The sequence below is a fragment of the Eupeodes corollae genome, chromosome 1, assembly GCF_945859685.1.
Source record: "Eupeodes corollae chromosome 1, idEupCoro1.1, whole genome shotgun sequence".
Lineage (NCBI taxonomy): Eukaryota > Metazoa > Arthropoda > Insecta > Diptera > Syrphidae > Eupeodes > Eupeodes corollae.
Genome location: NC_079147.1, coordinates 51,060,175 through 51,171,443, shown reverse-complemented (window position 1 = coordinate 51,171,443; position 111,269 = coordinate 51,060,175). Strand labels below are relative to the sequence as shown.

Below are 111,269 nucleotides of genomic sequence, written 5' to 3'. Positions count from 1 at the left end.
ATTTTACAAATAAATTCATAAAATAAATGCTGGCATCCCCCAGGGCTCCGTTTTGTCTCTGATTCTCTTTCTTATATTCATAAACGATTTTTTTCTACCACTTCTAATCCATTAAACGGTGCTCGAGAGATGCAAAAGTTTCAGTTAGACAACAGTAACCTACCATTTTTAGAGCTCTCTTTTGAATTCTGTCCAACAACCTCAAGTGGGTTATAGGAGCACCTGCCCAAATATGGGAGTTCTACTCCAGTTTTGGACGAATATAGGCGTCGAAGACAAAACGGAGCCCTGGGGCACACCATCGTTTATTTTGTGAATATCAGATTTGAACCTGTCCAATACTACTTGAAATGAACGGTCCGAAAGGTAATTTTAAACCCAACGAAGAAGGGATTTATCAATACCAATTTTACGCATTTTCGGGGGGATACTATCCGCGATTTGTGAATGCTAAGATTTTTAAGTACTCTAGTAACAAAACTAGTGCAAAAGAAAATTCTTCCTATAGAATCGTTTACGCTTTCAAGTACAGGCGGAGTCATGTAACTCACTGGCATCATTGAATTAACAGCAAACTGTGCTGCAAGCAAATTGGCTTTATCAATTGAGCTTAAGAAGGGAGTGTCATTGGAAACTAACGTAGAAACTGACGATGACGTAGTATTGCGCACATGACAAATGACCCGGAATTTGTATTACCATTGGGACATTGTACAATTTGTTGCCGTAATTACTAATCAATTTAATGCGTCATATATGTCCGTTACAGGCCTTTTTATCTTGTTTAAACTTATTCCGGTTTTCCTCAGTTGGGTTGGCTTTTGTAATTCCGGAAACTTACATTTTTGGTACTAATAACCTCTTTACAGCTCGAATCAAGCCATGAGTTTTCTTTGAGGCCGTCCAGTTGGCTTTCTCATATTGTCAAACGGTTCTCGTAGGGGTTTTAACTTTAACTTACGTTTTTTGTCATGAGAAATTTGCAGATATGACACAATGGTCTTATGTGTCTAAAGGCGATAATACACTGACAGTATATTTATTAGAATCAGAGAAAAGAAAAAAGTCTATAGGGTTGTCGGATTGACCTGCAACGTCAGAAATTCAAGTTGGCTCAACTAATTGAGTCAACTGGTTTAACTCAGCAAAAATCTCGACATACCTTCCTTCGGATGTTGTCGACCAGAAAAGTGCAGGCACGAATTATTACATTGTGTACATTGGAATCGCCCGTTACAACGATCTCATTAAAATTTGTATTAATCAATTGGCGATAGAACTATAATCGAAACATTTAGGGGAATCGGGCACATTTGACACTTAATTTTCAAAAGTCTGTTTTTCCGAAGATTATATATGATTTCCAATACTATTTTATTTATAAGATGCATTGACTATTCTAGATAAGACACACAGATACATTTTACTGTTATTACAACTGCATCTTTTTTTTTATAAATTTGTTTAAAAAAATCATTTTGTCAAAAGTGCCCTGGGCGGGGAACATTTCACAATTGCAGTTTTATCTCATGATCGTATGCATAAAAAGGATTAGCGGGTCTATTCCGCCTAGTGTAGAAAGAGGTCATAATTTCGTTTAAAAATCCGTAAAGCCAATCGTCTCCTGCTTGTTTTTTAATTTTCCAAGTTGGTGGGCAACCTTGGTCAGGGCTACTTTCATTACCCGAATCTGACCAATCTTTAAAATATTAATAATTTAGGAATAATGCTATCATAATATTATTTCACAATACCAAAAACTTTTTTTTGTTCACAAATCTCTTAAAAAACTGTGGTCAAAAATTATATCAAAAATCCCGAAATAACAAAAACACGTGTTACTGGAAGACGAGTTGAAGCAAAACTGCCGAAGTTCATAACTTTTCTTTATATTAACTGAGGGTTCGTTCACCATCCCAATTTTTCTTCTTAAAGGATGTGTTCACACCGAAGACCACAAAATCAAATGTGCCCCATTCGCTTGAATGTTTCATGCCTTTCGTTGTGTCTGTCGAATTAGGCAGTTGCATTTCACCCCTTAAATGATTTAGCCGTAATGCTCGCACTTGCAGGAATGATCATCAGTTTACTGCTGGGACACAATGGTTTCGGAGCCGGAGCCAGAGTCGTAACTGAAATAGCTGTCAAAGTATTCAATGAACGCAAATGCAAATGTACAAACACAACGCGACGCAACTGGAATCGGAGCCGCAGCTGGAGTCGGAAGAGTTGACCAACTTTTAACTTTGACGTACGACACATGTGACGTTTCCATTTTTGAAGTGAATAACTTGGTGATTATATATTTTTTTAATAGTTTTTCAATAAAAAAGTGGGAAAATATTTAAATAAGAAATAAAAGTGAACAAAAAAATATTTTCGGAGAGGTTTGATTTGTTTTTAAATTGCAAATATACCGTACGTACTTTTTGTGAAACGTACGACAACTTGTGCAGATTTTCCGTATCCAGTTACGACTCCGGCTCCGATTTTACATTGTGTTCCAGCAGTTACCCTTGAGCTCAAATTTGGGCGTATTGTCAAGTATAGAGATTCTTTCTTAACTCGCACATCGAGAATGTGGAATGCTTAAGCTCTGTTTTTTTCCTCCCATTTTCATGTTCAGAACTTTAAGACCAATTTGCACTGGAATCTCCCCTTAAATCCTTCCCTATTTTTCTAATGCTCGCACTGTGTTTAAATATACAAATATAAAGGGTACTAATAACCCCTTGAGTGCCTGTTAATTATAAACCAAAAAAAATGGGTTTTTTGACTCACTTTTCAGTCAAATTTGCAATAAAGTTCCCTAAATAATTATCAAATACTAGAAACATGTCTTAGTTCCAAGGTTTTAAGTATTTTTTGTTCGATATGAAATGTTTTTTTACTCTTTTACTTCTAAATAAAACTCATTTTAAATTGTTTAAAAAAGTTATATAATTTCCAAGAAGAATTTTCCAACTTATTTCAACAAAAGTAATCATGACGAACAGCCTGTGGTACATGTTAACAAAATTATATTATTATTAATTAAGGTAAAAAACCATAGGGGATACAACATTTTATACCTCAGAAGCTGTCAACCTGTTTCTTGGATTGTAAATAACTAAATTGGATACAAGATTCACTTCAATACTTCGTGTGCAACTTGGAAATAAATTATCCCAATGAATTCCAACAGCGTTTGGAAATCTGTAAAAATTCTCAAATTAGATAAGTATTAGAAGTTCTTTAATGTACATATATGTATAAAATAATGAGCCCTATTACGAGTTTTAGCTTGAAAATATTTCAGCCAACAAATCACCAGGGCAAAATTTCGAATAAAATAAGAAAAACGAAACTCAACAGTGTCAAAAAAAGCAATCTTTCCAGTCTTGAATAAAGTAAAATTTAGTTTAAAGTGACAGCTCATAAAGAGAAGTTTATGGTTAATCGATCATCTTTCTTGAATGACCTTTTTATAAGGTGAACCTTTTCATTTTGGAAAGCGAAATCAGCAACCTTCTCAAAACATTAATAGACTCCAAATAATATGTTAGATTATACTATATGTACCTTATTTTATTAAAGTCTGGTAATGTTTGTAGCTCAGGCCACTCGCTTTGCCGGGGAGTTCCGAGAGTTCGTATCACAAGAGCCAATTGTTCAATATCAGTTGTGCCCTAAAATATCTTTCAATTAAGTCAAATCTTTGCGTTAGGTGCCAGTTATAGCTATCATTGTTTTTCATCATTGAAAACAAACATTGCAATTTTCTTGACAGGTCGTTTATAGCTATCATTAAAAAATTCTGTCATTCAACAAAATTTCTTGATTGACAGAAAAACACCGACAAACTTTTACTGACAGAAATCGGTCATTGGAATTGTGTGAAATTGGAACACAAATCAGTGGAACGATTCGTTTCACATAAAATTATCAGCTGTTTAGGAAAATGATTTTCCGTCGATTCAAAAATATTCCCGGATCGATTTCAATGATAGCTATAACTGGCGCCTTAAGAATTACACTTGTCTTAAAGATAACAAACCGCAAAAAGTGGAACACCTCTTAGCATTTCAGCAATAACACATCCAGCTGCCCACATATCAACAGCTGGTCCATACTCCTGACCACCCCAGAGGATTTCTGGAGCCCTATACCATCTAGTGGAGACTTGTGGAGAGTAAAGCTTGTTTTCTTCATCGGGAAAGTATAATCGGGCCAAGCCAAAGTCCGCAATTTTTAATATTTCGTTTTCACTTATCAAAAGATTTGCAGGTTTTATATCCTGAAAAAGTTGCACAAAATAAAATGAAAACTGTAGTTTCTCTTACAAATCAACTGAACTTACTCTATGCATAATGCCCATTCCATGCAAATACTCTATTCCCTTCAACATCATTAGAGAAAATTTCCTAACCTGCTGGCGGCTCAAAGGGTTCAAATCATTCTTTAATTTACTATACAGAGTTTCCGGCATAAAATCCAACACCAATGACAAACCAATTAAGTCAGGAAAGATATCGTTCAAGGATAAAATCTTAAAAAAAAAAACAAATACTAGCAATTAAAAGTTTATACGTTTTTAATTGTTATAAAGCACTAACATAATCATTTTTACACATTTGCAATACTTTTATTTCTCTCAAAGTGTTCAAGGATATATTTCCAAATTTATTTTTGAGTGCAACCTTTTTGATTGCAACAATTTTATTTGCATGCAAATCAATAGCTTTGAAAACATAGCCGTGAACACCTTCGCCAATTTTTTCCTGAATCTTATAACGACTTGGTGTATATTCTTCCATTAAATTAATATAAACAAGAAAGGATAATAGTTTTTAATTGAACTTTTATTTTGATATACTAAGGACTTTTAATAGGTTTTATTAGATGAAATTGTTGTGGCAACCACTGTTTTGGTCAATCGTTGCTATAGGGACATAGTTAAATACGTACATACTTCAGTGAGAAATTAAGCATTTTGTGAGCACCCTCTAGAAGGGGTTGATAAAATGGAATGTTTTAATTTTTTGGGACTGTAAATGTATGAATGAAAATATAATTAAACAAGCGGCCCGTCCCGGCTTCCCACGGGTAGACATTAAAAGGTACAAATATTTAAGTTATAAGCATGCTAATTAAAACGACCATGAATCACTAAATTAGAACAAAATTTTATGTTTATCTTAAAGACTCCTTGTACAATTCGTTGGATGTATTTATAGGTTGCAACAAAACGTAGGTATTGATTTTCAGGAAATCCTACTCGAGAAAGTGGTCGTGGGAAAAGCACTCCTTCCTTAAGTCGATACCAAACCAACTATGGAAAAAGTTTGTCGCTAGGATTTATTTATTGTAAGGGCGAAGGATATTTTAAAAGGAAACTCTAACCTTTTAAAAGATATTTGCAAATCAGTTGGTTTCGTCGGGATCCGCGGAACATGTACAACCTGACCGGCGGCGGGACCCGTAATGATAGTTGCTACAATCACATTATCTCTTAATTCTTTGAGCAATAGTCTATTACCATACCTCAAATGTCAGGGCTTATATATTTTAAAGCATAACAGGCGTACCTATTCTTAATTTTAGTTCATGAGATGGCAAGCCAGCAGGATTGAGGGAATTTAAAAATGTCTGTGGGTACTGGGTAGTGCACTGTATCTTCGATTTTGCGTACGGTGTCAACAGATTTGAAGCATTTAAAATCACCTGATACTTTTCCAATAATAATTTTGTTTATCCCGTTTACTGAGTATTTTCTGGGTGACAATATCGTTCTCGAACAGATCCAATGGAAATTTCTTACTGTAAGATTGTTGATGTAGTGTCTATAAGGCCCCGGGGCCTCCACAAACGGGAGGCCACCATAATAGAGACTTCGGGCAATTTTTTTTTTCAAATTCCAATTAGTAAACACTAGTTAACATCTTTTCCTTTGTTTTTTTTTTTGCTGGGACTCTTGTCTCATCTCTTCTACAGAAGATGAGTGGTCTCGAAAGCGCTTTGTTTGCAACATTTTGGAACATGTTGGAGCGATTTAACGCTACATACAAGATTTTGCAAGACCCAAAAATAATTCTTGAATCAGTAATGCGTGCACTAGAATCATTGAAATCATTCGTGGAATCCAAGGTATGCTAATGATTTTGATAAATACGAGGAAGCAGCCAAAAAAATATCCCATACTGATGAATATGTACCATCACGCACCCGCACAAAAACGAGAAATGTGAGGTTGAATCCGCTCGATTACGGGAAACCACAAGACGCAAATCTGTCACCCAAGGAAAATACAAAGTATACGCCTTCATCCCAGTGATTGACCACCTATCCCTTTCTCTTACTGAAAGATTTCATGCCTATTAAGCTGTACGTTCGAGATTTGGATTCCTGAATCACATCGAGGAGATGGATGCTAAAAATTTTGCACGCTGCAACAGAGGTAATGGTAAACGTGTATCCGGATGATTAAGAGCCTAGTCTTGGTGATGAATTGGTTCAATTTGTGTCTTTGATTGACTCATACAAAAAGGAAAAGGACTATGGAACAGATCAATCGGCGGAACTATTTTACTACCAAATTCTCGAAAATCAAAATTTCAGAGCTACGGAGCCTTGAAATTAAATTGAAAATGTATTCGGTTTTGATGGTAACCGTCTATCGAAGCTTTCTACCCTGAGCATTGAAAGCGATTTACCCCTAGAACTGGATTTCAACGAAATCATCAACGATTTTCAGGCGAAAAAAACTCAAAAGGTTCCGTTCGTTGACCCTAAAATTTTGGATTATTCTTTTTTTCCGTTAATATTAGTTAATAGGTGATTGTTCAATACTAAAGGAATCTACTTGGTTTCACAATAAATAAACTCGAGTGAAAAAAACAAATGGTTTACTTTATTTTGAAAATTATTACGGGCAAGGAGGCCTCCGCTTCTTTATTCCCCCTATGCTTCTGGACATCTAAATCCGGCCCTGATATCTATTTATTTATTTATTTATTTATTTCATCAATGGACTATAGTCTGCTGATTACATTTAATATAATAAATAAGCGTACAAGATAATAATAGATATTAAAACACAGCTTTGATACAAACAATTAATTGATTAACTAACGGTATGATTATACAGATTTACATATGATAAGTTAAAAAGTCTAATACTTGTCGTTTAAATTGATCCCTACTCACTACAATGTCGACTTCATTGCAGACGGAATTAAACAATGTCAAGGATCGCGAGATAGGCTCATTTAAGCCATAGTTGGTTCTATGATTAGACACATAAAAAAGGACACGTCTGTTCCGAAGTAATCTTTCCGGGACATACAACTTTATTAGAGACAATAATTCAATTGAATCGATACGATTACATAAAATATCTTTAATAAATATTATGCTTTGAGTATTTCTTCTAACTTCAAGCGTTTTCAAATCGATAAGTGCACATCTTGAAATATAGTTCGGCATATCATCGGTCCAATATAGATTTCGAAGTGCGAATCTGGTAAATCTTTTCTGAATTCGTTCTATTCTTTGTACACTATTCGCATAAAATGGACTCCAAATTATAGAACAATATTCAAGATAGGGGAGAACTAATGAATTAAATAAGGTTTTAAGTGTATATACGTCTCTAAATTCTTTCGAGTTTCGTCTTATAAAACCAAGCATTGAATTACCTTTGGATACAACAAAATCTATGTGCGCTCTGAAATCCAATTTTGAATCTACAAACACACCAAGATCTTTCACCAATTCGACCCTTGAAAGTGGTTCATGATTGAAGTTATATGAATAATTTATAGCATCAATTGACCTAGTTGCACTAAAAATCTTGCATTTTAAAGAATTTAACTCTAGGTGATTGTATTCGCACCAGTTTAAGAAAAGATCAATTTCCATCTGAAAACTTAAACAATCAGTTAAAGAGCGAATGGGATAAAACATTTTTACATCGTCAGCATACATTAAGCATTTAGATTTATGAAAGGTTAAGGGTAAGTCATTAATAAAAATGAGGAAGAGCAATGGACCAAGGTGACTTCCCTGAGGAAGACCTGAGTCAACACTACTTGGGATTGTGAGCTGTTTGCAATTGGAGTTGTAAATTTTCCGTCTCCCAATTTAAGTATATTTTCTAAGAAAACATCACAGCGATTATTGCATAAATGTGCTCTCATATTCGTGCGCAAATTGAGAGTTTTAATTGATAGCTACAAAGGTGATGATTTGAGGAACGCTTTAATAACGGCGGCACGTGTACCTTTTGTTACAACTGGTAGAGTTTGGCGAAAGTCTCCAGCGAAAACAAAAGTTACGCCACCCACCATATTGCATGAGTTTCTTATATCTTTTAATGTGCGGTCCACTGCTTCTACATGAGCTCTATGGCTCATTGTGAACTCGTCCCAAATAATCAGCTGCTTGTCCTGCAAGAACTTTCCCGTAGACCATTTTTACGGATTGCACATACAGACTGTTGATCTAAAGAAACAGCCAACGGTAATTTAAACGTAGAGTAAACCGTTTTTCCATCATTTAATAGGGTTGCAGCAATTCCTGACGATGCCACTGACAGTGATTTTCTTCCGGATAATCATACTTTTGACAATACTAAATTGGCAAGAAATGTTTTACCACTGTTATTTTTCACACTTTAAATTGTAAAATCGTAATACGCTATTTTTTGATCTGCCACTAACTTACATTTGAATTGACAAATTCTGACAACTCGTATTCTATAATATTGTCGAACATTTTTTTGTCCTATCATTAATGCTCTTCGCAGCGTATGCGATGAAACAAAGTTTATGGCTAATTTTTTTACACCTTCGGTTGGTTTTAATAGGAATTCCTAAAGATTTCTATAGTAATCTAGTGCTAAATATAGCCTATGTTACTCAGTGATATTGTTTATTATTAGAATCGGTCCAGTACTTTTTGAGTTTATTCGTTCCACACAAAAACACAAAAATACAAATCTTTCCTCTTTATAATATTAGTGTAGATAATAATAGGACTCCGAAGGCCAAATGTACAAAAACGGAAGGTAGCCACTAAAATACCCACAAAAAAGACCAGCGATGTCAAATCGCATGATCTTGGTGGCTAGCTGATATTGCCACGATGAGAATTCACGCCGCCAGGAAATGTCTTTTGCAATGAACCCATAGTCGCTTGAGTTGCAGGTCAACCTGCCAACACTCTAGTCTTGTTTCTTACTCCAGATCCTAATAAATATACGGTCAGTGCATTATTGCCTCTAGAGTTCTAGAAACATCAGAATATTTTGTCATATCTGCTAATTTCTCATGCCAAAAAACGCCAGTTAAAGTTAAAGCCCCTACGAGAACCGTTTGGCAATATGAGAAAGCAAACTGGGACGGTCTCAAGGAATTCTTCAGGAACTTTAATTGATCACTATGCTATGGAATGAGTGAATTTAATTCCGAATAGGATACAATCTATCAAACCCAAAGAAAACTCATGGTTTGATTTCAGCTGTAAAATGGTTATTAGGAGCAAAAATGTAAGTTTCCGGATTTACAAAGCCAACCGAACTGAAGAAAACTGGAATAAGTTCAAACTTGCTAGACATTTACGACAAAAAATACTACAAGTTCCTAAAGGTAGTAAAAATGTCTGGTCATTTGTAAAAAATGTGCGTAACACTACGTCTTCGTCGGTTCCGACGCTCGTTTCCAATGACACCCCCTAAGCTCGATTGATAAAGCCAATTTGCTTACAGCACCGTTTGCTGTTAATTCGACAATGAGTGACATGACTCCTCCTGTACTTGAAAGCGTGAACGTCTCTTTGGGATAAATCTTCTCTCGCACTCGTACAGTTGCTAAAGTACTAAAAGATTTTAACATTCACAAATCCACTGGCCCGGATAGTATTCCCCGTACTGTTCTGAAGAGGTGTTCCTCAACGCTGGCAAAACCACTGCATAAGGTTTTCCATCTGTCCTATTCTACAGGTCTCTTTCTGAGTGGATGGAAAACTGCACTTGTCCAGCCTGTCCCTAAAAAAGGCGAATCCTCCTCACTATCTAACTATCGTCCAATTGCACTTTCATCCCTTCTTTCTAAGATCATGAAAACGCTGATCAATTTTCATTTTAAGAAATATCTTGAAGAACGGAAGCTTTTTAATGACCGACAGTATGGCTTTCGTTGCAATAGGTCCACTGGTGATCTCATGGTTTATCTCACCGAACAGTGGGAAAAATCTTTACATCGTTTTGGAGTAAGTAAGATTATTGAACTTGATATTTCAAAATCATTTGATAGAATTTGGCATCAAGCACTCTTATCGAAAATGGGTGCATTTGGTATTGATGAATCCCTTCTTCGTTGGGTTAGAAATTACATTTCGGACCGTTCAATTCAAGTAGTATTGGACGGGTACAAATCTGATATTCACAAAATTCACACGATGGTGTGCCCCAGGGCTCCGTTTTGTCTTCGACTCTTCCTTATTTTTATAAATGATCTTTTGTCTGAAACTTGTAATCCATTTAATTGTTTCGCGTATAACAGTACCCTTAGCTTTTCATATTCGTTTTTAGATTATCATCCTTGTTGATGTGAACTACCAACGGCGGCGGCGTATGATAAGCTCATTAAATTCAGATCTTGATAGCATTTTCAATAGGGAAGCAAAAACTGTGTAGAATTTAATGCTTCGAAAACTCAGTGCTGTCTACTGTCGCAAAAGCGTAACCCTTCTCCAATGCCACATTCCATGAGTGGTAAAATTCCCATATTTTGGCTCCTATAACCCACTTGAGGCTCTTGGACAGAATTCCAAAGAGAGCTCTAAAAATGATAGGTGACCGTTGTCTAATTGAAATTTTTTCATCTCTAGACCACCGTCTAAAGGTTTCATGTCTCTCATTATTTTTTTGTTGCATTCGTTCCCTTAAAACAATTCGACAGTAATACTCATTCTTTTAGGAATGCCCTTCAGTTTAGCCTTGAGCACAATTTTGGTCGTACTGTAAAGTACAGAGATTCTTTTTTTAGTCGCACTACACGAATGTGGAATGCTTTACCAGACTCAATATTTCCCTCTCATTACAATGTACAGGCATTCAAAACCAATGCGCATCGGTATCTTTTTTCAAATCCTATCCTCCCTTCGTAATTACTCGCACTATGTACAATCATTATAAGGGTATTGAGTGCGCGTACAATATAAAAAAAAATAGCACGCAAAAATAGTCCGGTATCATACGACCATAACACTCCGAATGGACGGTGACAGTCTTTCCATCATTGTTTTCGGATATGTAAGGTTCAATCACACCTCCTCCGGTTAGAAAAATGTTGTTCAAGCACTTTCAGTTGCTGGACTTTATATGGGTGCAGGTGTAGATCTGAATGCAAAATATGCCAAAATATGAGGTATCGACACAGCAGCGATATTTTCAGTTATACTAAAAAAACGATGATGCACAGGCCAATATCTGTAATCAATCCAGTCTCTTAAGTTTCTTCACAATTTTGCGAATTGCTTGCGTAGTTGGACGATTACGTAAAGTATAATCTTCTCTTAAAGCAGGTTTTAAACAATTGTGCGTTGTCAACTGAACAAACAAATTTGTTGAACATCTTAGTTTAACAGATGTCTAATTCCAGCCCTATACTTACATAGCATAGAAAAAAAATTGAACATGCTCTTAACTTCCTGTAAAATTTTAATAAAAACTGATGAGATACAAAATAAATTATTTCCTGAATTAAATATATTTATACTAGCAGACCCGACCACGCGTTGCTGTGGCTGAGTAATTAAGGAAGGACTTAATAATTAACATAACATCTTTAATTTTATTTTATTTATAAATACTATGATTAACATAAATTAAATAAAATCACATTTAAAGTTTACTGAAGTACCAATCGTTGAATAATATTTTTTTTCAGCCTGTCTTTTCTCTACACAAATAAACTCGATGGTCTCCCTACACGTGAACAGGCCACGTATAATTGCCCATGAGAGAAACATGGATTCTCTAAGTCTAAGCCGCAAATAGGCATTGTATGTCCTTGTGATTTGTTAATAGTTATCGCGAAAGCTAAACGGATAGGAAATTGCAGTCTTTTGATAGGTATTGGAGAATCTGACGGTATCATTGGAATGCGTGGTAATAGAACGTTTTCTCCTTTAAACTTTCCTGCAAAATAGTTGCTTTGAGAACATTTCCGGTGATTTTTTTGATTACCAAACGTGTACTGTTGCATAGTTTAGGGGGGTTCAAATTGCGCAGAAGAATTATCGGTGATCCAATTTTTAACCGAAGATTGTGTGGTGGCATTCCTGATATGTCTAAAGAATTCAAAAATTCAATTGGAAAATTAACTGCCTCGTCTTCGTCGACAGTAGCGTCGATTGACTTAAACGACATTATTTCGCCTGGTAATAATTGTCCTATCTGGTAGTTAATTAGATCTACATCAACATTTTTTGCTGCCAAAATAGCACAATTACTGAGCCAATTGTGATTTAGATAGTTATTTATTATATCTGGGAAGACACTCTCGATCAGATCATTTTAAGTTTCAACAACAGTACAGAAATTGTCTGGCAATCTTATGCATTGGGTATCTTGAATAAATTAAACTTCACCGTTTCCAATATCTAATGGTTGCTGAGAAAATACTCGTTCTGTCGGATCATTTTGGAGTTGTACTCGCATGTTTTTTGTTAACCTTAGTGTTTCGACATTTCTCCATAAAAATGATTGTTTTAAACATGCATTGATTTCATCAGCAAAAGTAGAGCGAGGAATCACTGGCAATGTTTGCCGAAAATCAGCAGATAATAGTAGAATAGCTCAACCAAAAAGTCTGTCATTACTGTTTAAATACTGCAAAGTTCTATTTAATGCTTCGAGTGAATGTTTATGAGCCATGCCTGAGCCTTTGTAACACTGTAGCCATTCCACTCCTTTTCCTAATGTTACACATAGAATTTGGATTTTTATGGACTTCTAGTAGTAACTTAAAAGCAGAATGTGCTGTTCGACCACCATCTAACAAAGTAGCAGCTATGCCTGATGATGCATTTGCTAATGCAAGAAAGAGATTGGTCCAGGAACATTAACTAACAACAGAAGCATTGACGTTGTTTTGGATGTACTATATAAAGTCGCCCCAGTGTCTTAGCTTTAAATATACCTGCTGTAGAATGATGTGGTTCTCCTTTTTTACGTACCTCCCATTTTTTAGTTGACATGTTCCATGTAAAATAACATGGAATATCGGTATACAATAATATTCTTGCGAATTGGCCAAAGGCACCAGTTTTTTGACAAAGTGAGAAAAATCCAGTTAACGTCGTTTTTGGTGATTCAAAAAAAAAACATTCTCTTCAGTGAAATATACACGTTGACCATTTTCAAGATGCACTGCAAGATGTTGGATAGATGGTTCTCTGTGGTGTATGGGAAAACTAAGTACACGCCAGATAGCTTCGTTGCTGCTCATGTATCTACCCATTTTGTATCGTGCTATTTCATCATTTTCATTTATGTTTTGTACTCCAAGCATGGCTAAATCACTGCCCTTATTTACGTACTTGCAAATGTATTAATGCATTTAATTGAACTACAAAGCTCAACATTAATATGAGCCTTGTATGTTTTTGAGAGCAGTGGTGAGTACGGTACCACCCATTGATTGTCAATTTCTAATAGGTTAGAATTTGACGTTCTTATTTTAAATGTGTGACCACCGTTATCGGCGTTTCTACGGCTAACCATCGACATCAGTAATCACGTATGATAGTGAATTTCTTAGGAATTTTTTTTACATTTCCCATTTTCCATGCATGGCGATGTCATATTAAAAGCACCACACGGCCCGTGAATCATGTGACTTGTAACAATGTCAAATAATTCTTGCTCAATTGATGAATCTGGAATTTCGGCTGAAATAATTTGATCAATTTCTTCTGGACAAATTTTAACATCAAGCCAAATTAAAATGTGAGCATGAGGTAAGCCTCGCTTTTGCCACTCAATTGAATACAACCAACAACCTGGTAATAATAAAGTTTGTATTTCCTCCCAATTTGGATTGCACGTAAATGTTATAAACAAATCTGTACGTCCGTAATGACGAACATAAGTCATCGCGTCCTGAATGTATTCTTGCATGTTTCGTGGACTACCGATGTAGCTTGAAGGTAATAAGAAATTGTATTTCAAAGTCAAAATATATTTCAGAAAACATAATGATCATATAGAATTAGAAAAGTAGATTTTATATAAAGTATTTTTCATTTGCAACACATATGTAAACAATTTAAACCATTACTCGGAATATAAACTATCCTATATCTTAAGTTAGACCAAATTACACATAAAATGCCAACTTTCATCGAAATCGGTTGACTTGGTGAAGAGTTCACTGGGAACATACATAATGACACTGGATTTTTATATATTAAGATTTATTTGAAAAGTAGTGGATATGTCTGTTACCCAAAATTTAGCAAGAAATCATCATTGTGAGTCAATTAATTATGTATATGCATAGTTTATATTAAACCCAATTCAAAGTTGCTATAAAATTATAGCAACAATGTGACCTTGTTAAAAAGACTAAAATGAGTAAACCTCTTGATGGATATCAAGTTCCCCTCATTAAAAGCAAAAAAAGTAATTACCAAATTAAAAAGAGGCTGGGATGCGACCCACACTGATAACTTCCCATCCCGTCTGTCGATTGGTCTTGCTTAAAAGTTTGTCTATATGTACTTGTATCAATTTTTACCAAATTTGTGTACTATTTTATGTAGGTTTAATTTTTTATGAAAAACGGACTGTTGGATTTTTATATAAAAATTACTGAATATCGAAAATAATATTTTCTGTGAAATAAAATAACTTTGAAGCCAATATTTCAAATTTTTGAAAAGATATTTGAGTCGAAAATCAATTTTTACCAACATTTATTCATTTTTTTTTTTAGATTTTTATTTTTTTGTAAATAAAGTGTCAATTTGATTTTTTTCAAAATTTGTCGTAATGTTGAAAACAATATTTCTTATAAGAAAAAATTGGTTAGAAGGTATTATCTCAAAGTTTTAAAAAGATATTTGAGTCGAAAATCATTTTTTACCAACTTTGAGTAATTTTTTTTTTAAATTTTTATTTTTTATAAAAAAAAATGTCAATTCGATTTTTCTCAAAATTTTATCAGATGTCAAAAACATTATTTTTTGTTGCACAAAATTGTTTTGGGGATGAAATCATATTTTAGTCTTAAAATTTTGGAGGTGACAAATTTTTTTTTCAGTTTTTTTGATTTATAAAAAAACTGTTAAATGGATTTTTTTCAAAAAATATACTTGTTTGATATCACGTTAGAATTTATTATACAAAATTTAATTCAAGTCACTAGCGTTTTTGGTTCGTAAGATATTTAGGGTTAACTAAAATTTTTACCATTTTTTCAAACTGCTATGGTAAAAAAACACCCACGAAATTTTCTTGAGAGCCCTTTCTGCATCTTTCTGCCTTATTATCTGTATAACAAAATTTATTTGAAGTCGATATCTCTTCTGGTTCTTGAGCTATGGAGGACGAGAAAAACGTCGCGAAACGGACGTACGGACGTACAAACGTACGTACACACGCACGCACAGACATCTTTCTAAAAATCTTTTATTTCGACTCTAGGGACCTTGAAACGTCGAGAAATGTCAAAATTTTCAATTAGACAAATCGGACCCATTACAATAACTTCCTATATTAAGTTAATAATTTGCAAGCGTTGTTCGTTTGTAAGACGATTATAGACCAAACTGAAGATGTTTGACAGTGACACAAAACACGAAACGTACGTCAGCTGTTTAAACCAGTGTTGCCAAAAAGATAATAGCCAAAAAAATCACCCTTTATTAACAGCTCATTAATTATTACATTTCTTGTGCAAGACAATTATTTTGAAAGGTATTTGGATGATACCGGATAACTAAACGAAAATGATATTAACCATATCCTTTTTTAAATAATTTGTTTATATTAACTTTTTCACCTTTTAAATTTAAATGCTTTCTGACTCATGTTTTATTTATCAAATAACTTAAGTTTAACAGTTTGATGATCCCAAATCGAAAAGAGAACCAATTCTATTAAATCCAAGAAAAAAAAACCTAGTTGATTTAGTTTATATTTAATTTTTTTGTATGCTCACTGAACCATAAAATAATTTTAAAAAAATACAATTGTTCTCAGATAAGTTTCCTCAAACAATTAAATAAAAATTAACTAATTTCATATGTTAATTTATTAGGAAACTAGTGAATACGAATGTTACCCAAAATATTGCAGGAAATCATCGCTAAAAGCCAAAATAATTATATGCATAGTTAATATAAAACTCAATTTAAAGTTGCTATAAAATTATAGCAACAATGTGACCTTGTCTTAAAAGACTAAAATGAGTAAGCCTCTTGATGGATATCAAGTTCCCCTCATTAAAAGCAAAAAAAGTAATTATCAAATTAATAAAAGTTAAATATAATTTTTGTTGGCAGTGTATTATTCTTATAGTTTATTTTATTATAGCTTAATCACATATTTGAAGTCTAGAGTCACCATATTCTTGGATTATGTTATCTATCCAGTTTATGTAGTTTGCCGTCTTTGTATAAACAGCAGGGGGAAATCCAAAACATGCTTGTCCGTTGGAAATAATACCAATTGCATATTGTTCATAGTCCGATCTAACAATCAATGGACCTCCTGAATCACCCTAAAAAATATTAACAAAACAAAAATATTACTTTTAAGAATTTAATAATTGTTTGAACTAAAAATATTGTCATCGTTTATCAAAGGTTCCCAAATTAATTTTTCCTTTTCTAGCAGTTTTTCTATTAATCAATTTTGAGCCCGATATCGTAAGATTTCTATTGGGATTTTCTACGGGTAAAATAAATCAATTTATTATTGATCTAGATCTGTCACAACATTTTTTTCATTTTTTGTGTAAAATAAATTGATTTAATTGTTTTTAAGATCAAATCTGCAGATCCCCTCTTTGCACCAATACTAATACATTTTTTAAATATGTTTAGCTAGAAATTTTACAGTTTTACCGCACTCATTAAAACGTACATGAAGTTGCACTTATACAATGACAAAAAAAAAACAATTCCAATCGTGTTCCATGCACCACGCAAAAATTTAGTTTTTAAAGGAATTTCAATCTTTGACGTTTGACGTATATTTGCGACGTCAAATGTAAATATCTCCAAACGTCAAAATGGACATAGTAAGCTTTAATTATGAATGACAGCAAAATATAAATATACCCACCTGGCAAATATCCTGACGTCCTGCAGGATCTCCTGCGCACACATGTTCATCAGAGAGACCGTAGGGAAACTTTCGCTTCTTATCGTGGTATGACTTACAGAACATCTGTGAAACGATGATTAAATTCACCTTTTGCAGCACCGGTGTAGTTGAGCCAGCTGAAATGAATCACATACAAATAAATATTTAAATCTGTTTACTCATAATTAGCTATTATTACCAAATTTTGTAGCCCCATAACCTATAGCTGTGACTTTTGATGTTGTCAGAGTTGATTTGTTCCACAAGCAAATTGGTGATTTACTGGAAGGAATTAAGTTTTATTGTTTAACTTTATATTTAAAAATGTGATTAAACTTTGTTTAATTGTCCCAGTTAATTTATGCAAGAGTCACCTTGAAGTTCTGGCAAGTTGCACCAGTGCTACGTCATCATAAGCCTCTGCATCATTGTATCCCGGATGGATGAAGTATTCTCTTACTGTGTGGTCCTCATTGTAGGTGCTGTTAAGCTTGTTACCGCCAATTTTTACCAAGTCTGGAAGTTTTCTATATTCATGAAAACACAAAAATTATGGTAAATCAAGTTCTGCTTTTAATCACTACGAATGTTTAGAACGAACCCTTCAAAGAATACACAATGGGCTGCGGTGAGTACAAAATTCGGATCGATCAGCATTCCTCCGCACAGAAATTCAATTTCACCGGTTTCATTGTTATGCCAACCAAAAGCTGTCTTTATTATTGTTGTTGAATTAATCATCGTTTCGTTTTTTATTAACAAATTTTAATTAAATTCTTACAAAATGGGCTCGACCTACCATAAATGGGAATTCGTCGAATCGGCTAGAAACACCAAAAGTTGCAGACTCTGCGTGTTCATTGAAATCGCGGGCCGAAAACAAATGAATGCCTAGACAATAGTCACTGAAACTAACAGTAAGTAGTACAAAATTAACCAGAGCTAATCTCAATTCCATCTTCGAACAACCTTCAAGCTACAACTAAGAACTTTGTGCAACTAATTGCAGATTGTTATTATTGGAAGACTTAAATCGAGTTTTGTGGGAAACGTGATTCTTGTCCGATGAGTTTTTTTTTGATTTTTTTTTTGTTGTCTTCTTTTATTTTGGTGAGCAACTTTATTATTAATATAAGTAACAATAATTATTGAATTTTTGAATTTATTACACAAACTGAATTATTAAAACCGAATAACGATGCTTTCATAAACATAATTAAGAGAACCTCGCACTCAATTGAACTAATGGAAGATTTTTGAATAGAAGCAGCTTTTAATGTGAAAAGAAAGTGAAAGCTTTTTAATTTCATTGATTTTGGTAAAATTACAAATAAATTTAATAATAGAATTATGAATATTTCTTTTTATGTACGCGAACTTAAGCAGATATGAATACCTTTTTAATGATTTAACACAATACGAGCAATAAGGAAAGTGGGATAGGATTAGAAAGGAGATACCGATGAATATTGATTTTGAATGTCTGCACATTCTTATAAGTTTGAAATATCAAGCCTGGTAAGGCACACAATGTTAGGTCCACGTGGAATGTTAGGTCCCTTAACAGACCACGTGCGGCCGAAGAATTAGCGGAGGCCCTAGAACGATATAAAGCAGATATCACCGCCATCCAGGAAATACGATGGGATGGGCCGGGCAAAAAGAGGATGAAAAACTGCGATATTTACTATGGTGACTGCTACCACGAAAACCAACAGTGCTTATTTGGATGCGGCTTCGTCATTGGAGCCAGACTAAGGCAAGAAGTCTTGAGCTATAGGTGCATCAATGAGCGCCTCATGACCATAAGCATCAAGGCTAAATTCGGCAACATTAGCCTGAAATGCGCGCACGCCCCCACAGAAGAGAAAGACGACAACACCAAAGATATGTATCAAAAACCAGTGGCAACATTGCCAAGATGCAATCAGAGAAGCCGCCTCTGATGTGCAGGGTTTCAAACAGCCACCAACAAGGAACCCCTGGTTTGATGAGGAATGTCGGCAGGCAAATGCAGCCAAACAACAGGCACGCAAAGCGGCGCTGCATAAAAGGACGAGAGCTGCTCGTAAGCTCTATGAGCAGAAGAGGCGAGGAACACCGACTTCTCAGAAGGAAAAAGAGAGGGCATGAGAAGCGTGTGGTCGAAGGAGATCCTCTAAACTGCACCAACTATAGAGGAATAAGTCTACTTAACATCGCCTATAAAATCTTCTCTGCCGTAATATGTGAACGTCTAAAGCCCATTGTCAACAACCTGATAGGTCCTTATCAGTGTGGTTTTAGACCAGGAAAGTCCACAGTTGATCAAATACTCACATTACGGCAGATCCTGGAAAAAACTCAAGAACACCAAATCGACACCCACCATCTTTTAATCGATTTCAAGGCCGCATATGGCAGCATCTACAGGGACGAGCTGTATAGAGCCATGTCTAGTTTTGGCATCCCTGCCAAACTCGTCCGTTTGTGCAGGATGACCATGGAGAATTCACGCTGCTCCATAAAGGTTGGAAACAACTTAACAGAACCTTTCGATGTCAAAAAAGGTTTTAGACAAGGTGATGCGCTGTCATGTGATTTTTTTAACATCGTGCTTTAAAGAATAGTGCAGAGCTCACACCTCAACACTAGAGGCACTATCTTTTAAAAGTCTATCCAATTACTGGCATATGCTGATGACATTTATGTAATTGGAAGAACTCAGTGTAATGTCAATGGGGCTTTTGTGAGTATTGAGGCAGAGGCGGCAAAAATGGGTTTAACGGTTAATGAGGGCAAAACAAAGTACATGCTGTCGTAACTTTGAGGTAGTCAAGGACTTCGTCTACCTAGGCTCCGCTGTAAACGCAGAAAACAACACCAGCGCTGAGATCAAACGCAAAATAACTCTTGCTAACCGCTGTTTCTTTGGACTAAGAAAGCAATTAAGTGTTAAAGTCCTCTCTCGAGGGACCAAAGTGTTGCTATATAAGACCCTTATCATCCCCGTCCTACTATACGGTGCAGAAGCATGGACCATGACAAAAGCGGATGAAAGCACCTTGGGTCGCTTCGAGAGAAAAGTTTTTCGTGTGATCTACGGTCCCGTATGCATCGAAGGGGAGTGGAAGAGAAGATGGAACGACGAACTGTATGGGCTGAACAGCGACGTAGACTTAGCAAGAAGAGTAAAAGTCCAACGACTAAGATGGCTGGGTCACGTAGAGCGCATGGAAACCAATGCTCCGGCCCGGAAAGTCTTCGAATCCGCACCCACAGGACTGCGCAGTAGAGGAAGACCTCGGATCAGGTGGCGTGCACAATTGGAATGTGACCTTACCCAACTTGGAGCGCGAAACTGGAGACATCTAGCTAGGGACCGAGCTAGATGGAGAAGTTTGTTGGGTGAGGCCGTAGTTCACAGAGGACTGTATCGCCACCTTAAGTAAGTAAGTAAGAATAGTAGTATGTCCAGTATTGTTACTGTTCCATTGAGAGGTGGCTCTAAGCCTCACATGAGTTGGCTGCCACCATTTTGGAGAAGATATCAAGAGGTGTTAGGTTTAAAAGGACTTCCAGTGCTGCGGTTGGTGTTGAGCTAAGTGCTCCTGTGATGCACATACCTGCTGACCGCTGGACTTTGATGAGCTTTTTTAGATTTACCATCTTGTCCAGTGCGGTCCACCATACGATTACCGAAGTGTATAGCCAGTGGGTTATTTTTGGGGAGAAGCCCCATTTTGATCCTATGGCGTTTTTACAAGTAAAAAGCGCTACAGTAGCCTTTTTTACTCTTTCATCAATATATGCCTTCCAATTTAGTTTTTTGTCTAAAATGAGGCCTAAATATTTAGCTTGGTCGGAAAAGTTTAATGGTATACCTCTAATCTTGGGTGGGCTAATCTGAGGAATTTTATATCTTCTCGAAAAGAGTATTAATTCTGTTTTATGTGGATTGACGTCCAATCCACATTTCTTAGCCCATTTTGTTAGCCTGCTTAAGGCATTTTGTAGGAGTTCCGAAAGAACTTGGGGGTGCTCCCAGATACGGATATTGCAACGTCGTCAGCATAGGCAATCACCTTGAAACCCTCTGCTTCCAATGATGTAAGTAGGTCGTTTACTACCATATTCCATAAACAAGGCGAAAGGACTCCACCTTGGGGAGTGCCTTGATTCACCAATCGGGTGGTAGTAAAACTTCTCATGTTAGAAATTATTGTCCTGCTTTTGAGCATGAGACTTATCCATTGCTGTTGTGATTGCCTGGTTAATGACGTTGTTGAAAGCTCCTTCAACATCTAGGAATGCTGCTAAGTTATATTCTTTGTATTCGAGGGAATGTTCAATAATACGTACCAGCGAGTGAAGTGCTGATTCTACTGATTTTCCCTTAGAGTAAGCATGTTGAGCTGTGGAAATGAGACATGGCTTTAAGTTATGTCTGATGTAAATTTTAATCAATCTTTCCAAGGTTTTAAGAAGGAAGGATGATAGGCTGATTGGTCGTAGATCTTTAGGGTTAACGTGTGAGGGTTTCCCTGCTTTAGGAATGAAGACTACTTTTGCCATTCTCCAGGCTTTGGGAATATATCTCAACCTTACACAGCTTGTCAGAATGATTTCCAATGGTGGAATGATCATGTCTGGGCATTTTTGTAGTTCGGCCGGAATGATTCCGTCTGGTCCTGGAGATTTATATGGATCAAAGCTGTCTATGGCCCATTGCAGTTTTTCCCGCGTTATTAGATCAACTAAATCGCTTGTATACGCTAGAGACTCTGATGTTAAGTGATTGATTATGTTAGAGCTACCTGGAAAGTGGGTGTCTAATAACAGATTAAGAGATTCTTCATCCATGATAGTCCACGAGCCTGCTTCGTCTTTAAAGCACTGGGTATTGTTGGACTTTTTGAGAGAATTTTCCTGAGTCTTGAGGCTTCTGAAGTATTTTCTATTTTACCACAAAAGTTTCTCCAAGAAGACCTCTTACTCTTTCTCATTTCTTTTTTATATTGCTTTAGAGCTTGTTTGTATAAGTCCCAGTCAGAAGGAGATCTAGTGTACGTAGATCTGTTGAAGATTTTGCGACAGCTCTTTCTAAATGGTTCTAGTTCTTTACACCACCAATGAGGTTTCTTTTTACCCTTTAAAATGGTTACAGGGCATGAAGATCTCATTGATTCATTTAAGGCTTCGGTGAGATGATTTACAGAAAGGTCTAGTTCATCTTTACTGGAGGAGCTTTTAAGAAGGTTGTGATTAAGGGCATGTCGCATGCAAAAAAATTGATTGGTGCTTTACGCTTAGCTTTGTAGCGTTCACATTTTTTTAAATATTTAAACGAAATAAACGGGTTTAGATTGAAAATATATTGGGCTAAATATGTATAAAGGAATAAAAAATTTAAAAAAATTGTTTGTTCCTTAACAGCACTAGAATCACTAAAAAATCATTAAATTCAGGTAGTTACTTGCGAAAATCAATGGGGCAGTGTGTAAAATATAATTTTTTATTTTTTTTATATTTTTTTCCAAAAAACAATAAATTTTTATAAATAGTATCGATTTTCTTTTTTTTTTAATTTATTTATTTATTCCAAGAAAAATTGTAGAAAACTATGAAAAATAGGGCAAATTTGCATTGTGGCATAGGTGCAATATTTGATAAAACTTCCAAAGTATAACAGCTAGCTAAGTCAATTTAACTTTTTTTCAAATTCTAAATATATGTTCAGATATTTGCTTTTAAATTTTTTTTTTAAAAAATAGTTATAGTAACTTTTTTAGACAAAAAATCCAAAATGCATTCTTTTTTTTCCAATATTTTTTGCGAATTCATGGGGCGAGCTGATTTTTATTTTTTTAGTTTTAATTTTTTTTTTTTAAAAAGAACCATATATATTACTCTTACTATCGATTTTGAAAAAAAAAAATATTTGTCGCAACATAATTAAAAATGCATTTCAATATAACAACATTTGTGGTGCAATTGTAAGGGATTGGGAGTTTATATAATTGCAAAATATTTTTTTTATTTTTTTTTGGCATTTTGTTTATTCTATTTAAAAAAGTAAAAAGTTCTTGCGTCTACTGTTTATTTAATTTAATTTTTATAAAAGAGGTCTATTTTGCATTTTTTAACAACAAATTTCTTTGTAAACGCACACAATGAAGTTTCCAGTTCCCAAGAATGCCACTGCATCTCAGCGCTCAAGAAGAGAATTCTTTGCAAAAGAATTTCGCCCGCCCATCCTCTCTCAGATTTTTTTTTGTTGTTGGTCTCATGGCTCATTTAGTTTTTGTATTCTTTGTTTTGCTTGCGGTATACAATAACAGAAAATACAACAAAAAAAAAAGACTTCTTAGAAATATTTTTTTATTTCTAGTATGTGGTATGATGTTAGGTCATGGACTCGTGATTTGGGTGTTACGTAGTCAATCGTATACGCAGAATTTGATTTTTGGTTCAACTTTCGGCAAGTTTTGTGGTTGCACATTGTAGTGTAGGTATAAAAAAGGGTAAAGAGGTATTGTAGGTATCGTGAATTCGCTGTCATATATTTAGTTTTCTTGATTTTTGTTGCGTACTATCACTCCTGGGTATTGCATTTTTTTAACTTCCCATACGAAGTTATTATAATGGGTCCGATTTGTCAAATTGAAAATTTTGACATTTTTCGACATTTCAAGGTCCCTAGAGTCGAAATAAAAGATTTTTAGAAAGATGTCTGTGCGTGCGTGTGTACGTACGTTCATACGTCCGTACGTCCGTACGTTCGCTACGTTTTTTTCGTCGTCCATAGCTCAAGAACCAGAAGAGATATCGACTTCAAATAAATTTTGCTATACAGATAATAAGGCAGAAAGATGCAGAAAGGGCTCTCAAGAAAATTGCGTGGGTGGTTTTTGTACCATAGCAGTTTGAAAAAAAGGTGAAAATTTTGGTTAACCCTATATATCTTACGAACCAAAAACGCTAGAGACTTGAATTAAATTTTATATAATATATTGTAACGTGATATCAACCAAGTATATTTTTATAAAAAAAGCCAATTAACGTTTTTTTATAAATCAAAAAAACTGAAAACAAATTTGTCACCTCCAAAATTTTACGACTAAAATATGATTTCATCTCCAAAACAATTTTGTGCAATGAAAAATAATGTTTTTGAAATTTGATAAAATTTTGAGAAAAATCGAATTGACAGTTTTTTTTATACAAAATAAAAATCTAAAAAAACTTTACTCAAAATTGGTAAACATTGAATATCGATTCAAATATCTTTTCAAAAAGTTGAAATTTAGGCTTCAAACTAATTTTATCTTATAAGAAATATTATTTTGAACATTCAGTCAAATTTTGAACAAAATCAAATTGACAGTTTTTGTACAAAAAATTAAAAACCTAAAAAAAAATTTAACATAAGTTGGTAAAAATTGATTTTCACCTCAAATATCTTTTCAAAAATTTGAAATATTGGATTCAAACTTATTTTATCTTATATGAAATATTGTTTTCAACATTTGATAGAAATTTGAAGAAAATCTCATTGACAGTTTTTATTACAAAAAATAAAACTCAAATTTATTTCACAGAAAATATTGTTTTCGATATTTAGTGATTTTTATATAAAAATCCATCAGTCCGTTTTTTCATAAAAATAAAATCTACAAAAAATAAAACGCAAATTTGCTAAAAATTGATAGACAAACTTTTAAGCAAGACAAATCGACAGACGTGATGGGAAGTTATCAGTGTGCACAATCCTGTCAAACTATTTCAAAAAAGATGCTGGGATGTGACCCACACTTATAACTTCCCATCCCGTCTGTCAATTTGTCTTGCTTAAAAGTTTGTCTATATGTACTCGTATCAATTTTGATCAAATTTGCGTACTATTTTTTGTAGATTTTATTTTTTATGAAAAAACGGACTGTTGGATTTTTATATAAAAATGAAATGAAAAGAGTTTTGAATCGATATTCAATTTTTACCAACTTTGTGTAAAGTTTTTTAGATTTTTATTTTGTATAAAAAAACTGTCAATTCAATTTTCTCAACATTGTTGATAACAATATTTCTTATAAGATAAAAAAAGTTTGATGCCTAAATTTCAACTTTTTGAAAAGATATTTGAATCGATATTCAATTTTTACGAATTTTTGTTAATTTTTTTCGGTTTTTAATTTTTTGTAACAAACTGTCAATTCGATTTTTCTCAAAATTTTATTAAATGTTGACAACAATATTTTTTGAAAGATAAAAGTAAATTAAAGCCAATATATCAAAGTTTTGAAAAGATATTTGAGTCGAAAGTCAATTTTTACCAACTTTTATTAATTTTTGTTTAGGTTTTTATTTTTTATAAAAAAACTGTCAATTCGATTTTTCTCAAAATTTTATCAGATTTGAAAAACATTATTTTTCGTTGCACAAAATTGTTTTGGAGATGAAATCATATTTTAGTCGTAAAATTTGGTAGGTGACACATTTTTTTTCAGTTTTTTGATTTATAAAAAAACCCTTAAATGGATTTTTTTCAAAAAATATACCTGTTTGGTATCACGTTACAATATATTATATAAAATTTATTTCAAGTCTCTAGCGTTTTTGGTTCGTAAGATATTTAGGGTTATCCAAAATTTTCACCTTTTTTTTTAAACTGCTATGGGAAAAAAAAACACCTACGCAATTTTCTTGAGAGCCCTTTCTGCAGCTTTCTACCTTATTATCTGTATAACAAAATTTATTTGAAGTCGATATCTCTGCTGGTTCTTGAGCTATGGACGACGAAAAAAACATCGCGAAAGTTCAGACGTACAAACGTACGTACACACGCACGCACAACCATGTTTCTAAAAACCTTTTATTTTGACTCTAGGGACCTTGAAACCTCGAGAAATGTCAAAATTTTCAATTTTACAAATCGGACCCAATACAATAATTTCCAATGGGAAGTAAAAAAATATTAAAATAAAATAGGTATTTTCAATAATTAGAAAATGTCGACCAAAAAAAGAAATTCAAGAAAAAAACATCTCCTTCGATAGCAAAATACCCACTTGCTTTATAAAATTCGAACCATATGCAAAAGACAACAACAAATCTACCTAACTACACATACCAAAAAAAAACCGGTTTATCATGCAATGTTGTTCTATTTCTTATTTCTTTGATTGGCTGCTTGTGCGGAAATATATCCCTCGCTCTGAGAGACAAAAAAGATCAAGAGGCAAATATAGAGTAATTGGAAATTCAAATTTTGAATTTGATAATGAAGAGAGTAATGATCTTCCACTAATACATTCAAGTACATTTACATGAGTTCTGAGTTCGCTTCCGCGGGAGACATACCCTTAAGCAGTTGTGCTAGTACCTCCATATAACGCTCCCAGTTTGTATTCCGGTGATTTCGAAATCCCGTAGATGTATTTGCTACATCTTTGAGCTCAAACTGAATGTATTTGTGGTCAGAGAAGGAATTCTCTTTTAAGACATGCCAGTTTGAAATCATATTGTGGATCGAGTCAGAGGTAAGTGTAATATCAAGTACCTCTTTCCTATTCTTGGTTACAAAAGTGGGTTCATTACCAATATTACTTATGAGTAGGTTAGTGCTTAGTAAATAATCAAATAAGTACTCACCTCTCTCATTTATATCAGAGCTACCCCATACCGTGTGATGGGCGTTAGCGTCTGAACCAATTAGGAGACCAACTTTTTTCGGTTGCGCGTCCGCAATTGCCTTCCTCAAGGTGTCTCCTGGAATTGGGCTATCGTGGCCAAGGTAAGAGGATATGAGCCAGTAGGTGGCTTTATCCGTTGTTAAGACAGCGGTGGTGGTGTCCTTGTCGCTGTAGTTGGGGAGTAAAAAACTGTTTAAGTCATCAAATATGCGTACAATATTTTATAGCCAGGAGTCCTGAGACCTCTGATGATGGAGTTTGAGACCCACGGCTCCTGTATTAAGACAATGTCTTCCTTGTTCTAATTTAATATAAAAGCTTTGAATCTTTCGAGAACTGAAGTGCAAAGAAATTCTGCAAAGTGTAATTTTTAAGAAGTTATGTACTTAAATGCACATATTTCCTTAAATTCTAGAACCAAGCATTTTTCTCTCTACAATTTTTAAGTTTTGTTTATTTAAAAAGCTACGTTTCAACACAGTTTAGTCAGACAAAAGATCATTTATAAAAACGAGGAAGAGCGTCGGACACAAAACGGAGCCCACCAGATTTTATATTGTGAATATCAGATTTGAACCCGTCCAATACTACTAGAATTGAACGGTCCGAAAGGTAATTTCTAACCCAACGAAGAAGGGATTTATCAATACTAAATGCACGCATTTTCGATAAGAGAGTTTGATGCCAAACCAATAAAATAAAACTTTTAACGATGACACAATTTTGTTTTATAATAATGCATATTTTTCGCTTCACGTACCTTCTAATAGACTGTAAAAATTAATTTAAAAACTGTAGGAATTGTTTCATTCAATAGGTGACACACTCAAGTGGAACATGACCTTATCCAACTTGGAGTGTCCAACTATATAGACATCATGAAGGTCAGTCGTTCTTTGACTTTCAAAGAAAAAACAAGTGTTTATAAAGGGATAGTAGATAATTTTAAATTAAAATTGCATTTGCAGGGTTTTCCATTTAAGAAGGCAGTCAGCCACAGTTTTCAATAACTGATCGGTAGCCTAGTGGAGGTGGCGGGCGTCCGATGACTGAGACCGCAGGATCCGGTCAGTTAATTTCAGAGACCCTAGTATGTTCCCTAAAATCAACAAGATATTCAGAAAAAAGAACGATAATGACCTTCCGTATCTGAAACTCCAAAGAACTGAAGAGAACCAGAGACGTACTCAGGACAGCGCAAATAGATCCAGAAGAAGCCATCTTTGACTTTTATATAATTGAAGATCTGAAGAAAAAAATTAAGGCGATGGGAGCTGCTTCCCAGCAAGTGTACAAGGTGAACGGTAGCATTTGCCCCAACCACGAACTGAAAACAGAGCCCTACTTAATCACTTTTACCTTCGAAATGATATGACACAATGGCGATCTGAGAACCGCGGTTTCATGCGCTTCAATGACGATTCCTGGGCAAATGCCATAATTGCCGAGCAAATGGGACCAAGTCCCTTGGTAGTGACTAAGGTTGAGCTTCAGCTTATCTTCAATTCAATAAAAAACAAAAAATCAGCAGGTGTCGATGGTATATCCAACGTTGTACTAAGACATTTACCGATGGAAGCAATTGACATATACACCACACTCTTCAACAATGCACTGAATAATGCATACTATCCAGTGCATTGGAAGACCGCTGTGGTTCATCCTCTCCCGAAAAAGGGAAAGGACAACCCCAACCCGTCAAATCTTCGGTCGATAAGTCTTCTTCCGAGCATCAGCAAAGTTTTCGAAAAAATCATTAATAGGGCTCTGACTAAGTGGGCTGCGGACAACAAAATAATTCCGGATAAACAGTTCGGGTTCAAGGCGGGTCATGACACAATTCATGCTGCGTCTAAACTCGTTTCTGATATCCAATGGAATAAATCAAAACAACAATGCACAGGTGCTGTCCTGGTTGATTTGGAAAAGGCCTTTGACACCGTATGGTTAGAGGGTCTTTACCTAAAACTGAGCAGGCTTGGCATAAGCAAGCCATTGTTGTATATACTTTATGATATGCTTAACGGTAGAAAGTTTGTTGTCAAAAGTGGCAATGTAACTTCTACCACAACATTCTCAATTAAAAATGGTCTTCAACAGGGAGCGGTGAATTCGCCGATTCTCTTCAACATTTACATCAACGATTTGATAGGTAGTCTTACAAAGGCAATTGCGTACGCCGACGATCTAATTGCGTACAGAACGGCCCGAAAGGTTGAGGTTATTAGAATTCTCTTGCAGCGTGATTTCGACAAGATTCAGCGATATTGCGGCGGCTGGAAACTGAAAATAAATGTCCAGAAGTCAGAGACAATTCTGTTCCGCACTCCGTTGGCTAGGGCCACGAGGGATACGTGTAAGAATTGGCGCAAGATGGTCATCGTTGATCTTCACGGGCAGCCATTGGCGAGCAAAAGTGTAGTGAAGTACCTCGGTATCTGGTTAGATCACTATTTATACCAGGGCCAGAGGAGCCTTCGCTCTGACGAAACGACTGTTTTTTAGCAGTCGGCTTGACCCCAGAGTGAAGGTAATTTGCTACATGGCCCTCATACGGCCAATGATCGTCAACAAAGTCAATGACCTCGCACCACCTCAGCTATGAACAGATCGCTAGAAATTGCTTGGCCACTTATACTCATAAGAAGAAAGAAGCACGATAGAAGAAACTTCTGAAGGCTCCAGGTTACGGAAAAACTAAACCAAGCTGCTTAAATATGTAGACGGCTCCTGGACAAATTCATGTAATGAATCGCTTAACTTACTATTGGACACTCACTTTCCTGGTACTTTTCTTACCGAAACTTGCCACAAATATATACGTTCATTTAAATCTGCAGGACCAGATGGAATAATGCCAGCCGAGCTACAAAAGACTTCTGAAATAATTTTGACATTTCTCGACGTTTCAAGGTCCCTTAAGTCGAAATAAAAGATTTTTAGAAAGATGTTTGTGCGTGCGTGTGTACGTACGTTCGTGACGTTTTTTCGTCGTCCATAGCTCAAAAACCAAAAGTGATATCGAAACGGGACCAAGTCCCTTGTTAGTGACGAAGGTCATCTTCAATTCATTAAAAAACAAAAAGTCAGCAGGCGTCGATGGTATATCCAACGTTGTACTAAGACGTTTACCGATGGAAGCAGTTGACATTTACACCACGCTCTTCAATAATGCACTGAATAATGGAAAGGACAACTCCAACACGTCAAATCTTCGATAAGTCTTCTTCCGAGCATCAGCAAAGTTTTCGAAAAGATTATCAATAGGGCTCTGACTAAGTTGGCTGCGGACAAAAAAATAATTCCGGATAAACAGTTTGGATTCAAGGCGGGTCATGACACAATTCATGCTGCGTCTATACTCGTTTCTGATATCCAATGGAATAAATCAAAACAACAATGCACAGGTGCTGTTCTGATTCAGTACGATATTACAAGGACTGGAAACTGAAAATAAATGTCCACAAGTCGGAGACCATTTTGTTCCGGACTCCGTTGGCTAGGGCCACGAGGGATACGTGCAAGAATTGGCGCAGGATGGTCATCGTTGATCTTCAAGGGCAGCGATTAGCTAGCAAAAGTGTAGTGAAGAACCTCGGTATCTGGTTAGATCAGTATTTGTATTTCGACAGATATATAAATGCTGCTCTGACCAGGGCCAGAGAAGCCTTCGCTCTGACGAAACTGTTGTTTTACAGCAGTCGGCTTGACCCTAAAGTGAAGGTAATTTGCTACTTCATACGGCCGATGATCGTTTATGGTTGTCCTGTGTGGTTCAACGTTGCCCCTTTCCAGATGGAGAAGTTTCGGGTGTTCGAGCGGCAAGGTTTACGACGCTGTACTGGCTTATATCGAACAGCCGAATCTTCTTACGTACCTTACTTTTCCAACGAGGTCCTATACAACGGGGCTCGAGTCAACAGAATTGACAATTTCGTGATAAAACTCGTTCGAGGTCACATTGCAAGAGCTATGTCTTTGACCAACAATTTAATTTTCGGGGAGTTCTATCCGAACGACGAGTATTTTGAAAGTGCACGTTTGAGCGGCTTCAAATGCGGTCTGATACAGGATAGATTGGCAGTTCCGTTAATCTACCACGTCAGACGAAGAACCGTGGATAGGCGACTCCTGTACAATCGGGACGTCATGGCACAAGGCGGAGCAGAGCTCCTTCGGTTCAGTAGGGCTGTGTCCGAACGGGACCGAACTGATAGGGTGAAGCAGGAGAACCAGTTTTGGTGGCTTCAATCGGCACTTGATAGTGAGTAGTCAGGATGTGGTTTGAAGGCTTGGCCGGCTTACATACTTGTTTAGTTTTAAGTAGAATAGGCATGGTGGCTAGTTTTATGAATTTTTGTCTAGCTTTAAGATAGTTAAAAAAAAATAATGAATACAAATTAATTAAAAAGAAACATCTATGAAGGTGTATTACATTTTATTTTATTTTTTATTTTTGTAGCACAGCGTTTTTAAGAAAAAGCCGAAAAAACTCATTAAATGATATTAGGGGATACAATTCAAAAATTTAAAGACATTGGCACTGGAATTTTGCCCAAATTTTTGTTAGGAGTCCTTTCTGCATTATTATCTGTGCAACAAAATTTATTTGAAGTTGATATCTTCACTAGTTCCTGATGAGTACGGGCGTACGAACTAAAGGTCGAAAATCAAAAACTACCTCCGTAACCGCCTGCTAACGAATGTTATTGCTTTTTCTATTATAAATATTAAGTTGTTAATTGTTAAATAATTTTTTATTTTGGTGTAATTTGTTGTAAGAGTAAATAATCTTATGGGCCACGATTAAAAGGAGTAGTTTTTTTTTAATAGCATTCATCCAAATGATAGTCAATGTTAAAACAACAAATATTGAAGAACAGCAGGGATCTCCTATCATTGCTACCCCAACATAAATAGTTATTTTCTGTACTTCAATATTCAGTTTGTTATTCAAAATAAAATCATGCGCTTTCTGTCTCACTTGTTGAGTGTTTACCATCTTACCTGTTGATATTTAACAACAACAGCCATAAAGTCTATACAAAACGGCCTTGCCACTTAAGAGAGGTCATGTCTGATAAGAAGCCGGCGGAAGCAAACAGCATGCTGTAAAAAATTAGCATGCTTTATTTTTCAAACATATTCAATTACAGCGCATGTCCAAAGCTAAAGTATTTCATTCATAAATTGTTGGTCGATTTCCTTTCAAAATTGTAATCCATCGAAAAGGATACACAAAATTCCTTCGTCCTTTTATCAGTTCACTTTGAGGTTTATCAGATACAACATCTCTTTTTTATTCAGCACAATTTTCAGTCTTGAGAAATAAAATTTCATAAGAAAAAAGTTCAAAAATGTTATTTTAAAATCAAAAAACCACTATCCAGGAGTTTGGAATAATAAAAAACATCAATACTTAAAATGGATATTTCACACAGGACAGCACAAAAACTAAAGTAAGTTTTCTGTTCTGGAAAAATCGATAGTTCCAGAAAATTAGTTTTAGTTTAGTTTTTCTTGTGATTATTTAGTATAATCTAAGAAAAAATACAAAAAACTTTTGAAAAATGCTTTCGAAATGTTAAATTCATGTTTTCATTTAGGTTATTTGTAATAATCCTAATTTTTGAAATTGGTATCTCCCACCATTTCTTAATACGCCTTGTTTTTTTTATGCAATCGATCTTTCTAAATAAAAGAATAGTCCCAAGTTATTCTTATATTAAAAAATAAGTTTTGTTAAATTTAACTAAAAATATTTACATAACTTTAATTTATATTGTAATAATTTAAACAAATTTTGCTCAGAAGGCAAAAGAAGGAAAAATCGATTACTTTGGTGCTTTTAGCATAAGTATGCTTATGCGTACATATTCACTGGTGGAATGTGTACACATCTCTATGCTGCCAGAGTTCTTTTGTAGCCCGAACCCCGGAGGTATTAATGGCGGAATTCGAAAAGTCTGAAGTAGTTTAATGCATTTGAATTGTCTTCAAGGAGGGCGGTGTGTGTCTGGTAGGTACTGGCTTGACAAGGTGAACATTTCAATGAGGATTATGTTACTTCTCTATTATACCACTCCTTGAATGAGAACGCTTTGCATTAATTGATATCCTTTTCCAACGAGCTGCTTTGGCAAAGTAATAATGTATGTTTTGTGTATTTAATATATAAGAGTAATTGAGGAAGTAAGTCTTTCAATAAAATTATAAATTTCAAATAAATATTATTGCGTATTAGATGAAAATTACTTTTCTGATATTTCCAATTTGTATACTTTTAATTATAAAGGTACCTTTAGGACAGTTAATATGACGAAATTAACTTAAGTGAATTTATCCATAATCTTAGTGCTGAATTTTAGTAATTTCGTTCTTATTCGGCCTTATGGACTGTGCTTAATTCATACTTTCTTAAGGTGGGGCTCCACTCCTATATGAACAAGAGTCTGACCCAAAAAACTTTCCTATCGAGCTCGATCCCTAGCTATTTGGGTCCATTTTGCGCACTTTCCGCTTGTGTGCGAAACCGGATTCACGGCCTTCTTCTATTTTTCTATCCTGTCGGTGTGAATTCAAAAACTTTCTGGGCCAGAGCATTGGTTTTCATGCGTTCTATGCCTCTCTAACTCAATACTCTCAAAAGCCCCATTGACATCACGCTGAGTTGTTCCGATTGTGTCAATGTTATCAGCACATGCGAGTAGTTGGACAGACTTTGGAAAGATAGGGGGCAGGTTCAGACAACATAGAGGACTTCATTAACAGTCAACTTTATTCTTTAAACGTACATTTTGATCAAGGCAACTAGTTAGTTTTTCAAGTGACATACATTTTAAGCTTGGAACTTTACTTAACTAACCTATACCTTCAGTTCATCGTACATAAATTATCTAGTAATCCAAGTGCTTTAAATATAATATCAAAGTCCATTGGATCCCTCCGCTACCTGACAGAGCTGAGCGCAATACATCGCTTATCACCAACAAAAACAATATTGTCGACAGAATACAGCTCTGTCTGATTCCGCTTCGGATTTCAAAACTATCTGACAATCTACCATCGTGCAGAACGTGACACTTGGATCCTTCATATGCTGCTTTAATAATAGCAATTAGTTTTTCTGGGATGCCTCTCCTCCGTAAAGCTTACCAGATATACTCCCTGTTAACACTATCAAAGGCCTTCTCGAAGTCGATGAACAGCAGGTGTAGTGGTGATCGATATTAATTTAACGCACTGTTCAGTAATGATCAGCAGGGTGTTAATATGATCAATACAGGAGGGTGCAGCTCGGATGCCTGCTTGTTCGGCATCAAGTGTGGCTTCAAGGTGTTCTCTGATGCGTTCCAGTATGGCTTTTGCTACTATTTTGGCAAAGGCAGGAAGAACGAAAATTCCTCTCCAGTTTTCGCACTTTGTAAGATCACCTTTTTTTGGGAGCTTGACGATAATTCCCTTCTTCCACTCATGGGGGAAGCTTGCGGTAGTTCAGGTTTCTTTTATGAGCGAATGAAGCAGTTCGCTTGATGACGTTGACGCTGCTTGTAAAATCTCTGCAGGTATTTCATCAAGCCCTACCGCTTTGTTGTTCTAAAGTGCTTTAATTGCGGCAACGATCTCATCTTTACTGCGAGGTGCGGTGCGGATTCGGGGATTAATTTGAAGGTATCGGCTGTCCGTTTTTGCAAACACTCGGTTTAAAACCGAGGAAAAGTGTTATTTCCTCCTTCTGACTTGCTCATCCAATAAACTTATCACGGTACTATCTACTTCTTTCAACAGGTGTTGCTTTGAGCTGTGTGCACCTTTCAGCTCTTTATTTATTTTGAAAACGGTCCTGCTGTCGCACCTATTTGCAGAATCTTCTGCTTCTTGCACCAAAGCGTTAATGAAGTTACGCTTTCGGCGGCGCAAACTGTGGTGAACCTCTCTCTTTTTCATGCGATCCTAGGAGTCCAACTCGTTTTGTATCTTCCCCTTGTGCAGCAGTTATTCGAGCTCTAAACTATTTTAGTTCGTTCATCTTTGTCCAAGATTCTTCTGAAAGTGAAATGAAAACATTTTTCACAGCATTCCAATGGTGTTCGATATCGTCATGTACTGTGCTGCTGATTGTTCTCACTTCGTGTGATAGGAGGTTGTCGGGTCGTGAGGTCCTTCAATCTGGCGATGTTAAATTTGGGGGCTTGTGTTATTCCGTTGGATCTTCGAATTGTAGATGTTGCAATCTTAGGGTAGCTATCATTAAATAGTGGTCACTGACAAGTCCCACATCGGCGCCTCTTCTGTTTCGTACATCCAAGAGACTGCTACTAAAGCGTCGACTAATCGTGAAGTGGTCAATTTGGTTGGAAGACGCTTGACTGTCCGTCGACACCCAGCTAATTTTATGATAGAAGTCAATGAACCTCTCACCATTACCTTGAGTTTTTTGAATCTTTCCAATCTTTGCCAAGAGACGAAATGGCTGCCCACAAATTGTTTCGTATTAAACAAAAATTAGCTAAAAAGCTAAAACAAAACCGATCGGTTCCCCAATGGTTCCGTCTACGTACAGGAAACACAATCCGGTACAACGCTAAGAGGCGTCACTGGAGGCGTACAAAGTTGAAGTTGTAAGCTGTGGAACTTATTTTTCTGGCAATGTGTTTTATCTTAAATCCAATAACCACGAGGAGCCGAGATCTGCAGGACACTTCTTCAAATTTTGTAATTACAATTTGGTGTGCAAGCTATTATAAGTTTATCTAAAATGAGAATATTTGATCGACTGTGGCCTAAAGCCCCACTGATAGGGAACTATCCGGTTATTGACAATGAGTTTTAGTCATCCACATATTACGGCACTTACGATTTTGTAAACGATGCCAAGGAAACTGATTCCTTTATAGTTGGTGCAGATTAGAGGGCCTCCTTTTTTCAGAATCGGCCAAACAACACGGAGGTTCCATTCATCGGACATGATTTCTTCCGACCATATCTTACAGATAAGTTAGTGCATGCTATAAACTAAACTATCTCTAGCTGCTTGGAAAAGCTCAGCTTTTAAGTCTTTTTTCTAAGTTAGGAAGACGTGGTTGTTAGCTTTTGTCTTCTATATTGAATGAATCATCCTGCCTGACAGCGGAATTTCGGTTATAAAGTCTACAGAAGTTGTCCTTCTATATCCTCAACATTTACTGCAAATCTACTATGATGTTTCCACTTTCTTCTTTGTAACCTTTGGTTTGAGCTTTATGGACTTGTGAATTTCGCTTCATCTGCTTATAAAACTTTCGAAATTCATTTCTGCTTTAAAATCTCTCAACATCTTCGATCGCACGCTTTTCATTCTCTCTCAATTTCCTTTTGAGAAATTGGTGTTCACCTTATTAGTTCTGCTCATAGAGCTCGTTTTGAAATGTTGCCCCTTGTACATTTTGTTGGCAGCAGTAAACTTCTGAAGAGGTTACTTGTGACTCGGTCGAAGAAGAATTTGGCGATCTCTTGCGATTGTAGGCATTTGAAGTGGAGCCTCTGTTTTGTTTTAGGTCTGCAAACCCGAAGTGGTAACTTAACTACAAGTAGATAGTGATCCAAGTGGATGTGAGCTCCTCGGAAAGCTCAAACATACATGATGCTGGAAGCGAATCTACAGTCATATCATCAATAAATTTAAAAATTGATCCATAACAAAAAGTGAGTTTTTTGTGTTATTCCATATTTCCACTCATTTAATGTGAAATATGCTCAATTTTTAATAGCAAATTTACTTCAATAGTTTAAGTCCATCTCTTAGTGGAAGAAGTCTATGGAATAAATAACGAACTTTCGAATCATGGTTTCAATTTTCGATCAACAGATAGTACGGAAGTGGTTGAAAATATATTATCTGTAAAATCAAACACTGTCGGCTTAGATGAAATAGACCCAAGATTTCTTAAGCTCATATTACCTTTTGTCCAACCATACGTCATCATATTTTCAATACCGTATTTCCTACAGGTTAATACCCACTGCAATTAAAATTAGAAAAAAATATAATACTTATTCCCAAAACCACCAAAAAAACTGACAATAGAGTCTATATTATATTTTCTATCTTAAGTGTTGGAAAGAACAGTACAAAAGCAGATTACTCTATACCTTGATACCCTCAAGCTAAAAAATCCGTGGCATGATGGTTGGTACATTGGACTCTCACCTGTGCTGATTAAAGTTTTAGTTACGGGTATTGACTCTTCCGAGGAATTGATAAATTCTCCAAGAGTAATTCTTGTCATGAAAAAGTGCTTTCTCAAATCAGCCGTTCGGATTCAGCATATAAACTGTAGGTCCCCTCCATCCCTGCAATTAACCGCACACAGGAATGGTTGATAGTTGTAAGTCACTGGGCTGGTTCTCTACCGACTGTTGTGTAATTTTTTTGTTTTAAGCTTTCTTATCCTATTAGATCTCTACAAGGCATTTTATATGATTAACTACTACGTTTTATGTGAAAAATTTCTCCGTACTTTTAATTTTTCAAATACTGCTGTTAATCTTTTTCATCCAACTGAACAACATTCTCTGTGTTCTTCTTTTAACTCCACGTGGTGTACTGCAGGGTTCAATACTCGGTCCTTTATTATTCTATCTATATTGTTATGATTTGCCGTCTGTGGCCAATGATCTCAAAAACATTTCGAATTAGTCTCAAGAAAAAAAAACTTGTGTTAATCCCCAAAAAATCAATTTCCGTCATTATATCGAGATGATAGATGTATTCTTTTTTTCCCTTATATAGGCAATACTGTTTCGTATGTCGATTTGTTAAAAATATTGTTGTGTTTTTAGCCGCACCTTAACTTGGAATAACCATATCAGTTATGTATGTTGCGGGTAAAGCTTATGGCATTATTTGCATCTTGCAGGTTGTTCTTCAATCCCTTTAAAAATTTGACTTTTGTTTAAGTCAATTTGTGTCACGAATGGCCTAAGTCTAACATTACTATAGTATACTATAAGCTTGAATAAATACAAATAAAAAAGTACGTATACGCCTGAGTATACCACTTTTATTTTCTTACTAGTTACTTTATATCAAGTGACCATGGTCATTATTCAAATGATTGCAAATTCTTAAGAAATGATTGTTATCAGTAGTAAATTCTCTCTAAACCGTCTACTATTGCAACACAATTATAATTGCTGGTTAACATATATGTACATAAAGTGGTTATAATGACTGCAAGAACTCCTTGGGATACAAATATCTACTTCTAAGTCTAAACAAAAACATAAATGTTTTCCACAAATAGCTTGACTTGATATCCAAAACGTTAATTTAACCTCCCCTGTGCAAAATTTAACTTTACGCGAGTTCAGCTTAACTAAAAATTAATGTTCGACTTAAAGGTGTTCGAATTGAAATATTTTACTACTAGTTTTTTTAAGAGGCACTAAAAAGCAATGTATTTGTTTTAATGAAACAAACAACACTAGAGAAAAAAAATGTACGAATACATGTCAGAGCATGTTATTGACACCGTGATAATATATGGCGGTAAGGTATTCAAGCCAGTCGCGACTCGCAAGTGTACAGACGTACTCTGCAAACGAGAAAAAAATAATCGATAGAGTCAAATTTCCTTGTCTCCGTCCCTTTTTAAACCTTCAACTCTCATTTAAAAAACTTAACTGGATAGTCGAAAAACAAATGATTGACGTTTTTCCAAATGTTTATATAGCCATTAGAATATTCGTAACATAACCTATAGCTAATTGTGACACAGAAAGATCTTTCTTAGTCCTTAAAAGAATACAAAATATGTACCGATCTTCGATGTTGGATGAAAGATTATCATCTTTAACTCGTTTAGCAATCGAATCCGCAATATTAAGATCGATTAAGTTTAATGATTTGATTCAAGATTTTGTAAAAAAAAATTAATAATTTTTTATTTATAATGTATTATAAATACTCATTCAATCTAATAAATCATAATTACTAAATAATTTGTTACTTTTAATTTTTAGAGTTTTGAATAATCAAAAATAAATGGTCTGACGGTCTTAGGGTTTTGAGTTCATGGTTTTTGGATTAATTACAAACTCGGTTATGTGGGTTTAACGCTTTTGGGTTTACGATTTTTTATTTTCGATTGCAAAATGAACACATTTAATTTTTCAAAAACGTTAAAAAGAGCCCCTGATGAATGATTAGCCCCGGGTATCAAAAGATCTTAATCTTATCGGGGGTTGGAGCATTTGTGGGATAGCTTCTTGGATTTTCGATGCGTCAATTCCTCGGCGCATCGTCTCTGAGAGCATGGACTCCTAGCGCCCCGCGTTATTGGGTGGGCTCGCTTGGGGTTTAGGACGCTCTGGGTTATTGGGTTGGCTCGCTTAGGGTGTAGGACGCTCGTTTTATGAGGATTTGGCTTGCTTGGGTTTTGTATATTTTTAAGGGGCTTCAAATTTGAAATAGACCCGGGTTCCCATTTTCTTTAATCCGGGCCTGAGGAGCGTTTTGTAGACAATAACATTTTTGTTAGCTTTTGAATTATGAACTTAAAATAGAGGTTTGTAAAGTATAGTTTTGAAATTCATGACACTTGAAAAGCTAACTAGTTGCCTTGGTCAAAATGTACTTTCATAGGGCACGTCCAGAGAACATAAGAGACTTCATTTGCACACAACTGCATTCCTTGAACGTACATTTTGACCAAGTCAACTAATTAGTTTTTCAAGTGTCATAAACTTCAGAACATTACTTCCCTTACTTCTACCTTCAATTTACCGTACAAAAACTACCAAAAACATTATTGTCTACAAAACAGTCCTCAGGCAAACTAAAAGTCTATCCCAATTTGCATTTCGTATTGTAAAAAAATATTCCTTATTTCTTTTCCAATTTGACGAGAAACCCTTTTACATAAAATTTTAAATGAAATTGTGCGAAAAATAAATGAATCGTACAGGAACAGAATAGAAGGCTAGGAACTTGCCTTACTTTGAAGTCCCTTATGTCGCCTAAACCTGCCCTTATTATGAAGTTGACAGCAAATGAAGTCCCTTATGTTGTCCGAACCTGCCCAATGGGCACAATGATTAGCCAGCTGTCAAAAAACTGACTTCCAATTAAGTCAACTTTATTGGAAAGTTAGTCAAGAAGTAGAAAAGGCAAGTCTTCTAATGCCAAAATGACAGCTCATGATGTTTTTTCATTCAATTAAAAGCTGAACTTTATTACAGAGTGATTTATTAGTTTATTATTTCTATTTGTGTATTCTATTTGTTGTTTAATACAAAGGGGTTCCTTGTCAAATTGAAATAGGAATTATTAATATTTCAAGTATTATACTATCAAGTACAGAGATTTGTTCTTTAGCCGTTCTACACGAAAAGCCTTACAACACTCGCTCTTTCCCAGTCATTGCAATATTCAGGTATTCAAAACCAATGTGCACCTACACCTCTTTTCAAATCCTCTCTTCCTTCGTAATGCTCACAATATGTCTCTGGATAATAAGGGTAGTAATATCCCCTTGATTTTACTCTTATTATAAAAAAAAATCGTGAATTATAAACAGATACCCTTTTTTAAATCACAACTTAATCCTTGTCAGAATCATATCATTCTTTTTAACATCTGAGTTCTAAGTTGTATTCCATTATTTTCTTTTCAAGGATCACTTATATAAATATAACATGGGCATTATTAGTGCTGTTATCTGTGCATCATTCACTAGCAACTCGAGCGAGTTCAGCTAAGAGGTCAGACGTATATATTGCAGGATTTTTTCCATATGGTGATGGCGTTGAAAATTCTGATACAGGGCGTGGGGTAATGCCAAGCGTCAAGTTGGCTCTTTCCCATGTCAACGAACATCCAAGGATTCTCACAAAATACCGCCTACACATGTGGTGGAATGACACAGAGGTTTGTATAATTCTTCCAAGTCGTTTGAGGATCAACTTTTCTACTGTTCCATATGTATCCTTAGTGCAATGCTGCTGTTGGTGTGAAGTCTTTCTTTGATATGATGCACTCTGGCCCAAATAAACTTATGCTCTTCGGAGCTGCATGCACCCATGTCACAGATCCAATAGCTAAAGCTAGCAAGCATTGGCATCTTACACAGCTTTCCTATGCAGACACTCATCCAATGTTCACCAAGGATGCATTTCCAAATTTCTTTAGAGTCGTTCCATCAGAGAACGCATTCAATGCACCTCGCTTGGCTCTACTCAAGGAATTCAATTGGACACGAGTTGGAACGATCTATCAAAATGAGCCAAGGTACTCCTTACCACACAATCACATGGTCGCCGATCTCGATACAATGGGATGTGACGTCGTCGAAACTCAGAGCTTTGTTAATGATGTCAACGAATCGTTGCGGAAACTTCGTGAAAAGGATGTTCGAATCATTTTGGGCAACTTTAACGAACAATTTGCTAGGAAGGTTTTCTGTGAAGCTTATAAGTAAGTTTAAGAAAGAATAAAAAACAAACTGATAAATTAATTTTGATTACTTGCATCTCAGGCTTGAAATGTATGGTCGATCTTATCAATGGCTTATTATGGCCACCTATTCTGTTGACTGGTGGAACACTACTGCGGACTCTGAATGCACTGTCGAAGAGATCACAAAAGCTATGGAGGGCATAATCCTGGTCGATTTATTACCTCTTTCGACAAGTGGAGACATAACTATTGCTGGAATTGTAATTCATATCTGATTTTTTTTCTTTTTGGAAAAATTTATAAATCTGAAAAATTTTAGACCGCCGATGAATACCTTTCGGAATATGATAGCTTGAGAGGCAATGAATACTCCAGATTCCATGGATATACCTATGATGGAATATGGGCAGCGGCATTAGCAATTCAATATGTTGCTCAGAAGCGTGACGACTTTTTGTCGCAATTTGATTATCGTGTTAAGGATTGGGAAAGTGTTTTCTTGGAGGCTTTAAGAAATACCAGCTTCGAAGGAGTTACTGTGAGTTATAAATATAGTTCAATTAATCATATTTTGAATTGTATACAAATGTTCTCGTGTCTTATTTGTAGGGACCAGTACGATTTTATAATAATGAACGTAAGGCCAATATACTTATCAAGCAATTTCAATTTGGTGAAGAGCAGAAAATCGGAGAGTATCATTCGCAACTGAATCATTTGGATTTGACACTTGGAAAATCAGTTCGTTGGGTAAGTTACAAAAATATTTAAATTTTCATGATGCATCCCTCTTAAGCTTTTGACAGCTAACAGCTTATCATTGTAAGTAATGGGCAGTTTCAGCCAACATAAGGGACTTGAAAGTTAGGCAAGTTTCTAGAATCTGATTGGTAAGCTGCCAAAAAATTACCTTCCAATAAAGGCAACGTTAAGTTAAAGGTAGTCAAGGAAAATCTACCTAACTATTAAGTCTAGTCTACTTTTATCAAAGTGACAGTTGCTCATGTCGATTTAACTGAAAGCTGAACTTTATTATTCTATGATTTATTTATTTTCTGCACAACTTCATTTAATGCTTTCTGTAAAGGGTTTTTTGTTAATTTGGAAAAGAAGTAACTAATATTTCTTTACAATACAAAATACAAGTCGTGATGGGCTTGTAGCTTGCTTGAGGGTTGTTTTGTAGACAATAATTTTGTTGGTACTTTTTGTACTATGAACTTAAAGTAGAAGTTTGCGAAGTAAAGTTCTGAATTTGAAATTCATGACACTTGCAAAACTAACTATTTTCCTTGGGTAAAATTTACGGTCAAAGAATGAAGTTGACTGCAAATGAAGTCCCTTTTGTTGCCTGAACCTGCCCAATTTCTAAAATACTGTCACTAATATGGTTACTTTTTTTCCTTAGAACGGAAAAACTCCACCGAAAGATAGAACTTTGATCTACATTGAACATAGTCAAGTCAATATTAAAATCTATGTGGTTTCGGCTAGTGCTTCCTCCGTTGGTATCCTCATTGCTTTCGTTTTTCTTGCCTTCAATGTTAAATATCGCAATCAAAGGTAATTGGTTTTGTATATAATATTATTCTTGTTACAACAGTCTTCTTATTTTCAAAATAGATACATCAAAATGTCCAGCCCACATCTAAACAACCTAATTATTATCGGATGTATGCTTACGTATCTAAGTGTTGTTTTTCTGGGCCTTGACACAACTCTGAGTAGCATTGGAGCCTTCCCATACATTTGTACTGCCCGAGCATGGCTTTTAATGGCTGGTTTTAGCTTAGCTTTTGGAGCCATGTTTTCGAAAACCTGGCGTGTTCATTCGATATTCACCGATTTGAAGCTTAACAAAAAAGTCATCAAGGACTATCAACTTTTTATGGTTGTGGGAATATTGATTTTCCTTGATGTGGCCATAATAACAACTTGGCAAGTGGCAGATCCATTTTACCGGGACACAAAGCAATTAGAGCCTAGGGTAAGAAAAATTAATTAGGGTTTTTATAAAATTTTTGATCTTACATGTTCGAATACTAAAAATGTTCTTCGTATACACATTTTTTCAGCACCATGAAATCTTAGAAGACGTCCTTGTGATTCCTGAGAACGAATATTGCCAATCCGAGCATATTACCATTTTTGTGGGAATCATCTACGCTTACAAGGGTCTCTTGCTGGTAAGACCTTCATGTTATAACAGACATAATATCATGAAAAAAATGAATGCTTTCATTCTAGGTCTTTGGTGCGTTTTTGGCTTGGGAAACTCGTCACGTATCAATACCAGCCCTCAATGACTCCAAACACATTGGCTTCTCCGTCTACAACGTCTTCATAACATGCATTGCCGGTGCTGCCATCTCCCTTGTCCTCTCCGATCGAAAGGATTTAGTATTTATTTTACTATCGTTTTTTATAATTTTTTGTACGACAGCAACATTGTGTTTGGTGTTCGTACCGAAAGTAAGACTGGTAGTAAGGAGGTTTTGTAGTTTTAGCTTTTCAGTGTTTTGCATAAATTTCAATGTGGTCTTTCTGTCCGATTTTATCACACATTTCAAGTGTAATCTGTCTTCTCTTCTAACTTCATTAAAACTTAATAATTTTCCCATCTATCCAAAGCTTTGTTTGGTCTTTAAAAGGACAATATATTTTTGAACTAACTATTGTCTTTTCGATGTATTTTTTTTTTCTTTTCACAAGCTTGTCGAACTCAAACGAAATCCTCAAGGTGTTGTTGATAAACGAGTCAGGGCTACCTTAAGACCCATGTCCAAGAACCGTCGTGATTCATCAGTTTGTGAATTAGAACAGAGGTTGAAAGATGTCAAGAACACAAACTGTCGCTTTAGGAAGGCTTTGATGGAAAAAGAGGCAGAGCTTCAGGCATTGATTCGAAAGTTAGGCCCAGAAGCAAGAAAATGGATTGATGGTGTTACTTGCTCGGGTGATACAGAGCCAATTTTGGCAGATTCTGGAAGGCTGTCAGCGCCACCTGTTAGAAGGGAAATGCCTAGTACAACTGGTGAGTATTAATTTTGCATTACCTAAATTTATTTGAAAAGGACAAATTACCAATTTCTTTGCTTAAAGAAATCACCGAGCTGACATCTGTTGATAGTGTAACATCGACACACGTTGAGATGGACAACACTCTAGTTTCTGTACCTTCGTCAACACCTGCACCTCCTTTATTACCGTAAGTTTTCAATCAAATTCCTTTGGCCTCTCAACACATTTCCATTAACAAATTGTGTACAACTAATTTCCAAACAGAAAAAAGAAGAATGCTACTCCTCTACAAGAAACAGCTCCAATCCAGCAACCACTGCAGGCAAATCTCATTATTCAACCGAAACCTAAGCCCGAAGAAACGATTATCTACCAAAGGACACCAGTTATTGAGAAAAGAAATTCAGTTTCGGCTCAAACAGACGCCAATATTGGAGCTATAACAACTGCAAAGCTACAGGAATGCAACAATATAAAACGCGATGAGTCTGGTCTCCGGGAAAGAAGACAATCAACGAACCTTTCAAAATCAGATTCTACAAAAGATATTCGGGTATATAAAGATTTTTTAATTAAATTTAAAAACAAATTATTTTAATGTATTATAATTTTGTCCAGGAAAATGGAAGTCAAACTCCAACATCAAAGCCCAAACACAATCAAAATCATCGAAACTCTTCAGCAAACGCTCTTTCTACATCAAGCACAGATTTGAATAATGCTTGTCCACATGGAGGCCCTCATGCAAAGACCAACAACGTCTCTAAAAGTAAACAACTAAAAAACGCTTAAGATTGTGAATTGTGAATAAATTGTTATCTTTCTGTATTACAGCTCCAATTGAAAACAGGCGTGTGAGCATGGGAGCCGGACTTAAGTCTGGCTTTGTAGTCTCACAAAGTGACCTTTGGGATACTCACACTCTTTCGCATGCAAAGCAACATTCCAGGCAATCCCCACGAAACTATCCGAATCCACAGCGTTGCACTGAACACAGTCACATCGTTCCCTATGATCAAACAACATCACCAATTCAGCGTTCAGTATCCGAAAAGAATCGTAACAAACATCGACACAAGCCTCAAAAGGGGACAGTATGTCAAAGCGAAACGGACAGTGAGCGTGAAAAGGAGCCCACCCCACCAGCCACTCAATGCGTGCAACAACGAAAGCTAGTAAAAACCATCCAGCATGCTGCCCATCATCACTCATCACCCAATGTTGCACCAGATAAACGCAAGCACCGCATCAAAACCGAGTCTTCGATGTACAATGCCAGCTCGGAGTCGGAATTATTGGATGGCGAGACAGCAATATTGCCGATATTTAGAAAGCTTTTAACAGAAAAGCAGCCACACTACCGAGGCCGCAGTGTTGTCGGACAAAGTTGTCCAAATATATCCATTAAATGTGATATAGTTGAGTATTTGTAAAGCGGTTTGGCTGGTTGAGAGCTTAGATATATTATATTGGGCTTTTAAGAAACGAATTATGTTTTTAATTTAAAAAAAAAATAACTAAGAAAATATTGAAAAGTGCAATAAATAGATCGATTTCATTAGATGAATTAAAATACGTACATTGTTGTTTTTCTTTCCAAATGTTTTATTTTTGGTCGTCCAAGGGAAGTATAGTTGAAAAAAATTTAAAGCTCGAAAAGTACTACAGCTAAACTAATACTACCCAATTCCTAATGTGGAATAGGAAAACATGTGATTTAATATTAAATCAAAAATCACCTGCCAAAAAATGTTTTGAAAAACTTAAAACTCTAACTTTGAGGTAAGACTAGTTTTGGAGAAAATCGATAATATGGATTTTCCGGCCAATTCCTCTACAAAGTTCTAAAATTAATTATAAACTCGATTTAATAACTCTGGGTTTATCTTTAAAATTTGGTTTTAAAAATATTTAAAACTCGAGCATTTCTAAACTTCATAATTTCCTTAGAACTCGGTGTAAATTTATTATTAAGTTTAAAGAACTCAGATCTCGGTTTCATGAAACAAAGATCTAACTAACAATGCACTTCTTTCATAGCACCCTAAAGGATTTAATTTTTCTGTTAACCAAGGTACCCTAGAAGTTGTTTTTGTATTTTCAATAATAAATAAATAAATTTTCAAAGTATTCGCAGTGTGTAGACGTATGGCATTATGAATTTATATAATATCTGGGATTAGAGTGTCCGTTACACACGGACTTTAAGGTTACAGAAATTAAAGCCCAATGAACCATGGACCTTATGACTTGCTTGGAACGTCGCGTCCGTTGTTTGAAAAAAAAAATGAATGAGAGTAACACGGATTAGAAACTTATATGTTGTGTTTTATCACAAATTTTAGCTAAATGAGCATTATAGCTGATGTTCAAATGGTAGACATGTGCATTCAAGAGGACACAAGCATCCACAGGTTTTTTTCAAAACTCACCTCTGTCTATCAAATCCTAATACGATGGGATGGGCCGGGCAAAAAGAGGACGAAAAACTGAAATACTTACTATGGTGACTGAACTACGAAAACCAACAGCGCTTATTTAGGTGGGGTTTTGTCATTGGAGCCAGACATAGGCAAGAAGTCTTGAGCTATAGGTGCATCAACGAGCGCCTTATGACCATCCGCATCAAGGCTAAATTCGGCAACATTAGCCTGATAGCCCCCACAGAAGAGAAGGATGTCAACACCAAAGATATGTTCTTCGAGCTCTTAGACAAAACATATGAGCAGTGTTCTGGCTACGATATTACAATTGTCCTAGGCGATCTAATGCCAAGCTAGAAATGGAAGATATCGGGAAAAACAGCCTGCACGACAACACTTCGGACAACGGATTCAGGCTTATAGATTTTGCTGCGGGGAAAAAACGTTATGGTAGCCAGTAAGCGTTTTCCACACCTCATAACATACACAAAGGAACTTGGAGTGCTCCAGATCAACCAGATTGACCATATTGCGATCGACGCCAGACACGTTTCCAGCATCATGGATGTCCGATCTTTCCGAGGAGCTAACATCGACTCGGACCACTACCTCGTTGTAGCCAAGGTAGCCCTTCGGATTTCCAGACCCATGGCAAAACAGGGAGGTGCTGGGAGAAGGTGCAACGAACGGCTACAATCGCCAGAGATGGCCAAATCCATTTCCGACCGAGTTACAAGAAACCTCTCTCGAAGTTCTCGTGCCGCCAACACAATGTATCGAGAACCAGTGGCAACATTACAAGATGCAATCAGTGAAGCCGCCTCTGACTTGCTGGGTTTCAAGTAATCACTAACAAGGAACCCCTGGTTTGATGAGGAATGTCGGGAGGCAAATGTAGCCAAACAACAGGCACGCAAAGCGGCGCTGCATAAAAGGACGAGAGCTGCTCATGAGCTCTATTAGCAGAAGAGGCGAGAGGAACACCGACTTCTCAGAAGAAAAAAGAGAGGGCATGAGAATCGTGCGGTCGAAGATGTAGAGAGGTTTAAAAGCAGGAATTAAGTTCGAAAGTTTTATGAACAGGTGAAACGAAATTCACAGGTACTTAAACCTAGAGCCGAAGACTGCGAAGACGAAAGTGGAAACATCATAGTGGAACCGCAGTCAATGCTGAGGACATGGAACGGCGACGACAAACCAAAACCCGGTGTCAAGCAGGATGATCCATCCAACATAGACGACGAATGCAAACAATCCCATCCTCCCGGCTTAGACGAAGTAAAGATTGACATATCTAATCTGAAGTCTAATTAAGCCACTGTAGCGGATGGCTTGAATGCCGAGCTCTTTAAAGCAGCTGAAGATGAGTTTGTTAGGAGCATGCACCAACTGATCAGTAAGATATGGTCGGAAGCATGCCCGATGAATGGAACCTCACTATTGTTTGCCCGATCATGAAAATAGGAGACCCTTTAAACTGCACCAACTATAGACTAATCAGTCTACTAAACATCGACTATAAAATCTTCTCTGCAGTAATATGTGAACGTCTAAAGCCCATCGCCAACAACAGGATAGGTCCTTATCAGTGTGGTTTTAGACCAGGAAATTTCATGGAAAAAACCCAAGAACACCAAATCGACACCCACCATCTTTTCATCGATTTCAAGGCCGCATATGACAGCATCTACAGGGACGAGCTATATAGAGCCATGTCTAGTTTTGGCATCCCTGCAAAACTCGTGCGTTTGTGCAGGGTGACCATGGAGAATTCACGCTGCTCCAGAAAGGTTGGAAACAATTTAACAGAACATTTCTATGTCAAAAAAGGTTTTAGACAAGGTGATGCGATTTTTTTAACATCGTGCTTGAAAGAATCTTGCACAGTTCACACGTCAACACTAGAGGCACTATCTTTCAAAAGTCTGTCCAATTACTAGCATATGCTGATGACATTGACATAATCGGAAGAACTCAGCGTGATGTCAATGGAGCTTTTGTGAGTATTGAGGCAGAGGCGGCAAAAATGGGTTAAACGGTTATTGAGGGCAAAACAAAGTACATGCTGTCGTGAAGAAAGGACATACAACACCGACATTTGGTCAAAACGTCACCATCGATAGACGTTACTTTGAAGTAGTCAAGGACTTCGTCTACCTAGGCTCCGCAGAAAACAACACAAGCGGTGAGATCAAACGCAGAATAACTCTTGCTAACCACTGTTTCTTTGGGCTAAGAAAGCAATTGAGTGATAAAGTCCTCTCTCGAGGGACCAAAGTGTCGCTATATAAGACCCTCATCATCCTCGTCCTGCTATACGGTCCAGAAGCATGGACTATGACAAAAGCGGATGAAAGCACCTTGGATCGGTTCGAGAGAAAAGTTCTTCGTGTGATCTACGGTCCCGTATGCATCGAAGGGGAGTGGAGGAGAAGATGGAACGACGAGCTGTACGGGCTGTACAGCGACGTAGACTTAGCCAGAGGGGTAAAAATCCAACGACTAAGATGGCTGGGTCACTGTCACTAACCTTAAGTAAGTAAGTATTTCTTTAATATTAGTGCTCAAATGCAAAAAGTACTTTGCATATGCCCAAACTCGCACCCACCCCAAATCATATAGTGATTCCAACCCTGGGAGTTGCACATTCCTAGCTGTTAGTACGGCGCACCGTGTTATCAATTAAAAATAAATTGTTTTAGGCACAAAAAATAAGATACAACAAAAGTAGGTTTAAGTCCGAAAAAAAAAATATTTTTGTCTATGATTTAAACTGGCTTTTTTGTGCGGTTTTCAGTCAGGCGGCATCATCGGCCCTTATTTGTTTCAAAATAAGGAAGAAGGTATCGTTGCGGAGAGTGGCGAGGGCATGCTATCAGATCAAGCTAACTTTTTGTTTCCAAAATTAATCAACTTAAAATTAATAATATTTGGTTCCAACAAGACGTCACTACTTGTCATATGCACCTCTTTATAATAAACTCATTGCAAAATCAATGATGACAACTTTATTTTTTTAAGTTTTTTTGTTATAATTAGCGAACACTTAAAGGGTTTTATATACCGTAAATATACCAAAGACACAGTGTGAGCATTAGGAAAAGAGGTAAGGGTTGGATATAAGGTGTAAGTTTACATTGATTTTGAATTCCTGAACATGGCTATGATGAGCTTGGCAAAGTGTTCCACATTCGCGTAGTACGGCTAAAAAATGAATTTATATACTTCATAGTAAGGCCGAAGAAGGGATCAAGGGTAAACTGATATGGGCATTCCTAGAAGCGCGGGTATTACGGTTAAATTGTTTGAGGGGAGAAATGCAACTCGCTATTTCACTAGAGCATAGTCCGTTAAAATAACGGGAAAAAAGGGTGAAACAAGCAACCTTGCGTAATCAAGTTGATAAAGATGATTTCATCATCAATCAATCATTTTAAAAGCTCTTCTTTGAACACTGTCCAAGAAGCTTCAATAAGTTAATTTAGCACCAGCCCAGAGATGAGAGTTATATTCAAGTTTCGGACATATATAGCTTTTGTGGAATGTAGCCAGATCAGACTGTAGTATTTAGCTATTCGGCCAAATAATGAAACACGCTTAGACTTTTATATATATCGGTATGGTTTATTTAATCTATAATTTTATCACACAGCCAGGCAGTTCTTTCCTCTAAGACAGTCTTGCTTCGACTCCTCGTTCTCTCATCATGACTCGTGTGTGCTATGTGTATATACATCTAGCGTAGTACAGTACAATATCAATATATGCTATTAGAGAATGCACTAACAGACATCTAATACAACACAGACGAAGAGACAAATTTCTTGCAACGTCTCAAAAAACCTAGACATCTTGCCTCCACAAAAGGTGGTTGCTGATGCACATTCCGAGGATGGCGTTGATGCAAGTTGCCTCTTATAGAGAGGGTTTATCTCACTTTAACGATACAAGACAGCATTGGGTTTTTGAATCATCAAATTCCCCACTTTGACTCTCGATTACATTTTATGGGGCTAAGTCATTGGTTTGTGACAAAAAAGCAGCCACTCTTTAAGCATAGGAAGTCAATGTATTCAAGCCAATATTGACGCCATACGAATTGAATTTTTTTTTAAATTAAATGATAATAATAAAACATTAATTCCAACAATATATTTCGGTCTTGTAGTAATATTTGAAGTTCATAAGTTCTTTCATTTCCTGTCTTCATATTTTATTTTCAACCCAAACTCATAACTAAGGTACGATCTGTGTTGATTTTCAAAGAAGAATCTGTTTCCATGAATCTTATGCATAGCGAAATAAAATGAAACAAGTGATTTTGCACGAAACATATTTCTTTATCACAGTTAAATTTACATAAAACAAATTATGTTGTTTAAATTATTCACTGTTTTGTTTGTTTGTTTGTTATTTTTTTACCACAATAAACACTTAATATTATATACTTTTTTTTAATTATTACATAATTATTATTTTGTGTGTTAAAGTTTTCTGCATTTAAGGAAACCAACTGACACTTAAATTTTAAAATACTGAATGTATTATTATTTTGCATTTTCTTGAATAAAAGAATTATTACTTTATTTATTATTTGATTTGCGCTTAACAAATCAATATTAGCACAGCACGCGCGTTCCTAAGTAAAATGTGTATAAACTATTTTTTGTTTTTAATCAAATACAAGAACGTAATATTAATTTGAGCTTATTTCAACATTTTTGTTGTTGTTTTTTTTTTTTGCAGTAAATATATAAAGTTGAAGTACATAAAACATTTCTATTCATTACAAACACTAACATTTAATATATATATATATCATTATAGTTTTCTTCTACTATTTGCTTAAAATTTATTTATATTATGTGTAAACACAAACACAATTTCTGTATATTTTTTTAAGTACTAAATGCCTTCTAGTTCAGTAAATGGCTTGACCTGAATTTTAAGTTATTTCTTTTTTCTTTTTTTTAAATAATTATTTCTCCGTTTCCGACTCAATATAAAATTTTAAGTTTTATTTATATTTTGCTATGCATCACTTATACATTCTTGGAGTCCAAAAAAATAATGCATAACCTTGCTAAAAGTAAAAGAATGCCTTAAGACCTTTTGGACATAACAAAAATCAGCATAATATATGTTCTTTTCTTTTTTCGCTGAGTGGACTTTCTATTTGTAAAAGCTCTTAAGATCTACTGTAACAATTTGCAAAGTAATCCATTTTTCCTTAGACGTTCTCTGCATATAATAACATAATTAGTTTAAACAAGTTTTTTTTCCCTCCATGTAATATTAAGTATTAAGTCATTAACAATATTATTTGTTTTATTTTTTAACAAATTAAGGAAAGAAATAGTTGAGTGCTTAAATCTTACCCCGATCGGGTTTTCGTTAAACTCTATAATTGGGATCTTCGGATAAAACCATTGTTATTGCACTTCCTGTTGACGGACTTTGATAGTCTTTGCAATTATTGCTTACAGTCGATGCTGTGCGAATAAATGCGCGATCCAAATCGATTGGGGGACGAGAGCATTCCGACATTGGTTTTATTAGTGAATTTGATGTGAGTGAATCTAATTCGTGTGTCTCGGAATTAAGTAGATCTCCAACTGCTGAACTTGATGGAGTAAGAAGTTGTTCGCTGGCAATAGCTTGGCTTGGTTTTCTATGACAAACAAAATTGAAAAAGTATTGAGATCAAAATAATTGTTGTTGTGAAAATGAATAAACTTTGCAAGCAAACTTTCACTGTTTTAAAATTAAACAACACTCATAATAAGACTTACCGTTCATAATAACCGCCACCAGTTTTCTTTGGCCTTTTCTTGAACTTAGGAAACTTTAACTGCATAAATCCATACTGCGGTCCGATAAGCTTTAAAACGCTTATTAAGAAAAACGTAGCATAAAACCAGCTCACTGTCACACAAACAACTAAAAACACTCCAATTTGTATGTACGGCAATAATTCCGATCCCAAAAGAAATGCTCCTGCCAAAGCTGTTGTTAACGCGGCCATTGCAGTTGGCCCACAAATTCGTGTTAAAGCGTAACGAGTCGCAGCATCACGTTCATTTGTTGGCGACATGCGATAATGAATGCCATAGTGTATACTAAAATCCACAGCCAATCCAATTGCCGTACTCACTGAAACACTCTCCAATATATTCAATTTCCAACCGAGAAGAATAAGAATTGCAACGGTTGTGAATATTGTAAAAGTCACCGTAATAACCGCATAAAAACTTATCAGCACATTTAACGTAACAAACAACAATACCACCAATGATGCAATCATAGACATTAGAATTGCATTGATGGTTCCTTTCGAGAGGGTATCTTGCAAGTCGTAAAAACTCAGTTCGCTTACAAACCATCCGCCTTGCATTTGAGGCGGTGCAGTCTTTAGTTCCGTCTCAAACCATGCCTCCACTGAATGCACAAATTCTTTAATTGTCGGATACGCCATTGTGTAGGAAACATTACTCTCGAACTCAATGACAATTGCTTTTACAATTGGTGGAATCTGTGTTGAGTTTTCATCTTCGTAATTTTCCGGTGCCGCCATAAATTTCGGTCCAGCTACACCAGGAATGAAAATCTTCGGTCGGGAATATAGAGAATGTGTTATGTGGGGCAGACAGTATTCAAATACATCTGGTTCATAGGGAAATTTTGAAGTGTCACAACAAGGTGTTCGATCTGTAAGATCTATGCTATCAATGCATCTGAAAATAAAGGAATTTATTAAATAACAAACTGGAAACATATTGATTTGATTGATACAAACATTCGACTCATATATGAGATAAAACTCTCGATAAAACAATTTGGCAATAGCATGCCCAATGTGAGCTTATAGAATGGCTGTTGTTTGATGTTTTTACAAAAGTTAAATAGCCATAATTGCGATGCTTTCGATGATATATTAAAATTATTGTCAAAGTGTAAATTCCCATGTGAGCTTGGATTTGCATAATCACCGTCGTCTATAGGCAGAATACCCCATACGAATCTCATTGGAAGCTTATCGAGTGACTATTGTAAACAAAAAAGAACAGGAGAAGTATGTTGTATTTGTTAAGGTGTTTACAAAAGTTCTTTCACTTACTGGTATCATTCTCTCAAATGAAAATTCATTTTTAAACTTTGAATCATACAGCTCGAACGGATGTGAATTAACAAAAAGTTGGAAATCAGATGTTTCTGGTAATTGAATTCCAGGATAATATAAAACAACAATTCCGCTTCCAATTCCGATAGTACCTATTTTTAACAAAAAATAATTAATATTTACATTTAGTGGAATTTTTTTTAAAGGTTAACCAGGGGTCTTGTGAATAAAAAAAGAGTAAGTTTTTTTTAGAAGAAGGTAAAGCTACAACCTAAAGCTATTCAAATCCAGCTTGAGCTTTGTTTTATGTAAATAAAAAATAGATTAAGCTAAATAGTCTTAGATATCTAAAAATGGTTTAAGCTTTTTTCGCTTTTTCAGCAAACCGAAAAGCAAATTAACGGAATTTTGTAAGCTGCTGCTGTTACCTTAAATTATTATTATCTATTCTTACAGCGTAAATAAATGTACATTATAATAAAAAATTAAAGTTCTAGCCTACAGGGCTTACGGCTTGGAGATAACTATAAAAACAACATCATCATCATCATTGCTAACCGGGACCCAATCTTGGTCTCATATAACAAATTTTTCCAACTATACCGATCACGAGCCGATGACATCCAGTTGCGAGCACCAAGTTTTCGGGCGTCCTGGTCTACGCCATTTCTCTAACGTAAGCATGTTCTGCCACGTGGTCACCTTCCATAAAATGTACTACAAAGGACTTTCCGAACTTTTTCCTTTTTGCTCATATGAACTAGGTGTCCAGCCCACTGGAGTCTACCGATCTTAATTTTTATCTTTATGGCTATGCTATTGTAAGCGACCTTAAAGACTATAAACAGATGATAAGTTAAAATAATAAATTCTAGAGCATGTCTAAGGGTAAGAACATCTCTGAAAGTTGTTGATTTGTCTTGGATGAACCTTCATCCGGGTAGCCCACACATTTTTTTATATATCACATAAAATTGTTAGCATTTTTAAAATTTTGTATACACTTGGGCATGTCGCATGCAAAAAAATTGATTGGTGCTTTGCGCTTAGCTTTGTAGCGTTCACATTTTTTTAAATATTTAAACGAAATAAACGGGTTTTGATTGAAAATATATTGGGCTAAATATGTATAAAGGAATAAAAAATTAAAAAAATTGTTTGCTCCTTAACAGCACTAGAATCACTAAAAATTCATTAAATTCAGGTAGTTACTTGCCAAAATCAATGGGGCAGTGTGTAAAATACGATTTTTTATTTTTTTTATATTTTTTTCAAAAAAACAATAAATTTTTATAAATAGCATCGATTTTCTTTTTTTTTATTTTTTTATTTATTCCAAGAAAAATTGTAGAAAACTATGAAAAATAGGGCAAATTTGCATTGTGGCATAGGTGCAAAAGTCGATAAAACTCCCAAAGTATAACAGCCAGCTAAGTCAATTCAACTTTTTTTCAAATTCTAAATATATGTTCAGATATTTGCTTTTAAATTTTTTTTTAAATAGTTATAGTAACTTTTTTAGACAAAAAATCCAAAATGCATTCTTTTTTTTCCAATATTTTTTGCGAATTCATGGGGCAAACTGATTTTTTTTTTTTAGTTTTAAATTTTTTTTTTTTAAAAAGGACCATATATATTACTCATACTATCGATTTTGAAAAAAAAAATATTTGTCGCAACATAATTAAAAATGCATTTCAATATAACAACATTTGTGGTGCAATTGTGAGGGATTGGGAGCTTATATAATTGCAAAATATTTTTTTTATTTTTTTTTTTGCATTTTGTTTATTCTATTTAAAAAAGTAAAAAGTTCTTGCGTCTACTGTTTATTTAATTTAATTTTTATAAAAGAGGTCTATTTTGCATTTTTTAACAACAAATTTCTTTGTAAACGCACACAATGAAGTTTCCAGTTCCCAAGAATGCCACTGCATCTCAGCGCTCAGGAAGAGAATTCTTTGCAAAAGAATTTCGCCCGCCCATCCTCTCTTAGATTTTTTTTGTTGTTGTTGGCCTCATGGCTCATTTAGTTTTTGTATTCTTTGTTTTGCTTGCGGTATACAACAACAGAAAATATAAAAAAAAGACTTTTCTTAGAAATATTCTAGTATTCGGTATGATGTAAGGTCATGGACTCGTGATTTGGGTGTTACGTAGTCAATCGTATAAGCAGAATTTGATTTTTGATTCAACTTTCGGCAAGTTTTGTGGTTGCACATTGTAGTATAGGTATAAAAAAGGGTAAAGAGGTATTGTAGGTATCGTAAATTCGCTGTCATATATTTTGTTTTCTTGATTTTTTTTTGCGTACTATCACTCCTGGGTATTGCATTTTTTTTGATTTTGTTTATGGTCAGCTGCTTTCCTTAGACAAAGGAAAAGGGAGAAGTTAAATAAAATAATTATTTTTTTTCAACGCGTATGTAATACACCTACCTACTTGATGGAATTTCGCTGTCACTTTGCATGGTTTGATCGTTATTTGATTGAATATTGTGTAATACATCTGTATGTACGTTAAAATAACCACTTGCCACGAAAAAAATTCTCAAAAAAGAGGCTGGAATGCGACTCACACTGATGACGTCCCATCCCGTCTGTCGATTTGTCTTGCTTAAAAGTTTGTCTATATGTACTCGTATCAATTTTTACCAAATTTGCGTAGTATTTTTTGTAGATTTTATTTTTTATGTAAAAACGGACTGTTGGATTTTTATATAAAAATTACTGAAAATCAATTTTTACCAACTTTTGTTAATTTTTTTTTAGGTTTTTAATTTTTTGTACAAAAACGGCCAATTCGATTTTTTTCAAAATTTTACTGAATGTTGAAAATAATATTTCTTATGAGATAAAATAAGTTTGAAGCCTAAATTTCAACTTTTTGAAAAGATATTTGAATCGATATTCAATTTTTACCAACTTTGAGTAATGTTTTTTTAGATTTGTATATTTTTATAAAAAAAACTGTCAATTCGATTTTTCTCAAAATTTTATCAGATGTCAAAAACATTATTCTCCGTTGCATAAAATTGTTTAGGAGATGAAATCATATTTTAGTCGTACAATTTTGGATGTGACAATTTTTTTTCAGTTTTTTCGATTTATAAAAAAACCAATAAATAGATTTTTTTCAAAAAAAAATACTATCAACCAATTGTAACGGTTACAATACATATATTATATAAAATTTAATTCAAGTCTCTAGAGTTTTTGGTTCGTAAGATATTTAGGGTTAACCAAAATGTTCACCTTTTTTTTAAACTGCTATGGTAAAAAAACCACCCACGCAATTTTCTTGAGAGCCCTTTCTGCATCTTTCTGGCTTATTATCTGTATAACAAAATTTATTTGAAGTCGATATCTCTTCTGGTTCTTGAGCTATGGACAACGAAAAAAACGTCGCGAACGTTACGGACGTACGGGCGTACAATCGTACGTACACACGCACGCACAGACATCTTTCTAAAAATCTTTGATTATATAGTTAGAAAATGTCGACCAAAAAAAGAAATTCAAGAAAAAAACATCTCCTTCGATAACAAAATACCCACTTGCTTTAAAAAATTCGAACCATATGCAAAAGACAACAACAAATCTACCTAACTAGCCATACAAAAAAAACCGGTTTATTATGCAACGTTGTTCTATTTCTATATCTATTTCTTATTTCTTTGATTGGCTGCTTGTGCATAGAGGATTTTATTTCCTTTTATAATTCCTGTACCCATTTAACACATTAAGGTAAACACTATTAGTAGTAGGGAGAAAAAAATAAATAAATTAGGTGGCACAACAGTCCGTTAGGAACAACGGCTTAGTGACTTAGAACTCTCAACCATTCCAGTTCGCGAGTAATGTTGTCAGAGATGGAGGGGATCTACTGTTTATATGCCGAATCTGAACGGCTACTTTGAGAAAGCACTTTTCATGACAAGAATTACTCTGAAAAGTGAAAAAACCCATGAAGAGATAGGTGGCACAGACAGGGATTCAACCCAGGACCTCTTGCATGACAGTCCAACGCACTTTATTTAAAATTTTTTTTTTTTAATTCAATCTTATAACTATCTTAAACCTAGACAAGAATTCATAAAAGTAGCCTTATTATCCATAACTTACAACTAACTTACTGGTCCCATACGGCACTCTAAGTTAAACAATAATACTTAATTCTAATGCTTTTGGCCCTAAGATCTATTTAATTTCAATTCAATTTTATTTTGTATCCGACTTGTGGAAATTTATTTTCAGTTTCCAGTCCTCGCAATATCGCTGAATCTTATCGAAATCACGCTGCAAAAGAATTCTAATAACCTCAACCTTTCGGGCCGTTCTGTACGCAATTAGATCGTCAGCGTACGCAATTGCCTTTGTAAGACTACCTATCAGATCGCTGATGTAAATGCTGAAGAGAATCGGCGAATTCCCTGTTCCCTGTTGAAGACCATTTTTAATTGAGAATGTTGTGGTAGAAGTTACATTGCCACTTTTGACAACAAACTTTCTACCGTTAAGCATAACATAAAGTACATGCAATAATGGCTTGCTTATGCCAAGTCTGCTCAGTTTTAGGTAAAGACCCTCTAACCATAGGGTGTCAAAGGCCTTTTCCAAATCAACCAGAACAGCACCTGTGCATTGTTGTTTTGATTTATTCCATTGGATATCAGAAACGAGTTTAGACGCAGCATGAATTGTGTCATGACCCGCCTTGAACCCGAACTGTTTATCCCGAATTATTTTGTTGTCCGCAGCCCACTTAGTCAGAGCCCTGTTAATGATTTTTTCGAAAACTTTGCCGATGCTCGGAAGAAGACTTATCGACCGAAGATTCGACGGGTTGGAGTTGTGCTTTCCCTTTTTCGGGAGAGGATGAACCACAGCGGTCTTCCAATGCACTGGATAATATGCATTATGGAAGAGTGTGGTCCAACGCACTAACCATCACGCAACGGGTACTACGGGTGGGGAGAAAGCTTACATTTTATTCTGTAGCTGTGTTCTTAGCAGCTTTGTCTGCCGAGTCATCCCCTTTGAAACTTGAGTGCCGTAGTATCCAAGTAATTGTGACCATTTTCTTAGTTCTGGAAATATTGTCCTGTATTTTGGTTATTGAAAGTAATCAGTTTTTAATATTCCTTTATGCTTTTAAAGTCAATGGGCCATCAGAGAAAATCACTAATTTTTTTAGAAATGGATATTTCGGTAGATTTTAGGATTGCGAGTGGTGTTGTATAAAATAAAGAGAAGTAGTCTCACTGAGATTAGGACGTCCCCTTCTTCAGACCAGTTCCATTTTCAGATTTGGACCTACCATAGTAAAGGATTTAGAATAATTTTGTTCTGTGGTCTTCTATAATTTCTAGACATAGTTGTACACAAGTTTTTATACGTTTCTTTGTCAAATGCTGACATATCGGTGTTTATGTTGTTGCATGGTGTCCCCCTTGGAAGAACAATCCCAAGTGTCAGTATATTGATCGTTTGAGAGATACCAATTTCACGATCAAAATTAAGAGGGACATTTTCTTTTTATTCTTTTCAGAGCATAGTTTAACTTACTGTAAAGTGATGTTCGATAGACAGCTTTCGTCAGGTTATTTGGGATCGTTGCAAATTTTCTCAAACTAAGTTCGATGATTTTTTTTAAAAAGATTTTTGAGTAAATATTTGATCATTTAATTTTCCTTGTGACATCGACTATATTATTTTTAGAGGATAGAAATCTTATTATATTAAGCTTATTCTTAAGTAGTGAGCAATGGTCCTTAAATCTGAAATGTTTGTCAAAAGTTATGCCTATAAAGTCTAAGGTATTTACATTTGATATTCGGTAATTAAGAATAAGTATATGAAATATATTACATTATAGTATTGTACAATTATGTAAATTTTTGTTTTTTTGTTTTTTTTTTGTTTTTGAGACAATCGACCCTGAGTGCGTACCCCATACTTAGGTTAATTAGAGTTTTTTTTCTAATATGTCCTTAGTTAGTTATTAAGAGCGTTGAACTTTTGGGTATACAATTTGACAAATTGTATATGCATATGAGTAGAACTTGTTTCCATTTAATGGCTTCCTCAAGGCATCAAGCTATTGAAGAAACAAATTTTTTGAAGTATCTTACTTTAGTAAATATTTTTTACCATTCCTCTTGAAGGCCGGTTCTTAAGAACTTTTAAGCAACTCGACGCTTAGTTCATCCATTATATGCTCGATTGCATTAAGGTTAGGTGTTTTAAGCACCTTAAGACAGTTATACAATAACCATGACCTTTCTGTACAAGATGTGTGTTTTGGGTATTTGTTTAGCTAGAAGATGAAATTATCTTTGATTTTGATTTATTGAATTCGTTAAACAAACTAACGTTAGAACTTAAGACTAATATTACATTTATTCTTAGATTTATAGATTTACAATGCTTTAAACAATTTGCAAAAAAAGCTAAACTGAAGCATTGAAAAAATTTACTTTTAAAATCATTGTTTACGTTATATACCAAAAAGTAATACTTGTTGAAAACTGAAATAAATTGGTTAAAGGGACTGTTTTTACCATAGTTAGATCTGCTTGATGTAGGACGTAAAGGAACTTGTCTTCTAATACTTGAACGGCTATAAATAAAGTTTAATTTTATAATAAAGCATAGCTGAATACTCTCTGCGTTAAGAAAGCGGTGGAAGATTTATCATTGTATGGTGGAAGTTCGAGACTATTGGACCATGGGAAGAAATCATTGTATATTACCAAGTCATTATCAGCTTTTGTTTTATTATATTTAATCCAGGCCTTGTTTCTTTTATTTTTTTAAAGTTTTTAAGGCTTTTTTTTTGTTTTAAAATATTGATGTAAGCCATTTGATACCTTTTATCCTCCACAAAATCTTAGTTCTGATCACCAGAACTTGCAACGCATCCTCATACCTTAACCAACCAACTAACCAACCGCCATGCTTTACAGTAGCCCGAGTATGCTTATAAGCAAATTAGTGTTTTCATACATTCTTTATCTGAATTAATTTTGCTTCCATCCGTGAACAAAACCTAAATTATAATATTGTTAAATTATAAAAAATTGTAGTTGCTAACAGATACGCGCATTAAATTGGTTTTCTAGACAGGGGTGAAAGAACCTTGATATTTTTGTATTGATTCATTTAATTTTCCAGCTAAAGCTATTTTTCTTTCACATATAATTAAAGCTAAAGCTGGAAAAATAGGGTAAGGATAGATAAATGGCATTGACTAAAAATTGTTATTGCTAGTTAACTTAAGCTTCATAATGTTCTCTTTTGCTTAAAGTACAAGTTTAAGCTTTAGCTTTTTTTAATTCACAAGACCCAAAAAATAAGAAATAACTTACTAAATAAAATAACCCATACAATGGGAAATTTAAGTACAGCATTGACAGTTAGGTCTTCTAACTTTTTGCAGAAACAATTAATTGACTTGTTAAATTTTTGAAAAATTCTATGTGATATGCACTTTCCACAATCACATGATATTCGTTCCATAATAGAAACAGTAGCTGGTAACCAAGTTACCATTAAAAAGAAATTCGACATGACAGCTGTTCCAGCAAAAATACTTTTTTTTTTAAAAGAAAAGAAATAAATGGTACAACAAAGATTAATCATGAAAAACAAGAAGAACAATAAAAACAAAGAATTTAACTTACCCAAAACATTTAATCGAAGTTATTGAACAAAGATAGGATGCATAAAAAGCAGCAGCCGTTGTCAATGAAGTAACAAACATGGACAAAGCCGAATGACTCAATGTTGTAGCCATCAAATACTGTAAGGTTTCCGAATATTCTGTATCCATCACAGATATAGAATGCGAATTTGTGCTCGAAGACTTTGTTATTCTCTCCGCCAATATACATTGCCATAATTTTAAGAATATAAATGCATCGTCGGCACCTATTCCTACGAAATTTCACATAAAAACTCATCTATCATACATTTTTTTCTAAATTAGTCCAGTAAAATGGAAACTTCCCCACGAAATGAGGAATAGTAAGCTAGCGACCTTTGGTGGTTCATAATTTACGACTTAAACTCGGGATTTTTGAAATTTTATGCACAATGTTTAGAACACCAACTTATTATCACTCATCGTGAGATTGTCTCCTTTATTTACTTAATCAACTGGACTAATGTGGATTACTCACCAATAATCACAACCACAGCGAGTAAATTCATAAATGGAAAGAACGTCATTTCGAATATTAATGTATAAATAAAGTAGGCTAATCCTAAGGAAAATATCACCGCTATGCACGTCATGCCGGTAACAAACAAAGATGACGTATACAACCACATGCAGATCATTACAGATAAACCGCCCAATCCAACTAACCATCCATCGGCGAGTAAAGATTCATCGAAGAGTGTGTTTTTGAGGCCCAAATCCATTGCGGTAACTTGCACAAGTTCATTTTTTAACTCTCTGAAAACAAAAAAACAAACAATTTGTATTACGTTCATAAAAGTCAATAATTTTGCTTAGTTTTGTAAAAAAATCAATAATTTTTGTTTAGTTTTGTACAAATTTTTTTTAGATAACAAAATGAATACAAATTCATTCAGAAATACCACCTATCAATGTCACTTCAGGTCTCCGACTGCTGATAAATTTCCATCTAAAGCACATTGGGTCTTGCAAACTGATCCGAATCTTATATCTGGACAATTTGCTAATAACATTGCTTTGAATAAAGAATCAATTCAATGTAAAATTAAAGATGACACTAAACCAGAAAATTATGAAGATTTTCTAAAGAAACTAGAACAAATCAAGCCTGATGTTTTTAAGATGCATTTCACTCAACCCAATATAAATATAGGATTGCTGGAAAAAGTATTTGAAGACCACAAAAGAACAACTTATCAACATTTTTACTCCCCGAATGAGTATTACCCCAGAAAGCAAAAACCACAGAAGGAACATTCTAGCCTAGGTATTCTTCAAAACAGTTCAAAAAAACTCACCAGTTATGATGCATACTTTAATAATATTGAAGAGTTCAAAAAAATGTTTCAATTTGATAGAAAAAGTGAAAATGAAAAGCAGAAACAGGATGCACTTTTAAAACGTCGTACAAATTTGGCAATTAAAAATATGACAACTTATTATTTAAACTTATGTGAACCGGCCATACTATCGAGACGCTCTTTGTTGAGGGATGGTAAAGCAAAAGAGTCTCCTTTGGATAGATACACAGATAGGCGTGTGTAGATGAGTATTTGTTTAATATTTTAAATTCGATTTCGTTCGAATAAATAATTGAATAATCATTAAAGGAAAGAAACAACTTAATTTTTTTTTTAAATTGCACATGAGAAATAAAATATTTTATTAAAACTAGTTAGTTATGTTATTTTCGACAGGTTCGTTATTATTTTAAGGTCATTGATATATTTTCTTAAATAGAAGGCAGTTTAAAACAATATTTTTCAACAATGGCTATAGCAAAGGCAAGTCTCAAACATTTAAATTAAGTGAATGACTGAAAAGAAGAAAAGACCACGGGACTTTAGCGGTACCTTATAGAATATATAATTTTTATGAAAATGCTGCAAATATTAAAGCTTTCAAAGCAAACAAAAGCTGCAATGATGCTTTACTTTAAATCGATTTCTATATCACAAGAGCTTTATTGGCTCGTAATCACGTCACCATATTGTCCCTAGACTTCGAAAAGGCTCTTGATAGAATCGGTTAGCCTCGGATACGGATTCACTGTTGACACCCCACGCAAACGAAATAAGGACAACGAACTTCGGATCTGTACGTGGCATGTTAGTTCCCTTAACAGACCACGTGCAGCCGAACAATTAGCGGAAGCCCTAAACTGCTGCAAGGCAGATATTACCGCCACCCAAGAAGTGCGATGGGATGGACCGGGGAAACGCAAACTAAAAGACTGCGATTTATGCTACGGCGAATGCTACCGAGAACAAAGACAGCGTCTATTTGGGTGTGGATTTGTTGTTGCAACTCAGGCAAAAAATGTTGAGTTTCAATAGTGGGAGCGAGGTCATCAGGACAATCCGCATCAAGACTAAATTCGCTAATATAAGCCTAATATGCGCGCATGCCCCAACAGAGGAGAAAGATGAAGACACCAAAGACATATTCTTCGAGCTCTTGGACAAGAGATATGAGCAGTGCCCTGGCTATGACATTAAAATTGTCTTAGGAGATTTTAATGCCAAGCAAGGAAAAGAAGACATCTTTGGTGGCATAATCGGGAGATACAGCCTGCACGAAACCACCTCGGACAACGGATTCAGGCTGATCGATTTCGCGATCGACGCACGACACGACACTTCTCCAGTATACAGGATATCCGAACATTCCGAGGGGCCAACATTGACTCGGACCACTACCTCGTTGTAGCCAAGGTACGACTACGGATATCCCGATCCAAGCCAAAACAAGGAAGTACTGTGAGAAGATTCGACGTTAGACGGTTACAATCGCAAGAGACTGCCATGTCTTTTTCCGATAATCAGCGAAACAAGAGGCATACAAAACGGCGCTGCTCGCGAGCTCTACGAGCAGAAGGGAAGAGAGGAACACCGGCTTCTTAGATGGAAAAAAAGAGAGCATGAGAAGCGCGCGATCAAAGAGATAGAGGGATGTCACAAAGGGAATGAGGTTCTAAAATTTTACCAAAAGGTAAAAAAAAAACCTCCCAAGGGTACCAGCCATGAACCGAAGCCTGTAAAGACGATCAGGGAACATCGTAGTAGAACCGCAGTCTATGTTGAGAATATGGAAAGACCACTTCTCCAAATTATATAATGGCAATGACAAACCGAATTCCGCTGTAAGGGAGATAGAACCACTCAACCTAGGCGACGCAGATCAACAATTCTGCCTACCGGACTTAGGCGAAGTGGAGATAACTGTATCTAAACTTAAGTCAAACAAAGCTGCCGAACTATTTAAAGCGGCAGGCGATGACTTGGTAGGAAGCATGTACCAATTCATCTGCAAAATATGGTCGGAAGAAAGCATGCCCGATGAGTGGAATCTAAACATAGTTTGCCCGATACACAAAAAAGGAGACCCTCTTAATTGCTCCAACTACAGAGGCATCAGTTTCCTTAACATTGCATATAAGATCCTCTCTGCCTTATTATGTGAACGTCTGAAGCCTTATCAGTATGGCGTCAGACCAGGAAAGTCCACTATCGGCGAAATATTCACACTACGGCAGATCTTGGATAAAACACAGGAGCTTTAAATCGATACCCACCATCTTTTTATCGATTTTAAAACCGCGTATGACAGCATCTATAGGGAAGAGCTCTACCGAGCAATGTCTAGTTTTGGCATCCCTGTCAAACTTATCCGTTTGTGCAGAATGAAGATGGAGAAGGCACGCTGCTTTATCAAGGTCGGAAAAGATCTCACCGATGCATTTGATGTCAAATAAGCTTTTAGACAAGGCGATGCACTGTCATGCGACTTCTTCAACATCGTTCTGGAAAGAATTGTGCAAAACTCAACCGTCAACACTAGAGGCACAATCTTCCAAAGGTCCATCCAACTACTCGGATACGCAGATGATATTGACATAATTGAAAGATCAAAGCGTGATGCCAGTGGAGCGTTTTTGAGCATTGCGACGGAAGCGAAGAGGTCAATGAGGACAAGACCAAGTAAAGGACATTAACAACGACGTCTTGGACAAAATGTTACCTTGGACAGCTATAACTTCGAGGTAGTTAAGGACTTTGTCTACCTAGGCACCACTTTTAATACAGACAACGACACCAGCGCTGAAATTAAACGAAGAATAACTAGAAGGCAATTGATAAGTAAAGTCCTTTTTCGAGCATCTCAAATCACCATCTATAAGACACTTATCATCCCAGTTCTCATTTATGGTGCTAAAGCCTGGACCCTGTCAAAGAAAGATGAGAGCGTCTTAGGATGCTTCGAGACAAAAATTCTTCGGGTGATTTTTGGTCCCGTACACATAGATGCAGAATGGAGGAGAAGATATAACGACGAACTGCACGGGCTGTACAGCGACTGTGACCTAGTTAATAGAATTAAAGTCCAATGGCTTTTATGGCTAGGTCATGTAAAGTGAATGGACATCAACGCTCCAGCCTGGAAGGTCTTCGAATCCATTCCCGAGTAGAGAAAGACCGCGACTTAGGTGACACTTAGATGGGCGAAGACCTCAACCAACTTGGCATGCGAAACTGGAGACAGCTAGCTAGGGACCGAGCTGGCTGGAGACGCATTTTTCATTTCAACTTATTTTAATGTTTTCACTACCAACTTAATATCAAAGAATTGCTGAGAGCACATAATGTCCTCTGTCCATGAAATGATGGGCATTATGAAACGATGTTTGTGAACAAAATGTGTGAACTTTAGTTTATTGCTTTACAAAAAGACTTGGTTACTCAATGTGAAAACTTGTTCATATGGCTGAAAGCCTGTTTCAAAATGATATGTTGGGCTTAGCAAGAATGGTAAAAATGAAAAAGTCGTTCTTTATGCCGTGTTATTGCGATATTAAGGAAAACTATTGTCCACGCTATAAGAGTGAAAGGATCCTTGGATTAAATGGTAGGGGTGATTACAGAACATTTTGATTATTGGAAGCATGTCGACAAAATGTTTTTCGTTTTTTTTAATGCAATTTTTGGAAACACTCGTCAAGAAAAATTACAGAGAACCAAATAAGCAACAGACTGTGAAGAAATTCTTATTGGAAAAGTAATATTATGATTTTTTTTGGAATTTATGTATTTTTTTTTTTGTACTTACGTATTTTCCCAATGATGAAACAACGACAGAATTTTTGTTGTTTGTGCAACAGGAACGAAGATCATAGAATACTTAAGAAATAAATTTGAGTCCTGCAAAACAAAACAAAATATCAAAAATTATAATGTATACATTTCTAAATAATTTAAACTTACATTAATTTTAATAAAATTTAAATCAGTCAAATAATGTAAAATATTAAATACAGCGTTATGACGTGTGCACTCTATCGGTGCAGGACATCTTGATTCACTGCAGTCATAACCTATTTTCATGTTTAGATAATAATCATAACAACCCACAAGAAGACTTTGAACAGCTGCTACATCGTCGGGCTTGAAAAATAAATGAAATCATTAAAAACAAAATAAACAAAAGAGTAAAACTTAATTCTTACAGTTAAATCAAAACAGGACGTCTTATTGGAAAGCATTGCAACATAATTTGGTATTGACCATGGACGGCAGCAATTGTCAGTAAGCATCTCCTTTTGGCAATAGTCTCCATAATTCTCAATTGCTATTATCTGATGTTCTAATTGGCACATAGCCAACAAGGCATTAACATCAAAAAGTGAATCAGTTGAATTAGGACCGATACGTTCCACAACAAAATGTGAGAATTCCTTAGCTACAAAAATTGAGAGAAAGAGAGAAATGTTTTTAAGAGATGAAACCAAATGATGGAAAAACGTAAAATTTGTTTATATTTACTTGGCGATTCACAGAAAAAACCATCGATGTTAATGTGAACTTCATTGAACATTGGTGGCGGTGTTGACTGGGACAGAATACGCCAAGTACTCTTTTTCGACTGCACTCTTTCTTGCTCTTCTTTCTCGTCAACAAACGAAATATTTCGTCCATAAATGTTTCGATGGTGATTTTCTTCATCTAAAGAAAAAGAAAAAAACAGTCTGCTGATAAATCCTTGTTTAAATTTTAAATATATTCGGTTAAAATAACTCTCTTGTTGGCAAAGCTTGTTTTGAAACTAAGGACACTTTGAAGAGAAAGACAAAAACCTACAGAAAAGGTCTCAATGATGGCGCTATCACAATCTGATATCACCATATTCATTGATAGCCAAGCAGTATTAAAATCGAGTTCAAGATCTTACGGCTCTTAGCTCAAAACATAAAATTAGACTCTGTAACAGGTCACAGCGGTGTACCCAACCCATCCTGCAATTTAAGTCGCATCATTGGTAACAAGGGACTCCAAAAATGCCTTGAACCTATGTCACGACCAGGAAATTATGGCCCGAAACCGACAAAACAAAATCCAACTGAATTATGCATCTAGACCACTACTTGCAAGCATAATAACAGGTCACAACCTACTGGGTTACCATAACAAGAAAATACGACTTACTACCGATGAAATGTACAAAGGATGCAGTGATGAGGAAGAACAAGAAAACACAGTCCACTTCTTATGCCACTGTCCAGCACTAGGCAACACTAGAAACAAATTCTTAAAGAATTTGAAGAAATTAAATTCAGCACCCTATTAGACTTCATCAGAGCCTCTGATGAGACAAACCATAATATCATAGCTTTAATCACTACTTCAGGGTATCACAATGGATCTACATTGACTTAAGTGTGGCGATAACGTCACCAATCGGCGGCCCAACCTAAACTAAGGGTATGAATGTTAAAACAATAACTTGATTGTGCTACAGTGTTTTACCCATGAATCAAAACACTCGGTGGCGATTCAGCTTGTACAAAATCCAGAGATTTCATATCGAACTTTTAATGACAAGTATTAGTCTGGGAGTAATATACATGTGGAGAAATAACCTTAAATTCAATAACCTTAATTCAATAAACTTCGCTTCTGTTTAAGTGGTATATTTTGGGCGAAGAAATGTAAACACGGAAAAAGCCAAAGACCTCGTGATAAATCGAGAACTGTGGGTTAGTATTGGATGATTTGAATTGAAGGGAATCAGGAAAAATCGTGGAAAAAAGGAAAGGAAGAAATAGAACATTGAGGTAACTGAAGGATAAATAACGAAACCTTAACGTATTCAGTATTGGGATTTAACTCCAAAGATGATAGGTGGATCTAGTTCAGCCTACTCGTAAATTTTCAGAGATAATTGATTTTACTTTTAAACGGCCGCTAGCACAGTTATTCGACTTTAGGCTTCCTCAATGGATCAATAATAATATTAGCCACTCCATTATTCTGAACTCATTCAGATTTTCACCTAGTAACGTCGGCTTAATACACAATTTGGCAAAATTGTCCATCCCTTCCAGGTCTACCTGGGCGAATAAGTAATTTTTAACAGATGAAACAATTATTTTGAATACAAATGGATCAAAAACCAATGACGGGGTTGGTGGAGGCGTGTACTACGACGGACTAGATCTGTCTCTTATTTCGTCTTACCATCTTTTATCTATCTTATTTTTCTTTGTCTCTTCCATTTTCTTATCTTTTTTTCAACTACTTAAAATGTATTGTCTGTAGATATTTAGGCAAAAGGAGTTGTTTTGATACGCGTAATAATATGAGTATGTTAAAACTGCTCATTACAGAGTTGGGTGAGTTGATGGTGGGTTCCACTGGTAGCTGCAGTGACGGTATACTTCGAACAATGGTAAATATTTTTAGCCATCGCGTTGAAGGGTTTAAAGTAAGTCATATTAATGACTGAAGATCGACGAGTTTCGATATTTGTTTGAAAATTCTGGACTTGACGCGGTTTGTGTTTCGAAAACATGGTTCTCGAAAGATATAAGTGACGCTTCATATTCTCTCAAGGGTTATAATCTTTATCGCTCAGATAGGATTGACCGAGGGGATGGAGTGGCGATTTATGTTAAAGAGGGTCTAATTGGTAAAACAAAAGTTTTCTCGCCATCGGATACTCCATGCGAATATCTTTTTATAGAGATAATATGGGAAGTCAATAACCTTCTACAAGGCACTATTTATAGGCCGAATGGAAATGTTGATTTAGAATCTATATACAATCTTATGGACTAAATAACAATAAGTTCCATAAATATAATTATATGCGGGGACTTTAATAGCAACTTATTAGTCGATGATAGCTTAAGTGAAAATATGAAATCTTTTGATATGCATTCTGTTAATTTGTCTGTATCAACACATTTTACTAAGGCTTCAAGTACTTTATTCGACCTCTTTTTTATAACTGAGAAAGATCCGGTTGTTTTTTTATAATCACCTTTCCGCTCCAGTTTCTTTTTCCAAGCACGACCTGATTTTTCTGACTTATGACTTCTGTACTAAAACTACTTCTGACAATAGTATCATAAAATATAGGGACTATACAAACGTTAACTTGACAACACTTCAACAACATATTCGTTCAATTTGTTGGGATAGTATTTATCTTCTGCCATCGACAGATCACCAAGTTGAATTTCTAATGAAAACTTAAGAATGCTGTTTAACTGCCACGTGCCTTTGAAAACAAAAAAGTATAAATGTGAATGGAAGCCCTGGCTTAGTGAAAGAATTAAAGTGGACCAATGAGATCGAACTTATAGAAGCTGGATAGTTTTTCGGGTGGAAGAACTTCAGACAGCTTATAAGACTCTAAGTAATAAAGTTGTCTTAGAAATTAGAGAACAATTTTTCTCTAAATGTTAATGGTGATGGTCGAAAACTCTGGGAAAATCTTCGAAAGCTTGGAATTGGTAAATAACGACAAAACACTAAATAATATTGATAAGAACGAACTTAATCGTAAATTCAACTCAACTATTCACTGATTCAACATTACCTTTGATAGACCCTGCATTTAGCTTTTCAGGAGTGAGCAATCTAGATGTTGTGGAAAGTTTTCTGTCAATAATATCCACTGTTGAAGGAATTGATGAAGTAAATCTTGTATTTTCGAAATCGATTTTGCCAATGCTTTTACCCTATATGCAGTTCTTACAACAGGAACCAATTTCCATTCTTCCATTTTTGTCTAAAGTTTGTGAACGCACAAGTTTGTAACCCGCACCATTATTTGGTACCAATTCAGTCAGGCTTTCGCGCTCAACACAGCTGCACATCAGCACTTCTTAAAGTCATTGAAGACATAAGGACCGAATTGGATAAGGATAGCGTAACGTATTTAGTTCTTCTAGACTTCTCCAAAGCTTTTGACATGGTGAACCACACCGCGCTGATGAATAAGCTGCGTTGGGAGTTTAACGTATCTTCAGATGCAATCAAATTACTTTTTTCTTATCTTAGCAACGGAAAACAAGCCGTTTATTTGAATAATAGTCTGTCTGAGTACCTACCTTTACTTAAAGGTGTTCCCCAAGGTTCTATTTTATTACCCCTGCTATTCTCGCTGTATATAAATAAAATCACTTCTCTTATTTCCAGCGCTTCAAAGCACTTTTATGCAAAGGACATACAAATCTATACAAGTTGTTTACTAGGCCTTTTTGAAAACTGTGCTTTTGATATCAATCAGGATTTCGAGCGGATCTCAAATTGGGCAGCTGATAACGGTTCGGCTCTTAACCCAAAAAAAAAGCAAATGCCTTGTGATATCCAAAAAAGAACTTGATTTATAAAATTTTCCTTCAATCATGCTAAATGGTAATATATTATAATTTGTAAGCACTTCTAGGAACCTTGGTGTGGTTTTCAATACGACTCTTGTTAAGATATATATAGTTCACTATTTGTATATATATACTTTTTTATAAAAACACTTGTTATATTAATGTTTATAGTTTTAATATCGAACAATATTGAAGTTTGATTTTATTCGATCATATTTTCTTGAATAATAAATATCTTGTTTAATTTATATTGAATTTAATTACTTCTTATTTATAAATTGGTCTTCCTGGAATAGCCGTTCTAACAACTCTTTCATGGAATGACCATATAAACTCATTAGTAAGAAAAGCATATGGCACTTTAAGAACATTATGGACTGCTCAAGGCTTTATGCCGATTAAAACACGAAATACTTGCTAAGTCTTTGGTTTTAACAATCTTAACCTACAGATGTGAAATTTATCACAACTACGATTTCTATAGCAAAAACAAATTAAAAGTAGCCTTTAATAGTTTCATACGATATATTTATGGATTAAAAAGATATGACCATGTTTCCCATCTTTTTAAAAATGTCTTTCGATAACTTAATCAAATTCTGAACATTGATACTACTTTTCAAAATTATAACTACGCGAAAGCCAACATATCTTTATGAACAACTTCTGTTTTCAGTATCAAACATATCAACTTATTTAATTCATCCTCGTTTTACGTGCCTTACATATGAGAGATAATTTTTCATCAATGCATGCCGCCTTTGGAGAACTTAGTGACATACAAAAATTTTAAAAAAGTTTACATGATTACATTTCTAATCAAAGCGACTAACTTATCTTTTACAGACATCTCACTTCTAATTCTCTACTAATTTTCTTCTTTTTTCTTTCTCTTTTTTAAATTATTACCAATAGTAAAGATACAATAGAGTTTTTTGCCTAAAGTTTTTTTTTCTTTTGTTCATACTTTTCTTTTTTTGGCTTTATATTATTTATTCATAAGCTTTCACTACCCTATGAGATTTATCTTAATGTGTTAGTAACAATTACTAATAAACTAAACTAAACTAAACTAAACCATTTGCGCATCAAAGGGCCTCTTTGCCTCTTGGCTTAGAGAAAATGTGATATTGACCACCGATATGCGCTTCTTCACAGATAATCAAGCTGCCATAATAACATTGAACTCTGTCTCAATAAACTCACTAACAACCCGAAACTACCGATCATCTCTTGTGGGGATGATGGAGCAGTTCATAATTAATTTTTATTTGGGTGCCGATACACAAAGATATTCTAGGACATTGCAAAGCTGACGAACTTGCAAAAATAGAGCAACTTTACCTTTGCTGGCAAACAAATTCAAAAACAGTGTAACTCTAGCTAACTGTAAACTTATGCTAAGGCATGATACCATAGAGAAGGCAAACCAAAGATGTTCTAATGCAACGACTTGTCGGACAACTAAATTAATTTGGGCAATGCTTGATGTTAAACGCTCTTAGCAACTTATTTCTGTTTGTAGATTGCACATTAGCTCCGTTATAGTTCTTAAATGACAATGCTTAATGCAAAGTGAAGCTCCAGCAAACAATTTTTGCAGAAGCTGCATGAATTAAGAAGAGATGAGACAGTGTCTTTCAAGTCCTGCCCTATCACAAAGATGAAGAATGCACCTGCAATGATCCTAGTGATCTAAGAAATTCCGACATCTATTTTCTCAAAAACTTCATCTGGTTCATCGAGCAAGGTAGCTCTTAAGGTCCATGTCGTATCACAACGGACCAACTATTGGTCTAAGTAAACACCGGGTACTTCAAAAAGCTTGGAATAGGCCAAGAACTATGGGTTAGTATTAAAGGGACACATAAAATGTCTTAGAATGTTAGGTTAATGAAGGAGGGAAGAAAAAATAGAGATAAGTGTGGAATAAGAAAGAAAACCTTATTGGAACAGCGCGGCTAAACTCGTCGGTTGGTACCTATATAGTGAAAAGATTCCTTTCACCAACTTACTCTTATTTCAATTATTTAAAAAAAAAGTAAACTTTACAAATAATTATTCTTCGTTTTCACACCTGTAATCGAGTCATTTGTTATTGCATAGTCACGAAAAACTCCAGTGTCACCATTCCACTCGGTGGGGTCTGCATCCGTTTCGGAGTTGGAGAACTTTCGCAATTTCTTTATTTTCCTCGATAAATCAGCGTTCGTTTTCTTTTTATTCTTCTTCTTCTTCTTGCGCTGGCGCTTCTTATGATGGCCCATCAGCTGTTCCACATCCTGATTATAGTCTTGCTGAAATGATAGCAAGTCATTTGGGTTAGCCACCAACTTCCCAGATGGTCCAGTTTCCTGCCACAAATTGCGCCAGGCAGTCAAACGCTGACCAATTTCAGTACCACGAGCTTCAAATCCCTAAACAAAAAAAAACATCAAAATCACACACAATTAAGTCGATTCTAAGACCCGAGTGTCCATTGAGACATACCAAAGTAGGATCACTAAAATCTGGAAACGTTTTAGTTATTAGCGAAACTATTATGCACGCCGTACAAAGCACCCCAACAGACAGGACCATTAAATAAGGCCGTCGAACCAAAAACGAGTAGTACCACTTCATGTTGGCTTTTTGGCCGAGTAAACATTGGTTGTTTCTTTATCTCTGGTTATTTATTAAAATCACACATTTTTCCTTTGAGAAGAAGAATAAATTCCTTTGCATTTGGTTTTGCAAAGCAAATAAGTTGTTGCTCTTTTTTTATTCTAATCGACGACGTTGCCGTCGGTGCTTCGCCATTTTACTTGAGCTTAAGGAACAGGAAAGGAACAATGCAAACATAACTTTTTTCTTTAGGAATAAGGAATTTCTATAACCAAATGGCAAATGGTGTGTGTATTCAACAAGTTAAGGAATTTTTGTATGAACTTAATTTTAGTTATTTTATGTTATGAGTTGTATTGTTAGAGTTTGTTTTACATTTTTAATTAATAAAACAGATTTGTTTTCTGTTTTTTAAATGTGCGGATAGGAACTGAAAATCTTTTTCTTCACTTGGAAAATTTATAACAAATTTCTAATAAACAATTTTGACAAATATGAATGTCAAGTGGAGTAGTTCACGGTAGAAGCAGAGAGATGGTTTAAGAGCAACTGTGATTGATAGTATGATGGAATAAGGGTAGGTACACACTGGTGTATCTATCTGTCCGCGTTCGTGTGCATTTATGTCTGGATCCGACATTAGCAGGTCTGCTGATATTTAATATGAATGGAATTTTATAAATCTATATTTTAAGTGAGTTAGCTTTTTCCTAAAACTAAAAATATGTTAGTTTTTGCCTAGAACTCTGAATTGTGTTTATTTTTGCGAGATCTGTAAGTTTTCTTCTTCAAATTGAAATCTTTTAGTCTCCGTAGCAGCCGTATCAGAATAAGTATGAAAAAAGGAAAACCTATTGCATTTACATATCATTATCAAATCCGTTGTTAAGTAATATAAATTTATGGTGTTGTGATTGTATAGTGAAATAAATAACAACAAATGGAATCAGGGTGGTATTTTGATATTTTTTTCAAAAATCTGTATTTATTTTTAAACTTTCGTCCTTCCTGGAGTCGGAATAACTTAATTCGAAACATTTAAAAAGGAGGAAAACTGGAAAAGAATTTTAAATTTTCAGTCATGAGAAAATTAAATGAAATTAAATGTTTGTATATAAAAACTTAACTACGCTTCGGGAGAATATACGTAACCCCACCTAGCGGCAACGGTGACATTAGCTCAAACGTAAAAAATAAAAGATCCATGAAAAAACTATAGATTTTATTCAAAAAGATGACATTGATTTTGGAGCATTAGCATAAGACCTTATCTTTGATGTGGCCTTAAAGAAAAAAGGCTAAAAATGTTAAATCACAAGCACACTAATTAAAGAATCTAATGAGTAGGCAGTCAACAGTCAATGTCAGTTTTGACATTTATATCGTATTAAAATTGTCAAACACTCGCATTCGAATCCATACGCAACTCATATGTGGGATTATCTAATGGGCATGAAGATCTTGGTTGCCGATTGTGGTCGCATCTTTGAGAAATGACAAAATCAGTAAACTTTTCTTGTTTCAAAATTGGAATGAAAGCTATTATTGGAAACCTCTATATAAAGTCTTTTAAATTTTAATTTTCTAACAGTCTTATTTAAAAACACTGTATAGAGCCTACATAAGTTATGTAATCTCTATAATGCCTCTAAATGCAAAAATGCTATTTATAAAACTTATGCAAGGTTGCATAGTCTCATATTAAGCTAAACGCGTTCTGAGGTTGAATAGCGTCTACATAAAGAAATTATTGTTATTATTATTTCGTCAATGTCATTTAGTAGTAACCGTGGCCTGATGGTTAGTGCGTTGGATTTTCGTGATTAAACTCGTTTGAGGTCACATTGCAAGAGCTATGCTTCGACCAACAATTTAATTTTCGGGCGTTCTATCCGAACGACGAGTATTTTGAAAGTGCACGCTTGAGCGGCTTCATTCCACCAGTGGCATTCCACTTTTTAGACAAATGTGGTCTGATGCAGGATAGATTGGCAGTTTCGTTAATCTACCACGTCAGACGAAGAACCGTGGATAGGCGACTCCCGTACAATCGGGACGTCATGGCACAAGGCGGAGCAGAGCTCTTTCGGTTCAGTAGGGCTGTGTCCGAACGGGACAGAACTGATAGGGTAAAGCAGGAGAACCAGTTTTGGTGGCTTCAATCGGCACTTGATAGTGGGTAGTCGGGATGGGTTAATTGTAAGTAGTTTTTAAGTAAAAATAAAAAGAATATTGATATTAGTTTTTTAAATTTTCTAATGAATACAAAAATAAATAAAATTGAATTGACGTTAAAATAGATCTTAGAGCCGAAAGGCATTAGTAGTTAGTGTTATGGTTTAACTTAGAGTGTCCGTATGGGACCATAAGTAAGTTGTAAGTTGTGGATAATTAGGCTAGTTTTATGAATTTTTGTCTAGCTTTAAGATAGGTTTAAGAATGAACTAATAAAAATGAATTTAAAAAAAAAGTGCGTTGGACTGTCATGCCAGAGGTCATGGGTTCGATCCCTGCCTATGCCATCTAAAGTTTTTTTTTTTGTCAATGGTACTGCATCTTGCGAGAAATTGACAAATTCTATAAGAGTAATTCTTGTCATGAAAAGTGCTTTCTCAAATTTGCCGTTTGGATTCAGCTTAAAGCTGTAATTCCCTCCATCCCTGACAACAGTACTCGCACACAGGAATGGTTGAGAGTTGTAAGTCACTAGGCCCTAGTTTTCAACGGATTGTTGCGCCACCCAATTTATTTTTTAAATGTAATTTTGACTATTATTGAAATTAAAAACAAAACAATCATGCCTTTCCAGTTTACCTCTTTTATTAATGATTTTAATAATCTAAATCGCGTTTTACCAACCCCAAGAAAGCGGAAAGTTTATAAAATATGTTTCAACCCTAATTTCAAAAACAATATAGATTTTCGAAAGAGAGTATCATACAAATAATTGAAATTATCCGGACCTCAGCAGTGTCAATAGAAGAGACCACATCCTCGTAGATATCCAAGTAATGGCTGCAATAAGATATTGGGGACGGAGAGAGGTAAGTTTGTAAGTCGAAATCCGTACCTTTTATGATTTGTTTGTAAATTCAAGACGATGGAACAGACATCCACGCATTTAGCCAATCTTCCCTTTCCCAAATTTGTAAGCGAGTGGCAAGAGCATTAGCTACCAAAAGACCTTTGTTCACTAAAATGCAAGCTTCTTTTTCGAACCAGCTAAGAACTTTGAACAAGTTCTTTCATATACTGGAGTTTCCAAAGAAGATTGGGCTATTCACTGTACCCCCAAAGGAATCCCAAAAGTAGGTGGCCCATCTATATAAACAGAAAAGAGTACTATTCGCTGAATACCCAAGTAGTACGCGACGCATCCCTAAAAATTAATGACTTTGTTTGCCGCTGGAGAGGCAGCACTCATGGCTCATGATTTTTTAGGGAAAGCAGAAGTAAACAAAGATTTGATGATTGGAAGTTCCTCTACTTCACCCCCTCAGACGGATGTTGAACGGTGGAAAGATGCTTTGGCGTCTGGAAGCAAAGATTCCACATTTTGTTATCAGGTATGAGGTGCTAATTTTTTGGTACTTTTTTGACATAAGCATTGTATAACTAACATTTATAGCAGAATTTTGTATAAATGGAAATTTTCGCAACGTTACATAGAGCCTACTTAAATCCTTTTGCACTTCATAACTATTTATCTGTTTAGCGAAATCTATTAAATAAGACTGTAAATGTATCTGGTTTACCATTTAAATTATTCTTGTCTTATAATTACGACTTTTTCTTTTTTTTATAAATTGAATTCAAATTAACAACATGTTTTGACGTTTTATATTTTTATCCCACTTCTATAGTTTTCTGCCTTCCTCTTCTTCCTCTGTTCAATATACAATGATGAGACGTCAAATTAAGTCAACTAAAAAATGTCCATTATTATGTGCAAATCGTAATTATGCCGAGGATTTACATTTAAATCAAGAAACATTCTCTACACGAACGCGGCCAAAAGCTTCAACCCGAAACGGTTTCTTATAACGTCAACCAAAAACGACCGCGAAATTTTGTTCTTTTATTTAAATTAATATAATAAATAACTTTAAAATAAAAGATCTGTGTTGTAATTGAAAATGCCTATTCTTATAAAAACGTAAGTACAATTTAAAATTATAATTTTATTCATTCTCTCATGTTGAAAGCAATACATTTGTTCAAATGTTTCGTATACAATTTATGTTTGACACTCCTACCTACAAAAGTCGCATTCGTGATTCGTTCACTCATCTGTGTAGAGGGAAGTCGGTGTTGAATTTTGGTTTTGTGAAAAAGTTTAAAAATATAGCAATTTAAATAAATAAAAATACAATAAACACATATTTAAATAATGGGTCCACCAAAGAAGTCCAAAAAGGATAAAAGTGGTGACAAGTTTGGTAAGTTTTTGAAAAAATGCAAGTGATTACATTTGGGATGCAACTTGTTAGCAAAGTTTATGTCGACATTAGCATAACTGATCAAGTGGGATCTTGGATGGAGTACAACTACCCATCATTTTACTCACTCAACTTGCTGATATTTTAGGTAAAAAACGCCGTCAAGAAGATGAGGCCTACACCCAATTAGTGGAAGACAATGAAATGGGCGAGGTGGGTAATGAGTCTGACGGAATACCAGGGGCAGCATCGAAAAACGCTGAGAAAAACGATGAAGATATCTTGGAGGATGAATACGGAGCAAAGGACTATCGCTCCCAAATGGAACTCAAACAGGATCACCACAATCGGCCCCTTTGGGTTGCTCCTAATGGACACATTTTCCTCGAATCATTTTCCCCTGTGTATAAGCACGCTCATGACTTTCTGATTGCCATATCGGAGCCGGTCTGCCGTCCCGAACATATTCATGAGTACAAGTTGACCGCTTATAGTTTGTACGCTGCAGTTTCTGTGGGGCTGCAAACCCACGACATCATCGAATACTTGCGACGATTGAGCAAGACCAGCATCCCAGAAGGCATTGTCGAGTTCATTCGCCTCTGTACTCTTTCCTATGGAAAAGTAAAACTTGTCCTGAAGCACAACAAGTAAGTTTTTGCAACCGACGACTCCCTCATCTGATGTTTTGAAAACCCTTCCTTTTTGTTTAAGATATTTCATTGAAAGTCCTCATCCAGAGATTCTGCAGAAGCTCCTTAAAGACCCAGTCATACAAACTTGCCGCTTGAAACGCAAAGAGGAGGAAGGTGACGGCTTTATACAAGGTCAAACCGACACAAAGGCCATCACTGCATTCGGCTCGAAGCCAGTTGCTGGGACTAGTGCAGCCGCTGCTGGGACAACTGTTGTAGATGGCGAGGCGGCTGCACCTGGTGCCACAGTTGTGCCCGATGACATTACCAATTTCTATGAAAAAATTGACAATGAAGAGGACGAAGACGAAATCAATCTGAAAACAGTTTCGTTTGAAGTGAACCAGGAGAAAATCGAAGTCATCCAGAAACGTTGCATTGAAATCGAACATCCGCTTTTGGCAGAGTACGATTTCCGCAATGACACTCACAATCCGGACATAAATATTGACCTTAAACCAGCGGCAGTGTTGCGCCCATATCAGGAAAAGAGCTTACGTAAAATGTTCGGAAATGGTCGTGCCCGGTCGGGGGTTATTGTTCTTCCCTGCGGAGCTGGTATGTAAATTGTTCAAGTTCTTGAAGAACCGTTAAACTTACTAAATGATTCCATTTTCTAGGTAAATCTCTAGTTGGCGTGACTGCTTGCTGCACTGTCCGAAAGAGGGCTCTAGTTCTTTGCAATAGTGGTGTTTCCGTCGAACAGTGGAAGCAGCAGTTTAAGATGTGGTCCACTGCCGATGACAGTATGATTTGCCGCTTCACATCCGAGGCAAAAGACAAGCCAATGGGCTGTGGTATCCTAGTGACAACATACTCCATGATCACCCACACCCAAAAGCGATCCTGGGAAGCGGACCAAACAATGCGCTGGCTGCAGGAGCAGGAATGGGGAATCATGGTATTGGATGAGGTGCACACAATTCCCGCGAAGATGTTTCGACGTGTGTTGACTTTGGTTCAGAGTCATTGCAAGTTGGGTCTAACAGCCACGCTCCTGCGTGAGGATGACAAAATTGCCGACTTGAACTTCCTTATCGGACCCAAACTGTACGAAGCCAATTGGTTGGAATTACAGAAGAGAGGATACATTGCTCGGGTGCAGTGTGCAGAGGTTTGGTGTCCCATGTCCCCCGAATTCTATCGCGAATACCTCACAACGAAGACTTCCAAGAAAATGCTCTTGTACGTAATGAATCCCTCGAAATTCCGTAGTTGTCAATTTTTAATCAAATACCACGAGAAGCGTGGCGACAAGACCATCGTTTTCAGTGACAATGTCTTTGCTCTGAAGCACTATGCCATCAAAATGAATAAGCCATTTATTTATGGGCCCACCTCGCAGAACGAACGAATTCAGATTTTGCAGAATTTCAAGTTCAATCCGAAAGTTAATACGATTTTTGTATCGAAAGTTGCCGATACGAGTTTTGATTTGCCCGAAGCTAATGTATTGATACAAATCTCCTCGCATGGTGGTTCACGTCGTCAAGAGGCTCAGCGTTTGGGTCGTATTTTGCGAGCCAAGAAAGGTGCCATCGCCGAAGAGTACAATGCTTTCTTCTACACCCTCGTGTCGCAGGATACAATGGAAATGAGCTACTCGCGTAAGCGTCAACGTTTCTTGGTCAATCAGGGATACAGTTATAAGGTGATTACTCATTTAAGTGGTATGGATACTGAACCCGATTTGATGTACAACACACGAGAGGAGCAAACCCAGCTGCTGCAGCAGGTGCTATCTGCCTCTGATTTGGATTGTGAAGACGAGAAAGTACCCGGAGAGCCGGGATATCGTCCGTCAGGCTTTAAGAGGGCCGGTGGATTGGGTTCTATGTCGGGTGGTGACGATGCTGTTTACTATGAATATAAACGAAAGAATGCTGGAAATATTCATCCATTATTTAAGAAATTCCGTGGATAAGTTCTCATTGTTTTTTTCTTTGTTTAATAAAACACATTTATGAAAATAAATTGACTTTGATTGGGAACCTGTTATTTTTTAAGGTTTGGGAGAGGAGCTTGAGTATTACAATGTAATTTAGAGAAATGGCCGACAAGGTTTTGTTCCTAACAAGATTAGGTTAAAGTGGCCGTCAGTGATAGAGTAAGACACACTTAGGCCAGTTTAAAGGCCCATTGTGATACCACTTGGGTTTTCTTCTATGCTCAAAGAAAACAGTTTGAGTCCTTGGTCTACGTAATTCCGAAGTAGCAGTAAGGCTTATATGGTTTCAAAATTGTTGGCTTTCTCTCCCCTACCCCTTTTCGTAAAAAATAAAGTCCCTAGCTCATCCAATCTTTTAACGCATTCCCATATCTGTTTGGGGCTGATGCCATAGGAGCTTTAAGTTTTCAATGCGTCTTGCTATTTGACATGACGGTCTCAATAATTTCTTCAGGATTTTTAACTGGTCGCTATGCTTCCTCGGTAGTGACGTAGACTCCAGTACAGATATGATTTCTAGTGTGATTCATCTGGGAATGGAAACCTTTATCCCGAATAGGGTTAAAAGTATTAAACCCAAAGTTAAATCATGTTTCGATTCGAGCTGCAAAGAGGTTAATAAGTAGAAAGAGGTAAACTTCCGGTGTTTTAAAGCCAACCCAACTGAGGAAAACCGGAAAAAGTTTAAGCAAGCCAGGAAAGCCTGCAACCCCTACAATTCGAAGGAGAAAATCTCTACATGACCAAAAATTACGGCGAAAAATACTGCAATGTCCCAAAGGCAGTAAGAATTTTTGGTCGTTCATGAAAAACATGAGGAATTCTTCCTCGGTTTCTACGCTTGTTGTCAATGACACTTCTTAAGTAAGCTCCGTTGACAAAGCCAACTTAATTGAAAGGCAGTTCGCCGAAAATTCCACCTTACCAAATAGTGTCATGACTCTTCCAGTTCTTGAACGCCTAAATGATTCTATGGGAACAATCTTTTTTCGTACTCAAACTGTGCTGAGAGTTCTTAAAGATCTCAACATTCATAAATCCGCTGGCCTAGATGGTATTTCCGCTATTATTCTGAAGAGTTGTTCTTCCACGCTAGCATAACCACTGCGTAAGCTTTTCCATCTATCCTATTCTTCTGGGCTCGTTCCGAGTAGATGGAAAACTCCATTTGTTCAGCCAATCCCAGAAAAAGGCGAAACTTCTTCTCCCACAAATTACCGACCGATAGCACTAACGTCCCTTCTTTCTAAGGTCATGGAAACGCTGATTAATTATCAGCTTAAGAAATATCTTGAGGAACGGAAGCTTCTTATTGATCGGCAATACGGATTTCGTAGCAATAGGTCCACTGGTGATCTCATGGTTCATCTCACCGAACAGTGGAACAGATCTTTACGTCGTTTTGGAGAAAGTACGAAAATGCGTGCTTTCGGTATTGATGAATCCCTCCATCATTGGATTAGTAATTACCTTTCGAATCGTTCAATACAAGTTGTTTTGGACGGATTCACGTCTGAAACTCATTAAATAAATGCTGGTGTGCCTCAGGGCTCCGTTTTGTCTCCGACCCTCTTCCTCATTTTTATAAATGATCTCCTATCTGCTACTTCTAATCCAATACATTGTTTCGCTGACGATAGCATTCTTAGCTTTTCATATTCGTTTCCAGACTCACAACCCTCCTCTTCGGATGTGGAACTGCAACGGGAAAATATGATTAGCTCTTTAAATTCCGACCTACACAGCATTGTACAATGGGGAATGAAAAATCGTGTGGAATTTAATGCTTCGAAAACGCAATGCTGTCTTGCATGGTTAAAGCGAGATAAACCACTTCCATGAGTGGCACTTGCATAAACAAAACGGAATATCTTGACATCCTCGGAATGTGCATCAGCAACCATCTTTTATGGAGCTATCACATACGCGATGTTGCCAAAAATGCCGCAAGATGTCTAGGTTTTTTGAGACGTTGCAAGAAATTTGTCTCTCCGTCTGATCTGGCTACAATCTACAAAACCTATATACGTCCGAAACTTGAATATAGCTCTCATCTATGGGCTGGTGCTCCAGTAACTTATTTAAGCCTCTTGGATAGTATTCAAAAAAGAGCTTTTAAAATGATTGGTGACATTAACATCATCAACTCGTTTACATCACTCGAACATCGACGCAAGGTTTCTTGCCTCACCCTTTTTTACCGTTATTTTAACGGACTATGCTCTAGTGGAATAGCCAGTTGCATTCCTCCCCTTAAACAATTTAACTGTAATACCCGTGCTCCTAGAAATGCCCATCACTTTACCCTTGAGCCCAACTTCGGCCGTACCATAAAGGACAGATATTCATTTTTTAGTCGTACTACGCGAATGTGGAACGCATTGCCACGCTCTATCTTTCCCTGTCATTGCAATGTTCAGAAACTTAAAATCAATGTACACCGACACATCCTATCCAACCCTTCCCTCTTTTCCTAACACTCACACTATGTCTTTGGCATATTAAAGGTATAAAAAACCCTTTTAGTGTTCGATTATTATAAAAAAAATGGCATGAGTCTGGTTCTTGGCCCAGAGAAGTTCTAGATATTTTTTTTAATCATACCATCTCTTGGAATATCTAGAAGGTTTCGTTGTGATTACTTGCAAACCGAAGATCTTTCTCTGTCCCGTTCCTTCATTTGAAAATCTCAATAAGGCGCCCTAAGTTGAGTTTTTTTACTACCTCGTGCAATGGGTTCAAGTTGATTATGACTTCCATTACTGCTGTGGGGGAAGGTTCTCATGGCTCCGGTGATGCATTAGCATGAAAGCATTTGTATTTTTTCTAGTGATTTCCCATTCTTAATTACATAGTTCGGTTCTCTGTTACTACACCATAGATAATTATGGGCCCTGCCATCATGGTTTTTACCCATTTCAGAATGTTTAGCTTGGAATTTATTTACAATCATTTGCTTGCTAGTCTTCTACATATCATGACTACTATTGACTTTTATTTCGGCGTGTTTGTTCCATAGAACTTTGATTCCTAGATATTTATCTTTCTTTTGGGTGTCGATTACTTTACCCGCCAACTAAATGAGGTGTTAGAAGTTCTTTCCTGGTAAATAGTACTATTGTTATTTTCTTTGGATTGGTATTATTGGTTCATCCTACTCAAAGACACCATTTCCTGGTTCTACTCTTAAAATTATGTCATTAGGAGTTTAATCGAACTTCTCTTCTGCTGTTAAAATAATGTCATCAGCGAAGCCAATATAAATCTTGAGAAGCAAGACTTTCTAGTAACTCAGTAATTTTGTCTGTGTACAAGAACCTTACATAAAACTTTATTTAGAGTTGTCAAAAGTACCCTTAATATCTAGAAACGCCCATAAACTCGTTTCCTTATATAGCTAAGGAGTTAGTTAGTACGTTTATACAGAGCAGTTTTTGCAGATCTGCAAATATAAAAATATGTTCTTCAGTAAGAATGATGTTGGACGTATTGTTCTGAATGATTTTAATCTTGGGAACAAAATTATAAAATTGCCCTACCTCAGCTCAAGACTTTGTATATACCAACGTTCAATGCTACTTCGATGCATTTATATAAGTCCCTATGCTTGCCTTTTTTAATCTCGTAACTGAATTTGTATGGTCTCTTAAGTTCTTTCTTTAGTCACGCTCAAGCTTAAGAAAATTTAAATCCAGCAATTTAAAAAATTAATGAAAATATTAATAACTTCCATTCATAGACCTGGTGCCGACTCGGATATACCTGAATGGGCAATTATTGAGCTTCAAGGTGATCTTGAATCTCGAGAGGATGGTGATATAGCCAATCTTTTTGTTGGTGATCTATACTATAACAAATTTGGCCAACCGGTGAGATTCACAATTATTCTATTTACCTTCTAGATTTATGTATATTTCCGTTCTTAGATTATGATCATTGGGCATCATATGATCCATGGAAGAGAACAAAAACTTGAAAAGCCTTATGCCGTATTGGAGAAGACAAAATCGAATGAAGGTGAGAATCTTAGTGAGACCATAGATGTTGCCGAGGCGAGCACTTTAAATGCAACTGCTGATCAGACACTTCTCGATTCAACGACATTAATTGAAAATAAAACAATCCAACGAACCGAGTATAAAGTGAGGGCACTTGTTACAAAAAAATTACTATTTAAATCTCGTCCTAAGCCCATTATTGCTCTTCAAGAAAAGGAAGATGCTTAAGAATTATATATGTTGAGTAGATTAGATAATAAATTAATTTTTTATATGTGTATTAAACTTTGTCTCTGGGAAACGTTGAACTTCTTCAAATCACATCAAACAAAGAAAACCTCCTATTTTCTTTTTTAATTTAACAATATATTTATTTTTAATTAAATAATTTTATAATGTAATACATTTTTATTTGACATGGTAATAGCACTGCTTGGATAGTAATTCAATATTACTTACCATCGACGAAAATTTTTGGATTCGTTACTCGAAACACGTGTGGCACCATTCCAGCAAGAGTTGTAAATAGTTCTTCAGAAATATCGTGTGGTAATAGAAGTTGCAGTGTACTGAGTTCTGCTCCTCCCCAAGAAGCTGATTCAATCATAAATCCCTTAGCACACTTGAATACAAGTTCAGCTCTTCGCATGCACCATTGCACCGTCATATCCTGACAATAACAAAATCTATCCAATGGACATCTATTTCTGAAAATTCAATGAAATAAACTAACCTCAGACATTTCATGCCTCAGCAATGCTGGTATGGTTAATGTGGTGACATCATGTCGACTTGCAGTTTTGAGAATGTTACGCAAACCCAGTATAACTGGGTGTCTAGAATTTATCTCACTCGGACTATTGAAAGGTTCATCAGATATCAAATGAAATATGACATGAGATTGGGAAAGATTGGAGTGTCTTGTGATGAAAAAGTCGCCTGTTTTAAGCTTTAGACTCGATTTGGTGGGACTGCTGGAGTTCGAACCATTCAGTTCCTTTGCGTCTGCCTCGATTTGTTCCAATTGCTTGTCGATTTGATCGAAATGGAACTCTGTCGACATGTTGGAGTTTTTGACGATGTTTTTATTCGCCTCAGCCTGAACCGAAGGAGTCAGCACTACAACTCCGCACAGGGAACTTGAATAAAGACCAAGCGCCATGTTGAGACCATTTAGACTGAAATAATACCAAATTTGAATTTATATTCTAACCATGTCTCTTGAACAAATTAAATACTTTTCGTCAGAATGAAGAGGACTACAAAGATCAGTAACATCAGCGCTCAAAATACGAATATTGTGCATGTGCTTCAACTGAGAACCTAAATGAATCGTAAAGCTTTCTTCCATCGAGGGCATTTGGGAGATGTACATTGATGAAAGATTTCCCAGCTGCAATGAAGCCTGCGGTGAGGGTAGAAAAATTTTACTAACTTGGCTGGTAATCCATTCGCGATACTCGTTCTTCTGATGACCCCGTTTCGCCTCCAACTCCGACTCGTAACGTTTACGGATGTAGTTCTGCATGGCATATTGTTGTGCCAGAAGATTGTTGACATCTTCTGATGTCGTTGAGATGTCCAATTGATTTATTATGGATTCCATTTCTTCCTGTTGACGAACATTTAATGTGTCGACTTCTTTGTCCATTTGATTGACCATGTCGGCGATAGCCTTAGCGTGTTCCTTTTCCTTTGCCAATATCACATCGAGCGAAGATGAGTCAAGGCGAAAAAGTCTGTGAAAACTCTGGGCAAAGATTTCCTCATCTGACGGTCCGACTCGATCGGCAAATTGAATTAGTTCCTCCTTGTACAACTTTTCGGTGTCTTTGACGATGGTTTCTACATCGATTTCGTTGTTGCATATTTTCTGCAAAAGTAATTCATCTCTTTCGTCGTAGAACTTTTGATTTTCAATTGCAAGAAATTCTGATAATTCCTTATTGAGTGCTTTTAAAATAAACAAACAAATGGCTTTTTTTGAGAAGTTCAGGCATCGGAAGAAAATTGTAAACTTACGAATGTCTGCATCCAAGTAACGCATCATTGGATCCATTTTATTCATTATCAGGGAAACAATTTCTTCTTGGCATCCCTTGAAAGGTATTGTAACACTTTCGGAGATTTCCTTATCGGTGTTGTCATAGTTCTTGTATTTATAAAGAAAATTTATTGTTTTTGAATCGGTCTCCTCGACCATTGTTGTTGATACGCCTTCTTCAATTATCATCTGGATGCAATTTGCTTGCAGTTCGCAGATCTGTCATAAATCAAAATGTCAAATTGAATTTTGTTGATTCGTTAAGTCTTCGAGTGCATTCTAGGGGCAGTGTTCATAGACAGATCGGTTGTGGCAAGCATAATTCTAATGCAGGTGGGTATTCTAAGATTATGCATGGCTAGTGTGTTGTGTCTTATAAACATTGTTAAGAAGAGATTTCGTTCCAATTACATCTTAATTTTGTAATGTTGTTACGAAGTGAGGTTTTTACTACGTTTTCAACTGTATAGTGGATTCGTTTTCAACTACATCAGTTACGAAATAAGCAAAGTAGTTTTATGGTTGATTCACACGTATCTGCAAAGTGCAGACAAATAGAAAGACATGAAGTTCTTCAATATGGATTCGACAGGCTTCAATTTAATTTCTGAAGGAATCCCTTCAATAACCATCGAACTGCTAATGTCAATTAATTTTAATAAAAATTGAGACTACGATTGGTAGAAGTTACGAAAATATCAATGCCACTCAAGAGTCTGTTCTATAGAATTCAAATTAGTCAATTCCATTGCTTGGACCACAGTATGGCGCATTTGAATTGACGTACGTTAAGTCAATATAGGAAAAGTGGGATAGAATACAAAGGTTACTTCTTATAAACTGCTATAACTTTTTATAGATCACAAACACAATGTTCTGTTTCCAAAATAAAGGTTTTGAAAAATTTCTTCTAAATTTAATGCAAGCCAATTTGTTGATTATAGATTTGATTTTTATCAAATCATCATAATTAAGTTTTTTCATATACTATGTTACGTTATGTTAAAATTTGAATGCCAACTCACTCTTTTGTATAATTTTGACTCAGCAATAAAATTACGTCTTCTTCATCTCTCCCATCCAGGATATGTTGTCATTCTAAAAGTATTTTTGTAAAATTGTAATCCAAAAAAGGTTTAACAAATATGATTGTAGGACAAGCCGTTCTAAAACAAATTAAAATAAAAAAAATCATCCCACCTGCTTCTTGATATTTTAAATGTGTTTTTACTTATTTAATTAAATGTCACATTAGGCTAGGCGCTCACATGGAACTTTTAGTTTCGAATCTGTTTGGTTTCTACTCTGAGCACCATAGACTTATACGAGAGTCCATGCACATGCAGGAACCATTTTTTCACCCATTCGTGCAACTTTTTAGTCTGTGTTTTAAAACAAAAAAAAATGTAGTCAATTCTGAGAGAATAGAACCACAGGGGTATTCACGATTCGATGCAAGTGGTCTTGTATCGTTGCAAAAGTGTAACATTTTCTTGCACTAAAACAACAAAATATACAGACTACAATTTTGTTACACTTTTGCACTTTTGCTATACCCGAACCCTATTGCAACACAAAAATACAACGGTGCAAAATTTGTCTGTTGTAGTTGACAGTTTGGCAGCTGTCATTTTATCAGAAATTTTGGTGGGCTTTAAGTTTAAATTGAATTTGAAGTTACTGCCGCATTTATGCGAACGACAAAAATCAGAAAAAAGAATGGAAAAAAAAGATTCAGATCTAAGGAATATAAAGAAGTGCCGTCGACGTGACAAAGCGGTAGAAAAATGGACGGAAAAAGAAATTTTAATTATATTAGATTACATTCAAGAAGCTGGAAACTTCGAGGTAAGATATAATAAAAATGTTTCAAAATTTTTTTTGCTCAAAAAACATTTTATTTTAGAAGCCAACAGCACAAATATTTTACAGAAAACTGTTAGAACAGAAGCCATTAGACGCCACTTGGGAGTTGATCAGGTGGAAAATGAGAAGCCTGAAAACTTCATTTTCTAAAGCTACAGAGTGGCAAAATTCAACTGGTGCTGGTCTCTTGGAAACAGAAAAGGGACTTGGTACTGTTCAACGTGAGACAACAATTGAGATTTAGATACAATTTTGTATACGTTCCTAACAATTTTGTGTTTATTTCTTATTAGCAAAAGTTCTTAAAATCTGTCCCTACTACGACAGATTGAAGGAGATTTTTGGTGACAAAACCGAAGGCCGCACTTCTTTCCAAACATATGAGCTTCCAGATTTCGTTTGTTCACTTTCGTTTTTTCACTTTCTGCATCACCTTTAATAAAAAATGTGTGGCATTATTTTTATCTTTATTTTTTTTTGTTTCCCCATACTTTCAATCAACATAATTTTATCAGAAGCATTTTCCAATAAATATACAATTATATTTTCTTTTTCACTTTTTTTGGCATCTTTTATGAACAGAACAAATTTATTGAACACAAATGTTTCAATTTTTTTTGTGTCATGAGAAACGTCATGATTTGACGTTTTTACTATGGTATTGCTATGTTTAGAAAAGGTGTGTTCACGATGTAAAAAAAAAAACACAAATTTCGCAATTTAACATTTTTTGTTTCATCGGATCGTGAATACCCCTATTAATCTCAATTTCACTAATTTTCTCTTTTATACATTGTTTGCGAAAATTTAGTTGTTGCTTACAAAATGTCTGTATCCTACTATGATAGACGTAACTATGCCCACATTCAACTTTCTTTGGTATGCATGTGTTAGTGCATTTCAGTCAAATGATTCTTTAAAGTGTGACGAGGTTAGTAGGATACTTCCAGACGCGCAGAATAATATATCCTTCTCATAAGTTTGTTTTCATAATTCAATTTGCTACTTTTTAAACGTCAAATGTATTTATGTACTAGAAGGCGGTGGTAAATATTATTTGTATCTCATAACAAAACATATTTTTTATTTTCAGATTATTATGTACTTCATTCATATTGAAGTGGAAAATGGAATAAAGTCTAAGCCCTCAGCAAACGGCACAATTATTTAAAGTGGAATTTTGCGTCACAAATGGGAATGTCAAGAGTAAAACAACACTGTCGCTGTCGAATGATATTACCCAGACTGCAAATGGAAATGTATACAATAAAGAGTAACATATAAATAACACTGCAACGGAAAAGCAGCCACAGGAGCAGTAGTATCAGGAGGAGGAGGATTCTATCATAATCCTAATCGGAGCATTAGTGAGACAACGATTGGTAGAAGTTAAAAAAATATCACTGCCGCTCAGAAGTCTGTTGTAAACGATCCAAATCAGTCAATTCCACCACGTTCTGAAGAATTGGGCATTGCTCAGACTACATTATGGTTTACACTGATACAAGATCAAGCTGACGAGTAGAAAAAAATGTATCCCGCCTGTTCTTGGCATTTTAAATATGTTTTTACTGATTTTATCAAAAGTCAAAATTGATTCTTCTTTAATCAACTCAAGGATATCGTGAGATAAACTTATGTACCCTGCAGAAAAAATGTCCCGTATAGATTTGACAGTTGGGTTTTGCAAAAATAAAGGTTCATATACATAACTTATCCACGCTTGGAACAGATTTGAGCCGGATAAGATGTCGTGCACAAATGAATTTTCTATGAATACTTTCAACTCTTTTACTTAAGAGAAATAACATATTGAAATAAATTTGGAAAAATATTGAATGGGTATTTAACTTTGTTTTTTTTCATAAGAAATACAAACTATAAACTAATTGACTGAAAATCTTCAACATACTTATTTTTTCCACATAAAATTGTACATATGTTTGGGGGAACTTTCCTTTAATGCAGTGAGTATATTTTTGACTTTTTTAAAAGGTTTGAAATATTTACGCAAGGCAACACAGTTAAATCATTGAAAAAAAGGTTTTATTTTCCACGGGTGTTGAGAAACGAAGCTGATATTATTTTTATTCATACATATATACATATGTCTTATTTATTAATGTTTAAATCATTATATAATTTAATTTAATTTTAATTTTGTTTAAATTGCCAAACATTTTGTAATTGCCCTATGCTCTATCTACTGTATTGGTTTTGGTATGACGGAAGCTGTTTATGATATATTTTTTGTTGTTAACTTATTTTTTGTAAACATATTACATACCTACATAATCTATGCATTGCTTGCTAAGACCGTTGCATTTAAGAAAAAGAATAAACCGCAATGGTACATAGGTAATACCTTTGATATTGGTATCGTGTGCAAAATACTGGTTTTAGCAAGTGATGCATATGGGTTGGCTTCAATTAAAGATGATAGAATCTTTCTCTTTTCTAGCAACCACCAAACCAGCCAGTCGCAAAATTAATTGTTCTTTCTTGATTTGTTTGCAATGATTTAAATTTTGGAAATTAAATAATTTATAACGTTTTTTGATTTTTGGCGTTTTCCTAATTTAAATTTAAATTCTTAAACAAAATTGGTCCTTCGTTCCTGGATATTTGGAATCGGCTTTTCGTTTTTTTTGGTTGGTGGTTCTTAGACCTGGGATTCCTATACACAGATAAGTATATCGCAGAAATCTGATTTTTGCCTGGTGCTCCACTGCGCTTTCATGGATGATTTTTTTTTGGGGGGGCTCGATTTGCTGCTGCTGTTATCTGTTGATTACTGTTGCTGGAACCATAATAAGAGAATTTTGTGCATTGTGAGCTGTTAGACTTTAAAAAATCGTTTTTTTTTTGTTTGTTAGAAACGCATAAGAAAAGGTATTTCTAAATGCCAAAATGGAGTTTTTAAAACAAGCTCGTGGACATTACAAAGGCTCCATTACTAGAGTATATACATACGCGCAAGAAATTCCTGAAAGTACCAATAGTTTAAAATTGAATGTGCGTTTGGAAAGGTTAGAGAAGGCCTTTAAAGACATTTGTAGTTCTCAATCGGCTCTTTTTGAATTTCATGCTGAAGAGGGTTACGTTGATCCAGAACCTGAGTTTGAGATTTTAGAATCGAAATATATAGTAGCCAAGTGTGCTCTGTTAAAACGTTTAAAAGACATTACTTCAGTGGAAAGCAATGGGGAAACGAACGTTTCGTTGAAGGAATTAGTTTCTTCCCAAGCCGAATTGGTAGATCGGTTAGGCCAGTTAGATAAAAACCCTACTAATATAAAGCTGCAACCTATGCACATTACACCGTTTTCCGGGGATTATCGGGAATGGCCAGGTTTTCGCGATGTGTTCTTGCAAACGGTGGACTGCAACACAAAACTTTCGAGTGCTCAAAAGTTTAGGTACTTGAAGTCGGTTTTGCGCGAGGACGCTTTTAATCTTTTGAACGGTGTTAGCATTTCGGATTCCAATTACCAGCTAGCTTGGGAGAAATTAGAAAATCGTTATGATAAACCACTTTTTATAATAAATTGTCTTATCGAACAATTCTTAAAATTGCCAAACGTCGGGTCGTGTGATGGCTCTCAATTGCGTAAGCTAGTGGATAAAGCTGATGAAGTTATTCGTGGTCTTGAAGCGGTTAAGTCGGAAGGTAGGGATCCGTGGCTTGTTTATTTATTGATAAATAAAACAGACTCTGAAACTAAAAAAGCTTGGGCTTTAGAAAACAAAATGTCGGAAGAGTCTACGATTAAAGACCTTCTTGATTTTCTAGAAAAGCGTTCTAATGCCTTAGAAGCTAGCGATCCGAAAACTTCTCGCGTCAAGAACTCTCGTACGTCAAATTCTTCGAATATAAAAAGCCTCGCCGTAGTAAATACCTCATGTCCAAAATGTAAAGGTGAACATTATCTTCCACAATGTCCAGATTTTATTTCAATGTCGGTTAGTTCCCGTCGTAATTTCGCTCGAGATCAACGATTATGCTATAACTGCCTCGGTACTAAACATTCGTCGAATCGATGTCGATCGAAAGCACGTTGTACGTCATGCAATTCTCGACACCATAGCTTGGTGCACTTAGATAACCCAAGCACAGCTAATGCCGTTGATCCTACGCAAGGCTCAGCTTCTGTCGTAAGCAACCATATGCAAAATGGTTCGCGTTCTTCGGTTATATTACCAACCGCTGTTGTAAAAGTGTATGACGTTTCTGGAAAGACTCATCTCGTTCGCGTTTTGTTGGATAGTGGTTCTCAGGTTTCGTTCGTAACTGATAGTTTGGTGAAAAGACTTGGTCTACGTCGTTCTCATGCTCGTTTACCAATATCCGGGATTTCGTCTGTTGAAGCTGGTGTGACTCAAGGTGCTGCTGAGTTAAAATTAAAATCCCGCATTAACTCACATACTATGCAAGTTGAGGCATATATTCTCAACCAAATAACTTCCCAAACGCCATCGCTTTCGTTGGAAGCCAGCAATTTCACTTTTCTTGACGATCTTTTGCTAGCGGACGTAGGATTCAAAAACCCAGGTCCCATTGATGTTTTGTTGGGGGCTGACAAGGCTTGGAGTATTCTGCTAAGTGATCATCGTTCAGATCCAGAGGGAAAGGTGGTTGCTCATGAGACATTGTTTGGATGGGTTGTAACGGGTTGTTTGCCAGGAAATTCGTTAGTTTCATTGCACGCAGGTGTTGACCTTGATGTTATTTTGAAATCCTTTTGGGAAATTGAAGAGGTACCTCCTAGTTCTTCCTTTAGAGTAATTGAAGATGAGGTAGATGAAAACTTTTCAAAAACTCTAACTCGTACACCTGATAATAAGTACATGGTAGAACTTCCTTTTCGACAAGACCATGTTAAGTTTGCTAACTCCATATCTGGAGCTTTGTCTAGACTTCTCGCAATGGAACGCCGGTTTTCGCGTGATAAAGACCTACAAGTGGAATACTGCAAGTTCATGCAGACTTATTTGAATCTGGGACACATGGAGCGTATCCCTGATGAGAAAATAGAACCTACGTCGGGAAGTGTTTTCTATTTGCCACATCACGCTGTGATCACAAACAAAATTCGTGTTGTTTTTGATGGGTCTCATAAAGATACCAAAAACTGTTCTCTTAATGAAATGCTTCATATAGGAACTCCTCTTCAACGAAATTTGGTTAACGTTTGTATTCGTTTTCGTCTTCACCGTTTCGTATTTTGTGCTGACATTGTTAAAATGTTTCGGCAAATTTGGGTGCATCCAAAGCATCGGGATTTTCAGAGGATAGTTTGGAGAGAATCCCCTGATAGTCCAATATCGCATTTTCGTTTGGCTACGGTAACATATGGTACTTCACCTGCTCCATATTTGTCCATGAAAGTTCTCCGTCAAATAGCGTTTGATTACAAACACCAGTTTCCCTTAGCATCACATGCAGTTTTGCATGACATGTATGTTGATGACCTAATGACGGGGGCTGATTCGCTGTCGGAGACTTTGGAGCTGAAGAAGCAGATCGTCGAGATGTTGTCGTGTGGAGGTCTTGAGCTCAGCAAGTGGAGCTCTAATTGTTGGGAAATATTGCGTGACATCGACTGTAAAGAAGTTGTTTCACTGGATTTGGATAGTTCTTCTGCGTGCACCAAGGTTCTCGGTTTGGTTTGGAACCCGTATCATGACACCTTTACGTACAAAATTAGTTTACCCGAACACTTTGTGCCTACAAAACGAAAACTACTTTCAGAGGTTGCAAAGGTTTTTGATCCTTTGGGGTTTTTGGCTCCTTCCACTATTTTGTTGAAAATACTGTTTCAGGAGCTGTGGACCGCAAAGACGAAAATTGATTGGGATGATCCTTTGCCCTTTGAAATCGCAGAAAAATGGAAGCTGTATCGGGAGAATTTGACCTATTTTGAAAACTTTAGGATTTTTCGAAGGTTTACCCAAAATTCTAAAAGCTTGGAGTTAATAGGTTTTTCGGATGCTTCGGAAAAGGCTTATTCTGCGGTGGTTTACTGTCGTAGTTGTTCGGAAGATGGTGTTGAAGTGAAGTTAGTCGCCGCCAAGACTCGAGTTGCTCCAGTAAAGCAGTTGTCTATTCCACGCCTGGAACTTTGTGGGAGTCTCCTTTTGTGTCGTTTAATAGGCTTTCATCCTCGCCACGAAAATGGAGTACGTTTGTAGCGAATCGTACCTCTGAAATATTGTCTTCGTTACCTCGCTCGTCTTGGAGTCATGTCAGTTCATCTGAAAACCCTGCTGATTGTGCTTCGCGGGGCCTCTCGCCTAAGGATTTGATGGAACACAAATTGTGGTGGAACGGGCCAGAATGGCTGGTTCATAGTATTGATGAGTGGCCAAATCATTGTGAAACTGAAATAGAAGATATTCCTGAAGAAAGGAAGAAAGTCCATACAGTTCACGTTTCGGTTGCGGTGGAGCATTTTCTTGACAAAATTTCGCTTAAAATTTCTAGTTGGAGGAAAATTGTGAGAATAGTTTGCTATATTCGTCGCTTCATCTATTTTTGCCGTTTGCCTAAAGGTGATAGAAGGTGTGGATATCTTTCGCTCTCAGAGCTACGCCTTGGTAAAATAATCTGCCTCAAGTGGACTCAAAGAGAGTTTCTTAGAGAAATCAAAACTCTTAAGACTGACCGTTGTGTTGACAAGGCCTCAAAATTGTGTTCGCTTTCGCCTTTTATTGATGTCGTCGGTTTATTGCGTGTCGGTGGTAGAATTTCAAATGCTAAAAACGTTCCCTTCGCGATTAGACACCCTATTATCCTGCCTAAAAATCATCCAATAACTCTGTTAATTCTCTTAGATGCTCACAGGAACTTTTTACATATCGGTGTTTCTGGACTTTTTGCACTGATTCGCCAGGAGTTTTGGATCCTCGGAAGCAGAAATCTTATTCGAAAACTAGTTCATGACTGTCATACGTGTTTTCGTCAACGGAAAATTACATCAACGCAGCTTATGGGAAATTTACCATCATCTCGCGTAAATCCATCATTTGCTTTCGCCCACACAGGATGTGATTACGCTGGCCCGATAACTCTTCGTTCATCTAGAGGAAGGAAACCAACGTTGTCCAAAGGGTATATTTCATTATTTGTCTGTATGACAACTAAGGCGCTGCACCTTGAATTAGTATCGGACCTGACCACAGACGCCTTTTTGGCTGCCCTAAAAAGATTTATCGCCAGGCGTGGTAGATGCAGCGTTTTGTATTCCGATAATGGTACGAACTTTCAAGGAGCGGCTCGTGTGCTATCAGACATGTATAAACTGGTGCAGTCCCAAAATCACAACCAAAGGGTTGCAGAAATGTTGGCTGGAGAAAGCATCGATTGGAAGTTTATTCCTCCTCACAGCCCTCACTTTGGTGGGCTTTGGGAAGCGGGGGTTAAATTAGTAAAACAACATCTTCGGCGAGTAGTTGGTGATAGTGTCCTTACCTTTGAAGAAATGTGTACCTTGCTAGCCCAAATCGAAGCCCTTTTAAATTCTAGGCCCCTTTGTGCTTCTTCCGATTCAGATCTTGATCCATTAACGCCTGCTCACTTTCTTATAGGTAGACCTTACACGGCGATTCCTGAGCCAAGTTATTTGGAATTACCCATTAATCGATTGGGAAGATGGCAGCTACTACAAAATATGATGCAAGGCTTCTGGCGAAGGTGGCATACCGACTACCTCACATCTTTGCAGCAGCGACCAAAATGGAGAGAAGACCTAAGAGATTTTGAAGTTGGTGACATGGTCATTCTGAAGGAATCTAACATGCCACCATCCCTATGGTCCTTAGGAAGAATAACCGCAGTTCATCCAGGTGAAGATGGACACGTACGGGTGGTTACATTGCGCACCAAACGAGGCACTTTCATGCGCCCTATAACCAAACTTGCCCTCTTGCCATGTCCTGAAATTCCTTCAGCGGGGGCGGCATGTTGAGAAACGAAGCTGATATTATTTTTATTCATACATATATACATATGTCTTATTTATTAATGTTTAAATCATTATATAATTTAATTTAATTTTAATTTTGTTTAAATTGCCAAACATTTTGTAATTGCCCTATGCTCTATCTACTGTATTGGTTTTGGTATGACGGAAGCTGTTTATGATATATTTTTTGTTGTTAACTTATTTTTTGTAAACATATTACATACCTACATAATCTATGCATTGCTTGCTAAGACCGTTGCATTTAAGAAAAAGAATAAACCGCAATGGTACATAGGTAATACCTTTGATATTGGTATCGTGTGCAAAATACTGGTTTTAGCAAGTGATGCATATGGGTTGGCTTCAATTAAAGATGATAGAATCTTTCTCTTTTCTAGCAACCACCAAACCAGCCAGTCGCAAAATTAATTGTTCTTTCTTGATTTGTTTGCAATGATTTAAATTTTGGAAATTAAATAATTTATAACGTTTTTTGATTTTTGGCGTTTTCCTAATTTAAATTTAAATTCTTAAACAACGGGTATACATGAAAAGTCGATACACCCAAACCGATTTACTGTTTGGTCCAAATTTTAGTCCATAGTCATATTTGAGCCATTTTTCTTCGAAAATGAGCTACAAGTGGCCGTTACGTCAATGGCAATCGTTATCGGGCCTGTTGAACGAATTTTTTTTCACAAAATTGAAAAGAAGAATATTGGCATCATTTTATTTTAACAGGAAGGCGCTACGTGCCGCACAGCCGAAGCTGCACTCGATATTTTTGTAGCATTTTCAAAAAAACTTTTTTGAAACCAAATAGTTAGATCGTTTGTTGCCTAAACATGGCGAACATAAGAACTCCGAAAGTAATTAATGAAATAAACCAATACACAGGAAACATTTATTCACCTTGATTAAATTTTTCTCCCTCTTGCACTTAAAGAATTATTCAACGATTTAGTTGAATGTCCGCGCAGTTACCTATAATTCCTTGTGACACTAACAAAGGAATTGATTTGAGGTGATCGTCTAGTTTGTGTCAAAACACAAACTAAAAAGCTGCTTTATTATTGTCGTTATAATTTTTTTTTTAATTATTTATTTAATATTATTTCACCAAAACCACAAGAGGGGTTTTTCTATGCGAATATGGATCGAACTAGAGTCCATGGAAATATTCAAAAACCTAGTGTATACGTAGTAAAATTCAACTAGCTTTATGAATTTAACCAATCAAAATGTCTTGGCTACGTACCAACTAGCTTAGTAGATGCCCCTCATATCTATAGGGTTTTCTCATACCGACGACTTGATTCTGACAGATCCTGGTGGCCATATCATTTCTTTTACTTTTGGTCGAAATATCTTCTTTTAATCAGTCACTTAGGACAAATCATCACTGCAAGTGACAGCGTAGAGCCAAATGCGCAAATAAGAAAACTATTATACAAATGTTTTTTTTTTGTATAGAAACGATGTGCGTTTTACGCCATTTTAAAGCAGTACGTGGTTAGCCTTCCAAACTGATCACCAACTTTTTGTGGCCTAAATTGGATGGCATCGAACACATATGGTTTCAACAGGACTTGTGTCACAGAGTTTGATAGTCTGCCTGAGTGGTTTCATGACATGATTATTTCGCGCTGACGCGACGTTAATTTTGTACCAAAACTTTTTCTTGTGAGGCTTTTTAAAGACGCAGGTCTACTCAAATAAGCCGGGACGCTCAATGACAACATAATCGATGCCATCGATCAAATTCAGACCGATTTATGCGCCAAAGTCAATAAAACATAGAAGCTAGAAACCTCATTGATATCTCATATACAACTTGTTTTATTTAACTTTAAAATCGATCCGCCTTTAAAGCAAAACCCTTAGGTGTGTCAATAATTAATTTAAAATATAAAAAAATGTTCCCTGTCCTAAAACTGTGATAATTATTATTTATTTGCGCATATTTATCAAATAAAAAATACCACGTGTGAAAATGCTTGCTGCATTAAAGGAAAGCTGAGCCTTTTAATTTCCATCAAACCAGGGTGCTTTTATAAATTTCGATATTTAAGTTTGAAAGATCAAAACATTGTAAGCCAACCATAAAAGCGCAATTTATTCTATAACCGGTTGGATGATCTATCCGTCATCCTAATATCCTAAAATCCAATCCCTGCAAAATAAATACACAAAATTAAAAGATTTGCTACATCCGTAAACACGCCTCCGTAAAATTTAACGAATCAAACTGGTTTCGTTGTCTTGCAAAATTTTGACATTTGAATTGAATGTGTTGTGCATTTGGCGGGACTAGTTTTGTGGGTTTTAGTTTTTGTGTCTCGGAAAAGAAGTTAATTCTTTTCTTTTTCAACAAAAATTTCAGTTCCCTTGTAAAGGTATTAAATTAACTTAAAATTGCAAGCAACGACATGAAAGTATCTTTAGAATGGAAAAGGCGTGTAAAAATAGAATACCTAAAAATCCGTCAAAAGAAACGATACAAGCGAGCTGATGAAATCAAAGAATTGTGGATTAAAAATTGGTAAACTATTAAACTTTGTTAAAATTCTACTGTTCCTTGAACAAATATATTCTATGTATAGGGATGAGCACAATTATGATGAACAGGAAATATGGTGCGAATCCAAAGTATGGGATCCACAACCAATCGATACACCGCACATTGACTGCATGAAAAATGCCGAGGTTACTACCAGCGATGGTAGGTATTACAAACTTCAAAATCGGTACACTAACTTTAACGTTTTCAATTGCTCTTCATAAGGTACAACACCCCAAAAAGTTCCCATTTGCATAATCAATGCCGTTACACCCATTCCAACCATGTACACCTGGGCACCAACGCAGCAGAACTTCATGGTCGAGGATGAAACCGTTTTGCACAACATCCCGTACATGGGCGACGAAGTTCTCGACCAAGATGGCAAGTTCATTGAGGAACTGATAAAGAACTACGATGGCAAAGTTCATGGGGACAAAGATCCATCGTTCATGGATGACACGATATTTATTGAGTTGGTTCATGCTCTGATGAAAAACTATTCGGAGGACAATGAAGAAGGAACTGAGTCATCAGCTAAACCAGATGAAGATGTTGTGAAAGATCCGGAAGTTAAAGACGAAAAGCCCAAAGACACAATTTCGTCTGCAGTGGAGAAACTCGCCTTTCCACGTCCAATTATATTCCATGCAATAAGTGCCAATTTTGCAGACAAGGGAACACCACAAGAGCTGAAAGAAAAGTAAATTTTATCTGTTTTACATCTTTTGTTTGTATTCTATAATTTCATGCTCGTTATAGATATATCGAGCTCACAGAACGACAGGATCCCGAGCGACCACAAGAGTGTACTCCCAATGTGGATGGAGAGAAGGCAGAAAGTGTATCAAGGGAAAAGACACTGCACTCCTTCCATACACTCTTTTGCAGACGGTGTTTCAAATATGATTGTTTTCTCCACCGTAAGTTATGGAATTGAATGTTTTAGTTAAGAAATTTAGAATTCTTTTGTTTTAAGGTCTTCAGTCGAGTCATGCAGGGCCAAATTTACAGAAGCGCAGATTTCCTGAATTAAAGCCCTTCACAGATCCTTGTGGAAATACTTGTTATATGCTTTTGGTAAGGTTTTATATACCATATCCTTATAAATAATTTAACCTTTTTGTTTCGTTTTAGGAAGGAATGAAAGAAAAACTTGCTGCCGATAGTAAATCTCAGGCAGCAGATTCTGGAAATGAAATTAGCTCGGAAGATAGCAATGATAGTAACAGTCAGTATAGCAATAAAGAGTTCAATGCTGAGAACAAAGATTCTGGAAATCCCAGCATAACCGCATCATCAGCTGAAATAAATTCCATGATAAGTGAGTATCTATGGTTACATTATGTTTTGGAAGAGAGGCAAAGGGAAGAAATTTTATATAGAATGTTGAGAATTGGACGTAATGGAATCGGGAAGGAAAGTGATCTGAAGTGAATGGGGAATGGATACCAGATTAGGAATAAGTTAGGCTCAAATCAAAATACAATTAGGAACTGAAATAGGATTGAGGAAAAGGAAAGAAGTATTGGAATTTCTGGTGGTATAGATCATCGAGAGATTTGGCTCCTCCATCGGACACCACCTCGCCACAAAACCAACTTCATAACTAGCTCTTTTTTTCGGCGTCTTACTGGTAGGATGGATCATGGATCCACACCATGCCTTAGAATCGGTAGACAAGTCTATCGCCCGATATCTCTTACACTTACCCCTAATGGAAATCCCTTCTAACCGTTATACTCCTGCTTGTCATTCGCCACAAATGTTTGCCTAACTTGTGGCCGGAATACACGACCCTAAAATTAAGTCATGTCTTTCCCGCCCCTATCCTAAATTTTCCTTCGCAGTTTATATTGGAACTTAAAGTAATGAAATCAGAATTAAAATCTAAGTCTTTATGTTCTGGAATAAGTTATTTGCTCTTTTTTAAGTAAACACTCTTAAGGATTTTGCAGGTCTTGAAAAAAAAATATAAATTTTTTGTGTGATCTTCACAAAGTTAATATTAATATGTTTGATCTATCAATATTCAGGATTGAAGCTTTCTGATAGCTTTCCGGAAGATATCAGGCTTGTAAAAGAATGTAATCATTATATATCATTTATTCAATTTAACTTAAAAATGACATCCATTTATTTCAACTAAATAAATCAATTGAACGCAAAGAATGCATGAAGTCTCAAATGATTGGAGAAATATGATTGCAGTCTTTTGAGGTCAAATGATTAGTAATTGCAAAATTTGATAACTTAATATTTCACTCATAAAAGTTTACATTCTTACACAAGCCTGGCATACTCCAGAATGCTATGTAAGCTTCAATTCTCGATAGCTCAAACCAAAGAAAAGGTTTTTTTTTTCAAATTTCCATAAACTGAAAACAAGGGTAACTCCTATATCGGCACTGGAAAAACAAAGTTACATGAGTCAACATTTTGTTTAGCATTTTTTGTAGGCTCAGTGTAAATTTATTCATATACAAAATACATTTTTATTTATGCCACTTTGCGAGAGCTACTAAGAAAACTGTGGCTACATTTTCTGTATCACCATAAAGTGTATACAATTGTTTAAAGAAAAAAAAAATCAAACCATTACTCTTCACAAAAAAAAACTATTAAAAGCAAAGTCGATAACGGTGACATTCTTTTTTATCAACGCAATTGTATTAACTTAGTCTTTAGACAATGCGAAAGAAAAATTAGTTTTTGTTTTGATATTAACGTCTCATGCTATTAGTCCATTTCACAAACTCCTGACTTAAGCCCTTTTTTCCTAACGTCAAAGATTTGTGAAATAGACATAGCATTCATCTTACGGCTCGCGTACTCTAAAACCGAATTTTCGGTCGATATCGGGTCGGAACAATTTGAACGACTGTCTCGGATGTTCCACTGCATCTCTATCCACTATTTCCATCTCTGAATAATTGTTTAGCAATGTGTCTGATGTTTATAAGTTTTTGAAAATTTATCCCGAGAGGTGGCTTGTTGTATATACAATTAATTCATTATTTTTTTTTTCGTGAACTTAATAGTATGAATTTTATGGACGTACACAGCCGTAGTACGTCCAATCTTAACATATGGGTCGATTGTGTGGTGGCCTGCTCTTAGCAAAGCCTATAATATTGATTAGCTAAAAAATGTTCAGAGAACAGCTTGCGTGGGCACCACAAGGGCCATGCGTACTTGCCCAACGGACGCCTTAAACGTTATTTTGGATCTTCTTCCAATCGACCTTTTTATTAAATACATAGGAAGGAATCAAACAGCTGGTTGTCAAAACCTTATGGTCACAGTAACACAACGAAATTGATTCCCTCAGATATTATCGTGTCGATATGTTTCGACACAACCATCTTTACTGAAGGCTCAAAGATGGAGTGCGGAGTTGGTTCTGGGATCTTTTCTGAGTCCCTAAATGTAGCTAAATCCTTTAGGCTTCCTGACTTTGCTAGCGTTTTCAGGCTGAGCTGCTGGCAATGAGGGAGGCATGTAAGATACTTAAACAAAGCCCAAACCAAAACCGAAATGCGGCTATCTTTACAGACAGTCAGGCAGCTGTCAAAGCCATTAACTCGGCCACATCCTCAACTAAATTGGTCCAGCAATGTCGCGATGAGCTTACGAGCCTGAATATTAATCTGGGTGACACCCTGATCTGGGTTCCGGGCCATAGTGGTATCGTGGGAAATGAACGGGCTGACGAGCTAGTCAGGCAAAGATCGGCCCTTCATAGCTCACTTGCCGAAATGGTTAACATTCCTCTTGGTGGTATGAAGGGTAAAACCTTTTCTATCTACCAAACTGAATGAAACCGAAGGTGGAGCAATTTACCCAACTGCATTATATCTAGGAAGATATGGCCCACTTATAATAAAACCCATACAAACGATCTTCTGTGCAGGCCAAGGCAAGACATAGCCAGGATTGTTGCGGTTTGTACCCGACATGGGTCTATAGGAGTTTATGCGGAGAAGTTGGGTATCTCCTACAACACCTTTTGCCGTAGTTGTAGTGACCAAAGAGAAAGTGAAACGATAATCTATTTCCTCTGCAAATGTCCTGCTTTGGCAAACACTAGAATGAAATACTTTGGAAAAGCATTCTTTCACGAACTTGATGAGCTATCTGAGACAAAGATTAGAGACCTAATCTTTTTTCTCAATGCGACAAAATGGCTCTAACACAATCGCTATGAAGCTTCTCTTTAAATCTGTCCCTTTCAATCACAGGTCAAACGAGTTTTTGGTATCAAAACGGCGCAATACAGCGCTAGGTTGCCTTGAGATCGCCTTTCTACCTACCTATGGTATGAATTGACCCGACAACTGACGAAAAATCGAAACATGTTTGGATTAAGTCGGTTGATCGCTTACTATTGGGTGTCATCGGGCGTAATAGGACGATGTTGTTTTCAGATGTGTGGCGAGAGCGCCTCTTTCCTTTCTATATGTTTGGTTCGATCGGCCGACAACGCCGAGGAAAATTCGGCTGATGACGGATTAGGTGTACGCGAGCCATTATTGGAATCCATAATACTAAGAGTAAAATGCAAAATTTCGCAAATCACTGCGCTGTACTGCAAATTTAATTTGAACGTATGATTGTACTGTTAAAATTAGTTATGTCGTCATCCTCCTTTTACTCATCTTCACACTAATTTCAAAAATCAGATTAGTATTCGGATATCAACTAAAAAACATATTTAAGGGAGTAATTGTTGGGTTATTTGACTACCCTTTATTTGGCGACACCGTAGATTTCTTTTATTTCCTGATGAGATTACAAGATGTTTCTAAAAATAAAATCCATTAACGATTGTAAATTATTCAGGAAAATGTTAACGTCAATTGAAACCTAGTGCCAAAAAAATGATCTTCTGTTTAGTCTAAAAAAAGACTGTTATGACATATGGTGGTGGAACTTTTAATCCCATCATGAATTACTACAAATAAGTTAATCAGACTTTGTCAAAAGTGAATGAAATAAAGGACTTGGAGGCCATTTTTAATTCAAATTATTTCGAAAACTAATACAATGCTGGGTTTCTAAACATTTTAAAGATCCTTACACTGTAAAACCTTTATATTGTTCTCTTATTCGTCCTATTTTAGAATAGTGGGTTGTTGTCTGTCTACACTGTCAATCACACAAATCTATTGGTAATAGTTCAAAAGAAAATGTTAAGTTTTGCTCTTCGTGGTTTTTCTACTGATAATGAAGTTTCTCTTAATTATGATAACAGTCGTCAGTTATTAGGGCTTGTATATTTGAAACGTATACAATAGTTCAGTACCATGTTTGGCGATATTTTATGCTCAAAAATGTACTGTCCATTTCTTAATTAAAATGAATGTAATTTCTCCTACAGTTGTCGACTAAGCTTCAAGCCGTTAACATTGTTTTGCGATTGCTCTTTTCTCAGTTGGTTAGAGTTCTCTTTATTCCTACCTACCTCCCTTCCTTTCATTCTATTTTTTCTTGTGCAAGTGTGTAAAAAAAAAAAAATTAGTACAAACCTATTCCAATATAGCCTTAAAGCCACGTGTGCTTTCGGGCAATCGTTTTGATGCTTTTAATCATTACAACACCTACTAGTGTCCTTCTCTTTACTTTTGACCTCTTCCGTCCCCTGTATCGGTTAATGTAGGCTGGTACAATTTTTTAGTACAAGAATATTATCCGAAATTTAAGCGCTGCAAAAAATGTCTGGTTCCTGGACATACATACTATGAAAAGATGTTCTGATTCTGAAACGTGTGTTAACTGCAACCTCAACCCTCATGCTTCCACCAGTTTTACTCGCACCTTATGTGCAAACCCTGCCTCCTCACGACAATGCAAACGTTATATTCAAGCCAAATACTTAAACTAAAAACCATACAAAAATGTAGCATGTCTCATGCAATAAAAAATATACGACGAGCAATGTCCAGTTCTCTTATCCTCTCAATTCTCTTACTCTTATATCACCAAGAATTCAATTCAATCTCCATCGCTCCAACCTGTCAACGCAACAATTACAACCAGCTCCACCACTTCAAAAGAAAATACTCAAAATAGTCACTCTCTTAACAACGATCTCCCTGCGGTTCCTCGCCGCCTTTCTAAACCGAATTTATCACTCTACCTCAAATCAAACATTGAACTCTCTCTCTCTCTGGCAAATAATAATATAAATTCAACAAACGAAAAAACAGATAGAGAAAAACAAAACTCCTACATCTACCACTTCAATCACAACAACCACATATTCCTCTCCTTCTACCTTAAACTCAACCTCTGTTAATTCTTGTCTTAATCTCTACAAACAAAATAATAATAACAACAACCAACTCGAAAAAACAATTATACATGTTAAACCCATTGCAATGGCTACTGAAACTGATAAGCAATCAAATCCACACTATGTCCGATGATGACGATGATGGAGACATCTAATCATGTAATCGGAATCTCGAACATTGACTCTTTCATTTCGTTGTTGAATCATCTAAGCTCTACAGAGAGCTTGAATGATTCAATATCGAGAAGACAGACTCTACTAAATCAAACACCAAACTTAACATCATCAGATTTTTCAAGGTATAGTCCTATCTATACCGCACACGTCTTCTACATACCAAAAAATCAATCCTTAAAGTTCTTCAATGGAATCTGAAAGGATATTTAAACAAATATATTGAACTTAAAATCTTAATAAAAGACCAAAAACCAGCAATTATTTGGCTTCAAGAAACGCATCTCCAACACAACACCAAGTTAAAGCCCCCAAACAATATGAGCATTATTTCTTAATTTTGATACAATAACAACTACAAAACAAGGTACTTGCATCTTGGTGTACAAATTAATCCCACACAAGGTTCTTCATTTTATTTCCAACATCTCCGTCATTGCAATCGAAATTCAACTTAATTTCAAACTTACAGTTATGTCCTCTATATTCACCCACACCAACCCTTCTCTTCGTCTGATTTGGAAAACATTTTAAGAACAATTAGCAATCCTGTTACCCTCACAGGCGATTTCAACTCGTGAAGCTCCCTGTGCGGCTCTCCCACACTAAACGCTCGGGGTAAGGAAATAGAAAACTTCTTAAGCAACTGTGATCTTCCTTATTAAACGACGGCAGACCGACTTATTTATCCACACACAACACTTACACACGTTGACCTTACTTTTCCCTCTTCAACATATTCACTTGCATCTGTCTCGGAAACCATAACAACACATCCACTCCAACTCCTAACTTCCAAACTGACCTAGCTGATTGGACTCTGTTTCAATCCAGTTCACTAGAATACTTCAATAAATTCTCTCAATCAAAAAATATAAATAAAGAAGTAGCAACAATTATGAAAGGTTTAAGATATACCGCCAATAAATCCATCCCTCAAACAAATTACGCCCCGTTGAAAATAGTTGTCCCTTGCCGCACTACGTAATAAAAAACAACATTTGTGGAGATTATTCATAAAACACCCAACTGACATTAATCTCATTAACTATCGCAAAGCTAATGCACAATTTGGCAGAAAAGCTAAAGAGGCAAAATTAGTAAGCTTTTACACTTTTACCGCCAATCTGAAACCCCAACACTACATGTAAGAAAATTTGATCCGATATAAAGACGGGTAATTACTTATCCCCTTTAATTAAATTAAATAATACAGACAACTATAACCGAACCAAATAAAATTGCTGAACATTTCTCCGATTGCTAGTCAGTCTACTCGAGCGACACAAATGTCTCTTCTCCCTTCTGTGAATCTAAATATCTGTCTATAAACAATAATAACAATAACTTCCAACCATCAAAATCTGTAGAACTTATAGAATTTACCTATCAATACTGTAGAATTTGAAAATTCCTTAAATTCGGTTAAAAGGAAACCCCTGGCTATGATCGAGTTTCATATCCATTCCTCAAAAATTCACCTTTTTAAACCAAAAAACGTATTTTATCTTTATTTAATAACATTTTTCTCAAATTCTTTCTTGTAAAATCTCAGCCGAAAGGCCCAGGAGCAGGAGCGCTGCTTTGGGCTGTGGAGTATTAATTTGTACATTTATTGTTAAATTAATAAATAATGATAATAATAATAATTTCTCTTAACTCGAACGACTCTTTAGTCAAATTTTACATTATACCTTGTTCGGAAAAAGAGAACCTATTTCAAGATTCATTAGTGTCCTTATCTTATTTTACATGCCTTAGTAGAGATATGTTCAAAAATTAATTTTGTTGATTAAGTGATTTTTGTTTAAAGTTTTTAGTTATAATTAAAACAACCAATTTTTATTTTTAAATTTAATAAATATTATTATATATTGATGAAAACTACGAGTATGTAGTTATGTAGATTTAAACAAATAAATAAATACAAAAATTGACTTTATATGATTGATTAAATCACACATTAACAAAAAAAATAATACTTCTGTTTTAGCTGACATGATGAACAAATCCAATGCCAAATGCGATTGGACCGGTGCTGACCAATCTCTATTCCGTGCTCTTCATAAGGTCTTTTTGAAGAACTATTGTGCCATTGCACAAGCAATGCTTACAAAAACATGTCAACAGGTAAATTAATATAAGAAAAGTAAAGTAAAACTTTTTTAATCATACCTTTGCTACACATAGGTCTACGAATTTGCCCAAAAAGAAGCAGCAGATTTGATTATTGAAGAACTTCGTCAGGACTTCACACCACCACGAAAGAAGAAGAAGAAACAACGTCTTTGGTCACTGCATTGTAGAAAAATTCAACTCAAAAAAGATTCCACTTCAAATCATGTCTACAATTATACACCTTGCGATCATGCTGGCCCATGCGATGCCGGCTGCTCGTGTATTCAAACTCAAAACTTTTGCGAGAAGTTTTGTAATTGTAGCAGCGATTGCCAAAATCGATTCCCCGGATGTCGTTGCAAAGCTCAATGTAATACAAAACAATGTCCGTGTTATTTGGCTGTACGCGAATGCGATCCAGATTTGTGTCAGACATGCGGAGCCGATCAGTTTAATTTGACGAGAATAACCTGCAAAAACGTTAGCGTGCAACGGCAGCTGCGTAAGTGTAAAAGCAAACATTAATTATCTTTCTAGAGTTAAAGTGGTTCTGATGGTGATTTTAAATTCCAGATAAACACCTGCTAATGGCGCCATCTGATGTTGCCGGTTGGGGTATTTTTCTCAAGGAAGGCGCACAAAAGAACGAATTCATCTCAGAATATTGTGGCGAGATTATTTCCCAGGATGAAGCTGATCGACGAGGCAAAGTCTACGACAAGTATATGTGTAGTTTTCTGTTTAATTTGAACAATGACTTTGTGGTGGATGCCACCCGAAAGGGTAACAAAATTCGTTTCGCCAATCATTCGATTAATCCCAACTGCTATGCAAAAGTTATGATGGTCACTGGTGACCATAGGATTGGAATTTTCGCTAAGCGCGCCATTCAACCGGGCGAGGAGCTCTTCTTCGATTATAGATACGGGCCAACAGAACAATTAAAATTCGTTGGAATTGAGCGAGAAATGGAGATCGTTTAAAAATTTTAACTACTGTTTTTTTTTTGAATATTTTAAAATAAAGACGAAACAAAAGTAATATTATATAGCTATAATGCATAAAAAATTTTAAAACGAATGTTATCTGTTTGATTGGAGTCTTTTGTCAGGCGTTTAGTAATGAGAGTTAGATTTTCTTTCCTTTTTTCGACAAGAAGTTTTCTTCACATTTCATACCAATATAAGAGGTTACTAGTGATTCGGTGGGATAAGGATTTGGCTCCCTCCTACGATTTGAGCCGTTCGACGTAGAATCATCTCCCTTGGATATAACGAGGTAGTGGTCGAGGTTAGCTCCCCGAAAAGTTCAGACATCCATGATGCTGAGAGCGTGTCTAGCGTCGACCGCAATATGGACAATCTGGTTGACTGTAGATTGTTTCGGAGGACTCCAAGTTCCTTTGTGGATTGAAATTGAGGTATGAAAAACGCGTACTGGCTACGTCATGGTAGCCAGTACATTTATGAGCCTGAATCCGTTATCGGAAATGTTGTCGTTCAAGCTGTTTTTCCCGATTATTCCACAAAGGTGTCTTCATTTCCTAGCTTGGCATTAAAATTATCCAGGACAATTTTAATATCGTAGCGAGGAGCTACTCCTCACATGCTTTGCCCAATAGCTCGGAGAACATATCCTTGATGTTGTCATCCTTCTCTTCCGTGGGGGCTTGTGCACACATTATGTTAATGTTGCCGAATTTAGTCTTGATATGGATGAACATGAGGCGCTCTTTGGTGCTCAAGACTTGTTGCCTAAGTCTGGCTCCAATGACGAAGCCACCTTCAAATAAGCGCTGTTGGTTTCCTCGGTACCAGTCACCATAGTAAATATCGCATTTTTTTATCCCCTTTTTGGCCGGCTTTATAGTAGTCTATGGCCTTCTCTTATTCTTCTGCTGCACGTTGTCTATGGACCTAACATTCCACGTGCACATCCGAAGTTTGTTGTCTTTAATTCGTTTGCATGGGTTGTCAACAGTAAATCCGTCCGTATCCGAGTCTTGTTAGTGCTTCGCAGGAAGTCCGACCTAACTAACCTTCGCGGCCAGCATGGCCACTCCTTACAGGCCTACCCTTCGAATAGGTCGTAATAGCCCTATAGGGCGCTCACTAGTAGTTCAACCTAACTGGAACTATAGACGCCACAGTTGATTCGATCTTGGGTACTCCTCCGCTGCCGTCTGGATGAAAGGAGAGGTGCCTTAGTGGGAGCGCATCTTTCTCCCCCTCTCGTTGGCTATCCTCAACAACTTTACACTGGGGTTGGAAACCAATCTCCAGTTGAGGTATTAGACAAAATTTGAATAACTAAAAAGTAGTTAACCGACACATAAATTTACCAGAAGAATGAATGTGAAACGCAAAATCTACCAACTGGAGGATTTAACTAGAAAGTAATTTAAATGGTGGATAACTACTCAGAACTTTACTTTTACATTATGAAACAGACCCAATATGCCGTTACTGTAGTTGGCAAATGCTTGTTATCGAAACTCATACGGGAACAATACACATAATGACACCGTTTACAAAATGCGATGAGTAGGCTACGGAGGAAATCTAACATTAGTTTTGATTCCAAATCCATCTGACTCCGATTCTTAGTTCGACTTTCGTAGAAGAAGGAAGCGTATATCTGTGGCCGCAATCCATAACCGCTTAAGTCGAGTTAAGTCGAAAATGACTTTTTGTAATAGGCATGTTCAGAAAATTAAGATCTATGGACACTCAAATTTTTAGATCTGTATCTCTTCTCAAACGAAAATTATAAGCAAAAAACCATACAGCTTAAGTCTAATTTTTGAATTTGTCATTAGCCAAAAAGACTTAACTTTAACATTTTATGATTTCTTGTAACGACCGTTTCATAACTTAAGTTAAGTTTTTTAAGTACCTATAGTTTGATTTGCCATACAAACTTATCTTAAGATAAACTACATTCATCTGCTTTTTTGAAAAAAAAATAATTCGTAATAAAATCTTAATTAGAGTTACGAAATATTTTGTCTTCCTGTATTTACAAACGTTATTTTTTTCTATTTTACTAACTCAAGTTAGCCTGTTATTCCACACTGCAAAATAGATGCACCATTTTCGTAACTTGAGTTAGGCTGTTATGGAAAATTACATTTTTGATTTCTAAAACTATTAACTAAAGATAAGTTG

At 35.9% G+C, this 111,269-nt stretch overlaps 10 protein-coding genes across 13 annotated transcripts; 6 read left to right on the top strand and 4 right to left on the bottom strand.

Annotated features, from left to right (window-relative positions):
• Positions 1-2,922: 2,922 nt before the first annotated feature.
• LOC129940034 (cyclin-dependent kinase 20) lies at positions 2,923-4,880 on the bottom strand. Of its 2 annotated transcripts, XM_056048257.1 has the most exons (6): positions 4,596-4,877; positions 4,340-4,528; positions 4,037-4,276; positions 3,562-3,668; positions 3,072-3,195; positions 2,923-2,997 (listed from the first exon to the last, which is right to left on the bottom strand). In XM_056048257.1, exons 1-6 carry the CDS (start codon positions 4,794-4,796, stop codon positions 2,971-2,973), a joined length of 888 nt encoding a protein of 295 aa, XP_055904232.1. In that variant the 5' UTR covers positions 4,797-4,877; the 3' UTR covers positions 2,923-2,970. The 2 variants fall into 2 exon arrangements, with proteins under 2 accessions (XP_055904232.1, XP_055904233.1); XM_056048258.1 differs by lacking the exon at positions 2,923-2,997 and having other exon boundaries at positions 3,072-3,206; positions 4,596-4,880.
• An 11,671-nt stretch (positions 4,881-16,551) lies between these two features.
• On the bottom strand, positions 16,552-18,372 carry LOC129942398 (serine protease snake-like). The gene is made up of 6 exons (XM_056051309.1): positions 18,156-18,372; positions 17,958-18,070; positions 17,731-17,883; positions 17,556-17,638; positions 17,336-17,493; positions 16,552-16,769 (listed from the first exon to the last, which is right to left on the bottom strand). Exons 1-6 carry the CDS (start codon positions 18,312-18,314, stop codon positions 16,584-16,586), a joined length of 852 nt encoding a protein of 283 aa, XP_055907284.1. The 5' UTR covers positions 18,315-18,372; the 3' UTR covers positions 16,552-16,583.
• Positions 18,373-32,304: 13,932 nt separating this feature from the next.
• LOC129940700 (gamma-aminobutyric acid type B receptor subunit 2) lies at positions 32,305-46,064 on the top strand. Of its 2 annotated transcripts, none has more exons than XM_056049125.1 (15): positions 32,305-32,486; positions 40,684-40,936; positions 41,001-41,482; positions 41,544-41,724; positions 41,784-42,002; positions 42,074-42,214; positions 42,873-43,027; positions 43,088-43,451; positions 43,540-43,650; positions 43,712-43,936; positions 44,177-44,498; positions 44,567-44,672; positions 44,750-45,038; positions 45,104-45,254; positions 45,320-46,064. In XM_056049125.1, the coding sequence occupies exons 1-15, from the start codon at positions 32,452-32,454 to the stop codon at positions 45,916-45,918; spliced, it is 3,633 nt and encodes a 1,210-aa protein (XP_055905100.1). In that variant the 5' UTR covers positions 32,305-32,451; the 3' UTR covers positions 45,919-46,064. The 2 variants fall into 2 exon arrangements, with proteins under 2 accessions (XP_055905100.1, XP_055905099.1); XM_056049124.1 differs by having other exon boundaries at positions 43,712-43,948.
• A 5,157-nt stretch (positions 46,065-51,221) lies between these two features.
• On the bottom strand, positions 51,222-74,495 carry LOC129939750 (protein dispatched). Of its 2 annotated transcripts, none has more exons than XM_056047871.1 (13): positions 73,888-74,495; positions 73,475-73,814; positions 67,553-67,732; positions 67,237-67,469; positions 66,995-67,174; positions 66,840-66,931; positions 62,212-62,489; positions 61,714-61,966; positions 61,399-61,622; positions 54,026-54,180; positions 53,705-53,952; positions 52,701-53,642; positions 51,222-52,579 (listed from the first exon to the last, which is right to left on the bottom strand). In XM_056047871.1, the coding sequence occupies exons 1-13, from the start codon at positions 74,017-74,019 to the stop codon at positions 52,303-52,305; spliced, it is 3,534 nt and encodes a 1,177-aa protein (XP_055903846.1). In that variant the 5' UTR covers positions 74,020-74,495; the 3' UTR covers positions 51,222-52,302. The 2 variants fall into 2 exon arrangements, with proteins under 2 accessions (XP_055903846.1, XP_055903847.1); XM_056047872.1 differs by having other exon boundaries at positions 61,714-61,960.
• Positions 62,536-63,407, top strand: LOC129939751 (uncharacterized). Its single transcript, XM_056047873.1, has one exon. The coding sequence runs from the start codon at positions 62,610-62,612 to the stop codon at positions 63,276-63,278; it is 669 nt and encodes a 222-aa protein (XP_055903848.1). The 5' UTR covers positions 62,536-62,609; the 3' UTR covers positions 63,279-63,407.
• Positions 74,496-78,000: 3,505 nt separating the features above from the next.
• On the top strand, positions 78,001-85,366 carry LOC129938554 (chromosome transmission fidelity protein 8 homolog). Its single transcript, XM_056046185.1, has 3 exons — positions 78,001-78,157; positions 84,823-84,952; positions 85,010-85,366. Exons 1-3 carry the CDS (start codon positions 78,138-78,140, stop codon positions 85,307-85,309), a joined length of 450 nt encoding a protein of 149 aa, XP_055902160.1. The 5' UTR covers positions 78,001-78,137; the 3' UTR covers positions 85,310-85,366.
• On the top strand, positions 78,263-81,109 carry LOC129938552 (general transcription and DNA repair factor IIH helicase subunit XPB). The gene is made up of 4 exons (XM_056046183.1): positions 78,263-78,440; positions 78,589-79,090; positions 79,155-79,693; positions 79,756-81,109. Exons 1-4 carry the CDS (start codon positions 78,392-78,394, stop codon positions 81,057-81,059), a joined length of 2,394 nt encoding a protein of 797 aa, XP_055902158.1. The 5' UTR covers positions 78,263-78,391; the 3' UTR covers positions 81,060-81,109.
• Positions 85,367-85,431: 65 nt separating the features above from the next.
• Positions 85,432-87,332, bottom strand: LOC129938553 (protein C12orf4 homolog). Its single transcript, XM_056046184.1, has 4 exons — positions 87,104-87,332; positions 86,320-87,034; positions 85,815-86,259; positions 85,432-85,751 (listed from the first exon to the last, which is right to left on the bottom strand). Exons 1-4 carry the CDS (start codon positions 87,312-87,314, stop codon positions 85,533-85,535), a joined length of 1,590 nt encoding a protein of 529 aa, XP_055902159.1. The 5' UTR covers positions 87,315-87,332; the 3' UTR covers positions 85,432-85,532.
• Positions 87,333-91,901: 4,569 nt separating this feature from the next.
• Positions 91,902-96,958, top strand: LOC129939044 (uncharacterized). The gene is made up of 2 exons (XM_056046913.1): positions 91,902-95,050; positions 95,146-96,958. The coding sequence occupies exons 1-2, from the start codon at positions 91,902-91,904 to the stop codon at positions 96,956-96,958; spliced, it is 4,962 nt and encodes a 1,653-aa protein (XP_055902888.1).
• Positions 96,959-99,256: 2,298 nt separating this feature from the next.
• Positions 99,257-109,184, top strand: LOC129941674 (histone-lysine N-methyltransferase E(z)). Its single transcript, XM_056050368.1, has 9 exons — positions 99,257-99,497; positions 99,559-99,677; positions 99,741-100,218; positions 100,278-100,438; positions 100,495-100,595; positions 100,653-100,839; positions 107,978-108,114; positions 108,175-108,604; positions 108,676-109,184. Exons 1-9 carry the CDS (start codon positions 99,385-99,387, stop codon positions 109,083-109,085), a joined length of 2,136 nt encoding a protein of 711 aa, XP_055906343.1. The 5' UTR covers positions 99,257-99,384; the 3' UTR covers positions 109,086-109,184.
• The last annotated feature ends 2,085 nt before the right edge of the window (positions 109,185-111,269 follow it).

Excerpts from the sequence above, each read along its gene's own strand:
- LOC129940034 (XM_056048257.1), bottom strand. The coding sequence starts at position 4,796 with ATGGAAGAATATACACCAAGTCGTTATAAGATTCAGGAAAAAATTGGC. Across the intron at positions 3,196-3,561 it reads CCAGACTTTAATAAAATAAG|ATTTCCAAACGCTGTTGGAA; the intron begins GTACATATAGTA and ends GAATTTTTACAG. Across the intron at positions 2,998-3,071 it reads ACAGGTTGACAGCTTCTGAG|GCTGTTCGTCATGATTACTT; the intron begins GTATAAAATGTT and ends CATGTACCACAG.
- LOC129942398 (XM_056051309.1), bottom strand. The coding sequence starts at position 18,314 with ATGGAATTGAGATTAGCTCTGGTTAATTTTGTACTACTTACTGTTAGT. Across the intron at positions 17,884-17,957 it reads CATTGTGTATTCTTTGAAGG|AAAACTTCCAGACTTGGTAA; the intron begins GTTCGTTCTAAA and ends TCATGAATATAG. Across the intron at positions 17,639-17,730 it reads CAACTTGCCAGAACTTCAAG|TAAATCACCAATTTGCTTGT; the intron begins GTGACTCTTGCA and ends AATTCCTTCCAG.
- LOC129940700 (XM_056049124.1), top strand. The coding sequence starts at position 32,452 with ATGGATATTTCACACAGGACAGCACAAAAACTAAA. Across the intron at positions 43,949-44,176 it reads TACCGAAAGTAAGACTGGTA|CTTGTCGAACTCAAACGAAA; the intron begins GTAAGGAGGTTT and ends TCTTTTCACAAG. Across the intron at positions 45,039-45,103 it reads ATTCTACAAAAGATATTCGG|GAAAATGGAAGTCAAACTCC; the intron begins GTATATAAAGAT and ends AATTTTGTCCAG.
- LOC129939751 (XM_056047873.1), top strand. The coding sequence starts at position 62,610 with ATGAATACAAATTCATTCAGAAATACCACCTATCAATGTCACTTCAGG.
- LOC129939750 (XM_056047871.1), bottom strand. The coding sequence starts at position 74,019 with ATGAAGTGGTACTACTCGTTTTTGGTTCGACGGCCTTATTTAATGGTC. Across the intron at positions 67,175-67,236 it reads CGTCCTGTTTTGATTTAACT|CCCGACGATGTAGCAGCTGT; the intron begins GTAAGAATTAAG and ends TTATTTTTCAAG. Across the intron at positions 61,967-62,211 it reads CGCTGTGGTTGTGATTATTG|GAATAGGTGCCGACGATGCA; the intron begins GTGAGTAATCCA and ends GAAATTTCGTAG.
- LOC129938554 (XM_056046185.1), top strand. The coding sequence starts at position 78,138 with ATGCCTATTCTTATAAAAAC. Across the intron at positions 78,158-84,822 it reads ATGCCTATTCTTATAAAAAC|ACCTGGTGCCGACTCGGATA; the intron begins GTAAGTACAATT and ends TTCCATTCATAG. Across the intron at positions 84,953-85,009 it reads ATAACAAATTTGGCCAACCG|ATTATGATCATTGGGCATCA; the intron begins GTGAGATTCACA and ends TTCCGTTCTTAG.
- LOC129938552 (XM_056046183.1), top strand. The coding sequence starts at position 78,392 with ATGGGTCCACCAAAGAAGTCCAAAAAGGATAAAAGTGGTGACAAGTTT. Across the intron at positions 78,441-78,588 it reads TAAAAGTGGTGACAAGTTTG|GTAAAAAACGCCGTCAAGAA; the intron begins GTAAGTTTTTGA and ends CTGATATTTTAG. Across the intron at positions 79,091-79,154 it reads CTTGTCCTGAAGCACAACAA|ATATTTCATTGAAAGTCCTC; the intron begins GTAAGTTTTTGC and ends TTTTTGTTTAAG.
- LOC129938553 (XM_056046184.1), bottom strand. The coding sequence starts at position 87,314 with ATGATAATTGAAGAAGGCGTATCAACAACAATGGTCGAGGAGACCGAT. Across the intron at positions 87,035-87,103 it reads TTACTTGGATGCAGACATTC|CACTCAATAAGGAATTATCA; the intron begins GTAAGTTTACAA and ends TTATTTTAAAAG. Across the intron at positions 86,260-86,319 it reads CCTCTTCATTCTGACGAAAA|TCTAAATGGTCTCAACATGG; the intron begins GTATTTAATTTG and ends GTATTATTTCAG.
- LOC129939044 (XM_056046913.1), top strand. The coding sequence starts at position 91,902 with ATGGAGTTTTTAAAACAAGCTCGTGGACATTACAAAGGCTCCATTACT. Across the intron at positions 95,051-95,145 it reads GAAGATGGTGTTGAAGTGAA|GCTTTCATCCTCGCCACGAA; the intron begins GTTAGTCGCCGC and ends GTCGTTTAATAG.
- LOC129941674 (XM_056050368.1), top strand. The coding sequence starts at position 99,385 with ATGAAAGTATCTTTAGAATGGAAAAGGCGTGTAAAAATAGAATACCTA. Across the intron at positions 100,219-100,277 it reads CCACAAGAGCTGAAAGAAAA|ATATATCGAGCTCACAGAAC; the intron begins GTAAATTTTATC and ends TGCTCGTTATAG. Across the intron at positions 100,840-107,977 it reads TGAAATAAATTCCATGATAA|CTGACATGATGAACAAATCC; the intron begins GTGAGTATCTAT and ends CTTCTGTTTTAG.